At 43.1% G+C, this 142947-nt stretch overlaps 4 protein-coding genes and 1 non-coding gene across 8 annotated transcripts in view; 2 read left to right on the forward strand and 3 right to left on the reverse strand.

The window, feature by feature from the left end:
* The window catches only part of CD40LG (CD40 ligand), a 6396-nt gene extending 795 nt beyond the window's left edge, over positions 1-5601 (forward strand). Inside the window, exons 2-6 of the mRNA XM_021542149.2 lie at positions 1147-1284; positions 2390-2432; positions 2738-2794; positions 3076-3138; positions 5023-5601. Of these exons, the coding sequence (XP_021397824.1) occupies positions 1147-1284; positions 2390-2432; positions 2738-2794; positions 3076-3138; positions 5023-5414 (693 nt within the window). The 3' untranslated portion in view covers positions 5415-5601. The remainder of the gene's footprint in view (positions 1-1146; positions 1285-2389; positions 2433-2737; positions 2795-3075; positions 3139-5022) is intronic.
* Positions 5602-9457: 3856 nt separating this feature from the next.
* Positions 9458-48225, reverse strand: ARHGEF6 (Rac/Cdc42 guanine nucleotide exchange factor 6). 3 transcript variants are annotated; one of them, XM_021542154.3, is made up of 22 exons: positions 47961-48223; positions 46867-46950; positions 39118-39202; positions 34399-34526; positions 33786-33987; positions 31195-31265; positions 29932-30026; positions 29202-29297; positions 28257-28379; positions 26830-26968; positions 24895-24954; positions 22624-22770; positions 21677-21763; positions 20595-20673; positions 19588-19721; positions 19212-19337; positions 16487-16507; positions 15586-15679; positions 14381-14470; positions 13581-13680; positions 12711-12765; positions 9458-11793 (listed from the first exon to the last, which is right to left on the reverse strand). In XM_021542154.3, exons 1-22 carry the CDS (start codon positions 48123-48125, stop codon positions 11653-11655), a joined length of 2322 nt encoding a protein of 773 aa, XP_021397829.2. In that variant the 5' UTR covers positions 48126-48223; the 3' UTR covers positions 9458-11652. The 3 variants fall into 3 exon arrangements, with proteins under 3 accessions (XP_021397829.2, XP_021397830.2, XP_021397831.2); XM_021542155.3 differs by lacking the exon at positions 16487-16507 and having other exon boundaries at positions 47961-48225; XM_021542156.3 differs by lacking the exons at positions 46867-46950; positions 47961-48223 and adding an exon at positions 42103-42247.
* Positions 48226-55849: 7624 nt separating this feature from the next.
* Positions 55850-66456, reverse strand: RBMX (RNA binding motif protein X-linked). 2 transcript variants are annotated; one of them, XM_021542159.3, is made up of 9 exons: positions 66334-66456; positions 64915-65041; positions 64611-64717; positions 59019-59190; positions 57832-57948; positions 57374-57488; positions 57131-57256; positions 56953-57041; positions 55850-56449 (listed from the first exon to the last, which is right to left on the reverse strand). In XM_021542159.3, the coding sequence occupies exons 2-9, from the start codon at positions 65021-65023 to the stop codon at positions 56142-56144; spliced, it is 1143 nt and encodes a 380-aa protein (XP_021397834.1). In that variant the 5' UTR covers positions 65024-65041; positions 66334-66456; the 3' UTR covers positions 55850-56141. The 2 variants fall into 2 exon arrangements, with proteins under 2 accessions (XP_021397834.1, XP_021397832.1); XM_021542157.3 differs by having other exon boundaries at positions 56953-57056.
* On the reverse strand, positions 64791-64862 carry LOC116183665 (small nucleolar RNA SNORD61). Its single transcript, XR_004148332.1, has one exon. It is a non-coding gene; the product is annotated as a small nucleolar RNA SNORD61 (small nucleolar RNA).
* A 3092-nt stretch (positions 66457-69548) lies between the features above and the next one.
* On the forward strand, positions 69549-94479 carry LOC110476874 (transmembrane 9 superfamily member 2). The gene is made up of 17 exons (XM_021542161.2): positions 69549-69768; positions 70095-70162; positions 71443-71536; positions 73082-73209; positions 73434-73563; positions 74522-74649; positions 75832-75943; positions 78056-78135; positions 79029-79137; positions 82321-82453; positions 83523-83642; positions 83801-83858; positions 86715-86874; positions 87550-87701; positions 88674-88785; positions 89201-89372; positions 93840-94479. The coding sequence occupies exons 1-17, from the start codon at positions 69652-69654 to the stop codon at positions 93905-93907; spliced, it is 1941 nt and encodes a 646-aa protein (XP_021397836.1). The 5' UTR covers positions 69549-69651; the 3' UTR covers positions 93908-94479.
* The last annotated feature ends 48468 nt before the right edge of the window (positions 94480-142947 follow it).

A 142947-nucleotide genomic window follows, 5' to 3' on the forward strand; every position in this document is an offset into this window, starting at 1 on the left:
TACTTTCCTTCTAGCCAGAAATGACTGCCAGCTAAAGAAATATGTGCCTAAAACACAGAATTTTTCTTACCTGATACAGTGATATGGTGGAGGTTACTGATTTTTACATGTGTCATTTCAACTTAAATTAAAATTTAGATGTGTGGTTTCTGATCTACAAGGGTGGAGAGCAATGTTGAGCTAGAGGGGCTTTAATATCAGAGGGCTGGAAGGGGACTTCAGTGCATGGAGGTTGCAGGCTGTCATGAAGGAATGTGTAGAATGTCTGTGGAAGAGGGAAATGTGACTACAGGCTGAGGATCAGAGGCAGCTGAAATGCAGTCACAGTTGGCAAAAAGATTTCAGTTGCCTTCAGTGCTTGTGGCAGGGCTTCGAATCTGATCCTCCTTATCTTAGTGCTACCTGTGCTGAGCTCTCTGCCTTGCTGTGTGTCCTCATATCCAGCTGCACTTTCTCTTTACCATTTAACTGCTATGTTATGTTTTTACAAGGAACAAAAAGAACAACAAAAAAATCAAACGGGTGTAAATATAAAAATCAGTATTTGGATTCATTTAATTATCTTCTTATTGGCTTTCTGATTTTTTTTTTTTTTTTTTAATCTGAAGATCTTGGCACAGTTTAGCCCCAACCTACATGTTGTTTTGTTTTGCTGGCAATGCTTTTAGTCAATAAGTGAGCAGAAAACAATTAAAACCCCTCTGTGTGGACAGGGCAGTGAGGGGGTAGGTGAGCATCCCAGCTGCCTGCTGAGGCCACTGGGGAAAGACTTGCAAAGCCCGAGCCCCTGAGCCACCCACTGGGGTTTCTGTGTCTTTAGGAAAAGTCAGAGATGGACATTTAAATTAATTATCAAGGTGATAGAAAATAGATCCTGAGCAATCCTCCTGTCACCTAGCATTACCATTCAGGGTGAGCTCCATGGGTTCAATTCCCAGTGGATGAGGGCACAGACGTTGTGTTGAGTTTCTGGTGGGAGCTCTTCCTGCCCACATTTTGTCTGCCCACCTCATCCCTGTGCTGAATGTCTGATCCTGAGCTTCCCTGTATTTATTGCTAGTAGGAATGCATCATTGCTCTGCTACCAGTTGTTGCAGGTTTCCTACTAACATCCTGTTGGCCCTCCCTTCTCTCCTATGTTGGCAGATGGAAGAGGTGTTGAGCTTAAATGAAGATTACATCTTCCTGAAGAAAGTACAGAAATGCCAGACAGTAGAAGGTCAGAAGTCGACATTATTGGACTGTGAAAAGATTATAAAGGGCTTCCAGAACATCCAGTGCAAGGTATATGCTGTTGGGTGGATAAAGACCCCACTGAAGAAGGAGAGGGGCTCCCGGTCACACATAGAGCTTCACCCCAAGCATTTAAAAACCATGGGTGCCCTTTAGTTTTGGGCTGTGTAGCACATGCCCTTTTCTATACTGTATTCTTCTTACACTATATTGATATTATTGAAAAATCTCATTGATTTTTTCCTAAAATGCTCTTGATCAGGGCACATCCAGCTGCAACATGCCATGGTGTGTTTGGGGATTGTGGTGGGCAGGATGGAGCTACAGCCACCTTGGCACTACTCCCTGATTCCAGTCTGAAAAGAATTTATTTTCTGCTTTCTGGAACCTTGCTCCAGTCCTGTGCTGGGTGGCTGTGAGGATGCTTGTGGCCACCTACCACTGGGATCACATTTCTGCCCACTTTGCCCAGGTATCAATGACAGTCTAAGGTTTGGGCAAGGAAATAGCTTCTGGCAACGAGTGAGGAGGAGCATGATCACATTTGGATGCAGAAGAGTCAGTTTGCATTGCAATGAGGTGCTCTCATCCTGCTCAGCCCTGAATTCACTGCTTAGAAGTGGCTGTGCTGGCCAGAGTAGGCAGGAGAGGAACATTTCTTCCTCATTGTCACTGCCTGATGACAACAAATGCCTCAGCTAAAAGTGCCTCAGATAAATCTTCAGGTTTGCAACAGTACCCAACAGACCACCAAAAATTATGTCTGAGGTAGGCTGTGCTCAGCAGTCCTGAAAACCCCAACTGCAAGGCAGGGATGTACATTGGCAGCACTTGCATCATGGCTCTCTTACAGGAAAAGGAGATTTTTCTTGTTTGTTTATCTTATTGTTTTCAATAGACTTTACCCATCATTTTGATAACACCTAAGACCATAAAACCTATAAGCTCCCTGCTGCAGACAGCCCATGGTCATTTGTGAAGCTGAGGAAGGTACAAGAGGGGTTCTCTGGCTTCAGGTATCCTCTGTCACAAGCTGACAGGGCTTTTGGAGCCAAATATCACCAATTCCAGCAATGACCAGAGCATCTTTTATATAAAAATTTTCAAAATCACTGATTTTGAAAAAAAACCCCATATATCTTTTCTGTTGTAACAGGACAGACCCCCCAAGGAGCAGCCCAAGTTTGAAATGCAGAGAGGTGAGTTTCCTGGTGTAACCAGTGCACTCATGGCTTGCTGGAGCAGGAGGAGTTCCTTGGCCTGGGAAGGGGTTTCCTTCAACAGCCCAGCCCATGAATTTCTCAGGGCATGGTGTGGAGGCAGAGGACAGGTTGGGGTTTGAAGTATCCCCATGGATGTAGGACTGAGCTCAGTGTGGGCTGGTAAAGGGGGACACTGGACATGGCTGTCTTCCCAGGGCAGGCAGTTCTGGGTGCCAGAATAGATGGTCTGAAGTTGTTGAAAATGAGCCCGAAATTAAATTTGCGGCCTTTTTACATCACAGGTCCTGACCACCATGAGCATCCTGGTTTGATGCACAAGAATGAGACATCTGTGGCAGGTGAGGTTCAGGCACATCCAGGTCCTGTTCCAACGGCGGGCAAGGTGGCATCATCTCCTCCACAGGCTTCATCCATCAGAGGCTTCCCCTCAGAGGCACCTGCAGGTCTTTGCTGAGTGGAGTCCTGCCTCACTCTGGGCTGGGAGTGGAATCTGGAGATGTAGAGAATCTTGGCCTGTAGAGAGACATTAAGGGTGGCAGGTGCTGCAGTCCCCGGAGAGGAGCACTGAGGAAACAGTGAGTGCCAAGGCATCAGTAACACTGGCCTTTCTAAATTGCAGCAGAGAAGAGGGAGCCAATTGCAGTTCACCTGGCAGGTCAGCAGAGCAACAAGGAAGGCTCAGGTAAGACAGACTCACTGGGTCCCACCTCATCCAGGGAGCCAGAGGGACACAGCAGTGTGCATTCCCAGTCCTGCCGTGTGGCTCTCTAAGGGCAGGGAAAGGGACAGAACAACTCCAGCACAAAACTGTGTCCCCAAACGACAGCAATTCTCCCAGTGGTCCCATTGCCATGTGCACCTGTGCCATGTGGTGTTCACACATCCCAACTGTCCTCAGTAGGCCTATGTGTGCCCATCCTAGAAATGCACCACAAGGGCTTAATCTTTCCAGTGTTTTTTGTGAGTGGAAAATGTCTTAATTTTGTATTTAAGGAAAAAAACTTCCCATTTCTTTTGTTCTTAAAATGGATATTTTTGCTCTCCTGGCCATCTCTTGCTATGGTGGCTGCTGCAGGAGGGTTCTGCTTGCATGTGTGTCTGCTGATTTAATCCTCTTCTCACCCATAGTGGCCCTGGCAGTAAGATGGGCTGGCTGAGGGCTTTACAATCGCAGCATAGGGCTCCAAACTGGTTTAGTCAAGGTGCAATTATTCACAGCCATGGCCATATCAGGTTTCAGAGAAACACCTGAGTCCTTTTGCATTTGTGCATCCCACTGTATTGACTGTGGTTGCTCTTACCTTAACTGAGGGACTTCCCACAACAGCAAGGATTACCAAAGTGAGTATGAGCTTGCAAGGTCAGTCACTCCATCTGGCAAGGATTTCACAATCTAAGCACTTCTGATTTAATTCTGGAGTAACTGACAGTAATCGGCAACTGCTCTTTCCATCTCTGATGCAGCATTTCAACCAGTGCTCAGTCTACCTGTGGAAAGCTTAGTGTTAGATAAGATCAGAGAAGTAAGAAACTCACTGAATTTTAAAACACTGCTCAGACACTTGTTGAGCCTATAAAGCAGGGTCCAGAGAGCAGCAGTTGTGTGGAGTTCAACTCTGTGTGGGGAAATGCCCCTGTGGGATGCTTGGTCAGGGCCCATGGGCTGCATGGGTCCTCCAGGACTACCCATGGCACACTGTCTCTGGGCTGGGGCAGTCAAACTCATTATTCCACTTGGAGCCAAGTTGCTCCCCCTGGCTGCTCTTCCGGGTGTCTCTGTAGGCTGGAGAAGGCAGATGTCCAAATTCCAGAGGTTGTAGCTGAGCTCAGCCCCTACAGCCATGGCTTCCAGGTCTCTGTATAGGCTTATCTGCACAAACCACATGAGCTACTCTGATGACATCAAAAGTGTCCCAAAATCCATGGCATCACCTGATCTGTGTGGGCCATGGTCCTGGCAATGGGAAGGAGCACTAATTGTGCTAAGCCCTTGCAGCTCTGCACTTAGGTAGGGATAGTAACTGTGTAATGTTAATTTTTGTACTTCCTTGGTAAAGTCTCGCCATCGCCAGAGGCTGAGAGGAAGGACTCTGGAGAAAAGGCAGCCCCCAGCTGGAAAAACTGGGATGGGAGGCTCTGAAGAGCAGAGTTGCAGCATATTTTGGTAGTGCTCTGAGGGCTTGAAGGGTGTCCCACTGAAGTCCATGAAAGAAGAAAATGGAAGTGACACAGTGTTTGGTCTGCTGCAGTAAACACAGGCAATCCTCCTCCTTAAGCATTTCCACTTGGCTGGAAGAAGGAAGTTAAATGTACCTCCACTCACATATCCAGTCAAGGCTGGCAAAGCCAGTGATCAGCAACATGGGTTAAATCTGCTCCGGCCTTGGGGAAGGGTCCCTGCTCCCCTGGGCTGGGGGATGGTGTCCTGGGCTGGGTACCCCACTAACTGCACCCCATGGACAGACAGAGGCTTTGAGGCCAGATGTCTGTGGGTGTCCCCTCAAATCAGCCTGCCAAAGTGGAAATGTCCTTCTCTGAGCTCACCTGCCATGCTCTCTCCCTACAGTGCTGGAGTGGAGGGAGACCATGTATGGCCCCACAAACAGCTTGATATCCAACAAGGAGGGGAAACTGAAGGTGGAGGAAGCAGGGCTCTACTACATCTACTCCCAAGTCAGCTTCTGCACTCCAGAAGTGTCTTTGGCACCCTTCACCCTCTATATTTATTTACATATCCCCAAGGAAGAGGACCGGCTCTTGCTGAAAGGACAAAAGACACAGAGCTCTTTGAAGACACGTGAAGAAGGACACTTGAAGACCCTCTGTGAACTCCAGTCCATCCGTGTTGGAGGTGTCTTCAACCTCCGGGAAGATGACATGGTCTTTGTCAATGTGACAGACTCCACAAAAGTGAGGTACAGCCACGGCAACACCTACTTTGGCATCTTCAAGCTGTAGTGAGGAAAGTGCTGTCCTGAGCTGGGAATCCAGCCCAACTTTCTTGAGCAAAGTTCCTTTCCCTTTTTCCCTTATTTATGTTCCTCTGCCTCTCTGTTTTTCTCAGTTTTTAATTTGTATATTTTGTTATTTATTAATGAGGGCCAAAGGGCCCTGAGAACACAAATAGAAAAAAGTTTGAAACTGTTATTATTTGCTTCCAGTTTTTATTCTTTTGCAGCCAGTGATTTGGTACACGCTGGTGTTGTATGTCTGGGTCCACCACACCCCACGTTCCTGGCAGGGTCGATTTCCCTGTTATGTCATAAGAGCTTTGTTTACCAAAATCTGCCATCAATGTTTCTTTCCTAGAAATGTAGGATGGCTTGGGGCACTTCAGCCAAGCTGAGTTCATACATATCTCCAGCACCAATCTGCTTACAAACACCAATGGAAAAACATAAAAAGGCTTAGGAACATCTCTAAAGGAATGAGTAAGCCAGTACTGTCTTTACATGGTAGCTGCTGGTGAGGCAATGTTGCCACTCCAACTGTCTGCTGTATCTGGAGAACCGCTTTTTTTTCCATCCATGTCTGTCTGTGAAACTCAACCCACTTCCTCAGGGTGGCACTGCCTTGGCTGGGGTCATACTTGGTGACAATTGCTCCACACCAGAGGGATGATTAGTGGCTGAGGGAGGACTGCAGATTTCAAGGCAGAGAGAAAGTAGGGCACTAGTAGTGGTTTGCTCTTGGTGACCTGAATCTGTTCACCAAACTGTCCTCCCGCCTCTGCAAGCAGAGGAACCTTTGCCTGTGGACAGTTTCACTACCTTGTGGAGGGGCACTGGGCGCCACCAGCAAAACTGGAGCTGCACCTTCTCCTGACACCCCTCCTACCCAAGGAGGAGGACCAGGAAACCACAGGGCTGGCAGGACCACCTACTTCTTCCCTCCAAGGCACATATGCAGAGCATCTTCTGGCTGTCCTCAGTGAGGACATGTCCACAGGGGCATTTTTCCTGGAGCTCCAGGAGAGCAGGACTGTGCAGATGCCCTCTTGGGCAGGGTGTACCTGGGTGACACTGCACACTAGGGTCTTCCCAACCCTATTCTCCAGCTTGGCCTGCAGGGAAGGTGATCAGGGCACAAGGACATTGACTGCATTTTAAAAAACATTTGAAGATAGTACATGTGACAAGCCTGGGGGTTTTGGTTATACAGGTTACACTTAGAGAGTCAAAGTTTGGAAATAATCTTGGATACCACCATGTTTGCAAATGGAAGAGCTTCCAGATTTGGGCAATCTTTAGGATTTGTTGTGCTGGAGGCTGCAGATCTAGTCCTAACACAGTGACCAAATGCCACCACTGGTGGAATTGAAGGGACATTATTTTCACAGCTCATTGCCCAGCACAGTCCCCTTCAAAGTCAATAGAACTCAGGGACTGTTTGGTATCATTATAATTTAGTATTTTTTGGCTGTTCTCCAAAACTACCTAACTTATTTAGGGGATGGACTTATATGAAGACTATGTATTTAACTAAACCAATCTTATATTTGTAAACAGAGAGACTGAGTGCCAGAGGACTGTGCATTATGCTGTGTTTTGCAGCATAATTCAATGTTCATGGTTCCCCCTTCCACAGTGTGGGGTTTCTTCCACTGATCACCCCACAATAAATACAATTTATGGATTCAGACATAGGTGGCTTTGTATGTTTTGAACACTGCTCACCCTTCCCAGCCCCAGGCTGAGATTTCACAGGGTCCTGCTTGGGGTCTGGGGACCAAGAGGGCAGTGGGGTGGCACTGTGGGTCACAATGGGGACAACCAGTCCCAGAAGCCTCCAGGGGCAGCCATTCCACCATGCCGCTTGGAGCATGGTGAGGCGCCAGGGCCAGGCAGCACTAGGGACATTTTGGCAGCAGAAGGAAGAAGAGTGCCTTGTCCTGGGAGGGCAGTGAGACACCAAGGCTGAAGCCCCTAGTACAGCTATGAAACAGAGGGGTGGGGACTAGTTTTTAATGGGATTTAGGACACCGGACTGAAAGAGAATTATTTCTACCTGTACTAAGGTCATGGAGCATGCAGGGATGTCTCTACTTCAGAGCAGAGGGATGGATGCAGCACATACTGTGTGTGCAGCTGAGCAGCTTCTGCCTCCCAGGGTGCCCCGTGCTGGTGTGGGTCTGACCACATCCCTGCTGCTGAAATGCAGCCAGCCCTGTGGGCTGAGCTTCTGGAGGCAGTGCTGGGCTGCCTGAAGAACCACAAACCTCCACAGCGGGGGGAGTTGGAGGTGCTCTTTCATGGTGGGAGTGTGGGTGGAGGCTACAGGAGAAACCAAAGATGGTGCAAACTAGCATGGCCCGAGACAGGGGGAGAAGCTTGGAGCTTGGATGGGGAGGAGAGAGCTGTGAAGAGTGTGTGTGTGTGTCTGAAAACAAGGAGTGGAAAACCTGCTTGTCACAGGCAGAGAGTAACTGATCAGTGCACAATTTGAAGCCTCCTGCAGCCCCCAGTCCCAGTGGCCAGGACCACCTGCCAGAAACCTTGGGCTGGGCTGTGGTGCCCAGCCCAGATCACTGAGCAGGGATCCAGGAGCTGCAAATTGCATGGTTGAGAAAAACAATTAAAGAGGGGAGGAGAAAAACTGTAATTAAACTAATCCATAAATTCTGCAGCAAGGGCAGCAGATACCGTCACCTCCCCTGCCTGCGGGCTGCCTGACCAGCCCCAGACACTGCCCCCATGGCTGCCTTTCTCAGGGGTTTTGTTTCTTGCCTGTTTCTTGACATGCCAAAAACAGCCCTTGGGATTCAGATGTGAGGTAGTGTGTGATGAGAGGGGACAAGGTACAATTGCTGCCATTCACCTGTGTCCTTCCTCCCCAGCCCTGCCTGTTGCCATAGCTGATGCTGTTTCCTCTCCCCATGGAAAGTTTAAAGGTTGTCAATACAATGATTTTTGACATGAGGACTCTATGCCAGTCCTCAGGCTGTGGATTTTACTGTTTCCAAATTGATTTTTGTTCTGAGTTAAGAAGGGGTTGAGCGGGTAATGAGTTTGCAGGGCATATCAGCAGGACTGGCACAGGGGTGATGGATGAGCAGTGGCAGGAACAAGCAGCAGCATGGGCATCTGCTGGGAGAAGTGTTTGCATGGTTCAATACACACTGAGCTCACAAAAAAAATTATACACACACACACACACACACACACACACACACATATTTTATATATATATATACCAGGTTGCTCCAAGCCCCATCCAATCTGGCCTGGAACCTTTCCAGGAATGGGTCAGCCACAGCTTCTCTGGGCAACCTGTGCCAGGGCCTCACCACCCTCACAGGGAAGAATTTCTTTCTCATATCCCATCTAACCCTGCCCTCTGCAAGTTTCAGACTTCAGTGTTTTGATATGATGCACCCTAGACTAGTGTTTCTTTTTTCCCTTGCTCTTTTTCCTACTCTGAGTGCTGTGTTTGGGGAAGGAGAGGAGGATACAGCCCTCCTGCCTTCAATCCTTCACTTCTCCTGTGGACTGAAGACCGTAGCACATCTCTACCAAAGAGTTAAAAAACTCCCAACCTGCAGGAGACATCTTGTCCAAGTGGTGGTAGACCAAAGGAAATCCTGTCACCACACCTAATTGCCAGAAAAAAACACACTAACAAAAAACAAAACCAAAAAAAAAAAAACAAAACAAAAAAAAAAAAAAACCACAAAAAAAACCCCTCAAACAGGCAGGAAGTCACTTATCTATAGCAACTGCCTGGTGCAGCAGAGAAATCTGTTTTCCATAAAGCATCATGTGAACAGAGTGTACATAGGGCTTGAGGGATGGAAACATCCCTTGCCCTGGAACCAGGCACCCTTGGCCTGCTGCAGGTATGATGATGCAAGCAACAGTCCAAGTGCCAGCATCACCTTTCACACCAGTATTCCCACCAGTAAATCGGAGAGGTATGATGCTGCCATGGCATTTTGAGGAAATCAGTGATGCCCAGAGCAAGCACTGGCTTTGCTTTCACGGTAGAAACACAGGAAGCAGCTCCAAGGGCTAAGAAGCTACTTTTATCCTTTATTTGTTGAAAATGTCAATTAAAAAACTGTTCAAAATAAAAACATGTTAGAAAAGTTGAACTTGCATAAGTAATTTCCAGTAAATAAACCTACAAGACAAAGATACACTGGAAGGCAGCTGACACAACATCCATCTAAAGACAGACTCACTGGAACCTATTTACAAAGCACTGTAAACAAAGTAAATATGGAAACATTGCTGTCCATCTGGCATGGCTTCTTTTCCTTCTTATTTTATTTTCTTGTCTTTTTTTGGCTTCTAGCTCTTGACAAACACTTGATCTAAAAAGTCCCAGTGTGCCCTCCATCACATTACATCTCACAAACATGCATATGTACATAGCATGGGTTTCAACTGAGCCTGGGGGCAGTGAGGACACATTTAGACCCTCTCCCTGGAGTGTTAGTGGACCTTGGTTTGTTCTGCATGTCAGCAACCCAGTCCCCAGCCCAGCTTGCAGCAGGCAGCAGGGCCAGGCAGTACCAAGGGGTCTGGGCATGGCCTCCCCGAGCAGCAGGAAGTGCAGCAAAGGTCCTGCTCCTGGAAAACAATTCACAAGCACAGCAGGGCTTGACTGCTGACCAAATCACTCAACTCTGTGCCCAGGGAGGGATGTGGGGAACTGCCATCTGACTGGGATGTCTGGGGATGGCAAATGTAGCCAGACCTCTGTTTTTACTCTAGAAATAGCTTAAAGAGAGTTTCTTAATACACTCCTTGAGACGTTTTGGAGTCTGTATCTCCCAAAAGAGCATTTGCAATGTCCTGGCTAAATTTTAATGGCAAGGAGGGAGTTGCAATTATTGCCTCTGTTATGTCCTTCAAAACCAACATAATGGTGTAACTGTAATGAGCTGTGGTGCGTCTGCACACCCTCGGACCATGCTGCCCTGTGAGATAAATAAGACATAATTAATTTTAACAGAGGATTATTTTTATAATGCTGTTAAGGAAGGAAGGAATGAAAACACCAGTTCTAAACTAGGGCATAACACCAAATAAGATAAGGAGAGCTGATACATATGCATGTTGCCTGTGTGCTGTGTTCAAGGATCTGTGAGGGTGGTGTACATCCTTGCCTCAGGAGCATTCCAGCTCTTGTCAAAGCATAAATACCTTCCCTATCTCAAGAGAAAGTTCCTTTTCCCTAGCAGAAAGTCCCTGTGGAGTGATGTGGGGAGAAGTGGCCACTGGCAACATTCCCAACCTTTGGGAAGGAGCCATGGAAAGCATGAAGGGGGCAGAAGGGAGTAGGGGACCAGCACATTTGGGTTGCTTTTTGTTGTCAAGCAGTGTTTACATTTCATATGGAGAAAAGCATGTCCTGCAAGAGGAAGCAAAGCAAAATTATAATCTCCTAGGATACAGAGACACTCAATGTGAAAACAAAGCAGGGGGAAGGAATTCTATATCATGCATATGAAAAGGGATGGGGGTAGAACAGCAGTTACCTGTTGTGCTAATCACAAGCTGTAAGGAGGCAGCACTGTGCAAAATACCTTCCTATGCAGTCTGACAGGTGCTCCAGATCTGGCTTCCCCCAAGGAGTTCAAACATCTTTGTGTTAATTGCACATTTTAATCAATATCAAGGCCACACAGGAACCACAGTATTGCTGGGCTCTAGTTCGCTACAGTCAACTAATGGGGAAAAAGAAGATGGATGGGAAAAGCTTCCCCAGTTGTGATTATCTAAAAAGAGGAACATGGTGCTTTTTTGGTTTCTGCTCAATGCCACCTCAGTAATGTTTTCATTCAATAAGTAGGTACTGGTGCTTTTGGAAAGAATGAAAGCATTAAAAAGTGCTTAAGCTTCTTCTAGGAAACTGCTGCCCAAGCCTTTGTGAGCAACAATCACTAGCAGAGTTTGTATTTGCTCCCAGTAGCAGGTACAATGAGGTATTAGTTGCTGCAGATGAATTGTGAATCGTGGACTGCTTGCTTACTGGTTCAGTTGTGATTGATTGTTTTTGCTTTATTTCCTTACTGGATTGAAGAAAAACTATTTTTTTCTCTATTACTTTTTTGGGTTTGTTTCTCTTTTTTTTTGGTAACAAAATACCCCAAACCAACAAAATAAGGAGCAAGAAGAGGCAAAGGATCCAGTTCCACTTCCCAAAAATACACCTGAGCTCACACACCACTGCCAGCAGCCTCTCCATGAATTCAGGCGATCAGGGATGACTTGCGCCCGGTGTCCTCCCTGCCACACTCATCTGTCTGCTTCAGCAGCCTTCTCACCAGCTTCTCCAAGTCCTTCCTGGATTTAAGCTCTTCCTCCAAACACTGTTTCATCCTTTTGTTTTCCTGCAAGGTGAAAAACAAAGGAATAAAGATGCAGTTATGCCCATGCACTTTATGCAGTGAGGTACTTGCATGCATCTTCTGCCTGACGCCTCAGAGGTGATGGAATAACAGAGACATTTAACAGGAGTTTGTGAGGATGAAGAATGTAAGTGGATCAGACCACAAGTAACCCAAACAGACCCTTACTACCTCACAGATGTGCACAGAAGTTCCCTGACTTTCGGCAGACAGAAACATCCTCCTGGAAACCTAATTTTATCCTGGGTTGAAGAACCCTTTTCTCCTCTGATGGTTTCTCCCACCTCCAGACTTGGGACAGGAGGAAAGAGGACATATTTCCTCTGAGTCTACAATAACTGGTGTCCACCAGACCCCTATAAAATGAGTGACCAAGATGAAAGAGCTTTTGGAATAGGGGGAAAGGTTCACATTACCACAAAAACCAACTACTCCTTCCCTCTTGCTTTCTCTAGCACTCAAGCACAGAGGATGAGAGGAAGTGGTCTCCAGCTGTGACAGGGAAGGTTTATGTTGGATATTAGAAAAAGTTTATTCATGGAAACAGTTGTCAAACACTGGAACAGTCTGCCCAGGGAAGTGGTGGAGCCACCATTCCTGGCCGTGTTCACAGAATGTGTGGGTATGGCACTTCAGGACATGCTTTAGTGGTGAACATAGTGGTGGTATTGGGTTAATGGTTGGACTCCATGGTCCCAGAGGTCTTTTCCAACCTTAAAGATTCATGATTCTGTGATTCAGGAAGGTAAACCAGAAAAAAAGTAATGCTCATTCAGGAATTTTCAGGGTTGGACCAGGATTAGCAAGACTTTTCCTGGCACCAACCAGCTGAAGATGACCCAGCACAGATGGGTTGGCTGTCACTCAACTCCCAGCACAAACAATCCCACCCAAATTACCTGCTTCAGCTCTTTGACTTCATCTTTCAGTGCATAAACTGTGTCAACAAGACTTCTGAAGAAATAAATTAAAGAAAAAAGAAATTAGATTTGGTGTACAGGAAAACAGTGATAGCATGGGAGGGGCTGACAGGAAAGTTGCAGCCAGATTCTGCTTCCCAAGCATCAGGCTTCTGCCTGGGAGGGGACTCTGGAAACAGCCCAGGAGCATTTATAGGCCACTGGTCCAAAACTCAGAGCTCTTTTCTCAAACCTTGATACTTTGTTGTGCTTTGAGTTATCAGCAAAGGTCTGTGGCTTTGGCTTCCTTGCTTATGCTATTGCAATAAATAACAATGACTTTAAAGGTGGAAATGCCTGAGTGTCTTTTGTAAAGCAGCCTTGATTCCTTGAGGTTGTGCTGCAAAAAATCAAACATGAAAGGAACACACTGACTGGATTGGAAAGGGAGAGGCTCCACAGAGAGGCACAAGTTACAGATTAGGCACAAGTTACACAGGCAAGTGCCAGGCAGGCCCCTGAGGGGCAGCAACAGCCCAGTACATCAGTAGTTAAAAAAATAAGAGCCACTTCTTTGATTCTGTCCTCACTGACCCCATTATCCTACATCTGCACAAGTCATAAAATGGAGATCCAGACTCCCAGAGGGATACAGCCATGTCAGGACAGCTGGGAGGGTGGCCCTGTCCTTAAAAGGGACAAAATAGCAGTTGAAATTGTCTGGTGGTTCTTTGCTAGAACTAAGGCATTAGTAAATGACACCAGGCCTACTCCTCTGTAGGGGCAGAGAAGGAGAGGGCATTGGTTTTTAATGCCCTTCCAAAAAGTGACACAGGGATCTACCTGCAAGTGGGAAGCAGCCACACTTACTTTTCCTCTGTAACTGTCTGGCCATTGCTTCGTGTCTCCTCTATGATGATTTTCTCTTCCTCAGGAAGAAGGACTTGGGGGATGGAGTCTTTACGGGAGCCTGTGTACAAGAAATATTCATGAGGGAGAAAAAGGGGCAATCTTCCCTGGTGTCCATGCTATATCAGAGACAGAAGCTCCCATTCTTCCTGCTCCATCAGCCTGGGGCAGGCTGGAGATGTCAGCTACATCCCACTAGCCCAGAGCTACAGCAAGTGGAAAATTTTTAAGAGTACTCATTGCACCTAAAGTTACATCATGACTTATAAATGAAACCATTCGACTAGGGTCAAGAGCTCCCCAAAGAACCATGGCATCCATTTTTTCTATGTACCATTATTAAAGTTCAGAGATTTAACTGGCTGACATCTCACCAGCAATGATAAATAGTTATATTTCCAGAGGTGAAGATGTTAGATAGGTTCTTATGAAGCAGGTTGCTCTTAAACATGCAGCTGATTGAGAGATAATATTCATGCTTCCTTTCTAAAGCTATAAGCAACCTGAGATTATAATCAGGTAATCACTGGTGAAATAGCAGTGTCTCATCTGCCCTCCTACCTGCTTCATTCTCTGTGTTTAGAAGAAAAACAATGGCAACTAAACCACTAGGCAGATGAAGCTTCCTTATCTTGAAGATTGAATGCTACAGTTTCCTAGCATGAGTCTCATTGCTGTATGATGCAACATCTATTTTTTTCCAAAGGGGTTATCAGTGTTGTGGGCAGAGTAGGAGCTAAATAATGTATTTGTGTGCCCACCTGAGCTGAGAGCTTGCTGGAAGCCTGCCCCAGTACAGTATGCCTCAATCACCTTCAGGATCTGAGCATCCTCCTCCAGTGCAGCAGTACCTGTAAAACATTGTGAACAACAGCATGCACAAGAAACAAGGTACTCTGGCCTTGTCTCTCACAGTCTTTGCTCTCAATCCCCTTAAGAGATCATGCTGTTTTTTTGGCTGACTGCCTCTGGGACTTCAGCCAATCTGTTTTGTAGTCCTTTACATCTTCTGGGCTTTGTGGCATCAAGCACCATGACCAAATGGTGTGAAAACTTATTTCTAGTTGCTCATCTTGGCAAAACTCGGGGGGTGATGCCCTACTTTGGGTGCAGGCAGCACCGGGAGATGGGCAGGCAAAGCAGCCCTAGTGTGGGAGGTCTGGTACAGCTGCACCAGAGCAGGACTTGGAAACATGAAGTGCTAATTTCCAGCCTCTGGTCAGTGCCATCCTCTCAAGGGAGAGAGCTAGTAGTGGAGCTGTGCATGGCAGCATGACCATGGCTTGACCATGGTGACCATGGCTTTTTATGTAAAGCCCCCAAAATGTGCCTCAAGTGGGCTCTAGGGAGCTCTCAGGACACCCCTCTTTGCAGGTGAACACCCCTGTGGGGATGGGGACCTTTTTGTTTCCTAATTCCCCATAGACACTGTTCTAGGCCATGCTGGCATGGCCAGGTAAGGGTTTGTCCCAGCTGCCAGATATATTTGATGTGCAGTTTAATGCAGTTTTTAACTACTTGGAAGTAGTTCCTTGGCTTCATACACAGAATAAGACCACCCACAACCCATGACCTTGTGCTAGCAATCACAAGGAGGGTGGTAGCATGTCTGGCACTCATAACTGGGAGGGTAGGAGGAATGTGTTAGAGGCTGAGGACCAGTGCACTTCCAGAAGTCTCCCATGCTCAGGAGCACATAGGCTCAGAGCGAGAGCATCCTATCACATCCTGCACTGCAAGAAAGGGTGTTTTCAAAGTTCCATGGAGATCACTGAGAACACAGAAATCTCCAGAAATGAAAGAAAAATACCATCACAGAAAGGTTTGGGTTAAAGATCATCTAGTCCCAGTCCCTGCCATAGGCAGGGACACCTTCCACCAGACCAGGTTGCTCCAAGCCCCATCCAACCTCGCCTTGAACAGTTCCATGGATAGGGCAGCCAAAGAATCTCTGGCCAACACTCACTTTTCCGAATAACGAACTCTTCATCAGATGGTTTTCTCTCAGTTTTCCTTTTTGGAAGAAACTTCTTCATTGTTTTTGGACTTTTGCTGGAATCCTGCAGAGAAATAGACTCTTGTGTTTAACTAGAACCAAAGGCAGCTGGAACAGTGGAGCAGCACAGATGGGTGTGAGTACCCATGCTACACATAACACTTTAGAAAGCTACAAAGCAGACAGTGACAAAGTTGGGGAAAATTATAGTTTTTGCCCTTCACATGTACCAGTTGTGACTCACTGCTCCCTGGAACAGCAGTGGGATTTGCACTTGCAGGTTTGGGCCAGGACGGGCTCCTCTAGTAAATTCAACTTTTCTCTAAAATCCTTTAGCCAAAGAATTAAAATACATTCATAGCACTTTTAGTTGCTTACAAACTCTGTGGACTGTGCTAGAAAATCCTAAAATGTGGTTTATTCCATTGACTTAATTTCTAATATAAAAGAGTTGGCAAATAGCTCTGCTTCTAAATGCCCACAATTTGAGAGTATAAATCCCACACACAAATATACACAGAGAACAGATAAACACACAAAGTTAGTGTTTGCTATGACTCCATGAATAAGAAACACAAATTTTTATCTCCTTCACTCAGTTAAAAGTCTTGCCGATTTGGACAGAATTAGAGTATTAGTAGGTTACATGCGATAAGGATTTAAGGGAGAAGAGGCATGCCAGGAGGTTTAAGTACCATAACAATAAATTGTTTCTGACAGTTATCTTAAAATATATTTGCCAGTTGCTAGTGACTCTGACAATAACTTACTGATACAATGAGGCAAAATTAGGGTCACACAAGCACAAGAAGCATTAACAGGAACAAGCATTCTGTGCCACAACAAGCCAAAGAGATGTATCTACCCTTACCTTTAAGATATAAGACATCCTCTACAATGAATATGCAAAGAAAGAGAAGATGAGTGTGAGAGACTGATGATTTTTATCACCAAGTCCATTAAATCCACAATTCTAAACCACATTTCAGTGTTAGTCCTGAGATTAATGCAGCATACCCTCTGTACTGGTTTTAAAGCATTATCAACATGCAAAGGAGCATCGTGTCATGCAAACCTGAAAATTTACATGTGAGACGCAGGATGAGTGGGTATTAATACACTCTAAACACAGAGAACATGCTCCCTCGGTTAGTAGTGGGTGTCTGTAGATGTTCGTTGCCTAAACTGGTGCTTAGAACTGCGGGAGCCCCATGTGCCTGGCTCCATCCAAGTCCCAGGAAGCACTCAGGGCCTGCACTGAACACCAACCCCAAGGGCCTCAACCCAGCCTAGTCAGGATGCCCTGCCCACCCTGGTGACAATCTCCTGGGACTCCATCTTCTCAAAGGGAACCTTGCATCCTCGCTGAAGACCTGACCATGTCAGGCATAAGCACTGCAACACCTCCCTGCTTCACTGGCAGGGATGGGGAGCTCCCTGCACATCCTGTGGAGGATTCTATCCCTGGATCCCATCCCTGGGGTGCTTGATCCAGGGAGCCACAAGGCTCTCCTGCAGGTCTGCCCAGCAAAGTCCTGAAGCCTGATGTTATAAAGCCTTCCCCTAATGCAAAGCAGCCAGTTAAAAAAAAAAAAAATAGTAGAAGAAAAGATCTGTAAATCATTTTCCCTTTGCTAAACTGAATCCAGACACACTTTAGCCACAGAACTTACCTGTTCTGTCATTTCAAATGATTACTGGAAACAGAACAGGAAAAATACCCAATTTCAATGGAAATACCAAGACTGAGGTGCCATACACAAGCAGGGTCTGAGGTTTCCTGAGCTGGGTACAAGGAAGTGTACAAGACTACGCCATCCCATCATACGCTATGAGAAGACAAGTAAAGTAAAACTGGATGTCTAAAAATCTCAGCTCATTTAATCAAACTGTCCCACTCGCTTCCCTGCAAGTAACCTTGAAATTTGTATTCCTTCATTATATCTTCATTATAGGCATTGTTTATTTTGTGCTCTACTTTAAATTAAAAAAAAACTTGAAATACATTGAAATAGGGATTCTCTTTAGGGATTAAGCATCCCAGAGGGAGAGATGAGACAGATGTGGATCTGATTGGGCCAACAACCGCTTATTCCCCATCTGTCATCACACACTTTTGTCCATGAGTCTCGGCCCAGGCAGGACTGACTGAGTACCAGGCTGTGCCTGCCCAACTCTGCTGGACATGTTGGCCTTTGGGTTTCTACCGACATGGTCAGCACAACTTGTTCCCATAGAGCCACATTTTTGGTCCTATGACATTGTGCAGGATACCATCCAGCATTCTATCCCTTGGGACTTGCTGTGGGCTAGGCCTCTGTGGCAAAAACCTCTCCCCCATTTTCGACAGAGAGTTTAATTCCTGCTATGAGTGGCAGGGGACAAGAAACTGCAAAGGACCATGATATTAATGATATCACTCAGTCTGTCATTTTTCTCACCAAAAAATTTCTCTTTTACCTCAAGTCTCTAGCTATATTTTTAATTCACCACACAAGCAAGATATGGTTTAGCCTCCATTAGGAATTTGGAACATGCAAAGATTATAGGTCATTTTCAGTCTGCTCAGTTGGTATTTAAACAATTTAATTCCCAAACTGAAATGTCTTTACAAATTCCAAGAAATAGATGCAACAAGATGCAATGAGGCTACTTAAAACCTCTACCTGGAGCAGCAGACCCACAGTTCTGCCAGCTGCCAGACTCTCCATCCCTAAGTGCTGGGAGGGCTGAGGGGATCCAAGTTCCCTCCGTGTCCCCATCCTTACTGGGGCAGAAACACTCCCAGGGCTGCTCTACCAAGAAAGGCAGCTGACTCAGACCCAGAGTGCTCTCTCAGTAAGAGGAACATTATCTGAGATACTGGTGAGTGATTCCAAAAATTTAACATGAGGTAGGGAAGGAGAGTATTACAGTTGTGGTGCAGAGTGACAACAGAGTTAGGCTGTATTTTGGGTTTTCCCACACCAACTCCCAGCTCCCAGGCTGGGATTCCTGCAGGTGAAGCCATCCCTCAGCTGCTGCCTCCCAGCAGGACCTGGCTGTGTAACACTTGGGTGGGTGGCAAAGGAGGGTCAAGCTCTACATCCTTCTCCAGCCACAAGAAGACACAAGAAACATGGGCAGGCATTTTGCCTCTTCCTCGTGGTGCAGTGTCGCTTCTCAATCCTATACCACTAAGCTGCTGCCACAGCTGGAGCTGGAACACATTCCAGCAGGGAGCAGGTCCCTGTCCACAGCTCAGACCAAGGCAGGAAGGAGGAGAGGAGGCAGCTCCACCATGGCACTTCCAAAAGACAGGGCTCAATGGGACACCCAGATGTGGGACTGGTGAAATCCAGCAGTGGAGAGTGCTGGCTATGGCAGCCAGCTAACATCCAGCCTCCAAACACACATACTTGTGAGTCCCGTGTAGCACAAAGCCCAGGACAGTAACCTACATCTATCACAGAACTGGGGCCTAAGTGGCAGAGTAATTTCTCTCAACATCCCCAAGAACCTACATTTCTGTGCATTTGCTGTGGATACAAAACCTGGACACAAGGTCTAGGGATTGTGTGAAATCAGGGTCCTGGATAGGCAGGTGGGATTATTACCTCTTTGTAACTCAGTGCTGCTGAAGGTCTGAGTGGAGGAGCAGGACGGAGGCAGCTCAAGCTCCAGGGCTTAAGGATTTTGGGAGGTTCCAGAGGCCCACGGATCTGCCCAGCTGAACTAAATGTCTGAGAAAACAGATGAGATGCAAATCAAGACTGTTAACCACCAAACAAGGCAGCGAAGTGGAGGGGGATGGACAAGTACTGAGATACTGAGACATCTAAGTTGCAACAAAAAATAGGGCAGGATACATGTAAAATGGTACAAGCACAACATGGTTACAAAGTAAAGGGCAGGATGTGTCTTACAGCTGTCACGTCACCTCAGAGTCAGGGTGAGGAACCCAGGCAGCAGAGGCCAGGAGGTGACATTTACCGAATGAGGGCTCCAGGACTGCGTTTTGGAGACAGTGCTGCATGTCCCTTTGGTCAGCCTTTGCAAGTGGTCAAGCCATTCGTGCAAGTCCTGGCTGGTGCTGCAGGACACAGTGATCCGCTCCATCGTGTTCCCTGTGGCAGAGGGTTAAATAACTGTCTTTAAATGGTAGAGAGTCAGGAGAAAACACAAGGTGAGATCAGCTCAGCACAGCAGGAAATGGCTCCTCAGTTTGCACAGTCCAGTGGCTCCAGAAAGGCCAGGGCAAAGACAGAAGCATTAATCATTAAGAATCATTAAGGTTGGAAAAGATGTCTAAGATCATTGAGTCCAGCCATTAACCCAGCACTGCAAGGTGCACCACTAAACTGCATCCCTAAGCATCTCATCTACAATGATGATGTGACTGCCCATTCTGCTGCAGGCAACCACTGACAGTGTGGGAGCTGCAAGAAATGCTAAGGGAGCTGGTGAGATGAATGTGTGAGGATTATTTAATGCTGAAGGTCATCAAACACAATATTTCCATGATTAACAGGATCCTGACACCAAATACCACCAGCACAAGCAGATGCACTGCAGCCCCGGCACTGAGCATGAAATGACTGTGTATATCTACTAGTAATGAGATAAATTGAAGGGGAAAATGGGATGAAAGCTCCTTCATGACCAGAACCATGTATCTGTCAATAAATGAGGTACTCAGAATACAAGGGATGGCTACTGGATGCAGACAGGGCACACCAGTGCAGAGCAGTGCTACTGGGGCAAGAGATTAGTCCCATACAAAACACTACAGTCTTCAAAGGCAGCCAGAGGCAGAGCTCCAGGGCACTTGAAGAATATTGCCTCAAGCAGGACAGAGGTGCTCAGAAACTCAGACAACACATGGTAAAAGAGCAGGAGGAAGATCATGGCAGGGGGTTAGTGGAAGGAGGACCAGTATTTTCCAGTGGCAACCGTGGCTTGCACTGGGAGGACTACCTCAGGCAGAGGGCCCCACTGACCTGTGATTTCGAACATGTGCTCATTCCCTTCGGCATCGTCCAGCTTTGTCAGCACCATTCCTGTCAAAGGCAGCTTTCCCTGGGAGAATTGAAGAGCAGTCAGTGTCTGCAGGTATCGCTCTGTTTGTTTCTGCTGATTCCTTTGTCTTTGGAAATCGGCATTTAAAATTAATTTGTGAAGGCTTCAGACTGCATGAAGAGTTTCCTTTAATGTATGGAACTAGATTTCCCTGCACAACTAGGTCAAACCCTGGAGATGAGGCTCCCATGACAACTGAGTCATCCCCAGCTCATCTGCTGCCCTTTCCCTTCATTCAGTGCAAACCTTTTTTACAGTCAAGTCAGAAGGATCAATTTCCCCTGGCTTTTTCTGAAAGCCTTCCCCATCCCTCTGATTTGCATGCTGAACTGCCTGCTCACCTTACTCCCACCAGTGGGTCAAGTCAGAAAACCCAGCCAAATATTTCCCAAATCTTTCTTATCTCCCTTCTATGACAAATGGCACATCAAAACAAGAGCATCCTTTTCCTGGCAGTATTGATGGTTTCAGACAGCTGGAGAAAAGCCAAGCTCTCAACAGACATTGGATGGTATGGAAAATGGTAAAACACAAAAATGCAGAGTTATGTAGTACCTCATGGAAAGGAATTTTCATGCTCTTTGCAGCGGGCTTTATAAGTATTTTCCAGAGATGTCACAAAACTGAGAGCCAGCTGGCTGGTCAAAACCCTGGGTCAGGACACCTTACACACACACCCCACTCTCAGAAACAGCAGGTAGAAAAACCAGTTTTGAGGTTTTTTGTTGGGTTTTTTTTCGTTTGTTTGTTTGTTTGGGTTTTGTTTGTTTGTTTGTTTGTTTTAATTTCACAGCATTCACTTACCAAATGCTGCTTAACCAATTATCAGGACAAAGACACTGACTATCCTGGCACATGGTAAAGCCAAGTCCCCATTCCCAGTCTGTGTTTTTTGCATCACAACAGAGAGTTCGAAGGATGCAGAGGACTTGCATTTGATAAGAACTATCTGTTTTGTTTTTTTACAATGAATGCCTTGCAGCTTCAAACTCAGCAGGCCTACCTGATAGATGAATCCACTCATCCGTGGGCTTGCAGACAGCATCAGCAAAACATTGGAAAATAACAAGAAATACCGCTCCTCTTTCTCCTGGGGGGATATGAATTTAAGTTAGTCCAGTCTGCAATGCATCACAAGCATCTGCCTCTAGGAAACTGAACCTGTTGCAGCTGGAATCACAGCCTGTGAGATCACCCCCAAACCAATTATTCTGGCTTTTTTTTTCTTTACAGCATCTCATTTATGTACCAATTTTCCCTGCAGAGATTTTTGCCTGCATCCTGATAATCCTCTTCCAATCACTGCAGAGTGCCTCAGAAGGCCTTATATTCCCCAGCATCCCACATCCCAAATAAGAAAGACTTCTGGGACTAGATGCGGCATGGGTTTGTTTTACAGGTCTTCCCTTCCCAGGGAAAAATTGCAACAGCAAGCAATTCAGTGCTAACAGGTATTTTCCCACACTGAACATGCAGCACCATGGCTTTAGCACCACTGGGGAAGGTCTGTGTCAGGCACTGGTGCGATGTGTTAGGACCAGTAGGACAAGAATCACTCCAGTTAGTTCCGAAACACAATCAGCTCTGGGATGGGACATCAAAGCAGCCCCTGTGATGCACATAGAACATTTTCTAGTCACTCCCATTTCTCAGAATAAGTCACAGGGGAGAACGAGGGAAATTAATGTGCTATATGACACTGAGATACTTCTCTTTGAAAAGTGGGTCACCAAAGGCCTGAAGCTAAGCTTACGAGGTGCCTGATTCACTCCAAAGATGTGCACAGTCCCACTGCACAGCTCTTCCCAAGGTAAAAATATTTATCAGCATTATTTGTCATCAGTTTGTGGCCTGGAATGAGAGGAACTACTGTCTTACATCACTTACCCTGGGAGAAAGTGGGTATTCAGACATGAGGTCTACAGCCAGCAGAAGGAACACCACACTCACCTCACTTCCACCAGACTGGACCATGACCTGGGACATGTAGATGACGTTTCCCATCATTTTTATGTCCTCTCCTTCCCAGCGCTGGATGGATTCAGAAAGGATTTGCAGCTCAAGTTGTTTCCTCTTCCTCAGTTCCTGGCATTGTGACTGGGAATCACATCAGAGTTTTGTTAGCTGAAGGGCAGAAGCCAACCCAAACCATCCCAGTTTCACCAGCAACAACTCACACAGCCCTGTGGGCTATATATGATGGTCATGTCAGGGATCAGAAAAGCCTGCTTTGGCTCCATTATATAAAGTCTGTTAAAAAATCACATCCCAGTGATTTATGAAGTACTGATTACATTCAAATGTCAAGGAAATTGAAAACTGCACTGAGTAAACTTTTCTTTCCAAACCTGCCCTACCTCTGAGAGTTCAGGGTCACAATTTCCAAACCAAGACAGCTGCACAGTTAAATGTCTCTAATTTTGCTACTGCTTGGAGGGATATTGCCCATTTTGTCTAAACAGTAGAGTTGAACTTGCAGCATTGCAAAGTCCCCACAAGTCAGATGAGTGTATATTTTCTAACTAAAATTTGGGAATCCAAAAGCAGGATTGGGTGGTGCTGTGGATTAGCACAAAAAAGAATCTTCTGAAAGTGCTGTTATTGAAAAGACTGCACCACTGCTGGGCAGCTGGGGACTATAGAACTCTAGGGAGTAACCAAGTATCTCATCAGCTCTCAGTAGGAGAGGAAAGGCTGTCTGAACAAAGAATCCTGCAAATTCAAGCAATACTTTCTTTAACTGACCCCTCTGCCAATAGGGAAAATTGCTGCAAAGCTAAACCAGGGCTATTTTCACCAACTGCTTGGTTTATTCCAAACTCCTTTTTCTGACAGAGATTTTCCTCCTTTCCAATTCACTGATTATCCAGCTCTTCAAAGAGAGAGGCTGCATTGAGTCTAGTTTGAAACCACACACATTTGAACCAAACTGGGGTTTACTCTGGTTCTACAACTATTGTATGTTTTGATGGCTCCCTAAGTGTCCAAATCCAGTGTTCCCAGGATAAAAATGCAAATATAATCCACAGGAGTTCAGCAGTCTGTGCAGAGGCACCACTGTGAATCACAGTGGCTCCTTGGTCCCTCCCTACCTTTGCTTGGGAGCCTTCCTGGTCCTATAACAGGATCACATACCCATCACAAGGGGCATCTCTGCCTGTCTAACCTTAAATTCACACTGAACCTCTTTAGTTGTGTCATAACGACATTAAATTACTCATCACCCAAGTACACATTTCAAGTAAAATCATTCAGCACTTACGAGATTTCCTAAAGATTAATGACACGTTGTAATTTAAATGAGTTATTCCCCTGTTAGCTTCCAGAATAAATGGAAAGAGTTCTGACTTTCTAAGTAAATGTAACATGATTACCCTTTCCTGTTTTCTATGAACTTTCTCTTCCCCATCTTTTATCTGCACTGCTAAACACTTGCATCTGTCACAAATGGGTGACATCTGTTGTGCTAAAGGAAGGAAGCTGGACCATATCTGGAGTGGTTATAGTGAAAGGGTTCTCTGTGGCTACAGAGGAAGAGAGACTAGAGCTTTTTCCATAAACAGGTTTTCCAGGTAAAACCTTTGTGCATCTGGATGGCTTTTCTGCCTCTATTTCATCTCAATGCAGCAGGACTTTGAGGGGTGCAGATGACAGAGCTCACAGAAATGGGTTTGTTATCTCTGACTCACCCATTCTCTCTGTTCCCCACCAATGGCCATGGCACCTGGAGCCACAAATTACTGGAATGTGGTCCAAGCCTCCTGATGTCCGTGGAGCAAACCTCAGCAAAACCAAGAGTTACTCCATGAGCTCAGAGGGGAACTTCCCACTGGCACCAGCACTTGGGTCAGTCACAGCCGTGCTAACCTCTCTCAATGAGCAAATGGTTGGTCTAGTTTCAGGTGGAAAATGATTAGAGATTGGAGGCAACAGGACATGAAAGGGACTCTGCTGCCACCACAGTCCACACGTGGCTTTCAGTAATAGGGGAGAAACTTGGAGATCCACCATCTCTGCCCTGGAACCATAGACCAGCATGTACTTGCCACAGCCAGAGGAGCAGCTCTAGGTTTGAAATGTGAAATTAAGTGTCTTTGTAACCCATGTTTTCCATTCCAAAAGACCTTTTTTCCTAATGAGGAGAAAAATGTCAGGCTTGACTCATTCTTTGTGAAATGCAGACCTGAAATGGAGGGCTCTATTTTAAGAATTGCCACCTACCACAAGGGACTTGAAGGATGTGATGGTTTTCAGAACATCTTCATGATCTGTATGCGCCTCCTAGTGAAGGGAGAGCAAATTCTTCAGCCATCAGCAGCAGCAGCAGCACCCACCCTGAGCATTAACCCACCCTGAGCATCACCCACTGTTCCAGTACACTCAGGGCTGAGGATACAGGCAGCATGGGCTTCAAGAGGACGTCAAAGTCTCCCAGGTATCTTTCCCACCATCCACTTCAACATGGCATGGCAAAAGGCAGCTATGCAATTTACTGATACCAATTTAATGAGTGTGAAGTGGCCAGAGGAAGAGTAGGTATGACTGGACTTAGAACAAATCTGACTTGCAAAGAAATAGCAATGAAAACAGGCAGTGGTGCAGGGTGCACCTTCAGGAAGGAAACTTCCATTGCAGTGCCAGATATTCCAGCCACTGCCCCATCAAGGGTGGAAATCTACCACCATCAAGGTGGGGGCTTCACCTCTGGTTTTAAGGGAGGGAATGTCTGAGCAGAGAGCTCTTGGGCCAGGTAAAAGCAGAATGGTGCCCCTTATCTCTGACCCCAGCTGTATGCTAGTGCCCTCACAGAATGTTCTCCTGGATCTAAGGCCCTGCTCCTCACCACCAAGTCCTCATACCAAGCAAATCATAAGGTGTCTAGGTTGTGATGGAGCTGCGCCTGCAGCCTGGCATTGCTCATCTGGAATGTGGGACGAGTGGCTGCCCTGAACACACCTGCCTCCTCAGCAGCTCTGCAGCAGTGCAGGGAATGCTGTGGTGTCCATCCACACTGCACACATCATCCTCTTCCCACAGCATCGCAGCTTAAACCTCAGGCCTACTGATTCATGCAACAAAACTCCCACACTCAGCTTAGAAACCAAGACAAATAGGTGACGTGTCTGCTCCCAAACCCACTGCTGAACCACCTGCAAGGAGGAGGCAAAGAGCACAATACATGTCCTGCAAAGAGCACTTTGCCCCTGCATGGGCATGGTGGCTGCATCCAGGCTCAGCTCAGTCCCTGCAGCTCAACTCAGCCAGGTGAGTGGGAACAAGTAGGTCTGGAGTTTGTCTACCCTGCAGGATCTCATGCCCTTTGCTATGCAGGAATATCCCTGGCTCAAGCATAGAGGTTTTAATCCTTTGGCTTGATTGTAGGTCATGGATAAATGTGCTGAGTTAACTGGTAATTAAAAATGGATGAGGAGAAAAACGAAACTTGCTTAAAAACAGACTGTTACTTCTGTTTTCCTCAGCCCCTTGCACGACCCCTGAGTTTTGCCTTCCTGCAGCTGGAATGCACCAGCAGTGAGTAGCAGAGCTCCAGTAGCAGAGATCTCTACAGTCCCTGGGACAAAAAATGTCCTGAAGCACACTTGCTTCTTGCCAAGGAAGTCTCTGTGCCCCTAGCTGCTCTCCCTGCTCCCAGGGGCTTGCTCTCCATCCTTGTGTTTGTGCTGGCTGCCAGATCCATGTCTGTCTGTGCAGCTCTGCCTCCACCCAGGAGCACAACCCTGGGGCAAGGGGTAGGAATGTGCCCGTGAGCCACAGGAGTGAGTGGCCAGGCTTAGGAATCTCATCAAATGTTAACAAAAACACAGATTTATTCTCGGCTGTAAACAGCAGCTGTAGCCTGACCCTAGACTCTGCTTTTGCTTGTGCTGGAAATGGCCCATCTTTGAGGAAGGGCTGGGATGAAGAGCAGGCAATATGTTTCCACAGCATTTCTCAGACTCTTCCACCAGTTTCTCACTTTTAATCTGAAAGGTGGATAATGTCTGGGGGACGTGGAACATCTCCTTGGAGATGTGGTAAATACTTTTAGCCATGATGCTCAAATACCAAGAGGCAGAGGTGTCTCTTGAAGCTCAGGGAGCAGCTCTGGCAGCATCAAGGGGCAGAGCCTGCCCAGCAGCCCCACACCCCACCTACCTCCATGTGCCGCTCAAGCTCCTGCAGCATTGTCACGTATTTATCCAGCCTCAGGAAGGGCTTGCTGAGGCTTGTGGTCAGGATGAGAATGCCTGGGCTGGCTGCACCTTGGCTCTCCATGAACTTCTCCAGCTCATCACTTTAAAAAGAGACAACAAAAAAAAAAAAAAAAAAAAAAAATACAAAAACAAGGAGAGCTCTCAGAGTTGAGGGCTGTGTTTTGTCCATGCTCTGATGATGGCCAGGGCTCTGCTCTGAGCTGGGCCTCCTTAAAGGCAGCACAAACTCCCCTCTGAGCTCTCCCCACCCACACCATGGAACAAGCAGGGAGCTTCTACCCAAGCAAGACCTTTCTCCTCTGGAAAGCAGGAAAGGATGTCGTGTGGCCACAGGTGTTGGAATGCACAGCTCCTGGGGCACATTGGTGCCAGCAGCTGGTCTCCCAGCACAGGGCCAGGTATCAGGTGGATGGGGAGGAGGCAGGGGCTGCATAAACTCGTGTTGTGCTGCAGGAGGCTGCAGCAATGCACTGGGACCCTGCTGGAAGCTGTGATGCAGGTGTTTGCCTGTACATTGCTCCAGAGAACATGGCTTCTGTGTGTCAGCACATTTGCCAAAGCTGATTCTTTGGTTGATTTAGGAAAAGGGATCAGACTCTGGAATCACATGAATGAGTCATTTGCTGGAGCCAGACTTGTTGTTACACTGAATTAAAGCTGGATTTAACAGGTAAGTAAATACATTGTGAGTTCCCATTGAAGAATGGGAAGATTTAAACACTATGGATGTAGTCCTGGCTTTCCCATCCTTGCAGGGAAGACAGCTAACCTGCATTAGGGATGACACAGAGGTAGCATCTTGGCTTGGCACACACTTGAGCAGGACATCACACAAGTTCAAGTGTCTGCTCATGTGGGTCACATTGAAGAAAGATGTTATTAATGTGATCTACCAATGACCCTGAAAATCAACCATTTGATTGAATAGAAGCTCAGTGAATAAACTGGGTAACTGGGTGACTCGATGACCATTCTTCTGTAGTCATGTGCTCCCCACCGTGGTGCCACAGGGGAACTCCCTCCCATTTTTCAGTGTGTGAGCACTTGAGCAGTGGGTCTGAAACAGCATCTGGGCTGTTTAGCAAGTAACAATCACATAAGATGCTACTGACAGAGCTGAGGCTGCCTGTTTGACCCAAGGTGGGAGTCCTGTGCAAAAAGGACCCGTGAGATCAGCTCTGAAGACGAGCAGTGTGAACTGTTTCCATTGCTGAAGCTGAAAGGCCCTGCTGAAAACCTCAAAGTCCCAGCAGCAGGAAATACCCTTGACCTATTGTCAAAACATAGGTCAACAGCCGTGCCAGACCAACTCTTAATAACAAAAGTCAACTTTTTAAAGGAGTCTGAATCTCCTTCTCCATCACTCACCTGTGCTGTGTGAGGACATTCACTGCTGAAGGGTGGTTAGCACAGTATGTCAGGTACAGGGAGCGGAACTGGGGCATCAGGTTCATGAAACAGCCTCCCACATGCTGCTGGTTCTCAGGGAGCCTACAGACACCAATACACCAGCCATGGTAAGCCTCTGGATCTGCACTCTGCAGGTACAGCACTCTCAGGGACCTGCCCAGGAACTACCCACTGCTCAGGGACGTTCCCAGGTCACCTCATAACTGCAGCACTGAGCAAAATATCCACACCTGCCACCTGGGGAAGAGGAAGAGGGGATCCTCAGGCGGGTCTGGGTTCCTGTGGTGCAGACAGTGAGCATCACAATCCATTATCAGCCTCAGACAACCTGTGCCTCAACCTCTCACCAGCAGAGCTACAGCTGGGATGATGAGGATGAGGATGTGCTGAAACTAAGGGCAGTGTGAGGGTGAGGGGTACCACACTCTGGGCTGCCCACGAATATGAAAAGACAGAGAAAGAAGGAGAAAGCACAGCCTCAATATATTCTCAAAATTCAGTCTTTCCCCATCTCTTTTCAGCCCTTAGCTAAGGCTAATCATGTCTGACAGCTTCCCTGCAGGAAATTATCACGTCTAATAATTTGCTCTTTGCTCCCTGGCAATTCCCATCTTCATCCCTGCCAGATCTCCCACCCCACATGTGCCTGCACCTTGGGTTAGGCACACTTTTGTGTCAGGTCTGTTAAAAAATTCAGCAGATGCCTTAATACCAGCAATGTCAGAGTTCCTTCTGTCTTTTCTCCTGCCAAAGCACTGCCTGCAACCTTTTCTCAGTCCTATTATTTTCTTCTATATTTAACAAGTCTAAGACAGTAGTCAGGAGAAACATTAATGAACATGACTATTGTTTTTGGCTACAGTTAAAACGCTTAACAACCTCAGTGCTATGACACAAACTTACTTTGCAACTTCTTCCAAGGCCTGGTTCAGTGTTTGCTGAAAAGCAGAGATTTCTTCCATGTTTCCTAGCAGTGCTGCGATGTCCCCGGTGCTGAGCCTACAAGAGCCACATCACCAGTCATCATCAAAGAAAAGTTGCCCTCAGGAGCATCCCATTTTTATTCATCAGCAGTCCTTCCAAAAAGACACCAAAATTTCTGCTTCCCCAGATACAGCATCGGGCAGAACACAAAATTCATGATCTATGAGCTACAGACCACAGTCTCTTAGAGAAGAAGTCTGCTGCCAAGGATTACCTTAATTGGATTTTAACCACTTAATCCCACTAATCTTCTCAGATCTTTAGCTGTCTAATAGACATAGAAATGAGATTTCAGCCAGAGGTGGGGAGGGAGGTGTGTGCACAGACAGTTTTGTCTTCAGGGATTCATGCCATGTGTTTCCCTATGGGAGGAAGGTCCTCCTTGAGTGAGGTTGGTGTTTCCAAAGTTAATGTGCCTGTTTCTGTCATCCTAAGAGTCATAATGCCCTCATTTAGGTCTACAAGGCTGAGAGCCCAAAAAATTTTCTCATATGAAGATTTTGGGAAGGGAGAAGTGACTGAAATACAAAGGCCTTAAATACGACTCTCTCATCTCTCTTGACTGGACAATGTCTAAACACATGCCCTCTGTCCATGACACCCCAAGGCTCCCAGTGTTCTCTCCACCTCAGATGCCCTTATATCTTACTTATCGTATGACTGGAGGGGTCTTAAATAAGTTCCCAGAAGTGACTGTAGTTCCTTTGCATAATCTCGTTCTGTTTCCAGAATATTTTGCAACACCTAGGGTGAGAGACAGAGCACTAAGAAGATCTTTGTACTAGCAAATTAGTCAAAAGAACATGACATCAGCTTCCTAGTCTGGAAAAGCATGGAAGTGTATTTTAAGTCCACAAATTACATTTCTTAATGCAGAACCCAGAACACTCAGGGAAGTCCTGGTTGTCAACTATTGAGATTTTACTTTGCAAACTTGGGAAGGCCTGGAAAGCAGGTGTTAAAGGCTGCATCAAGGATGGCTTCTGTGGCAGATCAAGCAGGGCACACCTCATTTGCCACTTCAGAGATTAACGATCTGCTAATCCATCTCAGCAGCTGGTTTGTCTCTGGCTGCACAGTAGACAAACACAGTGCCTGCAGACTCCCAGTCAGCACTCCAGTTTCTCAGTGTGGATAAGCTCTGGAGATAGTGGAGGTGGCTTCCATCTCCCTGGACATACTGCTTCTGCTATGCTTGATATATATTTAGACATACTGATGGGCAGGATTCAGCTCCACCCCTGAGAGCCAGGGATATTCCCATGAGGCATCTTCACTCTCTTACACCACAGACTGGACACAGGGGGTTGTGGCAGCTGTCCCTGCTTTACCAGGCCTCCTTGCTTTGGTAGTAATATGTAAATGAGGGGATGTTTCCCCACCCCTTCTGCAGCAGCAATTCATGGCCTGGCAGACTGCTCCAAAGCCAGGCCCAAAGCAATTACAAAGCTCTGAGGGCCATGAGCTGGGGCAGCTGCCTGCTCTCTGAGAGCTGCAGCTGCTGGCAGAGGCATAAGACAGGCACCATGGGGTATAACATCTCCAACCAAAGCCAAGAAAGGGGCCAGAGCCCTGATTTTGCTTGCTTACACCAAGACATTATCTCCCCATCCTTATCATCAGGAAATACTGTGCCTTCTCTCCCTGCACTGATCTGAAAGCTGCCACCTCTCCTTAATTATCTCAGTTGTTTACTTGAAGTCTCCACTTTTGACATCTTGCAGCCACTTCCCTTCATGGTTTATTGTCTCAATGGCCTTGAATCAAGGGAATGGGAACAGTTGCATTTAAACACAGAGTCAAGTCCCCAGTTGTTACAAATTGCATCAATGATTTTTAAGGGAAGGAGCTACTTCAGAAGATTAATAACATGGTACTTATTAAAAAGTATGATCAGCACTTTAAAACTTACCACAGGGTAATAATTCTTTGTCAGCTGAGTGTTTTCTAGCCCTTTTAATGCTTTGGGAGAGAGTGGTTTATCTGTAAAAAAAAAATGAAGAAATTACAGTGCACAGCTCTCATTATTCCATCAGGAAAAGACACTGCCACATTATGTCCAGCAAACATAACTTCACCCCTCTGACCACAAAACTTCAATTGCAGGGTTTGTTTCCCCATTTAAAAAAAAGCTAGGATAAAACCAGTGGCATGCATGACACCAAAAGTGGCCAAGAGAGTCTACCAGAAGCTTCGTGCAGCCTCTGCCAACCGATGTCCAGGTTTACTCCAAAATCCCTGGCAGCAGCCCAGTATCTGTCAATGTTTGGAACTACAGTGTTGCTTCACCTGGCCCACTAAATTCGATTTTAAAACTGGGTGTCTGTCAGAAATGACAGATACTATATTTTTTCCAGGTGATTTACAAGGCACTTGAAGCCAACCCCAACCAATCCTATCCCCACAGTCACTTGTTATGCAAAATCCTTCTCTGAATGAAGGTAGATTTAAATGAAAAGCACAATAAACCCTGGAAATAAATTCTCATTCAGCATTTGATAAATCCCTGTGGATGCCTCCAGCTCTGTACATATGTGCACACACACACAGACAAATCCCTGCTCCAATTTTCCTTCACTGGGGAAGCCCCTTCCCTTCCAGCAGCATGGCTTTCCCAGCAACACCATCCTCCCTCTGGACAGGGACAGGCAGGCAGTGCAAGGCTGCCCCAGTTCTGGCCATACTGAAACACCTCTGTGCCATGCGGAGCAGCCAGGCTCTCCTGGCTCCCTGCAATCACTCACACAAGGCAATTACTTTCACACTGATAGCAGGGGAGAAACTTGAAATTGATAAATTTAATCTCTTATGTACCGTCTAAATATTGCCCTTGTAGTGCTTCCTGTCACTTCCAGCTAAAGGCTCAGAGTTCAGCTCCACATTTATTTCACAGAATCACAGAATATTTCCACTCAAAGGGTCCACCTAGGACACAGCAGAGGTATGGACACTGCTGAAAAACAAGTAACTCCATTCAGAGTGTGCCTGAAGTCACACTGTGGAGGTGGAAAAAGCAGCTCCTTGCTGGCTGCAGCCCCAGCAGCGCTTCTGGGGCAGGGAGGGTTCACTGATGGTCCCTCCCTCCTCACTCGCAATACAGACACATCTCCTGAGCATGCAGACACCAGGGCAATGAACCCTCCTGCCACATGAAATGGTGCTGAGAGAGGATCTAGAGGGAAAAGCTCTGCAGACAGAAAAATCTCATGGGCTCTTCCATCAGGATCTATGGGAGACTGGCCCTTCACTTCAGTGAGGTACTGTCATGTCATGCAGCTCTCATCTGATTTTCCCTTTAGGACTCAAGTTTGCTCTCCTTTGTTTAAAACATCTCTCTTCTCCCCTCACTGAGTTAATTAGTGATTCCCGAGTTGTGCCAGACAAGCCTTCAATCCCTGCTACAACTTCTTGCTCCAGCTCAGACATCATTTCCCAGAGGGAAACAGTGGGAGATTAGATATCCTAACAATGATTTTTTTCATTTAGAACCAAATAAAAATTGACCTAATTCTGAGCACTATATCATGAAATTTTTTCCCCCTCCTTTGCTTTATTTTTGCTAGAGTAGAAGAAAGGATGTCTAACAGGGGCTGCAGATATTGCAGCTACTTCGCAGACCCCTGCTGGCATCTCAGTGTTTGAGGCCAGAGCAGATCTTGAGCCATAGAACCTGCACCAAGCACACAACCGGTCTCTGCCTATGGTAAGTGCTCAAGGCACACTAAGGAGTTAAGCTGCATTTTGCAAAAAAACACTTTAATCTCACACAAAGGCCTGGACAGGGGTGAGCTGCTTGAATGGATGTGTAATGCCACAGGGCAGTTGGCCAGGGGCTTCACATTATCACCACCCTACATCTGGGTACAACCACATCACAGAAAATGTTAAGGACACTCAAGACAAAGCTCAGTAAAGACAGATGTCATCAGAGAGATCATCCCCTCTCTCTCTTCCTTTCTCAATATTGCCTCAGAAGCATCTGGGGAAAAATGTACTCTGTGAAATCAACCATCACTATTGCGCCAAAACATTGACAATGCCCTGTGGCTATGCAGTTTTTGTCACATTCCACACCATGATGGTGAGCATCCATTCCATGGATGCCTGAAAAGCCAGGCTCAAACACAAATACACTGCCTGACCAAGGTCTCTAACAAAAAGCTAGTTCTGAGCTCAGATACTGGAATGACCTGACAGCCCTCCAGAACAAAGGGGACCCAAATCCATCCTGTCCTCATCCTCTGACAATATCCCTGTTTCCATGTTGCTGGGGCTTGGGGGGAGCAAGAGAAAGGCACAATGTGCTGGGAAGAAGGTGAAGCAGCTCTCAAGCAATTAATCCGAAACACTGCGCTTTACCCTTCCGTTCATCCCTCCATTAGCACAGCTGCCTGAAGTACACAAACAGTCCTTAATAAATAGCAGCAATTTCCCAAAGGCATGAGGGTCCTCACTGCATTATGCCACTGTCATTTAATCAGCCCTTGAAAGCAATTTGCTTACCGGTAGATTTGATTTCTCTGACGTAGTTACTTGGGAACCAGCCTGTTTTTCCATTCAAGGTGCCTTCCCACCAGCCCCCTTCTTCAACTCGAGTGACATAAATAATGTCTCCTTTGTTAACAGAGAGTTCATCCTCATTGGTCTGCTTAAAATTGAACCTGGCCTTTACCACCAGCTGGTAACTACCATTCTCGGTCATCTCCTAACGAAAGGAACATGGAAAAACACCAGTAAATAGTCAAAAAAAGCAGAAACAACTAAGACAAGCCATTGTTCTTCTCTGTTGTGACAGCTGTTTTCTCAGTATTGCTCTGTATAATGACCAATAATATGTTGCTGTTGTGTAAACACTCTCTTTAGAGAAACACAAGGTCCCTCCCAAGCATTATTTTAGCTTTCCAGTGCAATGGGTGGCAGATAAAAATTGCTCTTTTCCTGTCACACAGAGAAACCCTGCAGTCTGGAGAAGCTGCAGGACTCTCTCTAGCTGAGACAGCAAACCCACGATGGAGGTGAGGGGAGAACAACCTCTAGTGTTGACCCAGAGGTACCAATCATACTCCTCTACACCCAAGGTCACCAAACCCACGATTACACATTAAATAAAGAGTACCACAGGCTTGGACTGCCTCCGTAACACCCTTGCTGACTGGGAAGCTGTGCTGTTGGAGTCACTCTGGGGGTCTCCAGCCGTGGAGTTAAGAGAGGACAGATGCGAACATGGCTCTTTTGACAGCTGATCTGGGGAAACAAAACAACATCTGAGTTTTACTCAGCTGTCCACCATCCCTCCACATCACAGTAAAGCAAAGAGTAAAGCCTGTAAAGAGAACAGGAACAGGTCCCAACAGTTCAAAGAGCATCTATGAGAGCAAGACAGCAAGTGCATGGCATCTGCAGCATTGGTGCTCCCAGCCAGCAGTGAGAGTGGTTTTCTGGGCTGGGATAACCCTTCCATCATGGAAGAAGTCGAATTGCATCCCAAGGCACTCCTAGGCTGTGCAAGCTCTGCAGCCACACATCCAATTGCAGTATTTCTTTGAAATCCCCCTTAAAACTCTAGAAAAGTAGAATAGTACTCAGTACTGTGATTTCCCACAGGGGGTGTTCCTGGGATCAAATGTTGAAGGTGTGTCAAAGTTTAGCTCTCCAGTGAGTGCTTTTAGGTCACCTCTGCAGCTGCAGTGTGGGCTGTCCCGCTGAGCGGGGAGGAAGGCTGAACAGTTGGTCAACACAATTGCTCTTCTATTTAGAGGAGTCCTTCTGGGTTCATTATCCAGCTGAAAGAGGCTAGGCACTATTTTGATTGCTGTTCATGGACCATTGCCATTAGTCATGTGAGAGAGGGATTCAAGCCATGCCGAAAGAGGATGGGAGTGTCATCTCCAGGAGATGAACTGCCGATGGAAAGGCTCAGATCATCCCAGCAGCTCCCTGGAGCTGCCTCCTTCACACACTCAGAGCTCCTGGCTTTGCAAACCAGTATCTAGGCTTGTTTTTCTCCCCAACTGATGCTGGAGGCAATGCTGCTGCTCTGACACATCTGTTTTTGTAATTAGTGATTTGTTTCTATATTAATACCAAAAAAAATTGCCAGAGGGTAAAAGGTTTCCTGGTCCTAACTGTGCAGAGACTGAGTCAGTAGCCTTGTTGCTAAGAGCAGTTCCAGCTCCAGCAGAATCTGGCAGCCCTGAACCCCAGAATCCTGTTGGATGCTGCAGAGGTGTAAAAACATGGGATACAAGCCACCCACTAATTCCCAGTACTTCACTGCTACTGTAGACCACACCACACTGTGGGACAGCACTCAGATCACCTCCTTTCTGTGCCTCATGGTGCTCAAAAGACACAAAAACTGATATTTTAATTTCAGTAAACTGTGAAGGACTTTTAAGATTGGTCTTGTAGCTTCTCTTCAGATTTTAGGATATTTCTGCATTCTAGTGCTGCAGTTTTCCACCTGCAGTGGGGACCACACGTGTCCATGGACCTCGAAAGCAGAATGAGTAGTCTGCAGGAATCTCTGTGCTGCCTTTGCAAGTCCCTGGATCACAGCTGGAGCTCTGCCTTGAAAACACTGCAGAAGGAGAAGGTGATACAGCCATAAAACATGTGCAGAAATCAGAAAAGACAAACTGCAAGGCTGCTTTTCCTCAGTTCTCCTCTAGTCTCAATATCAGCATGGAAAACTCATTCTGAAGGGGAAGTTTTGGTAGGAGTTACAGGAACTCAGCTGGGCTTTTATTCTCCTCAGAGGATTTTTATTTCAATAGGAAAATACCTCATCCTTAGATTGGACCTGGAGCAACACAAACTGTGAGCTCTTAGGGAAGGGACTTGCTTTGTCTCTCTCCTAACCCTTGCACAGTGGGGACCAGGTCCATGACTACGACTGCCAGGTGCTGCTGCCTTACAAAGCCCAGCCTTGCCATACTCACACACCAGTCTAGCCAGTCCATGCTCCAGAGATGGACAACATCCATGGTAAACCTTGTGTGTTGTCAGCGAGTCAGTTTTATCTCTTGTCCTGCTCATTACACTGCATGGTGTAATGACTGACAACTGCACGGTGAATTCCCAGCTTTCTGGGCTGTGGCAACTGCAAAATCCCTCCCCATGCAAAACACACTTGGCCAACAAAGTGGGTTTTTCTCTCTGAAGCATCCTGCTATTTGAGCAGGAGTGATTTTGGCTGGTCTTTGTGACTCACAGGCCAGGGGCGTGGCTGGCTGCCAGTGAGAGATATTCTTCCCTTGATTCCTTCTGAAAGGGAGAGCATAAATCCTGAGTCCAGACTTCACTTATTCAAGTCATCAGCCACAGTCCCATGGAAATGACTCTATTACTGTAGATTTTATGACTCTCCCTGCCCCTCCCAATCTTCCAAAGCTTTTATAAATATCTGCAGCAACCTAGAAACAAATGTAAAACTGCCTTTGACAGTTTGGCAGGGAAGTGTATCATTTATATTGCATCATGACAGTGTCCTATTTTATGCCTGGTCCAGCATGGAACACTGCTGCCATATGTTGCTTAAACTATGGTTAAAATAGCTGGGTTTTCTGCTTGCATTCCTATGCTATTTTTAGCAGATGAGCCTTGTCTGATCCAGCACAGCTGGTTTTCCTCCCCTGCCCTCTCTTGCAGACAAAAAGCATCAAGCATCTGTATTGCTGTGTTTTGATGGACAGCTGCTGAACTACAAGTATATCCACTACAAATGATGCCTCCAGTTATTTACATAGAAAGATCCATGAAGACACATGGATTTGGACTTCAGAAATACATTCCCATAACCTTTCCTTAGCTGACACCTACTTCCCTCTGCCTCCAACCAGGGTGTTGGGATGCAGCAGTGCTGCAGCTGTTGTGATGTGCAGGCATGTCAGAGTCTTGGCGACAGCAGCAACTGCAGTAGCTGGTACCAGGCTTACCCTGATGCTCTGTTCTGCCTGTGGCCTCTGGCAAAACAAAATGGACCATCTGCAGTGGCAGTTTGTAGGACACAGGCTCCTGCTCCTCAGGAATTTGGCTAAGCCACCAAAAAGTAAATGTTTGAGACACATATTTATTTTACCCTGTACTTTTCCCAAGGGTGCTCTCTGCCTGAGCAGCTAATTATATCGCAGGCATTGCGCTTTTTAACATTTAAACACTGAAAGCATATGTTCAAACAGATGTTTGCTATGAAACCAAGAGGATCCCAGCTTCTCTATAGCCCCATCACTAACATATGACAGGAACTATTCCCCAGCAAAGCCTTGTCCCAAGCTGAGCACATGGGTGGTTGGAAGTATGGAGCTGGGGCTGTAAATAAGGGGATGGATGTGAAAATGGCATTGGAGCCTTGCCACCCTGTCAGCACACACCCCATCACACCCCTCCAGCTCAGCAACAGGCAAGGACAGAAGAGAGTTTCTCTCTCCTTTTGCTTTCAGATTAATGAAGCAAATATCAATCATAACAGCAGCCTTTGCAGAGGTTGCTCCCAGTCAAGTTAACCTACATTTTATATCCCCCATCACACTGAACTGCAAGAGCTTCTACACAGGGTCAGCAGGTGCTGTTGGTAATTGAGGAGGTACTGAGGCCAAATTCCCATTCCCAAACTTCTACAGAGTGAGCTGTCAGCAGAGCTGACTCCTGGCTGCAGAAGAGCATCCTCATAACCTGAATTTCTTCAGAACAGCATTATACACAGACACAAACACACATACATATGTACAAATCATAGGGGGTGGGAAGGGGTTTACAAATATATACTATTATTATTATACATTATATATTATTATTAGATATATGTTGATGTACAATATATGCATGGTAATTAATACACCAGTTTATATAATGTATAGACATAATGCAGTAAGCCAAAAGAAAAGCCTTCCCATCAATGGAAAGTAATGTATTTTCATTTTGAAATTTCCTCCTTTAAACCATCTCACATGTAACCTCCAAGCAGGAAATGGAACTCTTCTCCGGGTGCTGGACTTTGGTGAGCGTGCAGGAGTCTATTCTAACACACCTGTATGACAAGAGGCTGGGATCTCTTCCCAGCACCAGGCAGACCTGCTCCTCATAATCTCAGAAAAGAGACTCTGATACCCTCACCCCTCCCCAGAGCACCACTGTGCCATCAACCCCCTACCCTCCACTGCTGAACTTCTTTCACAGACTATGCTTCTGAATATCATTTTAAAGTAATCTGTAGGGAACAGCTACATATCTGTGATGGAATCAGGATAAGGTGATTTGTTTTGCTTCAGCAGCCTACTCCTGCTCCCAGGGAGACAGGACAAGCCATCAGCTTGCTTCCCAGATCCAGGAGCCTACTCCACAGAGCCAGGGAGAGGGGAGAGAGAAAAACATCAATACAATTGACTGAGCAGCTAGCAACAACATTTATTTTGACATTCAGGAAAGGTATTATGCACATAAGGTTGTTTTTCTCTTCAGCTTTAAAACACACTCTTTTAAATCTGATATTTGCATTTTGGGAGGTGCATGTTCATTTACATTGAGGATCCCTTATGCTGACCTACTTTGTGGCCCCTTAATACTTAATGCTCAAAACTGAGCAGAGGTCCCTCAGTGTAAAGTGATAATTGAGCTCTGCAGAGTTCACACAACAATTCTGAAACATCACATTTTAACCCAAAGTTGGCAGAAGCCTGAAATGTCAATCCCACCATCCACCATCAGCCATCAGTGCTAGCAGCACAATATGACAAACCTCCAAAAACTACCATAAAGAATTAACCAAAATTAAAAACCATCCCTGTATACACACAAGAAATAGTTTGAAAGGGCAACAGAACTCCTTTTTTCTTACCTTCAGTAGCCTTATTTACAGCTGTTAATGTGCTCAGGACCTTGGAGAACTGATCTCCAGTGTACAAATCATGTGGATCAAACACCTGTGAAAGATGAATTCAGTCAGTCGAGCCCAAAACATCTCACACTGGCTGCTGGAGTCACCCATGGTGCTGGAGGGTGACAGTGAGGGTTAGGCAGCCCCTGTGTCTCTACAGGGAAAGGGTGATCATTCAGGGCTGACAAGTTCCATTTCCTTTAGAGCCAGAGAATTCCTGGGGCACTGCTGGCAGGCAGCGTGGGAAGGGCAGGGGAGCCCAGAAGCATTTGAAGTGTAAGGCTGGGAACAGGGAAGGAATCAGTGCTGGCTGCAGAGCAGAGACTCCTCTGAAAACCACTGAGGTTATTGCTGGCCTTGAGGGAAAGAAAGATTTTGTTGATATTTTTGTTATTGAAAGCTGAAGAGATTGAGGCTGTATGTACAGATCTATGTATAAACACACACATATTTTCCACAGCATAATTAAGACACATGGAATTTTCTGCTACTGCAATATATAGTATATTTACACTTTTTTACAAGAAGGTTATCTTACCCAGTTATCTTATATACAAAAATTTCACCCTAAAGAATTTGGTGTTTCTAGTCCTCAACACTGAAACAAAAATACATAGTTAGCAAGGGCTTATTTTATGACTAATAACCTGAACCTTGTACACTTCAGAAATCACCACCAGTACAGGAGGTGAGGGGCAGTTTGAGTTTCCAAAACACTTCAACCCTCTCTAACACCTGAAGAATGCTCTGTATTTCATACAGACTGTACAAATCCTACCATTAATGAAGCAAAGAGTTACAGAAAGTCCTTCTCATTGGTAACACCATGACACCATATGCTAATCCCCAAATACATGCTGTCTTGCAGATCAAGACCACAAATACACAACTCCAATGAACAAGAAAGATTATTTTAAAGCTCTCCTGGCAGACACCATATAATTACAAACACTTCCAACACACTAAAGAGTGTATCCTACTAAATAAGGACACAAGTCTTAATTACCTTGAGGCTAGTACTGCCCTTTAAAACAGCCCTTTCTTGCTTTTCACACAGAGCTCCTTAAGTACACTTGGCATATGTCAAATAGGAAGGGGACCGTCCTCTCTCACAGTCCTGGATGCTTGTGGCATCTCCTCCTCTTAACAGTTACACCAGAGCAGCATCAAAGTCCAACACGGACAGTAAGAAAGCTGCTCTTTGTTGAGATTATGTTTTCAGATTGACTCAGCCACTCAATACTATGAGACCTGTTTTACCCTAAAGAAATTTAATCCATGCTTAGCATGGGGACAGTTTGCTGTCATTACAAATATTTAAACCTGTAGCTCCACAGCTCCAATTGCATCTACTACTCTGCACATTCCAGGGACATACCCACCTACCTTGGGCTGTTTCTGAGCTGATCTATCACCTGTACTCACTTGGGTTTGCTCCTTTGGACCATGCAAGTCCCATCCTCTCTGCCAGCTGGTGCAGTTTTCCTGCCTTGCAGTTACAGGCAGTGCCATGCAAGCATAGCCTTCAGCCCTAAGCAGTGACATTCCCATCTCTGCAGAAAGGGAATTGGTAACAGAGAGGCCGGGTGTGCGCTGACCCCAGTGGCAGCTGCTGGAGCATGGGATGTTACAGTTGCACAAGAGGAAAGCAAACAGCCAGGCTGGGTTGTTTGCATACATCTTTCTGGTGTGTCATTTTCTCATCCACATCCTTTTTCTTCTACTTCAGTAATTTCAGAAAAATAAAGTTCTGCCTTGAATTAACACCTTTTTGCCTAAGGAGCAAAGTAGTAAAATACATCCCAAATCCTTCAATGCAGAGAATAATGCTGTAGCTCAGAATCATCAGGCTGACAAAGTCCAGATGAAAATGGCAGGAAGAAAGATATGCAAAAAATTCTAGCACAAAAGTAATAACATTTAGAATTTCTTAATGGGGAAATTTTCTGGAACAGCTACTGTGGAACAGTGGCTATGTGGGGTCAGCTACTGTAATGTAAATATACTCTGCAGCTAGTTTCCATAATAAATACCTCATACAGAAAAGTCCTAATTTATGAGCTGAAATCTACTTTTTCCAGCACAGTCCATTGATAGCTAAAAGACAAGCTGCAGCTAGAAGATAGAGGCAGAAAAAGCTCCTTCACTTCGAACACATGGAAGATCAGGTGGACGTAACTAAAACCGCATTTAAATCTACACCTGTCATCTGAGGATCTCCTTTAAAACGCTATTCTGACTATTCACAGACTGCAGCTCCCCTCGGTAACACACTCTGGCTGTTTCCGTCAAGCATCGCACCGGGCAAGAGAAGCTCTGCACTGCCGCACCGCCAGCCTCTGCCACAGGCAGCAAAGGGATGAGCAGGAGCCGGTGCTTCGCGACCAGAAGAGCACCCGGCTCTTCGGGAAGGACGAGAACAGGGGACCCAGGTGCGGTGCGGCTACGGCTAGCAAGTTATCAGCACCCAAAATTGCAGTCCCGCGACGGGAAGAACCGAAAAGTTAGGGAAAGCCGGGTTGTGTTCCGAGTCCGAGCTGTTCACAAGTTGGACAGCCCCCAGCTGGGTGCCAAGCCCGAAGCCCAGCGCGGCCGCGACCCCCCCAAACCCGAACACGGGGGTAGAGCCGCCCGTTCCCCAGCGATGCGGCGCTTCGGGCGCTCGCCGACCCGGCTGCTCCCACTGGACCTGACTCTGCCTCCGGCGGGAGCGGCGGCGCGGCCGGAGCTCCGCCAGCACCGACGAGACAGAGCCGGGCGGGCGGCGGGAGCGCCGCTGCCCCCGCGGGGCGCCCGCAGCGCAGCCACCGCTCCGTCTCCGGGTGCTCTGCTCGGGTGCCGCGGTGCCGTTCCCCCCTTCAGCGGGGACACCCGCGGAAGCTGCCCGGAGACACCATGCCGAGGGCCGGGACAGCCGCGGGGACCCGCGGAGCGGGCGGTACTCACGGGGGCGGACGGGCGGGCGCGCAGCCCCGGGGCATGGCGGCAGCGCGGGCGGTGCTGCGGAGCGGCCGCTGCGGCTCTGACCCGGAGCCGGATCGCAGCGCGGAGAAGGGAAGAGAAGGGAAGGGGAAGTGACAGGCGGTGCCGCCGCCCCGCTCCGCCCCGCCGCTCGCTGCGGGACGCGGCGCGGCCGTGCGGCCGCAGCTCCCTCCGCCGGCCGCGGGCTGGAGGCACCGGGAGACCTCCGGAAGAGAAGGAAGCGGATAGCAAAGAGCAAAGAGATGGGAAAGGGAAGAGGAGAAAGGCTGGAGGTGGGGAGGAGGAAAGAAAGGAAAAGGGGAAAAGTAAATCGGGGAGGGAAAGGGAAAAGGTGGGAGGGAAAGGGAAAAAGTGAATTAGGAGAAAGGGGAGGGAGGGGGAGGGAAGGGAATAAAACAAAGGGGGAAAAGGAGGAAAAGAAAAATTTAAAAGGACAGGAAAAGATAGAACAGGAAAGGAAAACCCGCACTATTGGAACAGTAATTGCAGCAGGTTTGCACCCCCCTGAAGAGAAACACTGCAGAAGGGCCCATAGATGAGTCCCAGTTCAGTTGTGGCAGTGAGACCTAATCTCTACTGCCTGTGCCCTTCTGTTTGGGGAACATTCTCTTACAGGGAACAGGAAAATCCCTAGATACTTCAGCACACCAGCAGGCTGCAGTGTGGACAAGGAATGGAGCGCTGCACTGATATCCAGGGTGAAGCCCAGCTGTCCCAAGACCATGGAGGAACAGCCCACACACCTGGAGCCAGGGGTCTCTGGTACACTGGGTCACTCTAACTGCAGACAGACCCATTCTCCAGTGCTTGTGCTGGTTGGTGCTGGGCAGGAGCTCTTGCTTCTGATGTTACCTGGCTAGGAGAGGTAATGTCACTTTGGAGTGAAGCCAAAGCAGAGCAGGATTTGGGCCTGCATGGATGAGGAGCTAAAAGGGTGATGATTTCTCACCTGCTCTCCCACTACTTCAATCCAGGTAATTTGTTGGAGGTTGCAGGCATCTCCAACAGCAGAATAACCTCTGTGCTGCCTGTGATGGTAATTACCATCTGCATACTCTATGATTGTTCTGGACAGCCAGGTTTAATTCAGCTGTTGATTTATCTTGTGTATACTGTTCTTAGTTCACAAAATTCAGACCTTGCCAGAAGTTTTGTAATTGTATTAACAATGTAATGCGGCTGATGAATGAAGGTCTTGTGCTTCTTCACTAGCAAATGATGTTTAGCTATTGATCAGCTATTGTTTTATGCACACTGGTGTCAAGAGCAAAAGCAAAGTTCCCATTTTTGTCCTCAAGCACAAGCTAGGCCAGGAGCCTTCTATGATTTTTCTCTTTCATCATGATCTCTTCCCTGTCTCTTCTACACTAGACTCCAGCTGGCCATCAGGACAGAACCCTTTGTTGTCCACTTCCCACCTCAACCCACCTGCATCCAACTGGCATTGCCTTAGCAGTGCTCACTCACTGGACCAGCTCTTGGGTCAGACACACGGCTCAGATGTTGAAGCCACAGTGTAAATGAAGCACATTCAGGATTTCTGTACTGCTCCTCAGTCCAAATCATGAAAGGATCCTCTAAGGACACTTAAGCTCCAATGAAGGGCCCATGTCTTTTGCTTAGTCCTTTGCCTCAGCAGATCTGGGTTGACTGATATTCTTATAACCTAGATCAAATTCTAGCACTGAAAAGCTGTTGGAAAGTTTTGGACACAGTCTCATTTCACCTCATTACAACACCTGCCTGGTTAGAAGGATGGGGTGATTGCTTGCCATCTCTTTTAGGACTAACACACATGAAACAGCAAAATATTTCAGGCTTCAGTGCTGGGCTGAAGCTAAAGAACAGTTTTGTTATTTATGCTCTGCCATGAGGTGGATTCTTCCAGCTCACACCTCCAGCCTGTAGAATGGCTTCATCTTAATGGAGCCAGCTCATAGCAGGAAGGTCAGAGTGTCCTTCTATCCCTATGTCCAAATGTTTCACTGCTTCTGTAAAACAACAGAAATTGCTGTTTGCCTGTGTCTTTCTTCCGCTTCCTTAGTTACCAGGACAACAAAGGGTAGGAGGGAAGTACATATGTGTAGCTCTGAAAGGGTAACCTCTATGCATTCCCTCCTACTGGGAAAGACTGGCAAGCAATGTCTGTTCAGTGGGAGGTGGGACCAAAAGCTGCTGGAAACCCTACCTTCCACACTGACCACATTTCCTGCATGCTGGCAATGTCCAGTGAAGTGGTGTATTCCATGGCAGCTGCACAAACACCCATGACAAAAGCAAATGGAAGGCAGAGTACAATAAAGGCAAGGGATGCCAGGATGGCATGCTAATGTCATGTTTGAGAATCCCCAGGATGAAGCCCTTTTTTACAAGTCAGCATCCAGAAAATAAGTTGTGAACTCTCATTTTCCTCAGAATACCCTCTTTTGTTCACATGTGCAACAGGAACAGAATATTTGACCTTAACATACCCTTATCAGTCTCAAGACAGAAGTGGCTCAGGTCCAGCCCTAGGGTACTTCTTCCTATCTAAGGATCAAGAGTTCACTTTGGCATTTGGAGAAGGGTAGAATTTGAGAGAACCACTGGGGTTTGATTTTCATATCCATAGTTGGGGTAAGCAGCATGATGGCTGTCACAGAATTCAAACATAGTAAGCCCAGACCTTTTGTGATGTTACCCTTTCCTCAGGCTATGTTGCTGAGGCAGAACAGAACCCTATTCTGTGCTCATCTTCCTTTTACCTAATACCTGATCACTGCAACTTAAATGCTGATAGATCTTGGAAGCAGAAAATTCTCTGCCTATTCTGATGCTCCAGACATGCTTCCAGAGTAAATGTGATGCAGTAAATAACCTCCTAAAGGGCAATGGCCCTTTCCAAGGCAAACTAGGGATCAGGCTTGAGGGAGGATCACCCATAGGAATGATGCTTAGAGTCTCCTTGTCAAGATGTTCCAAACAGAACAGCTTTTAGAAGGAACAGATGGCAGAGGCTTTGCCTGAGAGGACTCAGAAAAGCTGGCAACATGGGACAAGAGTCGGAAGGAAACATAAGCACTCTGCCTGTGCCATGTCTTGCCCACCATTTCAGCTGTCCTACCTTAAGCCTTCTGCATGAGGCTACAGAGAGGAGCTAGGAAAAAGCAAAATTCATGTATTCACTTGGTCTCTAATACGACAATATTTTGGAAAAGAAAAAAAAAACCAAGAAGAAATTGTTGTCATTGCACTGCAAAATTTAAACTTGAACTAGATAGGTTCAAGTTTTTATTCAGCTTTTGAAGTCTCCTCTCACAGCAAACAGGAAAGGCACACATGAGCATAAGGGAAGCTACTGAAGGCTCAGAATATTTCATTGATGAAATGGGTTATAAATAAGAAAAAAGAAGCCAGAAACCTTGAAATTATTAAAGCCAAAGAAGAAAAGGCACATGAAAGATCAGAGATGGAGATGGACATGCCACGTTGCCTGTTCTGAGTATCTAAAAATTGTGGAGTGTGATTGCAATATTACAGAATGAGCTTCAAAGTTATGAGATGGCACTGCACAACAGGTGAGGACTGTCCCCCTGTCCTACCTTTTAGCTGTTTAAGATTCCCATTTTTTAAAATACCTTCCAGCACAACCATTTTATTATTAGTTTGCAAACAGAAAACTAAACTCAGAAAAACGGAGGAAATCACATGGTCAGTATCAGAAGACTGGCAACAACTGACTCCTGATGCAATAGGCCTTCAGGGATTATAAATCTCTCTTACTATATATATGCTCTTAAGACTGTGCTGCTGCAACAGGCTCCAAGAAATGCATCACTGGGCAACAAAAGACCAGGGAGACAGTTCTGGAATGAGCACATTTTTATGCTGCTTAGCTAAAAAGCTCTAAAGAGAAGAAAGGCCCTTTTCTTGTTTAGACCTTCAAAGGAAAAAAATGCAGCAACAGAGCTATTATGGGTTGGACTTTTCTCACTGTGGTGCATGAATATTCTGTATAATGTCCAAGGATTCTGTCCCTGCTTCTGGCAGACTTGTCTTCAGAAATTTTTTTTTTTCCCCACAATATTGAGCATATTTCAAACAAGACAGTTACAGCAGGATGTTTTTGTTTTGTTTTTACTGCAGGAATTTAAGTCTGACACAAAAGTCTTTAGCTAGTAAAAAAATTGATGGCAAAATTAATTGAATTCTGAAGTGATTCACTTATAATCTGATATTGCAAATATGAGCTATGGTTAAGCATAAGAATTGACACAGATAGGATCAGGAGCAGCCACAAGAAAGGTATCTTTTCACTTCATTAGGACTATTTTTTTGTGTAAGGAACAATTTAATATATGTTTGGCAGAATCTTACACAACAGCTGCAGGGGATGAAAAATATAGTGCAGAATTAAGAATACTTCACCTTCCCATGAAAGCATGGCTAGTATCTGCAATTCCTTCTAATAATGAAAAAAATATTATTAACAGGTCCAGGTTGAAGTCTGTTTAGACAGACCTCCTGTTATTGCTGCATGTTTTGTCTCAAAATATGAGAATCTGTTAAGCTCACAGTTAGTACAGTTTCCAAAATACCCAGACTGAATATTAAATCATCCATGCTCTGATTTATATTAATAAAAAGGATGATGAATTGATACCAACTTTTTCCCTCTGGTATCTGGTTTCCTTTGAGGCTGATCAAACTGGCATGTTACAATAAAATAAAGGATCTAAGTTGACTTACCTCCACTTTCAGAAGTGTGCAGCCTTTCAAGAACTCTTGAATATTACTGATGCAATCAGCTTCATTTTTAGGCTCCAGGCAATACTAAAGAAAGAAAATCCACTGATCTCATTGCATTGCCAGTACTGAGAAGGCCTGCATGAATATTGACATGTGCCTTTTATACTGAATTAGGGAAGCTTCTTCAGAGGGCGGGTGGGGGTGGCAGGCAAGCTGTTGAAGCAGGAAGAAAGCCACTGGAGGAAGTGATGCACACATAGAAGCTGTCGGCATCTTGTTTTGAATGCCAACATACCACAGTGCTGTAAGTGACAGTGGGAGATTGATGACCTTTAGCAACACGCTGCCCTGAACCACCCCAAGTAAGAAAAAGATAAGGAGCTAGCAAAACTGAATTCTGCATAATGAAAGACTCCTTTTTTATAGGGTGGAGAAACTTGAGTAGTTGCTTTTTTAAAAGCTTCTCTTCTGTGTTGCCAGTTCCTATCTCTCATTGGACTCCTTCCCTTTTTTTTTCCTTCAGATTCTTATCACACTTCTGGACTGTGAATACACACCTTGTCAAACTATAACAGGCGGCATTCACATGGTTTCAGTACCAAGAGATTTGCTGGTCTTGGGACAGACCAAATAGCACAGATGCAAGCCTTATTTGCTTATTCCTGTTCCAATCTGCTTCTCCAGTGCATTTCCTAAATAACAAAGCATTTTGCCGTAAGAGTTCTGAAAGAGTGAATGTATTTACAGTTGTAATTAATTATACTGATGTATAAACACTGACACACTGCATATCCTTCTATTCGAAATCAAGATATTCTGATCTCTGGTAAACCAAGTATTTCCTGCCACTGACTGAACATGGGTAAGGGAGTCAGCTGCAACCTTGCAGGGTTTTTTTTTTCTGGATGTAGAAACAAAATCCAGGAACCAAAGCTACAATCATACTTGGCTTTCAATTAGGAACTTAAATGTGACATTTCTCTCTGAAGCTCCTTGCCCTCTCACTAGAGTTACTGGGCCTCAGAATGCCCAGGGCAGGGTTTCATTGAGCAGGGCTCTGTCTCAACGTAGTGAAATACATCAGGAAACATTACCTTTTCTGCAGATCCCGGAAGAAGCCGATTAACGAGTTTGCAAAGCACAGTTCCATCTTTCAGAGAAGTTTTCAGGAACCCCTCTGGATCATCCACTATTTTCTTAGGGGAATTTAAGACTCCTAGTGAAATAAGCCACGTTACAATCTGTTCTTCTGGATTCATGGTGGAGAGCTCTGCTGTTTGAGAGCTGTTCCCCTATACAACAGCGTACTGGAACCCACATCCGTGATTACATCTTCCTGCTGCAGCTCAAGTTGAAACTACTTTTTTTTTTTTTTTTTTGGCTTGCTACAGAAACCAAATCTTAGGAACTAAAAGAAGTTATCTAAGGTACAAAACTGTTGTCAAAATAAAATAGTTTCTAGCACTCAGTAGGAGACAGGGAAAGCAGATTGTTAACTACATCTTTGCAAAATTATTATAGATGCAAGTATTTTATATGGATAGTTATTACACCAAAAGTATCTCGCATAGGGACTTCCTCCTTGTGGCAGCTGGCACCCTATCACCTAGTAAATTTGGTCTGAACTTAAGGTTATTGCCCAAAGAAATAAATTTCTTAACACTGTAAATAATGATGTATTTCCAGTGTTAAAACAGAATTCAAAATGGTGATGTTTTGGAGGAATGTAGGACTAAATACAGATCTTCAACTTTGTGTGGCTATTAAAATTGCCTTTTACAGTAATTTTCTATTTTCCATTGTCTGATTTTTGAAAATAAATTCTGATCATATATTTAACACATAAATAATGCCTCTCTTCAACTGCTGTGCAGAAGTCCACATATAATCCAAAATGGTTATTTGGAAGATGATCATCTCTCAAAACAATTATCTGGATAACTTCAAAAAGGTCAGAAATTTAAGTAATCCAAAGCTGAGAATAAAATTCCCAACTATTTCACTTGTCTTATTAAGATGTCCCTTTCTACCACCACTTCAGGATCCTCTGTGAAGGTAGTTTTCCACCCTGCCCAAGGCAGCATTAACCACCACTACATATCACAGCAAGTCAGAAAAGTCCAGTCATCTTTATAACCGTCCTTTCACCAGAACAGATGGAAAATGAAGCAATTCTGTTGATGAAGCTGGAACATCATGGCTTGAAGAATCCAACAGGAACAAAGTATCCTAGAGACCAGAATTTCTTGGTTACAAATGTACTCAGCCAATTCCTACCCTGTTACTTAAAGCAGCTTTCTAGAACCCAGTGTTACCAAACTACTTATGATTTAAAGGGTCGGGAAAAACAGAGCAGCAGTGATAAACTGTACACAGTAAATGTGCATGGTTTTGCCTCCACTTTACAAGTCTTATGACTGGTACTGGGACCTACCTAAGGACAACTTTTAAGAGCTACCAGTAAATAAGAACTGTCCTTTCAGGCTTAGACACAGTTCTGACCTTTTTCAGGACTTTGGGATGAGTTCCAGGTCTCTGTAGTGTGGAAATACTCTTAACACATGTCTGCAGGCACTGTGGAAAAAGTGGGTTACAGCTCAATCACAGCTCACTGCTCTTTGGTGAGACACAAATTTATGTGTGCAAAATATTTCAAAATTATGACCCGTTGGCAATTCAGTTGCTTTGGGCTTTCTTTACCACTTGTCATGAACGCTACTGCTTTACAGAAGGAAATACATACATTATCCATAATTTCATAAATCTTTCTTCAAATCTGTAGGTAGCCAAGACAACTACTAATGCTTATTTATCAGTGGGGACACGCATTCAGATATAGAAGACACCTCATCAGAACACAGCAGTTTCTGATGTAAAGAGAAATACTTCCAACACTGAGAGAATTGCATACTTGTTTCATGGAAGTCAGTGTGTCACAAACCTGAACACTGAAGTACTGCACCTACTTCCTCCTCTAAAGGAAACCTTTGGTATAGATGGGCGGGTTTAGTTTTACGATTATTTCACATGCAGTTGCTACAGCCAAGCAGATGTCTGCGACTACAATTAAATGAAAATACTTCCCACATCTTGAACACTTATCAGCTGCTTGAAAGACCTGCAGATACGAATATTCATTAAGTCCAAAAATTTATGGAGTTTTTGATTAGTCACTTCATACCCAACCTCACATCCTTTAGAATCCTTTCTAAACACATTCCAGCTTGTTTACCCACTTCCACACCAAAATTAATTCTGTGGCAAACCCAAGGTATTAAGGTAGAGCCCCTAAGGAACAGTGTCTGGTCTGGTCTTTGGAAAGGCTTCACCTCTGTGTACTTGCTGACAGCAACAAATCAAGCAAATCATCAATCATCTCTTGCAGAGTCAACTTAGTTAAAAAACCTTATTTACAGCCTGATTTATATCAGTGATGAGTAAATAATACAGTGTTTTAAAAGCGGGTGACTTTACCCAACTACCTGTGACTCTGGCAGCATACACATCACGACAGCACAGTGACAGGAGCAAGGTAAGAGATGAGCAGTCACATATTCAGAAACCATTTTTGAGTGGTTCTTCTTGAAGTCACACATACTTAAGTAATTCATTATTTTTTTCCAGCAGAGGGAAAACATTCAACCACAAAGAACGGCACTGGAGTATTTGTCTGCTGCAGAATCTATTGATACGTTTCAACTGGTAGCTTTCAACAACAAAGTCTGACTCTGTCCATGAGCTAATACTGTAGATCAGAGTACATTCTCATTAATTAGGATTTTAGGCAGGCACGAATCATACAGTAGCTGCCATTTGGCATTACACTTTAGGTAGGATGATCCAGTTCAGCCTGAACAGCAGTGCTCAACACTGTAAGCTAATAGAGTACTGTAAAAGGAGTCAGTACAGAATGTCCCTCCTCCTTGCAGAAGAGATACTGAGAACACTTTGAAACAATAACCTTCCAAGATGTAACACTAGTAATCTTGACTACCATCCAAGTGCCTCTGAGAAGAATATGTTTTTCTTTTAAATTAGAAAATAAAACCCCAAACCCATAATACTTGTTAACAGTAAATTTATTTGCCCTGGGAAATACTGCAGTTCTACCAATCTGTTATACAGATTTACACCTAGAATCTGTAGCCCATAATTGAGGCTCAAAGCAATATCCTCACCCCAAACATAAAGTTTAAATCTCTAGACAAGGTATACATGCTTTTTCTTCTTTAGCTACTCATTATGAACTGAGGGTTGTTTAAATGAGATCGGTTTATGAAGTCAGTATAAATTTTATTATTCATGATTGTTCATGGCTTTTCTACATGAAATACCAGTGCCTGAGGATTCCAGTCACATACACTGGCATATCAATATGTATGTAAGAGAAAAATACATCAAAATCAATACAAAGTTTTGAAGGAAGCACCTACTCCCAAGAGATGTACTGCTGTCCAGTGTACATAGAGGAACACTTCATTATTCTGGCCATTCATCACTAACGCTGTCTGAGTACACCAACACTCCCCTCTTCTCAATCCAGAAGGTTGGGGCAAAACTGTTAATGTAATAAAGCAGAACTTTCTGTGTTTTCTTGGTGAAGTCCTCTGTATTCAAGAGGACTAAGACTCACTTCTGTGTAACCTGCTCTTTTTATCAGCATAAATGGCAAGCACAGACATAAAAGCCAACCGAAGTATTTTGCTGCTAGGATGTGTGTGTAACGAGCAACAAACCAGCTCACTCTGCACTGCTGGAAGGTGCGAACTATGGCAGACAGCGGTTCGCTTCCACCAGAAATTTTATGTATATCCAAGAGATCGGTAGTGCTACTTTCAAAGGCAACTCCTGAATGCTTACACAATCCTCTAGAAAATGGTGGGCAACACTACACTCAAAAGCCAGGCTGCATCAGTTGTGATTTGTTATCCTTTGATTTTCCAATGCACATCCACTGCTGCACTGCCACCTTTTAGTCGCTGCAACTGGAAAAAGGAAATGCAAGTTAGTACCCTCTCAGAAGCCAAGAGATAAAAATGCTAGATTATCTTTGAATTCATTTTATATATACAGTTAATGCATTTGGATTGTATTTGATCTGTTCCAACATTATGAGAGCACATCAATAGCTAACTATAATAATCAAAATGCCCTGAGAACAGCTTGTATTAATGCACACTGCTTGTGTAACACTGTCTCCAGGGCAGGTACTAAGTACCACAATTCCTGGGTGTATTCCCCCTTCAAATTCTACTCACCACAAAATCCCACCAGCTCTTGGTAATCTCAACATGCTACTCAGGAGTTCTGTTATACACTGGTATACATACTGGTATTAATCTGTAAGCAATAATGTGCTATAAATAAAACAGAACTTGCAATCAAGGGAAGGTATACAGCTGGCAATTTCATTTGCACCCTGATTTTCCACAAGGCTATTATTACCCTCCTTGCCATAAATTAAGGTCTATTTACTGCTCCCTTAACATTGGTACCATGCCTGTTAAGGATCTGGAAACATTTAGAAACTGAAGAAAAGGCTGACAAAGTGCACTTTTGTCTCCAATATCCATATTTTATTACAACATGGTTACAACAGATTTACTAAACTGAAAAAAAGCACCTATTTTTTTTTTAAAGGAAGCTTTTTCACTTGTCAAGAATAATTAAGCTTCAGCTTCCCAACAGAGAGAACTGAGGTGCACACACATTTAGTTTAAAATGTTCTGACACAACCTATATGATGATTTGTCAATATCTTTTGAGGTCTCCTAGAATGCTGCATTAAAGACAGCATTTCATCCTCTTCATTAGAGGATTTAAGACCTACATCTGGGTCAAACTATAAATTTCAAAACTGACTCCTGGTGGTTTTTTGCAGGTGAGTGGGGAAATGAAGGGGAAATGCTATTTTTAGACCTATTTCCATAATCCCCTTTAGTGGCACACTAGTGACATCAGTGATTTTTAAAGGAAAAAGGTTAAGTTTTCTTAACATTTAGCAACACTTATTGTGAAGTATCCTTTCAGTAAGACTAATTTAAATATTTCAACAGTCACATTTTAAAATGTAAACAAAGACAAGGATAGCATTTGCTGGTTGAAATTTTATCAAGTGTCAGAGAAATAAAAAGCTGGTAGGGCAGTAGCTTCTGTTTTGCTTAACTTCATGCATCCCCTGAACAGAAAAAAACTTGTGATGATTCTGTATATTATCTGAAACAAAACATATTTTTCCTTTATTATCAAGGTAACGGCAGCAAATTATCAGGAGTGTTTATAAAACATTACTAGCATATTCTGTCAAGGGCATTGCACTGTTATTAAGCTGCTGTTACTGACACTCTATAGGGAGAATGAATTGTAACCAACTGAGGCGACAGACATCACACAATATACAACAGAACTTATCCTTCCCACAGGATAGGATGTCCCTGGTAACAATGACCAGCTGTCAGATAAACCAACTACACAAACTACAGCTTTTTCTTTTTTACCATTTTAAAGTTGGCTCTTGAAAGTAGAATTTGAAACTAACAGCAAAATAGGTTCTTGCATTTACAGACTCAATGAAGTACATAATAAGAGTACACATGCTTCTTTACATAAATGCTTCTGCTGGAAAATGTAGTTGTCCTTATCCTTTAATCTCAACTAGATTTTATCAAATTCTGCACACACTAAGTTACTTCCATTTTTTTACTAGCAATTATTTAGTAGAGAAATTTTATTTTCCAGAAAGCTAGGTTAGCATGACAGCCACTTCCACTTTTTTCCTTCTGAGTTTTCAGAGAAACAGGAGCAAGACACACTTTCACATAAAATCCAAAGACAGCTGTTCTTGAATCTTCTTGAAAAATTATTTTAATAGGGTAGGCTTTAGAGCAACAAAACACAGCTGCTCTACAGTCTTAAACCATCCTGGAGGCACCTGAAGTCTGCAGCTTAATCCCAGGACTTCTGCAGAGATCAATTCCTAATGCAAGATTATACTCAGTCTAATTGCTAATCCAGCACAACATTTAACAAGACTGAATAAATGTCTATACAACATTTATTATTGCAACTCTAATTTTTATGGTCAGCTGTTATAAAAATTCATACTCAGCACTTTCTGCCCCATGACTTGAAGTGAAGTTGTAAACATGTTTTTCTTTAGCTATAATCAAACTGGCCCTGTTTTTGCAGACAAGTAGTGTCTTGCTGCTGTTCCTAAGCTGGTTGGTTTACAAAACCTTCTTAAGCCTCCTCCTACAAAATTTAAACAGAAGTCAAAAACAACACTTAACTATGAAGAACATCTGTTCAAACCTACAAATACAATGAGCAGTGAACTTCCTTGCAGCTATTACACTGCTGTAATATTTACCTTACATATTGGTACAGGCACCACTCATGTCTGCCATCAACAGATGAACCAGCACTATTTCAGTGGTATCTTCTAGAAGTTATCCCCCTGCAATAAGAGAAGATATAACAAATTCAGAAAACCATGTTATACAGCACAAGCTAACCTACAGTAATTGCCCCCATTTCAAAACAATGGCACAAGTTTGGTTTGCAGATTGTTCAGTTGCAAGGTTTTACTACTTCTTTAAATGGTGGAGGATTCACTGGCTTGGAATGGACTGGAATGGCTTAGAGAAAGGTTGCATGGCTTATGTATTCTCATTCCTTTTCAATGGTGCACTGCCATGTTAAATCCTTAAGTTGAATGACAAAATTTACTGAGGACTAAACAGTAGTACAAAGGTTTTGGGTTTGTGTTTTTTTTGCTTTTCTTCATGTTTACTATATTCAAGAGTATCTTTTGAACTTCATGGCTTCACCCAAGTTCTAACAACTTGCCACAAGCTATGCCACATGTATCCCTGGGTATCCCTGCAATGCAGTGTCAAACTAAACAGTTAGGCATCCAACTAAACATCAAGTCTGCATTTCTTGCTTCCAACTCCCAATAGTTGAGCTGATTTTTATCAATCTAAACAAATTCCTGATTTCACAAGGCTTTAATTTTGCTAATGTGCTGTATATGCACCCTCTTTAAGCATCTTCACTGAGAGATACTGGTCACAAAACACCCCCTCCCCACTCCACATGGCAATACTGTGTCTCTACAGTGAGCTGCATCACAGCTTTAGTTTCAAAACTGGTGCCATAAATGTTTTTATCCAAGGATTGTTGAATTTGGAGAATTTCTAATGTATTGGGGAATTTATTTTCCTTTTTTTATTTAATCTAGACAGCACTTCCATTGCCAGGACATGCAGCTTGTCTTACTGTACTAGAAGAAGGTAACTTGTTTCAATTTTGACTTAGACTGAAAAACTAGTTTGCTTGCTTACCATCTTTGCTGTTTCACAGTCATTTGATGCTCTTAATCAGCTGTGGAATGCTGAAAGATTCACTTATTTTAGGAAGCCATAAGCCTTTCAGAAGTTGGAGAGAAAGACTTCTTTGCTTATCTTATTTTCTCCTTTGGAATCAAAGATGTTCCTTTAAAAGTGAAACACTACAGAGTTGCAAAAATTTGAAACAGTGTGAGTAAGCATTGATTTGCAGCTTCTTTGATGAAATTGGTCAATGGTTTGTGGGTTGTTGTTTTTTTAACAGTATTCTGTAGCTGACTTACATGAACATGAGTTTTTTGCAGGGGAGATCTTTAAACTCCCCATGAAACAGTAGGAAGGCAGAATAGAGCACTATCCACTTGCTTTTTCGGCTTAAGTGAATGAAATCCTCTATTTTTCTTTACACAGGAATCTGAAGGCATTTTGTACTGGGAACACTGCGACTTCAAATTCTAGGCACAACTGAGCTTTTATGTGGAATCATCCCCACCACCCTCCAAATCGCAACCAATACTTTCAGAATGAGATGCTGAACAGGTAGAGCTATCCATCTCCATGTTAGATGGTTGGATGCTGTGCGGAAGATCTTAAGAACAGCTTGTTCCACTCATGATGAAAATCAGATGGAAGTGTGGCATTTCAGGGAAACTTTACTTTGAAAATTACAACACTAGTACACAGCTCAAGCTTATACATTTAACATCTGCTTTCTGAAAGAAATGTTAACAATTTTGAAATGATATTAAACATTGTTTCAACTTTCTCTCACAAAAGCATAAGTCATGGAGGGGGGAAAACTTAACAGGCAACAATAAAAAAAGGTTAAAAACAACTTTTCCTTTTAGTAGTCCTCTGGTAGTAAAGATAGAACAGCTTCCACATTTGAGAAATAATCTGTCTTGGTCCAAAAATTTAAGAGTGTTTTTAGTATCTGCTTCTGCCTCCACCTCTATCGGATCTGCTTCCACCACGGCCACCACCTCTGGGTGCCCCGCGGCTTGAACTACTGTAAGAATCTCGAGGAGGTGGATAGCCCCTTTCCATGGATGGGGGAAGACCCCTGTCTTGTCTTCCAACACGATCACGGCCACTTGAGTAGACATCGCTTCTGCTGCTTGAGTAACTTTCTCGGCTTCCATATCCATCTCGTGTGCTGCCGTAATCATCATAGCGACTGCTTCCACCATATGATGGCGGGGGCCCTCGAGCAGGTGGAGCACTACGTGAGTTACCTGCAGGGTCAATGGTCAGGTAATATGGCAACACCATAAGTTATATAGAACAATTTCAAATCTGAATTTACAGAATTGCTGGATTAAAATGTTTACTGCTACTCTTTTTATATGTATTGAGATGGTCTTAATAAAATCTGCCACACTAATGGTATTTTAAGTGGGGATTGCATATCAGGCAGTGACTGGATTTAAAATTCTGAAGGAATGAAGATGGTGTTTGTTTATTCAGGCAGGCTCTTTAACTGGGTATTCCAGTACAGCTTGTTATTTTGGAGAAGAAACTCAGCCATATTTTCCAGAGACAGCTGTCATTCTGAACTGTAGACTTTCCTTCTTTAGCTTATAGCTTATTAACAAGATGACCAAATGATAACCAACAACTGCACTGTCACTGTAGGGGAAAGAAAGTGCGCCACTTCCCTCTAGAACACAAGCAGCCTACTCAAAATCAGATGTTATGACATCTGTACATTTATATAATCCTCAAAATGGATTCTTACCATAACTCTCATATGAATCTCTGTAGGAGCCTCCACTTGGATGATCCGAGTAGTCTCTGTCACGTCCACCACCGTATCCATCACGATCACTATAGGAGGAAAGACTACTAAGACTTAGTACCAATCAGACAGCACAGCAAGAGTACAGTGACAGGGAGAAAACTCCAACAGCAGGTACCTATATCCCCTGGAGGGGTATTCATCACGTGAACTGGAATGACCATAATCACGATATGCGTAGTCTCGGGGAGGTGGTGCGTAGTCCCGGGTATCCCTGGAACTGGGATAATCTCTGCTTGAGTAACTACGAAGAAAAAAAACTGAGATGTTAGCCATATGTCCTAACAAAGAAGGTCTAGAATCAAGACCCTTCTCCAAACAAAAAAACACTTCACTAAAATAAAACAGAGGAAGAATTTACCCATCTTTAGTGCTATAGCCATCATCTCTTGGAGACATGTAGACATCTCTCCGTGATGGCATTGGCTCTCTGCGTGGAGGACCACCGTAACCATCTCTTCCACGTGACACAGGAGCTTCAGAGAAACAGTCCATTTAATCAGCATTTAGCCATGCAGAACATTCAAGCAAGTGCTAGTAAATAGCTTAAAGCAATTTAATAGGACCTCTGGAGCCTACATTTAGAACATTTTGCATTTCTGCTTGTACAGTTTTATAACAGCACTAAAAGAAACATGTTCAAATTGCACCAAATTGTTCCCAACAACTAGAAAATTATACTAGTGTGAAAGGAACTAAAGGTTAGAAAAACAACACACTATTCCACAGCAGACTGAATCAATGATTTGCACTAGTTCCTAAGGGAAGACTAAGGTGCTAGAGCTGACTAAGCAATTAATTTAGTCAGGAAGTCCTTACCTCTTCCTCCCATGCTACTGCTACGCACTGGTCCTGAAGGTGCAGATCTTTTAGGTGGAGGGCCCCCACTTCGTGGAGGCGGACCCCTCTTCATGGGAAGTGGCCCTCGAGAAGACCCTAGAAGGAGAAGCCATGAAGCAATTATTATTTCCGTGATACTCACCTTCATTTTCTTAAAGCCTGAACTATGACAACCTAAAGGTGCTATTATAACCACTACACAATCAACAGTAACCCCCTAAAACTAGGCCTTCAAAGCCTTCTCTTATCTTCTAGCCACTATTAAATGCTACTGGCAGAATTGAGAGCCAAACTTTCCACAGCCTAAATTCCTGTCAAGAACTGTCTTTTAGAACTTATCCAAAAGCTACAGGGTGTGACACAAGGGAAAAAGACAGCTGATACCTGTAATCAGTCACAGCTTAAATGCTTAACAAGCTACTGTTCTCAGAAGACAAGAGCCACCTGGGAGGATGTACTAGAGAAGAGCCTACAGAGGGGAAACAGAGGTAATTCTACCAAGTCTGCAGAACCTACTATACAGACTCTTTAAGACAGAAGTTGCACTATTTCCAGCGGGTTTTTTTTCGGCATTACATCTTTTACTGTTACACCTCAAGTACTGCTTGCTAGTTAAATGAGTTTTGTTTTGATACTGAAAAGTCTGAATAAATAGTTGTATCTTAATCAATATCCAGTATCACGTCATATACTATCCTTACACTTAGAAGGCTTCAACTCAACAAAAAAAATGTTTAGCTGCCCTAACTCTCACTCTGATCTGGAAGGATCAGCCCTAAAAAATTTCTCAGTTTAGACCTCTTGCTATTAAGAATGAAAGGCAGTTTCCTTTCCCTGGTGGTAGCGAATCACTTTTTCAACTTGAATACCAGAAAGCTTCCTTTCTCACGTGCAAGGCAGGAGTTCTGCTTTTCTTTCATAGGCAAAAGTCAAGTGGAGTGTTAGTTGTAGAAAGGAATCTTCACATCTGAAAGCCTTTTCTTAAGGTGTACTTGCCTAATCAAAAATTTGACTAAACTGCCGAGATCATATTTCATCATTTTAATAAAGAACAAGGAGTGCACTATTCAGGTGTTTGACTTTTTTTTTTCCAGTAGGATTATGTCATCTTCCAATGGGATTGTCTTGTGTTGTCGAAGTGTATAATGAGAGAGGTCAATACATACCCAAGTGACTCCCTCTTGAAGGTGGTCCTCTCGCGCCACTTCCGCCTCTTGCGCCTCTAAGGCCCCTGGGAGGACCTCTGCTTCGGGGAGGGGGTGGCGGCCCACGCCTACCACCACTTTCAAAGGATGGCTTGGTTGCTTGTTCCACTTTAATTGCCTTCCCATCTAATGACTAAAGAAGAAGCTGCTTTACTTACTGCTCAGTCATGTTTGTATTTCTTAAATCAAGCCCCTCTTGCTTCACTATTTATAGGGCTTCCATTTTATAAGTTAGAGCAACTCTAGAACCGATTTCAGTCTTCAGTATTAGTCCCCAAGTACTCAGCAGCATGTTGGGCCTAATTTCAATTTCTACAGTACTTCATTCTTGTGGTATTGATGGCAAAAAAACACAGAGCAGCATCAGAAAGGACTTTCAGTGAAAATACAAGTGTCCAATGATTACGGCAGCCCCACGTCATTTATTCTGTAAATGAAACATCATATATGATCTACAATTTACTTTCAACTGCCACGTACTTTTGTACTAAACTAGGAGTGCACCTGTAGTTACAAGATTAAGCTGAAGGTAACTTAGCTTCTGTCGGGATTTCTGGCAATAGGGAGGCCGTTTAGCACATTTTCTTGACGTCCTGATAAAACGGTGATCGCTGAAGTATTTAGAAGTTATTTCAGCATCTATACAGCAGACCGAGTATGACAATTCACCCCTTTATTCTAGTGTTTCAAGCAGGGTTTTCAATCAAGGTGACTGTCATAATTTACTCTACTACTTGCTTTTCCACAGGGAAGGTGCTTTGTGGTTGGGGTATTTTTGTTTGTGGGTTCTGTTCTGTCGTTGTATTTTTTTTTTTTTGGTGGTATAAAAAAAGTAGAAGCTTTTGCTGCAATACCAGGAACTCTGCAGACAACTAATATACCTCAAACATGAGCAGGTACTAACATGTTGAGTAACTCAACCTAGTTAATCAAATTTCTGTATTATCATTAAACACCAAATGTTTGGATATTATAGCAAAATCAAGACCACAAGCTCTGCTAAAATTAGTTATTGCATGCCCATCCTGGCAAACATGGTTTATTTGCCTTTTTTGTCAGTTAAATATTTAATTCTGCCATGACAGCTAATTAATTTTCAGGCAGAAAGTGTTATTTATTGCACTTCTTTGCTGCAATAAATGAACACAAACATGACTGCTAGTAATATCTTTATCTACACTGCTAATAGGATTTTATTGAAGTACTGAATATTTTTTGTTTTCTGTCAAAATCTAGTCTCTCTGAAAATTCACTGTAATAGTGCATGTATTTTGTGACCTCAGAGTTGTAGTGATAATTTGAAAACCTGTGTACATACAAAGGTTCAACTTGATCCATTGTGAGGGGAAAAGAGTAAGAAATACCAGCAAAATCATATTGGTCTTGACTTTGACTAAGTGCAATATTTTACTTATGGAAGGTTTCTCAAAGAGCCTTTTGGCATGACAAACTGAAACATCCATTCTAATGACTGGAACTTCTCAGTTTGCATCAAATTGATTAGCCATCATAATTAATCTCTCAGTTTAATCCTTCTCAAGCAGGAACAGAGGGCTTGAAGCCTTAAGCTTTGCTATGGCCACTGCTGTCCTCAAATTCATGGCAGATTCTTGACAGCTTGTTTTAAATTTAGAAAGCAAATACTGTAAACACTGTCCCCTTCTGCTAGTATGGGTTCTGAAAACTTGAATGCTAGGTGTAAGTTCTTTCATTTCTGTCAGGTAGGAGGTACAGTTTTCCTGTAATTTCTCCTCCTATTTTCTTCTGCCTTGCACTTAAGCATCTTACCTTGGCAAAAGATTGTTTCTTTGCAAACTGCTTTACAAAAGTAGTCTTAAATAGCTATTCCATAGGTCCAGAAAGACCTTCCACTAGGTACAAGAATGTATTTTTTGCTAACCAGAAAATATTTGTCAAAGTTAGTCCTATTTCAAAGCAGAGGGGACATTTTACGGTTTCTTAGCTCAAAGATAAGTCTTAGCTCACCAAACATAAAAGTCACACAACCCATCTCAGAATAAGGAAGTTTTTTCAATGAGCTCAAAGCACAAGCTGTCAACATGAACACTCATTAGTTTCTTTTTATAACCTTGGTTCAGAGTGTTATAGAAGCATATTTAATATGATATGAGCACCAGAAAGTCAAGTCACCCTGGTGCTAAAAAGCATGGAAATAATTTAAGCTACTAGTAATTTAGAACAGTAATAGTTTGGCAAAGTCTCCTATGTGTGGAATGAATAATCTGCACAGATTTGTAAAGTGAGACAGGGAACTTTAACCAAACACAATTAGAGAACTATCCTGCAAACTGTTCCACATTTCAACAGAAAAGATGAATGAAATTTGCATAATTTTGGGAGCGGGGCAAGAAGTCAAGTATTTCAAAGAAACTGTTACAATAACTTGCATGAAGCTGGTCCTAGCACCGCACCGGGTTTTCCTCTTCAATGGATCACTTCACTGTTGATGCTGCAATGACTCCATTTCTCCATGTTCCTTGATGGCACATTGAGTTTCCTTTTGCCATATATATCCAAGAAATGAAGATCCATTTCTCAAGAGGCCAAGCTTCTGTACATTGTATCACTTCTTTCCCAAAAAACAGGAAGCACTTTCTGTCAATCAGACAACCTTCTGTAGTGCTGAGTACAGTATACACTGTAGGGATTGTAGCATCTGCTTCCATCCTCTTAACACAGACCAGCTGGCTTGGCAGGTCTACACTGGAATTAAATCTTTGGTTTGTCCTGATCCCTTTGCCTAAGGTCATATCCTCTCTTTAATTATCCACTTCATCTTTAAAGATGTATAATCAGAAGGTCATGAGACCAGCCCACTGCACCAAACAACCATTACAGACTCAGGAGCATCCACACTGACGTCCAGGTAAGCATGTGCACTGTGTGTGGCATCAGGATGTAGACTTGACAGCCAGGAATTAAGATTCTTCTTAAGGAAGACTGGTAAGCTGCTATAAAGTACTTCTACATTTCTTTTGCACTGATCAGACATGATAGCATTGATTAAATCTAGAAGACAAAGTAATTGAAGTGAGAAATCTCCATCCAACTCCAAAAATAATTATCTTGTGATCTCTTTCTGCAGGACAAGCTCATCTTCAACAAGCAAGCTTTGACTCATCTACGCTTGTCCCAATATAGAGAGAAATATAGTTGTTCACATATTACCCCTCACCCAAATTGGTGCAAAACTGTGGATATATTTTCATAAACATTTGCAAAATAAAAAATCAAATGCCAATTCGTTCTCGCAGAATCTATTGCAGTCAGCCTCTTCTACTGGCTACAACCTCAAATTCCTTTGGGATAACAGAATGAGCAACAGACAGGCAATGCAGAACTCTTCTCCCTGGCCAGACAGGTCACCTAACTCCTTATAGACTGCTTGAACTGCAGTCTGCACAGTGCTTCTACTGCTGCTTCTCAAGTGCATTAAAATCTCAAGAACATGCCAATCCATCTTTTCCAAATGGACAAAAAGACCTTCAAGTTGTGATTTATGACAATTGCCTCTTCTCACACCAGGCCTCAAACACTGCTCTTCCTCAGAATTTGAATGCAGAGTCCTTTTGGAATACAAGCAGTACATGTTGTCCAGAAGGCTTTCTGAAGATGAGAATGAGAGACCACCTCATGAGTATCTTTCATATCCATGGTCAAAGCAAGTTGGACCAGAGGACATTCTAGGCCAAATCCCATCTGAAGAGGTTATTTTCATACACTACTTGCTGTTCTAATTTCAAAGCAGATGAAGGTACTTCTAGATTTATAGTGAAGATAAACCCATGAGAATGATGATCCACAAGGTCGTCATTTCTAGCATTTCTTGCCAGTAATGCAGATTGTGTATTCCAGAACAAGTAGACATAACCTCAGCCACAAACATTGTCTCATTTAGCTACCTTACCAAGCAGGACTCTCCCAAATGTTTCCAATGTGACCAAACACAGGCCTCAACATTCAAGATACAGAACAGTTGGTGATTTTCAGAGGGATTTTTATTTGCAAGCTGCACTCCACAAACATGCAGATCAGTGACCGAGTTTCTTTCAGTCTGACAATTACCTATTGGTCCTTGAAATTACCTTATATGAGAGTTCAGTGACCACTTCAGAGAAAATGAATTATTTAAGCATGGTAGTAAAAGTCTTTAGAACTGTAGCAAACTAGACAGTGGAGAAATAAAATTCAATAAATGGAGCACCTTGACAGATATTTAGGCTGATATAGAACATCATCCAAATTTGCCACTCTCTGCCTTGACAAAATTACTAGATTGCTTAAAAGGGAAGGAAGTCTTCTAAGAGAGGAACTCTATTGTGATAAGGTTGTCATGAAGCACTCAGAAACATCAGTACATGAAGTAGAAAACCCACTATCCTTCTGTAACACATAGCCTGCTGTAACACAAATACAAGAGGTTCTACTATTTGTGTTCACGAACACTACACAAAGCTGATTTTCTTATTCCTAAAGTTGTTTTACTTACTGTCTGCAATAACTGACATTTTTCTTTCACTTCAGCTTCTTAAACTAGCAAGACAAATATATCAAAATCCCAAGTATCAATCACAATTACTCAATGTTTATTCACTTTACTTGAATGGCATCTCAAGAGACACTGCTTACAAGGCCAGTGCAGTGTGACCTAAACACAACCATTCACATAATGCACAGAAAACCAGAGTCTGCAATTCAAGTGACCTAAGATAGCTTTCACTGCCTGAAGAGACAGCACCTCTATGAAGATAAGCAGTTGCTCACCAGAAAATTGCCAACTTACATCTACCATTTCGAGCACATGCCACAACAGATAAAGATTACAGCAGCCCACAATTCTTTGACAAACTATCCTGGTATTATCTTGGAACTTGTGCTGCAAATTTCTGTATTTTTATTTTTAAAAACATTACACTTCTTACTCTTAAAGCTAGACTATTGCTTTTTAGGGTGTAAATGAACAAATTCAGCTGCTGGCTAACTGCAAAGCCATCGCACATTAACTGTAAAGATGCCCCTCACACAGACCAAGCAGATCAATGATGCAAGTCACAAATGTAAAAGATTATCCACCAAATACCAGATAGCTCATCAGTGCTCCAACACTCAAGGGAAGTCACAGTCAACCCATATTAAGGGAACAGTTAGTAATTTTCAGGTAAGTCACTTCCCTAAAGTGTAATTTACATAGTACTGCATTCAAATACGATCAAAAAGGAAAATCCAACCCAAAAATCATTATTGAAACATGCAAGAATGTGAAAAACTCCCCAGCACTGATTAAGGAACAATAAGAAAAGAGCATAGCTGATTGCCAGCCAGACTAATTTTTCTATTAGCAAATCCATGAACAGGAGAAACAGATTTCAGCTTCACGGAGACAGAGACATTTTGTCAAATTTCAAGTTACAACTTGTCTCCATGATCTCCTAACCCATTCTCTTTCCAACTTTTATTACCAGTTGATTTACCCCAAAGATTAACTGTCCTGGTCAGTAGCAAATGCAACATATAAATGGTCTTAATTCCTACCTTTCCATTCATATCTCTGGCAGCATCTTTTGCATCTGCTGGACTCTCAAACGTGACAAACGCAAATCCTCTGGACTTGTTTGTTTCCCGATCTTTCATCAAAAGGACTGCAGAAACAAAGTCACATCAGCCTTCCCTGTAATTCCCTGTAAGGAACACTTAACCTTTATTTAACCTTTTAAGCTCAGAACTTCTTAGAGGACATCTAAGCGCTATCATTTCAGATGATCAACGCCAAAAAGTCATCACAGCTATGTTGCTGTTTGTTTTATACTATTACCATCTTAAGAAAAGCTCTTTTTACCTTCCACAATGCGTCCATATTTGCCGAATACAGCCTCAAGGGCTTTCTCATTAGTCTCTGTGTTCAGGCCCCCAATGAACAGCTTCCCAGGACGATCTGCTTCAACCATTTTGATTCTGTAAATGACCTACAAAAAAGAATGAGGCCATTATTAACAAAACATCAGACTGCAATACAGACTTCATGGTATATAAATGACTTCTGTCCTCAAATGTACAAGCAAATATTCTTCAGAAATCTATTGGGTAAGAAGTATGAGGCATATAAAAAAAAAAAATAAAGTAATTAGAATTTTTTGTACTGGAAGCAACTGGCAGTAGTATTAACAGTTACTTCTTCGTATTATATAGTGTGTTTAAAAGATATTAAATAGAACTTTGAATAGTCGAACAAAGCACTGTTAAAATGAATCAATATTGGTGAATGCAAAAACTCTTCAAAAACTGATGTTCCTTTTGTCCTTTGGACAGCAATCCTAGCACACGTTTCCTTTAAAGCCTGGACGTTTTAAGTAATTTACTTAATATGTCAAAGCAATACAAAATTGTTAACTCTTCAAAGCATCTAAGGTCAGTACTTTAAAATTAAATTCCTTCTTTGTGTCATTAAAAGTACATGGAGACTGTGCTCAAATCCTGGCCCATACAACATGTGAGACTGAACACCAGACCACCACTGCAATTCTACACATCAATGTAACAGCTACAGCCGCGGGGGCGGGAGGGCTTAAAGAAAGCCCATGAGCCGAAGACAAAGCCGGCGCCTGCGGACGAGCGGCCCGCGTGTCTGCAGCGCGATGGCGGGAAGGGCCGCGCCGGCTTCGGCACGCGCGGGGCGCGGACAAAGCGGCCCGAGGGAGCGGCGGCGGGGCCGGGCCGGGCCGCGGCAGCCCCGGCACACGGGGAGCGCGGACAAAGCCGAGAGAGCGGCAAGGCCAGGCCGGGCGCGCGGGGCCGGACTCGGCTGCGCTCCGGGCACGGGAGCGGGGGGGCCCGGACCCTCCGCGGGCTCAGGCACCGCCACAAAATGGCGGCCAGCCCTGGCAGCGGCCCCGCGCCGGGCGGCCTCCTCGGCGCTCCCTCTCCGCGCGACTCGGCCCCGTCCGAACACACAGGCGCGACACTCTCGCCGCTCCCCCTTCGCCCTCCCCCGGGACGCTGAAGAATCCCTGCACATAAAATGGCAGACACCGCGCCTGACACGGCCAGGACCCTCCTCGCCCCACCGCAACGGCGCGGGTCCTGCCGTCCTAACTGGAGCCGCGCAGGGAGGGATCGCGGGGCGGACCCAGCCCCGCCGTGACTCCGCTCCGCCGTGCGCGGCGCGCCACGCGGCCTGCACCCCGCGGAGCTTTCGCCGCGGGTGCCCGCAGCGCCCCGCGGTGCCGACCGCAGAGCCCGAGCCCGCAGCAGCGCTCACCTCCGCCCGCGCCGATCCGCAACTGCGCAATGGGGGTGAACAAAGGCGCTGCGGGCCTTTATAGCGCTGCGTCACACGGAGCCCCGGATGCGGCGGCGGCGCCGAGCCTGGCAGGGGGCGCCGAGCCCGGCAGGGGGCGCCGGTGGGCCCCGGGGCCGGTGCGGCGCTCCCGCCGCGGCAGGGGGACAGCGGGGCCGGAGGGGACGGGGCCACAGGGCCCGAGAGTCCCGTCCTGCCGGTAGCGGGCTTTGTTTGCCGGCTGCGCCTCATCCCGAAGGATTGAGGGCCCATGGGTAGTGCTGTGTCCAGTTTTGGACTCCTCATCACGAGAAAGGAGCTACTGGAATTAGTAATAATCACAAAGATGATTCGAGGTCTGGAGGATCTCTCTTTCGAGGAGAGATATGGAAGCTGGGGCTGTTCGGTCCAGAGAAGAGAAGAATGAGAGGGGATCTCACTAATGTATATAAATATCCTAAAGCCAGTTGCAAAGGGGATGGTGCCAGAGTCTTTTCAGCGGTGCCCAGTAACAGGATGAGGAGCAGTGGTCATAAACTAAAATACTAGAAGTTCCACCTCAACATGAGAAAGAATTTTGCATTGAGGGTAGAACAACCCTAGAACAGCTGCCCAGTCTAACCATCATACAGTCTTTTAAGATCTCCCTTGCAGCTCTTGCTTGCAGTTCTCCAGACCTTCATTTCTGGGAGATGCCACAGAGTCTATGGACTATAAAGGCACTGCCCATGCTGTTACAGTTGTACAGCTGCATAATTGCTACATTCTGATAAGAGAACAGCAGACTCTCCTTATCTCCAGTTCTTCAGTCCGTCAGATACTGATATTCACCAGCTGTTTGTGCTATGGGAAGCAGAAGGCAACATTGCCTCAGAGTAGCTCATAGATGTGTTAAGAACACAAAGGAGGGAAGCTCTCAAACACTACTCTAAACTCCACTATGTACTTGAAGATGTCACCTTACCAGTGTGGATGCTCAGAGTTTCTGGAAGCTGTTGCTATGAAGGGGAAAAGGGAAAGATGACCTTTATAAGGAGGTGGGGTGGCACTGCCTGTGATACCAATGCAGTTGCCAAAGAATGGCATTACCAGATACTCATCCAATTATCATATGAAGAAAAGCTTCAAATGCTAGTTTCAATACAAAAGAATTTAAACTTCAGAGCCTCTCTGGGATGGATAGTGAAAACTAAAGCAAATTGTTAGTCCTGTAAGAAATATGATAAAAATGGCCTCCATCAAGGTGGGGGCCTCTGTGCTTCTCTGACCCATGCCACATAACTGGAAAAATAAGCAAATGCAAACAAAAGGCTCATTTTCTGTCTCCTCTGATTTAAAGATTAAAAGATTTAACTGATAACTCCAGGCTTCATTTTAGTAACATTTTCTTAACAGTACTGAACATGTAGTTAAGCAGGATTAGCATGAACATAACGACATTTGAAACAGCATTTGAACATAAATGCTGCAATTGTATCAGGGCGGCCCATTGTTCTAAAAATCCTTCTGCCTGTTGTTCTAAAAGGTATCTACATGAAGCTTCTCATCAAAACTTAGTTGCATTTTCATTGCAAACTGGAACAGTATTTTACAGTCTCTCACTACACAGTGTATGTATGGTCTTCCTCCAAATTCAGTCAGATCTTTTCCTAGAGGATTAAAGGATATATAATTCTTTAATTCTTCTAATTATCTTCTCTCCTATTTTTTTTCCTGTAATTTTGAATTTTTGAGGAAAAACTACATAAATCATCAGCACACAAACTGCAGTCTGAATTGAAATTAATTCCTCTTCAGTAAGAAGTTCAAGGCTGAAGAGCTATGACATTTTCTTTTGCACATGACATTTCAACTTTTGACTTTTCTGATAAAAATTAGGTATTAATAAGGGGTCCTATACTGGGCCCTATGGAATATGAGACAGACTTGGATGGGACAGCTGGGGAAACAGAGACCAGGTAAACTTCACCAACCTTTACACAGAAGACAATTACTCCCTAACTAGCACAGATAACTTGCCCTTGCAAATTTTTGAGAAAGCAATTAAGTATGTTACTTACAAAAGCACATACATATAAGCTGATCTCTTTCTGCCTTTTCATTGATAACCCTAAAATTGAGACTAGTAGATGGGAGAGGTAGACAACATTCCATGAGGGTAATATTTTATTTTTGTGATAGCTTTCAACTAAAATGTCACTCTCTTAAATAAATCCCCAGATGTTATACAATGTTGCTGAATTTACACTGCAAACTTCTTCATGCAAAGTGTTTTGGATCTCCCCTGTACCATGCTACATATTTTCATCAAACATATTGGCCTTTTACCATGTTCATTATGCTTTGGTTTTAAACTAGAAAAAAAGTTTAGGAGAGATGAGGGATGGGGACTAATGAATACATAAATAATCTGATCACAAAATATTCATTCAGAGTTAATAAAAAATGGAATGTAATTCACTGTAGATATGCAATCAAAAACTAATAACTGAAAAATCAGCTTAACAGTTTTATAACAAGGAGCAATTTTCTAGGCACTGACAGTTAATAGGTGTTTATAGAAATTCAGGAGTTTTTCTCTGTAAAACTCAGACTAGAGTAGATGAGAACAGCACAAAATAACTGTTTCTGCCCAGGGAGGTTGTTGGAATCACTGTCCCTGGGGGTGTTTAAGGAAAGACGTGACATGGTGGTGTTCGGTCCCGTGTTAAACTCGATGAGGTGTTTCCCAGCCTAATTGATTCTGTGCTTGTTGCTGGAGGATGAAACCTGAAAAGAGATTCTGGTACCACTGAATCCTTCAATGGTTTGGGTTGGAAGTGACGTTCAAAAAACCACCTGATTTCGCTACCGCCACCCCGCTCGCCATGGGGCAGGGACTCCTTCCTCCCGACCAGGATGCTGTAGGCCCCGTTCAATCGGGCCTTGAACACTTGCAGTGATTGGGCACCCACAGCTTATCTCTGCAACCTGCGCCAGGGCCACACGCCCACCTCCCGGGGAGGAAAGTCTCCCCGGCGTCTCTCTGGCAGCGGGAAGCCTCTCCCCGTTGTCCCAGCGCTCGCCCTTGCCCAGCCGCCCGCCCTCGTCCCGCCCCGCCCCGCCCGTCCCTCACAGTGCCCTCCTCCGAGATGGCGCCCGCCGCTGCCCGCCCTTCACCGCGCAGGCGCCATGCCCCGACCCGGCCGTGACGCGGCCGCCCCGCCTCCGACTGTGCCGGGGCCGCCTCCGCGAGGCGCTGCCCGGGGCGGTGGGGTTGCAGCTGTGCCTCATGGTGCCTTTGCCCGTCCAGGCTGCGAGATGAGGCTGCTAGTTGCCGCACTCTTTCTGGTGGCGCCTCTCGGCGCCGCCTTCTACCTGCCCGGCTTGGCGCCTGTCAGCTTCTGTGAGGAGAGCGAGGAGAGCGAGAGCTGCAAGGTGAGCGCCCGTGCGGGCCGTCCCCTCTGTTCCGCGCGGGGTGCTCCCAGTCCCGCTGCCCGGAGGTGGCCTCCCGCGGGCGGCAGCCTTTGCTCGGGGAAGACAGGCACCCCTAGCTGATATTCCCTTTTCCCGCTAAACTTTACAGCCAGCGCTGGGAGGACCCTTAACTCTCGTTCCTGGCGTGGCCGAGGCCTGGCAGCAGCCAAGGGTTACTCCACCATGGGGTAGCAGCATTTGCTGTTACTTAGCCACGCGTTTTGTACCAGCCATACGTTTCTGAAAGTCCCTATTTTCATGCTTTTTCTGCTCCTTTCCTGTTTCAGTCACTAATTGAACTCTTCGTGAACCGGCTGGACTCTGTTGAATCAGTTCTGCCATACGAATATGATGCGTAAGTACATCCCAACAGTTTTCCAGAAGTGTTTGGAAAGGCCCTTTTCTGTTACTGTAAGGGTGTCAGTATTTTGGCTGTAGGGGTGGAAGAGTGAATCCGGTGCTCAGTGGCAGAAATGAAGTACAAGAGGGTGGGAAGGATGAAGGCCACACCTGTGCCACCTGACTGTCCTTGGTTATTGTTAAAGAAAAGGCTGCAAGGTTTCTTATGGATGCATTTTTTTGAGCTGAGTGCAAGTTTTAGTATTGACTTTTGACATATTTGAAAGTTTGTTCTGTTAGGCAAATCTAGGGCATAAGATGTTTTGCGTTCCCTTTTTTTCCTGATAATTGAAAGAACCTTGGAGACTAGTCTCTGTTAACTTTTCTTTTTTTTTTGCCAAAGCTCTGTAGCTAATTCTTGGTTTGTTGGTTTTGGTTTTGTATCCTTTGATTCTTTTATATGAAAACTTCAATCTGCTTTTGCAGATATTTATAGGCCTACAAAGTGATGATAAACAATATGATTTGCAGTCTTGTTGGGCACAGAAGAGAAAACTTGCAGGTGTTTTAGTTCTTTCCCTGGGCAGTGCAGCAATAGAAATAAGACCAAAGAAATCTCCCGTCTCTATTTCTGTTAAACTTTATGGAAGCCAGTGAATTTAGGACGATTAAGTGAGGAAAAGTACTTCTGTGCCAATGACAAAGATGGGTTTGTTGTTATGCTGGGGATTTTTACCACAACCTGCTGCTACCTGTGTTTAATGAAAAGCCAGGGTGGTTACATTCTCCCATATGCAGCAGTTTCAGGCTGTACGTAGCTGAAAAGAATTGGTGAATGGTGTTTGACAGTGTGGCACTGTAAAACTAAAAGCACTTTCTTTCTTTGAAACGTGTTTAATGTTAAATGCTATTTGTAAATACTCCTTTAAGAAAGGAATGTAGTTTTTCCAGAAAAGTTTTTGCAGGAGAAATGAAAAGTCTGTAGCACAGTGCCTTTTTTCCCCCACAAAGTGAAACATTCTATTGTTTGTTTAAATTGCCATTTGAAAAGGGTGGGTGAACTATCCATTGTGCCTTTTGTTAAAGATATGCTGGAATATGTATTGGTTGAAATTGATATTGAAATAGATGCCAACTTTCTTTGCAAAGGCTCTCAGATTTTTAACTACTGGTGTCTCAACTGTTAACAAAATAATGAAAACTACTAAGGACATAATTTAAGAATTTGTTTTAGGCTGGTATTTACAGTTATATGTCAGTTAAAAGTAAAAGGGAACCTTTGCTACTTTTTTTCAGTTTTGACTTCTGTCAAGATAAGGAAGAGAAAAGACCATCAGAAAATCTTGGACAAGTGCTGTTTGGGGAGAGAATAGCATCATCTCCATATAAGGTTATTTTATCCATTGAAGTTGATCCTGCTTAAATTTGATAGCCTTTGTTCTCATAGCCGTAGACATAGCTGAAGATTAGATGACTGGGTGATTTTTTAAATATTTTTTAATATAACGAGTATGGAGTTTGTGTAATAAAACCCAATAAAACTCCTCCCAACTCAAAGTCATCTTAGGTTAGATGGCATCTTAGGCTAGGAAACTGAGCCAGTGATCACCCTTCTTGCCTGTTGCTCTGTGGTAGAGAAGTCCAGAAACTATGTCTTAGGTAGTTATTTAATAGCTGGATGTAAGGTGTGTTAGATTATGTGAAATAATCGGTTTATTAAATGTAACATTGTAGACTATAAAGTGATAGTTTTGTATACTTGGTTGTAGTATTGGGCAACTTCCAAAGCTGAAAGGGGAAATTAGGTTATGGCTCACTTGCAGCTTTTCTCTGCTTATACATGCTTATCATCTGTTGTCTGAAAACAGATTTTTCAGTGTTGATGCATATCACTTGGAGCCTTCTGTAAAATAAGTGTATGGAAATACTTTGCGGATTGGGTATGTGGTATTTTTCTGTACCATGCTGTGCATTAGCAATGATCAAATGCAGCATATCTAAAAAGCTGTGCCATCAGCTTGGGACAGTTACTAGCAGTGGAGGAGCTGTGGTCAAACTGTGGCTCTTCATGTTTGAGAACTGTATGGTGTTCAAATGTAGTTTCCTGACTTGGATTTGCCAGTGGAGCTGAAGACTGTGCTATGTGTGTGTGTCGGTTGCTAGATAATCCAAATCCCTGTGAGAAAAAGAGGCAGCAGTTTCTGACTCTGCTGCTGCTCAGTCTTAAGGGACCCATTCACATCTTTTCATTAGTCTGTTAAGTAGGTGATGCCCCCTCTTTTATATGAACTGCTCTTAGAATCTCCTTGATTCTCTGAACTAATGTAATTTTAAGTCTTATGACTGGTGGTCACAAGAAGCTTTTAAATATCTAGCATGATGGGTCATTTGGACTGGATACGTATTGAATAGATTAATTGTTATGACAACTGTTTGAAATGGCTGTACACAATGGTAAATAGAAAGTGCTGTTCCTGGTTAGCATTTGGACCTTGATAGTATTAGAATTTTCAGTCATGCTTTAAGCTCACTAACAGGTTAATATTAATTGGGTTAGAAGCTGGAGATGCAAATTTGAGTGTGCTTGTGTTAGGTGATGTCTGTACTTGAAGCTTGGATGTTGTGCAACTTGTGCTTTTGGCAGCCATAACTATGGGGAAAACCAGCTAAAGTTAATGTGAAACATTCAAGAATGTAGTAAAAGTCTGTGTTAGCCCATGATGAAATTATGATAATAAAACAAACTGGTAAAATAAAAAGCAATACCTTTTCTACTAATTTTCAGTCCTAAGGGTTTATCCTTCAGAAACTTACAGTAATGAGCTAAAGTAGCTAAAAAAAACCCTCCCTACTTTACCTGAAAAAAACCCAAAACACTAAAAGATCTTTGAAGCAAAATTGAAGTGACTTTTTTTTTGTATGCTTTTTTTAACAGTTCACTTTTCAAAAGCAAGAAACTTGCAAGAAGGTTTGTACAAGATCATATGACCCAGGAAACAGTGCTGATAAAAGCAAACTGGCTTTTTTGAAGAAAGGAATGCAATTGAATTATCAGCATCACTGGTAAGCCAAGACATGCTTGAGGTTGGTTTTATATTTTTTGCTTTTGGACATTTGTTATCTATGTTTTAAGTGGTTGCTTTCTTCCTTTTGTGTGATAGTTGTCTCTCTACTGTACATCTTGTAGGCACTACTGAAAAGTGTGTGCATTACATGAATGTGAAATGTCACTGTGAAGTGAGGTTCACCCTTTTCTGAGGACGTGTTCTTTGATGATTTCTGTCTAGGATTATCGATAACATGCCTGTAACGTGGTGTTATGATGTGGAAGATGGACAAAAATACTGTAATCCAGGATTTCCAATAGGATGTTTTGTTACTCCAGATGGTAGAGTTAAAGATGCTTGTGTTATAAATGTAAGTGGTGGAACTTTTTTTGTTAGCATAGGGTGATTTCATTTGTGGTCTTACTTTCAAGCTTTCTTTTTCTGAGAAAGAACATGTTTGTAAATATATATTTGTAAACATGCTTAAAGTTTAGACTGTGGCCACTGACAGAGCTGAGTGCTGCTAGTGTGTGCAGTGACTCACTGATACAGTTTTCCAGATAAAATGTTCTTACAGGTCTTTGACTAATATATGGTTTATAAAGCTATAAAATAATGGTGTGGGTGTTTAAAATCCTTTAAAATTGAGGTTTTATTCTGAAATTTCATGTGTATCCACCCTAGTACCTATTAATTTTTTGTCTGTGTCATGTTCATGTGTAAGATGTTCTTTTATCAGTATCAGATAGAAGCTTTCTAGTGAAGTCCTAGAAATGATCTCTGTGTTCTAGTTGCAAAAGTTATGTCTAGCACAGTTAACAAGTTAAATGTGTCAGGGTTTTCCCAGGTGGCTGAAGGATAACAAACATAGCTGTGACAGGGAAAATTATGCTGACAGTTGGAAATGTGTCAGTCATCCTGGGAGTTCCATTGTGAACTAGTACAATTACAGATAATAGTGATAGTTTTATCCCTCCTGGGTGAGGGACAGCACTCCTCTTGGTGAGGAGAGAGCTTTCCATGACTCTGCTCTACCGCTTAACCTGCTGCTTGCGTGCAGTGCAGTCAGTTATTTGTATGCAGTGGGTCTGATGCTTCTTTGAGGTGTTGCATTTATCATGCACATTCAGTTTACTCTGTCTACAGTGACCTTCCAACTCAGTTATTCCTCAGTCTCTTGAAAGTGATCTTTTACACAGGTATATTAATGTTGAAGTGTTTCCCTTTGTTGCTTCTTCATACAACGCCAACCTCACGATAAAGTTCTTCACTTGTTGGAGCTCTCTCCTGTTGGAGAAGTTGCTCAGTCTCCTGATCATGTTTTGTAGTCAGAGTTTAACAAGAAGAACACTTTCTACCTCTTCAACCATGTTGACATAACAATCATGTACCACAGCGGGAAGGATGAAAACTGGCCTGGTGCAAGACTGGTGATGGCAAGACTGAGACCACAAAGGTAACTGTGCATTAAAGCATCAGATTCTGGTACTCTGGAGTCCTAACAGCAGTTCCAGAGAGAACAGTTCCTTAAAGATGTTACTTGAATTCATAAATTCTGAGGAACTTGTTCTGACTTCTGGTAAAGCTTTCAGTGTGCTGTTTTATGTCTGGAGCTGTTTACAAGGACAGTTCCACAACTGTAAATATAATTTAACTTTGCTTTTAAAGTGTTTCCCGAAGTCCCTTGTGATGGAAAAGCTGCTTATGAGACTTTTAGAACCTGACCCAAACAGCAGAGCTTTTTTCATGTTTTGGTTGATTTGTATCTGGGTGTGCATGTTTTCAGATATACTGAGAAACATCCTTTCACCGAGTAACAGTTTCCCATGTCAGATCTGTTACCTGTCTCCTAAACGTACTTTGGATGAATGTACAGGTGTGCTTTTTATTGTGTAAGGTTGTTTACAGAGGTGTAGTTGAAATACTGTGTTAACACTGCTATTCAGAACTGCAGATGGCAGCAACTCATTTCCTAAGGAGACTGATTTTCCTCAAACAGTAGCTGCTTAGTTTTTGTGTTGACTGGAGGTGCAATAACTCAGCAGTCAGAAGAACACTGGAGCAATAACTTTGGCCTCTAGTCAACCTGTTCAGACACAGTTTGTATTTATCTATATTTGAAAACTGCAGCCCAATTATAAAATTTCCAAGTAGGTGTTTTTTTTTAATAGCTAAAATTTTCTCTCTTTTCTATAGAAGTTAAGTAAGTTAATAAATTACACTACTACAGTTTTTGAAGTCATACAGACATGCTTGGTACAACATAACTTGATTGTTCTTGGTTTTTCTCTTGCAAAGCTACAGTGTTTTTTTAGTGAATTATACTAGCTATGCAAGTTTATTCCTTCTATGAGTGCTAGGAAGATTCTACCGATCTTATTCCTTTTTTCATGAATGTTTTATCAGTAGCATCCTGAATGGCTGAAAAATGAGAATTTTCCTTTTCCCTGGCAGTGCAGACCACGAGGGGGCAGTTAGGTTGCACATAACCTTAATTTTGTCATTCTCTGACCAGGTGCTTTGCTTCAACCTTGAAGCTCTCCTGATGGGGAGTATTTGTGGTTGGAGCACAATGCTAAATTATTTTAAAGAAAATTTAAGTTTTTAAAAATTTTATTTAACTTCTTTTCCCCATTAGCTACAAGCATACAGATGAGAACAACTTAAGCTGCGAAGGCCCCCCTATGGAGATTCCTGGAGAATTCACCAGTAAACTGAATTTGGTTTACACGTACTCTGTGACATTTGAAGTAAGTATTAAATCTGCTACATGAATATGTAATTCCACAAAAGAATGAAATCAGAGCAATTGGATAACTTGCTTATAGCCCTAACTGAATTACAGCAGCATAAATGCTGTAAGGATGGTCTTGTGAAGTATTTTTCTGAAAATCTTAACAGGTTTTTTGTTCCTTCATTCCTTAAGTGACACAATGAAAATATAAATGAAGGCTTTTTGTCCCCGCTGTGTTTTATTACTAATAGAAAATTAGCAGATTGAATAACTGGAAGAATTGTCTTCCTTGAGGTAAACTCTGCTTTCAGATTTCAGTCAGGCTGCTGAGAGTCTTTAACAAAGTTAAATAACAGTTTATATTTGGGAACATTTTCTTTGTTAAATGTTGACTGTACAGTTCTGTCTCATGAAGTTGCAGGGTTTGTCTCATTTTGTGTGGTTTTTATTTTGTTCACTGGCTTTTTCTTGAGTAGATGATCATTTATTTTGTTACAATTAATACTCTGATGTTTACAAATACACTAATGCTTTATTCAGCCTGTAATGAGTTAGGAGGAAGTTGCTTTTTGGCAAATGAGTCTTTAACCCAGCTTGGAAAGTGAGCCTCCTGTGGGTGTGACTAATTTGATTCAAGGTACTTCAAATCTTGGTACCTCTGTTCCAGTCTGTCCTGAAAGTGTGGTTGTTTTTCTGATGTAAGACACCAATCTTAGAGGGTTTGGCTTGAGACCAGAAGCTTGTTTGGTACAGACAGTGAAGCAGCTGTGCTATGGCAACAGCTTTCATCCTGCCAAATTGAATTTGATTTGAACCAGTGACCTTGAGGTGCAAGGCCTGTTACTTTTCCCTTGAGACGCCCAATCCTCTTTCAGCTCTGTTTTTCCTACTGAATGAGCCTTCTTTCATTAACATTTGTGTTTAAATCTTGAGGTAAATTGTGATTCAGAATTTCAGTATGAACTTTGTCTGGTTACTCATGCAATGGGTGAGGTGTTTGGGTACCCACACTTTTTCTCCCTGTTTTGGAGCAGGTAAGGTTCACATCCAGTGGGTTTGGATACTTCCAGCAGGTGGCACTTCAAAGCTGCTTATTCTCTTTGTCATCCATAAGCCTTGGTTTGAAATAATACCTTGTGTGTTTTGCTTTTTATTAGGAGTTCCGAAATAACTTGAAAGTGGAGTGTTTATCAGTGAGAAGTGTTTATAAGTAGGAAAACATCAGTTTAAGTGAGCCTGACTACATAAAGCAGTAAAATGTATAACTGTTTTATGGTCCTTTCTAATATGGCAGCTGACTTCTGATGAGAAAGTTAAGGTGTCTGCTTTAATTAACTGACATGGACAAGGTATTTAGCACTGTGTGAAAAGTATACATCATCATGTCTCTAATGTACACAAGTGTACAAAAATAGAAGTATGAGAGCAGTTTGGTACTTAGCTGTACAAACTTTGCACCTTGTGATCAGCAGAACTTCATGCCAGTCAGGGGATAGAATTTGGTAGCAGGATACATGTACATCCAGAGAGAACAACTGGGGAGAACAAGGCTTGTGGGTCAGAAAGAGTCCTTAGTTGTAGAGATGAAGGTCCATCACAGGAATATCTGGAAATGAAGGTTGTCTGCCAGGAATCAGAGTGGAAAATAGTCCATATCAGCCAACAGTATGGCAGACAGCGAAGAAGCCTGTGCTAAATCCATTAAAAGTGATGAGAGAAACATATTTCTAGTTTTCCCTGGAATTTTTCTCTGGAGTATGTTTGACAAAGTTGAAATTTCAAGATCAGCGTATTATGCTGGGAAAATCTTTTAGTGATGGCATAAATGTTTTTCAGCAGTTGGGATCTGCAGGCAGCTACATCCCAAATCATGGGAAGGTGAGGCTTAGTGAAGCCTAATTTAAAGGTAGAAGATGTGCATAGGAGATTTAAATGAAAACATACTCTTTTAGAGTCTTTAGAGATGAATTAATGCAAGAGAGCGATCTTACATCAAGGGTGGATACCAGGCTTAGAAATGAATGCTGACTGGAGGGTTTGGGGAAGAGATGTGGTATGCTTATCTCCTCTTGGAGACTGCAATAAACTTATACTTGCTTCTATTAATTACTATTTCATTTCCTTACAGGAAAAGAATAATATTAAGTGGGCTTCCAGGTGGGACTACATTTTGGAGTCCATGCCACATACAAATATCCAGTGGTTTAGGTAAGATTTGCATTTATTTGGTGAGTAACTCCCCTGCTCCTTGCAGGGGAGCACAATTCTTAGTTGTAATTCTAGGGAGATAGAACAATGTCTGTAGGTTTTCAGTAAGAAAACATTTTGCTTTCATATATGAATTTAATTTTAATCTCTTGGGAGCATTTTGTGAAAGGAATGCATCATCAGTATCCAAAAGGAAAGCAGCTTGCATTTTTTTACTTTATCATCTCCATTCTGGAGAAGTTTTGACTCATTGCAGCTCTATAGTGTTCATACTGTTACTGTCTGGCTTTGACTGCCAAGTGAGAGGTACATATATATAATGCATATTTTGTACTCAGCAGCTGCTTACAGTAAAAAAGTCTTTTCTATGAGTAAAAGATGTATGTGAAAAGATCTTGCTTATTTTATTTCCCTCCATAGTATGGGAATTATACTAAATAAGTATATAATTTGTGTTGAACTGTTAATATTTTGCAATGTAAATCTTGAAAAGGCTAATCCAAATAAATTGTTCTCTACATAATATTAAATGGCACAAAATTGATTTCATTGGTTGATAGATATAAAACCTACTTGACAGTCTGTTTTAAGAACTGTTGCTGTTTCACCAGGGAAATTACTTCTTAGCTATATAAGGAGGAAAATAAAGAAAAGCAATATGCAACTATGTTCAGAATTAGCAAGGTATAATGAAATACTGTTTTCCTCACATCTGTCTCCTAAGAAGTCACAGACTTTTAAGTTGTGTACCTTTATCTTCTCTGAATGGAAAAATACTGAAAGGTCTGAATATCTCCGGCTTTTACTCAGATCTGAGCTGTACATGTAGTATGAACTGGTACGTCTGAAGCTGGATAACTGGATTCAAAGTTTGACTTTTTCTTTATCTACAGTATAATGAATTCCCTTGTAATTGTTCTATTCTTATCTGGCATGGTGGCTATGATCATTCTGAGGACTCTTCACAAAGATATTGCAAGATACAACCAGATCGACTCTTCTGTGCGTAAAATTTACAACTTTTACATGAGCACTTTTTTCTGTCCATAGTTATGTCTGTCTCTTAGTTTTGAGTACAGTCTAGAGAGATTTATATCTATGATGAGTTTGATACATGCTAATATCTCTGGGGGTTAAAAATTATTAGAGATATTCTGATTAACATAGTCTGATACAAATTGATGTTACCTGTGGCCAGAAACTGTGGTGGAATCACTTTGTTTCATAATAGTGCAGTTAATGTGCAACACAACTTTTGACCTCTAGCTGTGTTAAAGCTACTTGGTATATGTATAAATTATATTTTATTTTGTTTGTAAATACAATTTCCGTGGTAATTGCTATGTTAAACTGAGTCTAGTTTGTTTAAATTACCATCTGACTGGACCTGTTGTGAGTTCTTTTGAGATATGTACCCCTTAAAATGGGAAAGCTGCAGGTTTCTATAGTAGAAGAAAATATAACTGTTTGTGAATGAGAAAGACTTGACCAGTAGACCAAGGGTGGTTTTTACTTAGCCTTTTACTCATTGGTAAAAATGGTATCTGCAACTCAAAGATGAGATTTAATGTCAGATGCAATGAAGATTTGAATTTTCACTTTTGTTTGTCTCCATCTGGTTAAAGAAATGCTTCAAAATGCACAAAAATGTTTAATATTGAAACTAAATCTAGTAATTCTGTGAATTATATGTGAAAAGACTCTGTTCTTCTTTGTGAATTTAATATTGAATATCTTTTGTTAATGTAAATCCAGACAGTGATTTAAATCAGAATGATTTTTCTCACATCCTTTAACTGATAGCTTTTGTGGGGCTTCTGTTTGATCTCTCAATTAAATTGTGTTCAGTATTTTATATTGTGTTGTCTTTATTAGTTGATCATTCTTAATGTGATGAAGAGCAAGACTGGTAGAAGCTTGATTAGTTTTCATGAGTAACAGCAGGGATAGGTGTGACTTTCAGAAAGCCACAGTTTTTCATTTTCTTGCCAGGTGTGAGAGACTTAAAGCTCTGTTGCAACTCAAGGAGCTTATTTAAAAAGGTGTGAAATAATTGTGCAACAGAGGACGTGGCCTGAAGAAGATGCAGGGAAGCAAAGTAGTATTTCACATTTAGGGGATGCTGGTCATTGTACTTCAAAAGAGATTGGTGCACCAGCCAGTGACTGTGGTCTTAGAATGTGCATTTAATGTTTCAACTGATGCTAGCTGGCTTTTAGTGTGATGTGGATTTAGTGAGACATTCATCAGTGAAGTGTTTGGAAATCATCAGATTACGTTTAGGATCTTATGATTCCTGAACTGAAGAGAACTCATGTCAGTATGTTTTCACCAGGGAGAGGTGAAGCGCTCTTTTTTTTATTTTATTTTATTTTTTTTTTTTTTTCCCTAAAATCTCTTTGATAATGACTGCTTGGATGTAGGGAACTTAAATCTTTGTTAGAATGTTTTGAGAACTAAGCTAAATTAATTGGTAAAATGAGGATTACTACACCTTTGAAAAGTTTAGAGTAATTTTGCTCTAATACTTTTTGAAACGAGTATATAGCTTACTACTTGGTTTAGTTGAACAGTTCTTATCATTATGTTGTAAGGTTAGCAATATGAAATACTGCTGTATTTTTTAAACAGAAGTCTGAAAGATACTCTGACTCACAGCTAATTAGCCAGTAATGAAAGAACTTAATTAAAAACAAAGCTTTGAAACAAACTGTGGTGCATAGGCTTATACAGGATAAATCAAGGGTCTCAATCTGCCAGACTTGGTTTCCCTTTATTTCTTAAATGAAGATAATTGCCATGTAGCTATTTGTTTTAAAGTTCACCTTAGAAGCAGAAGGTGTCTTTTGAGTGCATTTCCCAGATGAGTTGTTGACAAGAATTCTGTATGAGTCAATTCAAATCTGTAAACATTTACTGTGTTCTCTCAGGAAGTGAAGTACTGAGCATTTGTTCCTGCTTAGTGTTCACCATTTTGGAAACAGAGATTTGCTTTAGGTGGTAACCTTTGCAACTCTTTCATTCCTTACTTACAACTACCTGAGAAAAGACTTTCTTCTGTCTTACCTCAACGATTTTCTGGTCATTATCACAATTAGTTCAAGTTCAGACTTGAACGAACAGGAAATTTTGTATTTATGTTTCTTTGACCAAATAAATCTTTCTTTGCTGGAAGAACATTGATATGTTGGAATTATACCTGGATATCTGGTATGGTTTTCTATCAGGTGTGAGGTGTGGTTTTGTATTTTAGTCAGTGTTATCTTGTGTTTAGTAGTTTTCAATTTTCTGTATTCATGTATCAGCCTTTTGAGAGTCATTTCAAGCAAGCAGAAGTATCTGTATGGGGGAAACAAAGACAGTCTTCGAGAAAAAGAAAAGTTACATAATCTGTTGCAATTTAAGGTGCTCTATGTCATTCACAGGTGTGGTCTGCTTTCTTTCTTACCCTGTTCTTTGTCAAGCTTTAATCCTAATGATAAGCAGTCCTTTGAACTGAACTTGGTATTTCTACACTGAACGGAACCTGTAGCTTTTAACTTTATGAGGAGTAGAAGATCTTCTTGTGAGATTGATTATCTGTGGTTGTGTGCGTTAATTTTGTTGTTTGGTTGTTATTGTGGGGGGAGGTGTCTGTTTAGGTGTCTTTATTGTCACTCAAAACTCAAGTTTTGTTCTTCAGCAGTGATTCCTTAGAGCCACTGGACCATCCTTTCATCCATTCACCTTCGGCAGGACCCAGAGTGTTTATACTTGTCTGTCATGATTTCAGGGTGCAAACTTCTTTTGGAGTACAGGGACAGTTTCATTCTTCTCCAGTATTGTCATTGAGACCAATGGACTTTGAAATCAAAACAGAAAAAAAAAGTGCATGAACTAGATTGAAGTTAAAACTAAACTGAATGCTTTGCTTTAGTTTAAATTTAGAATGATGTTCTATGGTTTAACTAATTACATTTGCTTTTTCTTGCTTTAGGAGATAGAATTTTCTTGATAAATCTTGTCTTTTTCATTGAACCATTAGGGGGTTATAAAATCAATGAGTGATGAATCAGATGCAATTAGTCTAGCTTTGGGTCTTAACTGGAAGCTAATCAAACTTTAAATATGTGTTTTGCATCTTGCTTGTGTTAATTCACTACTGCATTATGTATTGCTGCTAAAGACATTGTTGATTTTATACAGGAAGATGCCCAAGAGGAATTTGGCTGGAAGCTGGTTCATGGAGATGTGTTTAGACCTCCAAGGAAGGGAATGTTACTGTCTGTCTTTTTGGGCCAAGGAACCCAAATTTTCATTATGACATTTATTACATTATGTAAGTGACTTCATTAAGGTGATTTGTATGTATTGTAATAGTAGTAAGAAAGATGCAATATTATTAAACAAATTATAAAAGCCTTCTTTTGGAAATAAAGTTCTTCCTTTAGTAACATAAAGTATTAAGGCAATTTCATAACAGTAATTAGATAGCTTTAGTAATGCTGTTTTAAGTGTTGTCATTGAAAACTTTGTAATATCTGGGCTAATGCTGATTGTTCATTAATTCAGAAATCAAACTTCCTTCTTACAAGTTTCTTGTTAAAAAACACAATTTTGCGTGGCGTAAATTATCCAAGGGTCCATTAATGCAAGTTAAAGCTTTAATATTCCGGGAACCCTTTCTGTCCAAAATGTCTGATGTGGGACTGCAGCCGTACAGAAGTGCGAGCAAGAGTGCACACCAGTGAAATAGTACTGACACAATGTTGAGATAATGTCAGCCTACCATAAATAGCTCTATATGCATGTGATTATGTAACCTGTTACAAGATGGTATTTTATTATTGTTATCTGTACAGTTTATGAGCATTTCTTCTTTTACTGTACAGTAGAATTGGAAAGTACACTGATACTTAGTACAAAAGAAGAATCTTTCAAATTTTGTTCTCCAGGTTTAATTCAGATTTTGGTCTTTCATAGGGGAGCTGCTTTTTTTTATTTATTGCATGGTACTGTAAGATTACTAGAATTTTCTTGATAGGCTTGTCTATCAGTGTTGATCATAACTCTGTATTTTGCTTAGTGATGATAGTTTTCTGCGCAGTCAGTGTAGTGGTATAGAAGGAAATTGGTGGCAAGAGAAAAAGCTTTTGATGGATGATGGCATTTTATTTTTCAGTGTTTTGGCTATGAGAAGTTTTCTACTTAAGAGATGAGTTGGAAATAATGCTTTTGAATGAAACAGTGCCTTAGGGGTATGTTCATGTGATGAGGTTGTACAAGAGCTTATGCACCCAGCCTTCATTTAAATGTGGTAGTGAAAGGGATAAACCTTCACAGTGATCTGTGTTACAGGGATATTTTGACATGTATCCACAAATAACTAAGTCTTTTTGTTTCTTTAGTCCTAGCTTGCCTTGGTTTCCTTTCTCCTGCTAACCGTGGTGCTCTGATGACCTGTGCAGTTGTATTGTGGGTCTTACTGGGAACTCCAGCTGGTTATGTGTCTGCTAGAATGTACAAGAGTAAGTAAATTAATTTATTTAATGTGACATAACATGTTAAAATCAGAATTGCTGGGCTGAATATATGGCTGAAATTGGAGCTGGTGTCTCAGCGTATCTGCTTCTTGCTGCCATTCTGCAAAACAGTTGGAAAAATTGTTTCTACTTTTTCTCCTCAGCATTCAGAGGTGAGAAGTGGAAGACCAATGTCTTGCTTACAGCTCTGCTCTGCCCTGGGTTAGTATTGTTTCCTCTCATTTTTTCTTTTATTCTTAAGTATAAACTAATTGGAAGTGGGAAGGAGTTGGCAAAAGCTAATTGTTTATGATGCTTGTCTCTGTGCATTGCCTATCTGTGAATATAAAGAAAAGTGAATTGTGAGGAGTGGGAGCCTGGTAGTCTAGAACACAGCTCTTTGGCTTCTTGTTTTGTTGTCAGGTGTGGGGGTAGAAGGAATGGGGCAACTCTCTTGGAAGGTTGTGTCACAGCCTTTGGGAATCACTGCGCTGAAACACTGGGCACAGTGCTGGGGTAATTCCAGTTTGGTATTGCAATACCAGGTAATTCTGGTTATGATCGTCTTACATGTGAAAAACACAGTTTACTCTCCTGTAAAAATTTAGAAAGTTTAATAGAGGACAATAGGAGACAAAGATAATAAATAAAGATGTTATGGCTGGGTGCATCTTGGCACTCAGCCAAGAGCACACCTGCTGTTTTGGAAAACACCCTTTATATACCATTTCTATTGCATCAGCCTGTTACATATTCATAAACAATTATACATAGTAAACTTTTCCCCAAACTAGTTTACATGTTCCAGGAACTGTTTTACATGGCCCCTCCTTGGGCCTGCCTTTTTAGAGCATGCGTGTTTCTTGGCTGGGGTTTTGAGTCCTTCTCTTCATCACTTCCAGTTTGGGTCTTGGTGCATGCTGTCTTCAGAGGGTGGGTGCTGATAGTTGGCAGATCTGTAGCAGGCGTCCTCATCATATGTTCATTGGATGTTATCCTATCCAAGCAGGAATTTTAACACAAGCATATTTATATCAGCTATTTCATTACTATGTCTAAGCTTAATTGACAACAGAAATAAAAATGGTATCTTTATAGCAAAGTTACTTTAACACCTCACATACAGAATATATTTTAATATTTGCAAAAAGCCAGTATTATAATATGTATCTATAAAATTACATGAATGTAGGTAGTGTCCAGTTTGGGATGCGGCTGTAGTGTGTATCATAGTATATAGTGTGGGCAATGCTGTGCATGGGAAGGGCAATAGCACTTCAGCCTTTTGTTTTCTCATAGCTCTTATAACCTTTTGTGAGAATTAGTGGGGAGAGGGAGAAGAATCTAATTTCTTCTGCAAGTCTTCCATGTTTCTTGGTTGCAACTTTGAGTACATGAAGTCATCCTTTGGCAAATATTTTTGGCAAAAGTGGAAGAAAAGATTATAAGTTTCTTAAGGTATTTCTTCTCCCCAAAAACCTCAGAATAAATAAAACATGACTTGGCTTCAAGTAAAGCAGAATTTCATCAAATGAAAGGTAATGTACTCAATAACAACCAAGTCTAGTATTTCCGTGAGAAATCTTACTTCTTAACAGAATGTGCTTCAGTCTCCCTGCTGTCATTTAGATGATGGCAGCAGAGAGAAGAAAATATATATTGATGGAAAGAATACTGTGCTAGTCAGTTAAACTTACAAATAAATTGAGTTTCACAGAGGAAGTAAAATGACTGGGTCTGACAGAATATTAACAGATGCCCTGATTACACTGTGGTAGTTCAGTGAATTTGCATAATATCATAAACAGCTCAAGGCCTTTTTCATCTCAGTAGACTGATGAGAGTTTGTATTTGCAGTATTTTTTATACTTGTGGAGGGGGTAAGTGAGGTCTGTGTTATGAGCCTGGATAGATGATAAAGATTAGAAGGACTTATAAAATGGATTTGATTTTTATTTTTTGTTCAACAAGATGCTTACACCAGGGGTCGCTTGGGTGTACGTACTGAACAAGTCTGTTCCCCCAAGCAGTTTCGGAAAGTGTCAGACTGCTCCGAGGAAAAAAAGGAGCCTGTCTATTGCTCTAATCCTTCCTTCTTCCTTTTAAAATTAAATACAGGGTGTGTGTTCTCTTCAGGGCAGCTTAAATTCTGTCTCAGGAACACTTTTTTTAACAAGACCCAGGCTGTGGTGCACATTACAGGACCTTTTCTGAGGCTGAATTTTCTGTGGTCTATATTTGAATCCAGGAATAATGGCAATTAGCACAAGCATTCTTTTATATGGGGTTCCTTTCCAGAATGAACATTCTGCTTTGTTTTCAGAATGGGATGCTCTAAATCTTCATCTCACTTTGTTTCAGCAATACCTTGATTCTCATCTCTGAGTTGCTTCTAGTTTTTGTCCAGGATGTTTAGAAAATGAGGCAGATGTGTTTAATGGAGGAAGGAAAAGCAGGTCTGCAGACAAATCATGACTGATGCAGTCTATTTAAATTCTCCAGAAGCATGGGCTACTTAGTATGTATAACTCCATGCTTATACAAATATTTCTGTTGTAGAGCAGAGCCCTCTTTAATCCCTCCTTCCCCTTGTGGCACAAACTGCAGCAGCGCATTAGACTCCATGTTGTGAGAGTCCATGGGGCTTCATAAGTAGGAGATTTTGCTATCACTGTATTTATTCAGAAAGAATTTACTATTTATAAAGGACATAAATAAAGAAAATATTTATGGTTTTAATAGGAAACAAGGTACAGTTAAGGAGTTTTAACATTTATTCTATATTTTTCCATCCTTTGTATAGATTTTTACAATGGCATGTTTCTGTTATGTTTTGGTGTTATGTACAGAGTCTTTATTTGAATAATGGTTTTACCATTGGTATCTACATTACAAGCACTGGGTGGTGCAGGCATTTTTACTTTACCTGCACCAGTGGTGAAAAAAACTAGGACTGTTGGGAAATTGAAAAATTGAAAGAAGCTACATTTATTAATTAAATAATAGACATTTTGTAATACTAAGTGATATTTATTATTTTTTTAATATTTTAATATATTTTCTGATCTTATTTTTCAGGATTGTCTTTGCTGATTTCTTCATTATGAATCTCATTCTGTGGGTGAAAGGCTCCTCAGCTGCCATCCCTTTTGGCACTTTGGTTGCTATTCTTGCTATGTGGTTTGGAATTTCAGTCCCACTAACCTTTGTCGGTGCCTATTTTGGCTTCAAAGAGAAGGTAGGGCCCTTTGAATACAGATTTGAAATACACCTGTCCTCTGTAATTGAGCCATTGAATCTCTAAGCAAGAGTTCTAGACAGGATCTGGTTGTATTGAAAAATCTGTGATCCCATGATTGTAAAATGATATTTTGCTGTCCTGATATTGAAGCAGAGCGTGTATTTGTACTGTCATACCATACCAAACCATTTTTTTTTCAGTCCATTCACTAGAATCAGGTTTTAGTAATGTTCTTGGAGCTCTTACTTGCTTTTTTGTGCTTCAGCAATAGTAGTAGTATTGCTGGTAATATTGTTGAGTTTTGAAGTAGTGCTACTGAGAGGCTTCAGTTTTGTACTTCGCTAGTTTGAAGTAGTGCCAGACAGCTAAGAAAAACCCAATGTTATTGGATTTTTTTTAAGTTTTATTTTGTTTTTAGTTAAGGACTGAACAGATTTATTTCCTTTGTGTTCTGCTTTGATTACTGGCCCATAGTTGGAATGTCTAAAGCAGATGTGCTTTTTCCTAGTGATGGACATCAAGTTTGTAGGCTTTTTTGTTTGATAACTTGTGATGGCTTATGAATGAAAATATATTTATGTTTATCAAATCTTTATATGCTAATGCTAGGGTAAAGTAATCTTATTTATGCTGTAATAATTAATATTTTATTTCTGTTATTTTTTTCTGCAGCCTATTGAACATCCAGTGCGTACAAACCAGATTCCTCGTCAAATTCCAGAGCAGTCATTTTTCACAAAGCCGTTGCCTGGTATCATCATGGGTGGTATCTTACCTTTTGGCTGTATTTTTATTCAACTTTTTTTCATCCTGAATAGCATTTGGTGAGTATCACTTTTTTTTCCCCTTCTCTTTATACAGGTTTGATAATACACATGGTGAGTTTGAACATCCCAAAGCAAATAATAAAAGGAATAAAACAGTTTTGAAAGTTTTTGAAAATTTTGCAGATTTTATGGAATTTCCGGAGTCTTTATATTTATTTCTGTGCTTAGAATTTACAAAACTAATTCTTCTTAGGGAGAACTTCAAAGTATTATATGAGAGTCCTATTTCCTTGTTTTATCTTCCTGGCTCTGTACAGCACAAATGTGGTTTCATACTGTTGTGGTTAGGTGGAGCCTAATCCATTGTGTAACTGTATTATGATTTATGAAACTAATGTGATCTAGCAGTTTCAACTGTGTAGATCAGAATCAGATCACGGTCTTGGGGTTCCATGTTCTGCAAAACAAAGACTCCACTCCCCATGAACAATCCTCTCCACTCCGAAATCTTGCAAAACCTAATCAAGCCATGAGTGAAAAATTAAACCAGTGCAATCTTTCATTACTTTCACAATGTAAACTTTAAATGTCTAATACATTGCTGCTCAATGGGAAATATTATCCTGAAGGTGCCAGGTTTTTATAGTGTCATCTATATACGTTGAGAGATCTTACAGAACAGTTTTCTAAATCAGTTCTTGAATGCAAATTCATTAGATTAACTTTTTGTATTAGTCCTCAAAAAATGTGTAATATAACTGTGCTGAAAAACATAATCAGCTGACAAACAGTTATATTATGGACTTCCGTAGTTGAAGTTAGCAAATTCTTAAATTTTCTCATTCTTTGTCCTATGAAAGGGAAGCATGGAGGGAGTATGCAACTAATACTCCCTCTGTCAAATCCTGAACTGCAGTAATTGTCACCTTCATTCAATAAAGTTAACTCAATCTGGTAATGTGACGCTGTGATTTAACTCAGAACTTCAACCAAAATGAGATTCATGTTTTTGTTTGTTTTTAATTTTAGGTCTCATCAGATGTATTACATGTTTGGATTCCTGTTCCTAGTTTTTATAATTCTTCTAATTACATGTTCAGAGGCTACAGTTTTGCTGTGCTACTTCCACCTGTGTGCAGAGGTAAAGTTGCAGTTCTGATGTAGATATGACTTGTAGCTGGAAGATGTTAGAAATACAGGTGAGGAATTCACATACCCTGTGAAATGCTGGACACTATGAACTGATTGCAAGTTCGGCCTTGGCATGCCTGTCTTAGTCACTCTTCTGAAATGTGCCTTTTGCTTCAAAATCAACTGCTGGCAACAGATAAGCAAAACCAAACAGCTTTGATCTTAGAGTAGTTTCATCTTCCTAGTGGAAGCAATACAGCTGACTTTGAAGAAAGAAAATATCTACATGCCATGTTGCAATTTTTCTGAGCTAAATTTTGCAGAATTAAATGTGTTTCATAAGACAATGTTAATTTTTCACCATCTTATCTATATTCCATTTCCTACATGATGATTCTTAGTGAGCAGTTTATTGTTTCTTTCAGGACTATCACTGGTGGTGGAGGTCATTCTTGACCAGCAGCTTTACAGCAGTTTATCTCTTTATCTATGCAGTCCATTACTTCTTCTCCAAACTCCAGATCACAGGAACTGCTAGCACCATTTTATACTTTGGTTACACAATGATCATGGTGTTGATTTTTTTCCTTTTCACAGGTAAGTACAATGTTCAAACTAAAATTAATATGGAGGGCTCTGGTTTTGAAATGAGAAACATTAGATGAAATTTAGATTACATGAGGTACTAAGTACAATTTATGACTCTTTAGGTGGTGTTACTTACATGATTTGTGACACCTCACAGCCCAGGAAGATTTTTTTTTACACTTTCTTCCAAACTTGAAATTACATTTATTTATGGTAGAATTAATTTTCCTTTATTGAATATCAAGCCATTATATTCTCAAAGGCCCGTTTTTGTTAACTTTGATATCAAGTATTAGCTTGATTCTGGATTTCATAGTTGGTTCTAGAAGTTCTGTAGTTAATTTCACTCTACATATGGAGGATAAAAGATATTTTCAACTTTCACTATGAGCAAGTGAAGGAGGCTGGTGCTGGGGAAGAAGTGAATGTTGACAAGATAGTACTGTTAGAGTTGTCTTACCTGCTTGTTAAATCACTTCATAATGATGGAAATGCACCTTAACTGGAGGAACCCATTTGAAATACAGCTCTCCAGTGTTAGTTGTCCAACTTTTCTGATGTAAATCATGCAGACAAAGCATCTTCCACAGGATTATTTTAAGGTTCATAGACACTTGACTGAAACAATAATTTTGAGGCTGATTTGATGAGAAATCTTTGCCATGTGTTAGGGAAATAAGAAGCTCTTTGAAGGGCCTTGAAAAATAGCCATGAGTGTTTTATCTTGGTGTTCATCATACTGCTGCTGTTGTATATGTAGATTTAACACATGAAGTCAGATCTTTTAGATGTCACTGCTTGGCTTCATAAAATACTGCAATGACAGAACTAGAGAAAATGCTTGTTCACATATGATGGTCTGTTGATAAAAACAGCCGTGACAGTCACTCCAAAGATTTGTAATAGAGGATTTCTGTGTGGATGGCATGGTACTTTATATTGCTACTTTTTAACTTCTTCTGCCTGTTTGTTGAAAGCTGCTGTGATTGCTTTGTGTTCACTTTGTGAAATGCATCTCTTAGTTAAATGCAGTTGAAAAAGAGTGGCTGAAATAGGTAATGAAGATAAGTCTTAGTGTCAGACTCCAAGTTCGTCAGTGTAACAGGGAGAAGGACCTCTTTCATCCTTATGTATTTAATTTTCCTAGTACTGGTTGACACAAGGCAAAAAACCACTTTTCATAAAATCCTGAAGAAAATTCCTGTATGTGTTTGAACAAAGCAGTTATGCTGTAGAATTTATATTGAATAACAGTAACTGTCACTTATTTATGGTTCTTGTTCTTTAGAAATGTGTCTTTTCTAAGAAGGACAAGAAAAGTTCTAAAATGAAGCAGGGGAAAAAACCAAGAAGGATTTAGTTTTTCTGTTTTTTAATTATTAGAAGGCAAACTTGGGAGTTTACATATTGCCAGTTAAACCTCTGCCCTAATCGTGATGAAACAGACAAGCTCCACATGTCTTTTATGATATATATATATATATATATAGTTCTATATTTTAAAAACCCCCAAAATGATAGTCTAAAATGGTTTAATTACTTTTCTGCTAAAGCAATATGTTAATATGTGTCTGGGTTTTAGCATAGGTTAGTTGCTATCCTGCCCATTTCAATATCACTTATAATATGCAAATTGGTAGAATTAAAACTGTCCCTTTCATATATAGAATGATAATTGAAATTGTCATGGCAGCTGCTGAAATGGTAATCCAAGCTTCAGATATGCTTATCCCGGAGCTCTTGATATGAAGGCCACTGAAGTACAATAATAAACTGTACTGCTGTTATTTTTTGCAGCATCACCTTTTTCTTTTGGAAAAAACCCACAATGATGCTCCCTATGCTGTTTTTGTAGCTCATGAGGAAAGCTACTACGTGGCTTTTTTTTTTTTTTTTTTTAATTTTTTTTTTACATTTAATAGAACAGCTAGTCACTAGAAGGCTAATGGGTACAACTGATACATGGAGTGCGTAATAAATCCTTACTAATGTAAAATGCTGTGATAACTTTTCCATATTTAGTTAGGTGATGGATTTTGGGCCTGAAGTGTAAGCTATTCTAGACAAATGGCACAAACACTAGACACCTAACTTCACTTTGTTTTGTAAAATATTCTTAGCAGGCATTGTTTTAGAAAATAAGGATTCAGTCCTTCACAGTTTCTGGAGGTGAAAGAGTTTGCTAATGTAATGTTACACATGGTTTGCATTAATAGCCTTCCAAAAATGGGATCCTGATCTGTTCCACTTAAGTTAGAGCTAGATATTTTGGTTTTCTTTATTTTTGCCTACTAGGTCTCAGCAACACTGACAGAAATATAAATACCTCCTCCATGGCAGCGCATTGCATTACCCAGGGCGTTTAAAAAGGGATCATAATGAATAAGTAAATTGGAACTGAATGCTTGTATACCAACACCAACAGTAATATAATCTGACCTGTGAAATCTGATGGTGTGCACACCCAAACCAGACAATTGGATTTTAATGTACAAAGTGCAGCTAATCTTTGAAGAAATAACAAGTGTGGTTGGATGGGGGTAGCTACATTATTACATGTATTTTATTCGTGGAGGCAAAAAAATCCTGAACATAGTCAAAGTATGTTTCTTTACAGTGACCTCTATTTTTGAACACCATTTTCACTTGTGAGTTAATGCCATTTTCAAAATTGAGTTTTGATCTTCTGGGTAGATTGTGTTTAGAATCTGAGATTCTGAAGCACCTACCACTGTGCGGTGATTGAAACCAGTATGATACAGAGAGCTTTTAAGGTACATGAGAAGTATCAGCCAAGCGCAGAGTGCTTTTCTGTTTGCTTTGTTACAATCTGCTCGTGCTTTGAATTCTTCTTTCTTCATTAAACAATAAAGCTAGAAGAGATGAGTAGAGGAGAAGAGTCTACTTAATGTATTTTGACATTATTCTTTGCAATAATCCTTGTTTTTAATTTTGAATTTAACCTGGTTTACTAATAACTGTCCCTTACTCAGATGCTGGCTTTGTGTATAGCATCTTTTTTCTGTGTATCAGAAGGTGGTAGTATATATATATTGCAGACTAGACTATTCAGCAGAATGTAAAGCAGAGGACAAGATCATCAAAAAGCAATGGCGGTGTCGGTGTCTCCCCATTAGCTATAATGGGACGTTTTGGACATATCTTGCTTCTTGGCTGAAGAAGTGTCTTGAGTCCTCTTCATACCTAGGTTTGTGAGTTTTAAATGGCTCCTGCAAAAGAATTTTTACCTGTACCTCCATAGAATGGTCAATGACACGCAGTGAGCTGCTGCACACTGAGATGGCATCACTTTCCTAGGCTAGTAGGGATTATTTAAAAAGGTAGAATCTTAAAATATGCAGGTCACCTGCTTAGGGGGAAAATAAGGATCTATCCCACAGCAGTGAATTCTTCAATGCAGATCACTCAAGTGCTTTTACATGAAGTTTAAGTTGGTGGATGGTTAAGATTGGATAAACACTAGCCAAGAAACTAATTTGTTATATTGGATTAAACCAAACAAACAGATTATAAAGAGATTATTCCTCATTGGAGGAATTGGTGTTAGGTTTGGTGCTGGGTCATTTGATAGAGATGTACATATGAAAGATGTAAAAGCCTTAAAATGTAAAGGAATTTAGACTAATCAGAAAATGTAAATGTAATGGTCTCAACTCTTGCACCTAGTGGGGTATTTTACTTATTTGTTTGTGGTTTTAGTTTGTTTGTTATGTGAACAGTGTGAGAAAATTCAGTAGAAATATGTAAACATCAGAAGGTGCAGAAAACTTTTAGAAGAACTTTAAAACTCTTGAAAGAACAAGGTGACAGCCAGTGTCTTTGCAGTTGCCCAATAATAGTGACTGTCAGTGAAAAACACAAATTTGTTCATCAATTTAAAAATAGAAAATTGTTATGTAATAATCTCATTCAGTGTTTTGGTTTGTCACTGCTGCTTTCACTTGCTGCTTGCTTCCAGCTGCTGTAGCACTCGGAGCATTCCTTTGCCAAAAGGAAGCAACAGGATACACAGAAGAAGAAATTTCTATTCTCAAGTATAAGTAGAGCATGATGAGTATAAAACTGGGACAGGTGAATTTTTTCAAGGCCTACTTATGTGTCATAACTCACAGGCAGCAATGAAGTATTGTAGACTTAAAAAAAAATCAGGTAGGGGCTGGCTTTGCGTGTTTATAAAAGTCAGTTTCTGAATTGGTGCTTGTGTCCCTGGTCATAGCGGTGGCAACATGATCATCGGTGGCTTAAATGTACGTGAAACAGCCTGGTCCTAAAAGTCATCTTTGATCTAAATCAATAACCTAGCCTGAGAATGAATATGTGGTGTTAAAGTGTTGTTTTTCTGGGTAGTTAGCTGGATTTCAGTGTTCTATTCTGTCCAGCTGGGAAGTACATGTTAGATTTCTCTCTCAGGGCAAGCTGGAAGATAAACTAACCATTTTTACTTTCTTGTTTCAGGGACTATTGGATTTTTTGCCTGCTTCTGGTTTGTAAGTAAGATTTACAGTGTTGTGAAAGTGGACTGAAAAGCTTCAAAGTGTCTTTTGAACATATCCTCCTTGCTGTTTGATAATTTTTACCATGTATTGAGAAACATCCTCTGTAATTATTCTAATTTGTAAAAGTGGAAGACCAGACCACAACATAAAATGCAGATTTTTATTGAAGAAAATGGTACCATTGCCATTTTGATATAAACAAAAATGTTTACATCAGTATACTCATTGAACATGGTCGTTATAGTAGTTCAAAAATTATATGCAAAATTTGATTTAGGACGAATAAGAATTCTGTGAAACAATTTATTTGAAAAATTGAGTGCATTATGTAGTCCTCCAGCTGAATTTCCTTGTGACTAGGGTTTGGGTTTTTTTGTTACCTCTTTTGGTTACCATTTATATACCATGAAAGCCTAGGACTGTCAAGTAAATCTATGTAAAATGTGAATTTTTTTAATGAAACTATGATTGTACATATTATCCTGCACCTTCTTTGCAACTAGGTTATCTTCTTACAAGTATACATGCATTTAGTGTAATGTAGACTTTATTAAAAATATCAACACTGGTTTTTGTTCAAATAAAACTGCACAATTCCAGCTGATGTGTTTCCTTTCTTTTAATTAGGTCTTCACTACTTGGACACAGATCATATTAGTTGGACCAGTTGATTGGCTTTGAGTTTTATATTGTTCATAAGCAGTTTGACTGTGGCTTTGGTGCAGATTGTGCAAGGACTCGTGGGTCCCTTGAATCTGGCTGTAGGATGGGCATGGGCTTCTGCACCTGTGTGTCATCTCTGTGCGTTCTCCAACTTACCCCAAAATACTTTCTGCTGGGCAAACCATTACTTTCTATCAAAGATTTACCCCCTATTTTTTCTTGTAGCCGTCTGAAACATGTGTGTCCTTATTCTTCATCCTGTGAAGATTAATTGAGCTTGTTGGGCAGTTTAGACATGAATCTAGTGGGCTTGGAAATTAGTGTTTCATAAAGGTGAAGCCTTCTTTTTCCTCTGCAGAGCTTATGCTTCAATGCTGGATTGCATGGGATGGAGCATCTTAATAGCCTCTTCCCCTATAAGATGGCAAGGGCTCTTCTCTCAGGAATGTCAGAGTTTTAAAGAGGCTCCCCAAGGTCTTGAATGGCCCTGGAATCTGAGCAGGGTCACTGCAAAGATGTAATTCCAATGGCTGTGTTACAGATGCTGTTGGTGATGAGTAGGGGGATATTCACTCAGATTAATGGGTGAAATACTCAAAGCTTATTAAATGGCATATGGAAACATTCATCACTGGAAGCTACTTTCCAGCACCTAAACCCACAATTTAACAAGACCCAAAATGACTCTGTATCTGCTAGGGACAGGAAGGGTCAGGTGTTAATGTTAGGGGCAGAAAGGGTCAAGTAATAGGGACAGTAAGGGTTACTGTGTGCTGCTAGGGACAGAAAGAAGTCAGCCAGCTGTGCAGAAGAAAGAGAAAAGGAGTCCATACTGCAAGGAGCTGCCTTTGAGAACTCGCAGAGAGAAGGTATGAAAGTCTTACAGTAAGATAATAAACTAACAATAACAGTCAGTTTCCATCCACCATTCATTGGTGCCAAGCACCAACACCAACAATTGGTGGCCTGTATGGGGATGAGTTCCAACACAGGGTCACCATCTATTTTGGTATCCAAAGTAGCTACAGTTCAGAGTTCCCAGTTGGGTGCTTCATCTTCCTAATCTTGGTGCCTCCAAGTTACAAGCTGCACACACTAATTAGCTTTGCTCACACAAAGAGTGAGCCTGCAGACTTTCTGTGAAGTTATTAGTGCCAGGATTTTATAGATAACATTAGTGTCTGGTCTGCACAGTGTACCCAATGTAATTTATGTTCTATTTGCAACTTGGGGAAAGCTCTTAGATGTTTTACATCACAAAACAGTAAAATAGGGAGATTTATTACAGGGACAGAGAGACAAGGGAGTACTCGAGCTGCTTTGTTTATCACAGAAACTTGGGTTAATCAGACATGCACATGTGTCTCCCACATTTTCTGGATTTGTTTCCCTGCAGCTCCTTGACAAGCTCAGCAGTAGAAGAAAAGTCCTGGGTGCCTTGGCAAAAGGTTTTGGAGTCTATGGGAGAAGAATTATATTTATATGCCCAGTGGATATTTATCTCCCTCTGTTAATAGAGAAGAGACAATATAAAACTGAGCTCTTTATCAGGCTGCAACTTCTGGAGAAAGGCAATACAGGAAACTCTAGTGCATGGCTCAAGAGTTGACGCTCCCAGACTGTGCTGGAGCTTTCAGTGGGATGCCAGAACCTCAGAAATGCTCATCCCAAAGGATGATGATTGCAGATAAAAAGAGATAAACTAAAGAAACTGTTTAGAAGGCAGCTGGGAATGACTATACAGGGAAAGCTGGAGCTAGGTGGCTCACATGAGACCCCAGCAGGTGGGAGAGATAGGCCAGAGCCTGGCCAGTGGAATGGACCTGGGGAGGACATCCCAGAGCTGGGTGTCCTGGCTGTTTTGGTTGGCTCAATATGACATTCCCTCTGCTTGGAGACCTCTTCCCACCCACTGTCCTGAGATCCCTGTGGCTGCCATAGCCCTGCCTCTTGGGAGTTTCTACAATACCAGTGTAATATCTGATCATTTTTGGAGGGGTTGTAGGGAAATACTGTGACTTTGGAGGTGGGGTGACCAGCAGAAAGGGGTTTTCCCAAACTGCAGAATGTGTGGCTGCACTTAGCTCAGCTCATCTGGCAGATGCTGCTTGTGCTGTTGATTTGTACAGCCTGGACGTGCACTTGGGGTTAGACTTTGTCCCAGTTAAGAGACAATACATCAGAATGGAAAGAACCAAAGTATGCTTTTCCCTGAGCTTAGCATGATTTTTTTACAGCACATTTCCTGCTGTTGCTGGCACTGGGTGTCTCAGGACCATCTCCATCCTGCCTGTTACAGCTACTCTTTCTAGACCAGTCATCCATATGCCATGGACATGTGGGATGCAGCAAATAGAGTTTTCCTGATTCTTCCATGCCAGCAGCAGGAGAATCCCTCCAGGTTTCTTAGTGGCAGTGGTCTGTGAGCAGAAATAGAAGCGCTGTTATCTTTGCAAGGCTCCTGTGATGTTCAAGCAGGGTGAAATGTCTGCATCTGTCTGGGCATGCCCCTGGCACAGGTGTGGATGGGATGGCAGTGGGAGGCTCTCTGCCAGACTCAGGGAAGTGAGGTCACACAGCTCATTACTTGGTCTCCACACAGCCTCAGCTGGCTTCCAGCTTCCTCCTGCCTCTCTTCTCCAAACACCTCCTTTGGAGGCTGCATCAGCAGGAAAGCTTTGGTTAAGAAGGAAGAAAATAAAAAGGCAGATGCCTTATCCAAAACAGCTGCCCATCACCTCTGTGCCCTGTAGGGTGAGCTTATGCTCAGGGAAGAAGTCCTGTGGGGATTGGGGAAGCTGAAGAAGAGGTAGAAGAAAAGCAGATCTAGCACATGTCTCAGGGGGATGCAGGGGCAGCTTCCTGCAGGACAGGCTTGGAGATCTACTAGCCTCAGCATCAGTGAGAAAGGAGGGAACTGAGTGAACTGGTGTTGCCTGTTCAGCTGAGGATAGTTAAGCAGCAAAACCGGCGACTTTCTGGGATTTCAGGTGTGGTGATGAGGGAGCTGGGGGAAGGAGTGTGTTCTGGATTGTTATCTTGAGTGTCTGCTGCTCCTTGATTCCAAACAAGGAAAAGATGTGAGTTTAAAAAATCCACCATTTTTGAACTTCCCCTCTCTGAGGGCAGAGGGGGAAAACGGAGGTGTTTGTGGCAGTAATTGTTGTGCCATTGACTTGGGGTAGAGGTTTTCTGGGCAGAAGTGGACTGGCTTCTGAGGCTCCCTTGGGGCAGGGAGTGTCTTGGGGCTGTGCCCTTGGCTGTAATGCTGCTTCACAGCAAGCTTGTCCTCCACAGACCATGTACCTCCCCAAGAGCTGGCAAATAAATGCTGTCTGGAAAACAGCAGGACTCTGGTGCTGCAGGTCAGGGAATGACTGGTCCTGTGCTTGAGACCAAAGTGTTTTATGGTGAACTAGGACATTTAAAGCAGGGAATTAGACCCTGTCATCTTTCCATCATCTGGGGTTTTTCTGTGCCTTGGGTATGAAACCAGGAAGGTGGCCCCTGTCCCTGGTGCTATGTTTATCCTTCAGAGATGGATGGATGGACAAGCCTGTCCCTGCCATGGGGGGTCAACCTATAATTGCCCAAGAAAGGCTCTCAGGGCATGTATTCTGTTCAGCTTCCCTGCTGTCACACTGGGGCCTGTGCTGTGGCAAACATGTCTGTATTGTGTTTGGAGTTTGTGAAAGGGCTAATTGGGGTGGCTGTGGGCACAAAGAACTCCTACAGACCTTGTAGGACAGCCCTGTGTTGCATAGTTGAGAGAGAAGGATGCCTTTTGCCCCCCTAGATTTCTGACTCAACCCTAGGGAAGATTCCTTAGAGGTTCTGAATAGGTCCATGGCATGTGGATCAGATTTAGTGGGTAGCTTTTATCTTCAGGTCCCTCTTTGAGTGACTGGTACTTCAGTGTGTAGTTTGCAAGCCCAGCCATGCTTTCCTGGCCCTGTGCAGGTATCCTTTAGGAAACACAGGGTGCCTTCCCACATTGTTAATAACTTTAAACCACTGTTCCTGTGTACTACGTGCAATGCTCCTTACACACTGACCAGAGGTAACCAGGCTTCAGACACATGCTCCCTGGGTGGAAAACCACACACCAGTGTGATCCAGTTACCCAGCTCCTCAGATCTTGGCTCAGGAGATGTGAAACCAGGTGTCTCTGCTTCTTTACTTCCCTCTTAGTCCAGCCCTGAATGACTCCCAAGTTTCCTCTTGTTCTTTCTCTTACTGAGTTGTGCTGCACTGGGACCGATGTCTTGGCTGAAGGAGTCTAGTTGCTGGAATAAGGACCAAGTACCCATCAGAGTGTTTGCTGCTAATTAATTATTGTCTGTCACTGCTGAGAGGTGGATGGGCTCAATTGCAGTGTAATGGGCTTACTGGTGCTGAATGATCTTGTTATTTACCTGCAGGTTGGTGGTTGCTCTCTGCTTGTAGGGCTGCTCTTCTGGGGACATGGGGAGGCATAAGCCCCTATCTGTATCAAATTTTCCTTTTCTTCAGTTGGTTGGGGTGGTTTTTTTTTTTTTTTTTGGTTGGTTGTTTTTTTTTTTTTCCAAGATCTTGGGGTTTCTTGCTCATCCTCAATGTTTTTAGTTGGTTTAAAATGGATGGTGTCTCCCTTACCAGTCTAACCTTGCTCTCTAGGATACCTCAGAGAACTAATTAACCTGCCAGACTGCTCAACAATGTTACAAAAACATTTATTCTAACTAAATACGGGACATGTCTGCTACCTAGTTTGCTTGTTTTAAATTTAGAAAAGGTGCAAAGCTGGTGGGGAGAAGAGGAGAATTCTGTGCATCCAACCGGAGAACTTGATTGGCAACCAAGCGGTGGTGATTTCTGGCTGGGCAATTTTCCAGCTGCCATAATTTGTGTCGGCCCAAACGAGAGCTGATGGCAGTCTGAGTTGATAGCTGATGCAGTGAGACCTGGCACATGGTAGCTTTGATCTCCTCAGCCACAGGAGCAGGCGCTTCTGGAATCACCTAGGCTTCACTGCCAGAATGGAGAGTAGCAGGTGGGCTCCAGCTGCGTGGAGGGATGGGTGTGTGGGAGGAACGAGGGAAAGTGTGAATGCGTCCAGACAAGACCCAGGCTCATGTGTGGGGCCCTCAGACTGGGTGTTTCACTCCCTATAAGGTGCTATTTTTTCACTGAATTATTTTCTGTTTTAACAATGGTAAAAAGAGACTTTTATTCAGATGTTGTTTGTTTTCAATATTAAGAGGTATAATAAGACAGTTGCTGGCGAAGTGCATTGCTTATAGCAGAAATAGTCTTTGTTTTGAGGCTTTCCTGTGTCAAGGTTCTTTAGTAGCTCTCATTAGGAAATGCAGCACAAGCCAGCCTTTGACAAGCAGCAGTGGGAGGAGTGTAGCCTTGCAAGAAAAGCCTAAAATATTTAAATATAAATTATTTACCTCAAAAGTTTACTCTCTGAATGTCTCTTGCCACAGGATCTGAACCAGTTATCATGGTACCAAAGGAGTGTGCAAACCTATAAGCTGTGGGTTTAGAGTGAATTGACAGATAAGCCTTCCTGATGGGAATAGCTGCAACTTCACTATTATCAGTCGGGTTCACTTTTGAATTTTGAATTACTTTTTTTTTTTTTCTTTTTTAACTAATAGTTGATTTTATGTAAATTGCTCAGTGATTAGGAGGTAATTTCAAAGATCATCCTCCATAAAGTCTCTTGATCATATTTTATGGTTGCTGTGACTCATGGATGTAATCTTGTATCCCTAGGATATTCATGGCATGCTTGTCTAATTCCCCATGGTAGCTAATCTCACTTCTCTACCTTAAAAAAAAAAATTAAAATATCTTTAAAGTATGACTGGTAAGAAGGCAACTTTTACAGCCAAACTCCATCTCCAATTGCTCTTGCTGGGGAAGTAATAATGATGAATTTGTGACATAATTTCTACGGCAACATGCTGGGATTTCATAAATGGGGATAGTGATTATAGAGCAGGATCAGGTGAAGCTGGATTGTGATAGAAAAAGCCCGATTCAAATGCAAATTGTTCAATAATGGCATAGGAGATACCAGAAATTACTGGCAATTTATTTTATTTGGGTTAAGCTCCTCATTCAATCTTCTTCAGTTGGAAGTCACTTTTCCAAGGATGTGAGCAAAAGAATGGCTGGAAAATATATTTTTCTCCTCTCAAGAGAACAAAATTGTTCTAATTTAATAATAATTAATCAGTTAGTGTAATTAATAAGGATGTTCTCTATTTTGATAATTTCTCCCATTCAATACTCTCCAAGTGCTTCATAAACCCTAATTGATTCCACCTTAGTGCTCCCTGTGGCAGGACCACATAATTTACCTCATTTTCTGGAGACAGAGAGGTGTGTGAGCCAGGCAAATTGATTTAACCAGGTTAAATGATTTGCCCAAGGCCAGACAAGGAGCTGAAGTCAGGAAAGAGCTGTGTTTCAGAGATCAGCCTCTACCCAGCTTGGGTTTTGGCTGTGGGAGAGTGGGTGCAGCTATTGCACAGCCGTAGAAGTGGGGGCCATGCCATTGCAGCCTCCAGATAAATCTGGTGGGTTTGTGTTTTCCAGCATATGAAACTGGAAATGGGAACAAGCCCCATGAGCACTCATTGGTGGTGAAAACAGGTGAATTGGCTGTTCATTAGTTATTCTCACTGAAAGTGGAAATAACTTGGTTTGTTTTTTGGATTTTCTTTTCCTTTTTTTTTTCTCTTCCTCAAACCACTTGGAATTTAAACTGTTTATCTGAGGATTAAACTAATTGCTTCTGCAAAATGCCATTCCCACAGCATCTAGTGAACATCTGTTAACTGGGGAGGGATAACTGAACCAGTTGCCAGATGGTCTCTTGGATTTGGGTGGCGAGGAGCCAAGGAGCTGCCAGTTGGTGGTTTGTGGGGTTCTAGCAAAGAAGTCACGCTACATGCGCATTCCCCTCAGTTACTCTTCTCTGCCTTAATGAAGATATTGCCTAATGCAATAAAGCAGCCATTAGCCCCCTCTCTGCAGTCCCTCCTCCCAGAAAGGGGTGAGTTTATAAGCCTGATTTGTCTGAGGCAGGCTTTTCCTGGAGCTCGGGTTCTCCGCACGCTATGTGTGCAAAGGCACTTCCTCAAGTATTCAATCCTTCCTCTGCCTCTTTCTGTGCCATAGTGGAAATATGCTGTTGTGACAAAGCTGCTCTTTGAAAGGTGTTTTTATAGCTAGAAACTCAAAAAATCATTGCTTAGTCTTGATTATCAAATGACACATATACATCTAAATATACATACTGGCCCACATCACACTGACTATTTTAAAAACTTCAGCCTGAGGGCTGGATGATGTACTTTGTATTTAAAAAGCATGTAATATTTGCCAGTCCTTGGAGTAGAACACAACCCCTGCTGTGCTGGAAAGAAGTGTTACATCAGAGTCTGAAGAGACTGTTCATAGCAGGGTAATACAGGTGTCTTTACCAGCACTCAGAATAATCTTTTCCAGGATTGGACCAGAACTTGGGATCCTCAGGGGTGACAGATGGTGTGCTTTGCATGGGACTGCTGCATGGGGGACACCGGGACACCCAGAACCCAGCCTGTTTCTGACTGTGCCCTTGGCATGGGTTGTGGCGCCCATTAGTTGTCACAATGGATTGTGGAGTGAAAACCACCTATCTTGAAATGAGTTAGTGACAAAGTGGCTTTCTTCTAGTTGAGGAGGTCTGGGGTGGTGCAAAGTGGTGCAAGTTTTTTTACCCCTGCTTCCACCAGCAAAATCTTCCCTGTGATAAGAAACTCACAGGAGGGAGGAATTTATGGCTTCAGCAATAAAAAAATAAAATAAAAAAAACCCAACCAACCAAAAAAAAAAAAAAAAACCCAACAGTTTGGCAGCTGAGATTTTGGTTTGCTGTCAGAAAGGTGGTGGACATCAGCAAGATTTAACCAAAACCATTTGTTGGAGGGAAGTCAAATCAATAGTTTCTTCTCATTCTGTGTAGGAACAGCATCTCCAAATTCACCAGTGCTGGGGCCAGACTGTGGGGTTGCACTCCTAGCCACACCATTTGGCTATATTAAAGATGGTGTTAGATGCACTGCTAAGCAATTCCTTGTACTTTGAGAGGTGAATTTTTTTTTTTTTTTCCTTTAAAGAGGGCGTTTGGCAAGGGGCAGAAGTGGTGTGTGGTCCCACAGCTGGTCTTGCACCACTTGCAAAGCTCCCCAGGGTGGGTTCTGCTGGTGAACAAATCTCCTGACTTTGCAGAACAGTGACTGTTTCCAGATATGGCCAGTGCTGATGTGCAGAGCTGAGACTTCATCTGTGGGGAGCTGCCTTGTGCATGTGCAGGTCAAAAAAGCCTTTTGCTTTGTCTTGGAGAAATGCTCGGGCAAGTTGTGCACAATCTTTGTTGGGACAAAGTCCTCGTGGCATCACTTAGTGAACAGCTGTTGGTGGAAGCAGGGCTGGAGTCTGTGAGACAGCTTGTGTGGGCATGGGAAACAGTCCTGGCCCTGTGGAGCTTTCTCCCAGTTCACTGTGGTGCCCTGGGCACACTCCTGGTGATTCCCCGCTGTGCCTCATGCAGCACAGGGGCTGTGTGTGCTGAGAACAGCACCTGGCTATACAGGGTCTGTGCTGCTGCTCCAACCCACATCCCTCTGTTGCTCCTCTGGAGGAGCAGCACGTTCCCTGCCAAGCCCTATTCTCTGGGGGAATAACACCCTATCTTAAGGCTGCTTGGAGCAAGCAGCTGCCTAGCCAGAGACTCGGGAGATGTGAGGTACCTAAGCCTTTTCCTTTTGCTCCAGCTTTAGTGTGAAAATTCCTCTAGAAAAATACACCTGAACACTTCCCTGAGAAGGAGCAGGGAAGGGAGGGGAACATTTCTGAAGGAGCTCCCTTTGTGTTTCAGTTTAAGTTTCATCTGGCCCAGCCTTGGGAGTGCCACAAGACTGGCTTGTGTATGCAACCACCACTGTTGTCTGTGCGTCACCATTGTCCCTTGACTGCTGCAGCTCTCCTGGGACCACATCAAACCTGCTCCCAGTCCTCCTGCTGAGGCCTCTGTTGCCCATTTGGCTTTGTGCCTGCTTGCCTTCTCATGTACATGCAACACTGATGGAGGACAAAATTTGCTTGTGGCACTGGAGAAAGCAGATGAATGGAGATTTCAGCTTAGAAGGGAGTTTTGTCTTTTGTCTACATGCAAGGATGTGGTTAAGACCTTGTCTGGAATTGCCAAGGCATATAAAGTAGAAAATAGCACACTTTCTTGGGAGCGGAGAAGGCAAAAAAAAATGTCCTGCACACGATCCATCAGGAGCACAGTGCTGCTGCTTGGATGCTCAAATAGAAGGGACCCAGAAGCTGCCCTTGGATATATCACCAAGAGTAGATATGGCAATGTACAAGCTCCATCAGAGGAGTCACACACTGCCCATCTTTGAAAAGGGAGCTGGTGCTTTCTGAGGCGCTTCTGAGAAACAGAACATGAAATGTGACACAAGACTTTATATATATATTTTTTTTTAAGGATGAATCAAAGAGATAAAGGCAAACTGAGATGCTGAGAAGGTGCACATATGGAAGAAGCTCCTTTATTGAAATTACAGGCACACAAATCCAGAAAAGCCTTGTGGGTTAGGTCTAGGTGCTGATTTTGGTAAGCTTCTTAATGGGCATGATCCCTCCTTGCCCGGGTTATGGGCGAACTGACCTTCAGAAACCTGGTTCAGGGATGAGCATTGGCAATCCCTGAGGCTGGGTGGTGGTATGCGAGGGGCCCTGCTCCACAGGGCAGAAGACTGAAGGAAATGGTCAAGGGCACAGGACACATCCCTACTTGGACTCCCAATTTCCCAAGACAACACTGAGCTGGAATGCTTAAAGAGGATCCTTTGAAAATGACTGGTGGTGAAACACTAGCTTTGGTTTCTGTACCCATCCATTGCACTTCTAGGAGGGTAGGTGTTTAACGGGGTCCAGAAGCTCAGGTTTATTGCAGCCCTTGTGCAGAGAGGATCCTTGGAGGCCACAAAAGCTGTGGGCAGCTTGGAAATGCCAGGCTGGCTGTAGGATGGCATGTGGCTGTGCAGGAGCCATCCTGCTGCGGGGGGCTGCATCGCATCTTCACACATCCCAGTGGTTAACGTGCAGAGAAATTGGGGGCATCATCATTCAAAACCCTGTGTCTCTGACACAACGGGATTGATTTGTCCAAGCTCATTTGGAAAGTGTTTGGGGGTCAGAGGAGAAATGGAGCAGGATCAGAGCCAGCCTGAGGGAAGCTTCCATTTATGTGCATTTCTCTTTTTTCCAAATGAGGTCTCCAGCATATGTATGTTCAGCAGAGAGAGGTCTGGGCAAGGAGCACGCCCTCAAAGCAATTCCAGTTCTTCCTTTGGGATATGCCTTACATTTCACACAAACTGAACTGGGTCCAATATGCTCTGCATGATAGAATATGGCTTTGTGAGCACGTTCATATGTGAGACTAGCGTTAGTAGGCATTTGCGCTTCAATTTGTGCTAAAAGCCAACAGATGGGGAAAGTAAATGCCAGGAAACCAAGCCCTGATCAGGTGACTTGAGCTGTGCTCATACTGTATTTAGACAATAGGCTGTGTTGTGTATTTGGAGTCTGATCTTGTGAAAATGAAACCCTGCTGCTGCTAACCCACAGAGGCTTTGCACACTGGGAAAATGGCCAAATTCCTCTGGAAAATGGTGAACCTCCAGCTGGGAGAATTAATGAAAGTTCACTTTTGCCAAAAATGCAGAATTTTGTCTCTTTACATGAAAAAAATTGGCTGTCATTGATGAAGATTCCCCCTCTCCTGCCACCCCATCTCACACACATACAAGAGGAACACAGCACTCAAATACCAAAACCTGCTTCAGGGATCACAAGTAATTTGTTCCCTGTATCTGCAAGGGGTAAGGTGAGATGTCAGGGTTTGGGCTGCAGCAGGAATGGGTAGGCTTCATGCTGAGAAACCCTTCCTAAATGTGAAGGACGGGATTGCCCAGGACGTCTGTGGCACTGTGGGGTGAGAGCAGTGTGGTGAGCACATTTGCAGCCATTCAGATTTATATAGTCTGTGTTGAAGTGAGGGAACAGACTAGGGCATCTTTTCTAGCTCAATTTCCTATGATTTCTGGCACCTTCCAAGCTGTCTATTGGGCAACTTGGACCCAAGTGCTGGAGGAAGGTGCACAGCTCTCCTGCTCCCAGTACTGGCCTCCTGGAGTTCCACTGGTTTTTGGGAAGCTTCATAATGTTCATCAGCTGAATCTGGCTTTGTTTGGATGTTCCTTTAGTCTCTCCATCCAAAGTAGGACCAAGCTGTTTCTCTTTGTACCAGCTGTGTAAGTGAGCTTCCAAAAATGCTCTGCCCTCCCCACTGCCCAGATTGACTTCAGGGAGGCCAAATTCACAAGGGTTGTGTGTATGGGGCAAGGTCTCTTGAGAACAGCAACTCCTCAGTCCTCTGTGGTTCAAGTCAAAATTCTCTTGAATTCAAGAGAATTTTGACCTAAATAACTTTCCCAGGCCACTTTTTTCAAGTTTTCTTCTCTAGCTTCCAGCACATAGTTTCTGAGATGAGCCTGCAGTTTGCCTCCACAAGGCCAGCTCTTCTCGTCCCCTGGCACAGGATGAAGGATCTCTGCTGGTAGCACAGGCAAGGCAACCACCTCAGATGAGCAATCCAGGCATTAGTTTAAAGTGCAGCAAAGAGCATTTCAAGGATTTTGCTCTTCTGGCAGTGATGTCTGCCTGTTTCTGAACAGAAACCTGATCCAACTGCTCTTGTAAAACTTCTGTTTTCTTCAATAGTCCAGTGGTTAAGTTCCTTGACAGTACCTCTCAGCCAAACTGGCTGATAATCACAACCTGACCAAGCAAGCACAGTTTATCTTAAAATGCAACAACTATATGCAGAAGGAAAAAAACCCGAGCATGGTGCTTGGTTGCTGCCCTGCTTAAGGAGGATGGGCAGCAGGATGACCTGAAGGCTTGTCTGAAATCTAGCCTTTGACCTTAGCCCACTGGATTTTTGCTTATTACAGGGAAAAGGGGACAATTCAGGATATTTACAAATTTCTAATGTGGAAGGGAAACATTATCTGGGATCATTGATCACATATTGTTTGAATCACCTTCAATGGGTTGCATTTAGGGAAATTTGACTAAAAGAAAACCAGTATTTGGGTCTAAATTTTTAGCCTCCTTTAACAATATTGCTGCAGTTCTTAAGAATAACCTGCAGAATATTTTTTTCTCCTTTGGGGAAAGGCAGGTCACAGTGCTGTTGGAGCTGGGGGTAAGGGAATTCATTGCTTCTAGCGCAGATGTGGAGCCATCACCCACTCCTTGCTTGGCTCCAGCAGGTTGAGTTTGCCCAGGTACATATTTTTTACTCCCTGTTAACATAGGCTTGTCTGCTCATCTTAAAAGCTAAAGGTTGCAGTCTTCTGACAATTGATGGAAAGGAGTTTTTGGAGCCTGATGCTGTTGGCATGCAGAGCAACGGAGGATGTGTGCAACGCTCTTGCAGGGTCAGGATGGGCAGGTGGGAACTTCCCAAATTTTCTCCCTCCAGATGCAAGAGCTTCCCTGCTGCTGGATGGGTGGCCTGAGGGGAGGTGCAGCTCCTTTGCAGGTCCTTGGCAACCGAGGGCTCTGGGGTCACAGTGTGAGTCCAGCTGAGTCCTGGCTCTGGCTGTCCACTCCCCAGGGCCTGGCATCCCACTTTCAGCTGAAGCACTGGCCTTGGGAGCTGCCTTGCTGGATTTAACATATATGGGCTGTAGGGAGAAATTAGAACATCTTTAATTACTGCAGAGAGATTTGGGATGGGTTTATGACTTGAATGTTTACTCGATGAAGAGTGAATTTCTTCAGTCCCCTTGCAGCTCTTGAGAACCACTTGTGAAAGGAATAGCAATTGTTCTCTGCTGAATTATTCTTATCTAACTGAATGCCTTGTGGTGGACATCCCCAGAATGGTGCATAATTGATGCATTTAACTGATGGTTACACCAGAAGGATCTCACTTTGCGTGGCAAAGTATGAGGAAAAGATAGAATGCTAAAGGAGCTGCTCTGGGAGAGCGAGTGTGCAATGGCTGTGTGGGAAGCGACTGTGCCCAGTGCGGTGACCTTGAAACATCCTGAGCTTATTGGGAGTGCATGTTGACTCTGGGATTGCAGTGTGACAGCGTGGCAAAGCAGGCAGGCCAAGGAATATGTGATAATATTTTTTATAAATGTGATAATTAGATAAAAGAAGAGGGAATTGGAGTTTAGACTTGAAGACTAATTAAATTCACATTGACAAATAAGCATACTGGTCTCATATGGATTAAAGCAGCTCTGAAATGCTTCTTTTGTTTAGATTACACTAATTAAATTCACACATTTTGCCAATCCATAACAGTTACCTTGAAACACAGAAGGCTGAACCTAAAGCTTTGAAGTGCACGTCAATGAACATGCCAAAGTCAGAGCATTTTTGCAGAGCAAATAACTGAGGATTTTAAGAAATTTTGGGACTAATCTTTGTGAAGTTTTTATACCCTCACAACTGAACACCGTCAGAATGATGCATGCTCTTACTTAAATACTGAGTGCTTAACTGCAGTTTTAAATTATGCTCAGTGATGAGGTAATAAAGTATTTCAGCAAATATGTCTCAGAGGAGAACTTGAGAAAGAAAAAAACATGCATCTATTCCCAGCAGCCAGTCTTTTCAGGTCAGTATTTAAAAACCGTAGGTCACACATCAGAGAATTATGAGCTGCTGCTGGCAATATTTTTGGAAGTTAGGACTTCATAAATATATCAACTACTCGATGCCCCACAGCAGCCATCACTGAGCCAAGGCCAGGGGATGGGAGTTCTGAAATTTAAACTAATATTTGTGTTCCTTCTGCTGGGTTAAATCTGAAAAAACTGAGCTCATTGATGTGCACATTGCCCAGAAATGGGGAGGTGTTGTCAGACTGGAGCACCCTGTGCTGGTGGAGGCCCATCCCTGCAGGGCAGGGAGGTACCTTGGGAAGATGTTTTTTGGGGTTGCAAGGTGCTGTTCCAGCTTCCCCTGGCTGGAGAAGAACACAGTGGCATCACAGGGCTGTCTTTTGTGCTGTACAGTCCAGGCAAAGCCTCTCTGTCATCTTTAAGGACAAAAAAATCTCAGTGTGAGCATTACTGCCTCATTGCCAAAGCCTTAGGTGTGAAGGCCCCACAGTAATCCTGAGTCATCACCATCTCATCATTAGTGAATACTCTGTTTTCTGTCAGTAAACACAGTTTTACCACTTTACAGTGAAGCTTCTTAAAATTCATAACCAATGAGGGAACAATTAGGACAGGATTTTAATGAATTCACACAAACTGGGGGGTTACAGCTGGGGGAAAGAAGAGGTTCAGGCTCTGTCTAGAAAAGAGCTCAAGGCAATGGCAGTAAAATGCACTTAACAAGGAACTCTTTACTTTGGGGCTAATTATGCTTGTCTTTGCTGTGTTATCTGCTTCAAATCTGGCTGTTGAATGGAAAACTGGATCTGAAAATCTCTGAACTGGGGATGTTTCTACTGAAACTGGTGCTATATTATTGCAATAATTTGTTCTATTTCCTTGATTAGGTGAAACTCATTATGCTCATTCCAGAAGATTTAATAGTTACAGGATTTGATCCAATCAGGGAAAGTTTTGGGACTTTTTTTTTAAAGGCTGGACTTTAAATACATTTCCAGCTGCAGGTGGAAGGTGGAGCAGTGGGAAAAATAAAGGCAAAGGCTCTGGGAGAAGCTGGGGACTGTGAGGGCTGACAGCAGTTCTCCTCAGAGGTTTTTCATCTCTGCTGTGGTGGGGTTTATTTTTTTTTTTTTAATCAAAGCACTGAAATACCGGTGGATAGAGTGCTGTATAAATGCAAATTTCATTTGCCTCTGTCTGCCGTCAGCTGGGGTGCAGGTGAATCACAGTTCCCAAGCAGGGAAGGATGAGGGAATGTAGGGATGAATGAGCATCCTGGAGAAATTCAGCACTTCTGGAGCTCTGCTCTTCCTGCTCTGGCTTAAACAGCTGTGGGGACAGCTGGGCAAGGGCACATCCCCGTGGTGGCACTGTGCCCCTGGAGCTCTCCTGGTGCTGGTGTGGGTCATATCTGCAGGACTGCCTGTGGGAGAAAAAGGGGATGGCAGAGTGGCTTTGACCTTGAGGAGGGTCCACTGGAGTCCAACACAGAGCAGCTACAAGTCCTTGTCATCTTCAAACCTCTTTACAGATGTTGATTAATTAATCCTCCCTAATTTGATCTGTTTGTGAGTGATTTACCCTCTGTTTTCACCAGCCAGGTTGAGGAGTGGCTGGCTGCTGCCACCATTTAAAGTGAGAACTGGTTGCTGAGAGTCTTCTGCTAGCAGTCCTCATTTTGGGACAAAATATCGGTCTGTTGCAATATATGTTTTCTGTCATCAGGGTTTGCCCAAGGTGGGGTTTCTGCGCTGCTCCTGCCCTGCACAGTGATGGCTGGGCTGGCGCTCAGGGCAGAGGCTCCGGCTAACAGGGTGCCCGGTGCGGAGGTGGCACTGTGTCTCTGATTTGGATGAAGGCGAGGACGGTCCCTGTGCACAGCTGTCACTTCTCTGGGATGGGTGAAAGCTCCCGCTCAAGCGCTGAAAGCTCTCAAAGGCTCCGCTTTGTCCCCGTGCACTGCGGGAGCCGCGCCTGCAGCTGCGCTGCAGTTCTTGCACAGCTCTGCTGGTGACAGTGTCGACTGAGCTAAAACCACTGCGGCCCTTGGGGGTGGCAAAATGCCGACTGCTGCTGTCCCAGCCCTGATGGGATGTCGGGATCCAGCTCTGGACGTGCCTGGCTGGGGATCAATGGGTGGCAAGGGGATTGGAGACTGGGACTGAGCTGTGGGGTTTGGAGAGGAGGTGGAGTTTGGGATGGGAGGAAGTAGGTGAGGAGGAGTGATAAAGTGTAGGAGGCTCAGCTGAGTTTTACCTACCTATTCACATGTGACATTTGTGCCAAAACTCAAGTTAGATGCCACTGGGATTAGTTTGAAAATACCCATTGTCCTGGAGGATGCTCAGGTCCTCAGCATTAGAGGTCCCCTGGGAGATGGGCTGGTTCAAACCTCTGAATACAGGGGTTTTTGTGAGGCTGCACCAAAACCACGACCCTGAGATGATCATAAGGAAATTGGAAGTGGTAACTGTAGCTGCAGGTCTGGAGCTGTCCAATTTTGGGGTAGCATGAATTTTTGGTTTTTCTGTTGGATCACAGTGGACACAAATCCCTGTGCAGAACAAGGTACTCAGATGAGTCTGCACCTTTCCCAGGATTTGCCATCCCTGTGTACCTCGGCTGTGTTGTTACACCTTGCAGAGGCTCTGTCAGTGCCAGAGTGTGGCAGGCAGCCTGCCACTGCAGAGACAAGCTGGGCTCTTTCTCGGCTGGTGACCAGTGTCCCTGGAAGAAAAAATGCTGAGCTGTGCATTGGAAAATTGCACAATAAGTGAAATCAAGAAGAAACTTGGATGGGAAAGGATTAGTTAATGAAATAAATGGCTGCACACTTCCTTCATGTGAGGGTAATGAGTATGTAATTCAGGTAATAAGCAGAAGCCAAGGGCCCACCCTGCCTGTGGGTGGGCAGCAAGAGCAGAGAACTCCTTGGGACTTGTCTGACCCTGGTGTAATTCAAATTGTTGATGTTCCATAGTGCTTCCAGTCCTCTGGAAAATCAGCTACTCTTAGTTGTTGCCTATCCCATCCTATGGCAAATACCCCTTCTTGCTGAATACCCCTCTGCTTTAAAAATAAAAAGCACCCCCTGTCAAATGTGAGGATGATGAGCCTTGTTACACCTCCAACCTCTGCTGCTCTTGGTGAGAATTTGTACCTTGTGGGCACCCTGGGGCTGGCAGCTGTGGTGTCAGACTGTGTGAGTGCCAGGGATGCCACTTACCACACAAATACCTGCTGGTGGAGAATGGCTGGGCATGCTTACATGCATAACTCATGTTTCCTCAGGAATTTTAGCTGCAATATGTCTCTAAAGATAAGTTTTCCCGCCCTAAAGGAGTCTGGCAGATATCAGTGATGTCTTTTGGGTAACATACCACCTCTCTTTTTTGGCTGTTTGCATGCTTCCAAGGCCAAAGCTGTCCTCTTTTTCAGGACAAGCTATGCTATTAAAAAAAAAGAAAAAAAACCACACCAAAAAAACCAACCAAAAAACAACAACAACAAAACAAAAGCCACAAACAAACAAAACAAAAAACCAAAAAAACCACATCCTCCCCCAAAAAAAGACCAAAAAATCCCCATCACCAGACCAACAGAATAATTTGCTTAAGACTCAAATTCACAGCAGCAAGTAAGATATAATTGCACCCTTTGATCTTCAAAGATCTCATCCAGTGTGTGCCAAAGTCAGTGAAAGCCACTCTGTTTGACTTCAATGAACATTTATAATATACAACTCAGAAATAGCCTTCCATTTTATCTGTACATGTCTGAAGCCTCTCTGGTGGAAATAAACTTCAGTATGTAAGTGTGGGTGTTTTAACATAATTTTATATGGCATGAAAGTGTTTCATATTTGAACATGAAAGGAATAAAATTTGTTTGCCCTGAAAAACACTACTGCTATTAAAGAAGCATGTGGCATCAAGCCCAGCTCACCTAGCAGGAGTTAATACATGACTTGTAGCTGCATCAGTATTGCTGAAACAAGTGCTCAGTTGCTAATGAGCTGCCTGCCAGGCAGCAATGCTGCCATCTGAAAACCTTTCTGGTCCTTGGCATCTGCCTCTCAGAGAGATATGAGCTATATAAACTCAGAAAATTATCTTCGTTATGTCAGATTAATTTTTTGTTTTAGCCTACTTTAAAACTAGAACTATCTCTATGTAAATGCACTAAATAATTATCTGAAATTTGCCTTGGTGTGGAGGTTTGGCATTTTCCTTCTCCACTCCTATGTACATCCTCAGCACCAAATGTTACTGACTAGTCTGGAGGGGGAGGTTTAGCAGCATGAGAAATTTGTAATAGCAATCAAATATTAGTACAAGCAAGATGGTATCTTGCCCAAATGAGACTTGATTACATAATTAATCTTGATAGTTATACATGATTTTGTGTGCATATGATTTGAATACTGGATTTAAAAGCCAGGAGATTAGCCACTGAGATGGTTTGCTTTCTAGGGAAATCCAGGCAGAAAGGTAAGTGAAATTCCATTGGCTCTGGGATAAATTTGAAGGAGTTCATCCTGCTCAGATTATGATGGAGGCCTTTCCCTGCTGAAATCCTGGACCAGAGCTACCTGCCATCCAGGCCACGCACAGCAAAGCATTTCAGCACTGGAACTGAGCTCTCTGGTGCAGTTCAGCACATGCTCGTGGTTTTGATTAACAGGGATGTTTTTAAGGACACACTAATGACAAACAGCATTATGGTCTCAGAACATGTTCTTCAAACATGCCATCACCTGATGGGATATTCCCTTTTGTGCACAGCCATTGCTATGGTGCCTTATCTCCCTTCCAGTCTGACTTCCACCTCGTTCTTGTTCCATTATTGTTTGTACAGATTTGTACACCCCTTTCCATCCAACAGCATTTTCAGTCAGGACAGCACCAGGCTGTGGTCTTGCCCCTGGGATGGTTCATCCCTTGAGTGGGTGTTGTGGGAAACTGCTTTCATCAGCCTCTTCGAGCTCAGTGAGGGCTCTGTGGCACAGGAACCCGGACCATCCCCAGCCATGGACTGGGATGCACATATGTACATATTAAGGATCTGTCAGACTAGATCCCAAACATTTGAAGACAAAATATTTCACATTTGGGGTATATGACTTGTGATTTTCTAAACGGGCTTTTTTGTTCCCTAATTTTTGTATGAACTAGTGATGATTAGAGGAGGAGGATGAAGCCTCAGTGTTTGATCCCTATATTTACTTTTCTTTCTCCTACCTGTTTTTTGAGCACTGCTCACAGAGTATGAAGTTCAGCAAAGTAGAATATTGCAAAAATGATAACTTCTGCAAAAATCACTGAAATCTCAATTTACATGCTTATTTATTTCAATTACAGCAGGATAGTTGTTGTTCCTTTCTGCATCTTAGAGTCCTTTAAGAATCTGGTGTGATGGAGAAGAAGCCCTTAGAGAGTCTTTGGAAAAGTAAAGGCATGCATGTGTTTGGTCCATAGGAGTGATGACAGAGAATAATCTACTGGTAGAATAAGAATTACTAGCATTTCTAAAAGGCCTGAGGTTTTGGACCATGAAGAGGAAATAGTTAGTCATGATTGTAACAATTGTCTTTGAATTTTGCTTTTTAACCATGTGCTAACTGTTTATTTTGTGGTGAAAAAGGCATGAACACAACCATTCCCCCATATAGGATGTGATACAGCAGCCCTTCTGAGATCTGAGCCTGTGGCTTTCCCAGAGTCCTATTCAGTAAGGTATTGGCAAGCAATTATTTTAAATTTGATTGCCATCCATGAGAGTTATTCTGCTCTTTCCCCACTCCTTAAAACCCAAGCCCACCTTGCTGAAGCCCACAGAGCTGCTGTCCCTCTGACAGCTTCTTCTTTGGTGATGGGCATTGCAAGTGTGTTTTCCCCAGCAGAAAGATGCAGGCAGGAGAGAGGATGTAGAGAGTTCAGGAGAGAAACCACGAACACAGGTGATACTCCAGGGAGCAATGGGGTATGTACAGCTGCGTGGTTTGGACTTAGTGCTTATGGATGGTTTTGTGATTGGTGTTTTGGTCTTGCTGGTTTCAGGGGAATTATTCTGGGTGAGATATTTTTATCATATCAACTGGGTTCAGGGCAAAGTGAGAGGAGAAGAGGATGGAGCAGCAAGCATTGAAAGGAAAGTGCTCTCCATGGTGTGGGAGATGAAGGTGGCAAGGAGAGGGGCCTGTGTGGATGGGGTACCTTGCAAAGTTTAGGTGCCAGCACTGGGTGGTTCTGTAAGTCTTAGCACTGCTGCCACGTGCAGGACATTATGCTATTTTAGGAGAAACCTTGGGAACCAGATACAGCCAAGATGAGAGATGGATACTGTGCCCATTGGTGTATCTGGTGCTGCATGTCAGCATCAGTCTATGACACAGGCACCTAATCCAGCATCACAACTGGAGGAAGTAGATGCCACCATGTTCCCAGGAATATTTTGGAGCTCCTGCCATTAGAGATTGCCTTAAGTACAGATGGGATCAACCGGCCATAGCTCAATTTTAATGGTGCAACAGTGACAACCAGTGGCCAGCTGGGCTAATCCGGGATGCGTGCCATCCCTCCAAGCCAGAGCCGGGGTCTTTGGGACTGGCTCCTGGAGGGGCCTGGGGTCACACTGGCACAGCTCTCTCTAGGCACTGCGAGATATCCCACCAGAGAGGCTTCTGAGCGTGGCAGGCTTTGATGTTTCCATCTGCTGGGTCATGATCCCACATTGCTAATGGGTGAAATGTTAGTGTACCATTTTGGGGCTGAATTTCTGCTACCGAGCACTTGGCTGCTGGAACACAATGTGAGGACATTTGGGGTAAATGGTTGGAGGGGGCACAGCACAGGTAGGAGAAGGTTTAAGCCTCTAAGGATACAAGTTTATATTTGGAGTTGCGCCTCACCTCCAACAACTTTATTTCCTTATTTGCACCCTTTTGTGCTTAAATGGACATGACCTCAGACAAGCACAGAACAGTACATGGTTGAATGTCTCATGTAATACTTTGTTTTTCCCCCTCCTCAAACTCAAATCATTTAGACCCCAAAGTGCTTGTCCTGCTCTTTGTGTGCAGAGAACCCCACAGGTGATCAAACACTTTTATTGCAGGAAAAGCAGAAATTCCCCTGCCTGCCTCCACATGGGCACTGCTGTATCCCACTGCTGTATCCCACTGCTGTATCCCACAGCATCCCAAGGACTCAGTGCTGTACCTAGCACATCATCCTAGTGCAGTCTTTCCCCTCCCAAGAGAAGTTTGGGGCTGTGTGGGAGCTGGCAGGGCTTGAGGTCCTCCTACTCCACGTCTGCCATCTGTTTTGGGCAGGCCTTGGTCCCTTTCCCAGGGAGGTGACAGCATCCCTTCCCAGGGCCACTGCAGGGAGGGCACAGGGGGGAGCGCAGCATTTGCTTTTTGCCTGTACGTTTGGCAGTTCAAAGGCTGCTGCTCCTTCTTGCTGCTCTCAAATCTGTAGATGACACAGATGTGGATATCTGGTGGCAGCACAGAGAAAACTGTGGCTCCGTAAGCAAGGGTCTGAACAGCTCGAGGACTGCCAGTAAGGTGCCATTTGCAAGATCTGAACATTTGAGAATTTAGAACAAAGGTAAGACCCTTGTGAGCTGGCACAGGCAGCCCAAGGTTATTGACCTGGATTGTGCAGTGGCTGGTGTTGGCTCAAGCTGCCTCACAGGCCCCTGTGGTGCCCCTATAACTCCTTGGGTCTCAACAGGCAAATTTTGCTGAAATCCAAAAAGCTTTGGGGAAAACGTTTTGGTCTTTCTTGTCCCAGTGCAAATGTGTTTGGTGAGTTGCAGCTACCAGTGATATGATGCTGATGTCCAACTGCAATGTCAGTCACCTTAACTGAGACTAATTTAATTGAAGTTTGTAGTTTATAAGATCTTAAATTGTTTCCTCCTTAGCCACTTTGACCTCTGGGTCCCTTTGGAACAATTCTGGTTTGTCTTGGATTTTTAAATGTAATAATTAATTTAGAAACTCAAGAGTTTGGGTATAGGAACATCTGGGCACGACTGGAGCTGTCCAGTGGGGAGGGTTGGAGCAGATGCTGGGATGTGCCCCTGGGGCTGGAGAGCCAGGACGGAGCACGGTCCCCTCTCCCAGTGAGCCCTGGGCAGGACCTGCTCTCCTCCTGTGCCTTGTTTCCCTGACCAGACTGGGCTACAAGTAAAAAGTAAAACAGGAGGTGAAACTCTTTTACTTCTGTTTGTTAATCTTTCTTCTTCTATCTTTCTTTCTTTCTCCTTTCTTTTTTCTCCCCCTTTCTTTCTTTCCTTTTTTTTTTCTTTTTTTTTTTTTTCTTTTTTCTTTTTTTTTTTTTTTTATTAGCAGGGCTCCTTTTTTCTCTCTCTTTTGCCTCAATAGAAAGAAAAAAAGTTTTGTCAGCACTCCTGTTTCTTTTGTTGTTTTCTTTTTCTCAGAAGTCTTTTCTGCTTTTATCCTAATCCCAGGCATGCATGAGGGAACAGTTGTGCTCTGTTGTTTGTCTGTTCTGGTAGTTTTGAACCAGTAGGGCTCCTGCTTTGTTCTCTTTATTTTCTGAACACAGAAAGGTAAAAGAGTAGGAATAGCGATTGAAACTCTTAAGAAGAGAAACCTTCGATATTTATTTAGATTTAATTCATTTTTTGCCATGTTGGTAATAATTAAGGGATGATGACAAATAAAATAAAAAAAAAAGAGGGAGGAAAAAAAGAAAAGGAAAGAAACCTCTTTTCACTCCCCTGAGATCAGAGTTTTGCTACCCAGAGCATTTTTAACTTGTACCCCTTGAGATGCACGTTTTTAACTCTGTTGTCCAATTTATTCACTCTCTGGAACCAGACAACAATTTAACATATGCCAGGGTTGTTTTTTTCCCCTAAACACAGAGTTACTCTTTTGTAGAGCTGCCTTTATGATTTGAAAAGCAGTGTTAGCCTGGTTTACCTGATACGATGTCAGCCTGACTTTCAAGTCACATCTCGGTTTTAAGCCTTATATTTTTGGTTTTAAATCCACTCTGGTGCTTCTTTTTGTGGGGCATGTTGCAGAACTGTCACTAAAGCTTTATGATTTTTCAGGTATTTCTTTACTAGTTGGGCATGCTAGCTGATAAATTGCCTGAAATGTTTTAAAAAATTAAACTAAAACTAACATGGATCCATCTGTCTCTGTTTCATTCCTGCAAAACAAACCTTTTATGATTTTGGTATCCAATATGTGCTTGTTCTCTGTTGCCATGGAGATGTTGTAGGCCTGATTTTTTTTTCACAGGCTCTTACGATGAAGTTTTTTTGAAAACTGTTTTGATTAATTTTTCCTCCACTTCAACTTCTCTCTCACTTAAACTGTTTTTCCCTTTTGTTTCCCACTTGATTTATGGCAGGTCGCTGTCATTTAAATAGATGCATGTTTTGAAATTCCTTCTTTCTGTTCAAATGCAAAGAAAAAAAAAGAGAAAAAAAATAACCCATGCAAGTCATGCTCAAAGACTTGGTTATTGTTGCTTGTTGGATTTCTGCTCTCTGTGGTTGTCGGGCCTAATTCAAAGTAATTCAGGCTACTCAGTGGGGGCAGTGCATAGCTCCACAGGAAATTATGATAGCAAAAGTCTTCCTGTAGAGCTCTACACTTGGCACTACAAAGTGCCTCGGGCTGCAGTTACCTGAATAGGGTTGAATTAGACCAGACAACCGCATCATCCCCACTTCTTAATCTATTAGAGCGATATACAAGTGGCAATTGTTGATTGCAGAAATGGGATTAAGAGGCTCTTCAAGTGAATTGATTTTCTTGTGAGAACAAAAAGAGGAAAGAGAAGGCTCGTTTGAATCACACAGCCAGCAAGTTTCGTGAATGGGTTCCACTCTAAATGTTAGAATTAAAGCAACCAATATTTCCCCATGGAGCATGCAGGTGAGAGGAATAAACTGCTGAAAAATAGAAAATTATGTCTAAAAGTTTGCAGTGCTCTCAATAAATCGTGGCTTTTCCCCCATGATCCCTCCCTCCTTCCCTGCTTCAGGCAGCAGCAACAACAAATCCTTGTTTCAGCCAAAAACTTCATCGCTCTTCATCAGCCTCTGCTTATTATTCTTTAATCTTTATTTTTTTGCCCACACATTCCACTTATTTATTTTGCTTTATCTCAGGCAAGAAATGGGGTGAGAGGACAGCTGCTTTGACTCCTTCTGGTTTTCTCTGAACCTTTCCACTTATTTTTTCCCCCCACCAAGACCAAAGCAGTGCTACATCTCTCCCAAGGGACCTCCAAAATCTGTTGCCTGCATCACTCCAGAGCAACTCCCCACAGGGATTTCATCCTGTCCTCCTGGCACCTGCTTTTCCTCTCATGGTTACTGTTTCGCCTGAACTACAAGTTTTGTGTGTCATATATTTCCCATTAACCTGAGCGTATCATCCCCTGGGAAGAGCAGAGCCTGGCATCTACCTTCACTGGGATGGGTCCTGCTATTTATTTTTGGACGGTTCTCAGTGCTGCTGGAAATCCTCTCGCCCCAGCTGAAAGACAAGCTGCTTCTGGGTTGTGTAGGAAAGGTAGTGGTGAAGGCAATCCTTCCCTGGGTGTACTGGAGAGCAGCTCAGGCAGGGCTCACTGTCAGCAGTGTGGAGAATAGAAATGACACCCAGCAGGAAAAAGGAGCTGCTGGAGCAGATGGAGGGAGCTTGGTGCTGTTGTTTGCCTTGGGAAGGGACAGTGGGGAGGGTCGCCTCTCAGACACAGGGATGAGAAGATAAGAATCCTCCCCTCCCACCATAAAAGCATGAGAACTCACTCTGAGTGCTGGTGCCAGCACAGGGCTGCAGGGGATCAGCCATTTACAAGTGGGCAGGGAACAGCTGGCTGAGCTAGACCTTGCTCCAGGGGCTGGAGGATGCATATTCCTCCTCACCTCGTTGTCACCAGCGCACTGTTCAGGCTTGCCATGTGGCTGCTTTGCCCTTTCTTCACATTTGCTATAGCAGGCTCCTTCCCTCAGCTGGACCCTGCCTGGGATGTAGCTTGAGAAATGTCTCAGGGCAGAAAGGAGTGATGAAGACACTGCTGTGGACTGGGGGGGCACAGCCACTAGAGAGGCTCTCACGTGATGTTTTGGGAAGGGACAGAAATAAATTTGGAGCAAAAGCACCATCTCAATGCTTCACTTAATGATTTTTTTTTTTTTTTTTTTATTTCAGGGGATAGTTATGTTGTTGCAAAACTTTTCTTTATGGGTAGGTGATTGTAGTACAGGGATGAACTTCCATGGCATCAAAGACCCCTCTTGCACCCCAAGAACCTCCTGTGCATGTTTAGAAGTGCTGCAAATCCAAATGAAACAAGATTAAATGTGCCTCCCTTAGGAGGTTGCAGTCATACTTCTCTGAATCCTTCACCATGAGCAGCCACTTTTTTCTTTTCCCAGCACATTCCAGCTGTTTCCATCTCTCAGCTCTTGCAGTTTTAAGGGGTGCTGTTTCCAAACACAAACTTGCATGGATTTCCCTGTTTCACCTCTTCTGCCCCATGGAAAGATTTTTCCCAAAATCACGGTCACAGGAGCACCCACCAAGTGTTAGCATCCATGAGGAGCAAACAGGCACAATTTTTTTCCTTTGCAACAGCATCACCATCTCAAACTGTGACCCAGTAATTGCTCTGTATTTAATTACCCGAGATTGCACCAGGTCTGCATGCTGTATTTGCGTGCGTGCTATCAATTATGTCATAATAAATGAATTTCCTTTTCAGGATTCCCTGCAGCTGATGGCTGGGCTTCTGTTCCTCCTTGACTGTTCTGACTTTGAACAGGTTTATTCAGCTGTTGTCTACTAAGCCCTACAGAAAAGAACAATAGCTTCTGATCTGCCTTTTATGGGTTATTGGAAACTGGTGGTCCGCACTACAGCTTTGGTCAGTGATTAACCAGAGTGAAAACAAACTACACAAGGCTAAGTTGATGTTGGAGGAGGAATGAACCCACTTCATTAAGGCTTTAAGAGGAAACCTTTTCTTCTTCAATGCTTGTTCACAACTTTTCAGGTCTCTATTTAATCACGTAATTCTCCCTAAGTAGGAAGAGAAGCTTGCCTCACAGCAAGAGGTCTTTTGCCACATGACAACTTAGAAAGATAAATTATATATAAATATCTTCATGGTTTTGTGAAAGGAAAGCAAATTCAGTTTCACTGCATGCAGCTAATTTACCAAATTCTTAGGTGCTATAGGCATCCTAGCGTCCATTGCAGGTAGAGAAATTTTTGCTGCAATTGCCTTAACTTTTGGCAAGTGTGTGTAGGGTGAGCGAATCATATCTGATCAGTTGCAGACACGGGCAGCTGACAGGGGCTGCGGGCAGAGGCTGCAATAATAGCAACCCTCCTTTACAACCACTGAGACAAAATGGAAGTGCTCCCCAGGGTGGGGGTTTGTTACGTCTTCTGGAGATATTGAACCCTCCTGCATACTCGGATCCCGTTGCTGTTGTTAGCAACCCAGGGAGCAGAAGTGAAAGACAGGAGATTTAGGGTGGATGAATTTGGTGCTGGTGAACATGAGTGACTCCAGCCTGTGAGGTCCAACCCTCGTGCTGTGCTGGGTAATCACACAAGGTGCATCACGTTGAGGCAGCCCCATGGCTTTTGTTTAGTGTAATTTATTATTTAATTTTTTTTAGCATGGCAGTTAATTATGGTTTGGAGCGTATATGACTTTAACCCAAAGCACAGCCATAATAAATCAACCCACTAGCTCCTCTGTGGATATCCAGCAGCAGCAAAGTCTGTTCCTTTCCACAGCCCCTGCTTTTCCAGTGCTGCAGGCAGCAGCTCCTCCTGGCTATCAATGCACACCCAGGAAGGGATAGTGTGGATACCCTGGGGCATGCCAGGGAGCTGCTTGCTGATCACCTTTAGCAACTCCTGGTGGACAGCAGAGATCTTCATCAGGTAGAGGCCTCAAATGCTAAGGGGCATATGTTAAACCGGTGCTTGTGGCACGGGTGTGGCTGATCCAGGCTCTTGTTCATCTGCTGGGACAAACAGGGATTTGTCTGGGGGCCAGGATGAAGTAGGCTGCTGCTGAATGTATGCAGGCCATGTGGTCTTCTATTTTTTTCCCTCTAAGAGCTCCAGTGATGAAATGTAGGAGAGTCCACTGAGCAGAGGTGACTGTACCCCTGGGCACCTGTTGCAGGCAGGGCTGACCCACCTGGGTACAGCAGTTTGCCTTCCCTGCAGTTCACTCAGCACCCTGAAACTCCCCATTCAACGCTCCAAATTCAGCAGGAATCCTGGATTTGAGTGCTCAAGATCCCTAGCTGTGGTTGTAGCTGTGCTGCCAAGATCTGGCAGGGTGAGTCCCTGCATGCACCCGACACCTGCAGTTTTTCCAGGGCTGCTCCCTTCTCCTGGCAGCCTGAGTTACAGTCCTGCTCCTGAGCACTCTTCCCACCCAACAGGGCGGGTGTAGCATTCCCCTTCTCCTTGCCTCAGATGATGCACATTGCTCCTTTGCACCCGCCTGTTAAACCCTGCAAGCACAGCACAGACCTCGATGAAAGGAGTTTGAGGAGGAGGAATCTCCAGTCCCAGTGAGACAGCGCTGAGCAAGAGAGTGGGACTTTGCCTGGGGCTCTCCTCCACACATGGAGAAGCCATGGAAAAGGTTTTGCTCTGCTCTTGGTGCAGCATGGCACCGAGGAAGAATTGACCCGTCTGGGCTAGGAATAGAAAAATCATCACTCCATTCTTGGAGGAATGATGACTGCAACTAAACAGGTTGGGAAATATAGAAACAAAGAGGGTAAAATGTATGTAGAGATCTCCCACTTTTCATGAAGTCAAGAAAAGTAATGGGTTATTGTTTCCTGCTTAAATTAAACAGTAGGGGCACAATTTTTCCTCCAGGGATTCATTGTGAAGCATGATTGTCCATAAAACTATCATTTTGTTTTCTCCAGGTGTTTTCTAAATTGATTAATTTTGGGTACAGAAATGTTTAAATATTTCATTAGCTGAATTCTTTGAACTCCAATTAGAGAAGCTTGTTGAAGTAATTCAGTGAAGTGTTTTGGTAGGAGTGGAGGATGGAGGGGGAGGAAATCTGGGGTGCTGGAATGGGAGCAGCCTGGATTTGCAGCAGGTGAGGATCTGTCCCAGTGCAGGGTTTGGCTGTTAAATTACAGTGCTAAGCTTTCTCAATTAATAATTAAAATTTATATTTAAATAATTTATCAAAGGAAAATGCCTAAATTACAAACTTGAGATTTTTGGGGTCAACTCATGTTCAGACTCAGGCTTCACATGTGGGAGGAATTCAGATACCTAATGTACTAACATGAAACAGGGATTTCAAAAGCTTTTGCTTTTGTGTTAAAATGATGAAAAGTGATGTAGGAAAAGAGACTGCTGAGCTCCTTGGAGTGTTTGTGAACAAAATAGCACCTTTTTGGGGAAACAAAAGCAACCATTCAGAATCTATCAAACAGTTTATGCCTCAAATACCACAAAAATTGGGCAGCAAAAAGTGTGAGAGATCCTTTAGATGATTCTACCCAGGGGAAGGCTGGGTTTCAGATCGAACAGAGAACACAAGAAGCAGATGTGCCTTGGACAAAAGGATTATCAGATTAAGGGCCATTTAGGAGTCTGCAGCTGAATGAGGAGGAGAAACTGCAGCAGAGTGAGACTTCCAACAGTGTTTCATTTCTGGCACAGAGGTGTCCTTGGAGGCAGTGCAGGGTGTCATGGCACCAAACCAAGACCTGCAAGTGTACCTGGAGGTGCAAGACGTAGGCATCATTCCTGTAGTGAGGTCCAGTGCCTTCCTGTGCTCGTGGCAGCTAGCACCAGTCAGTTCATGGCCGTAATCAACCATTCTTGGCTGTTCTCAGAACTTGTGTGGCCTGAGTGATTTTTGCTCTCAGACATCTCTGCTGAGCCAGGCCAGTGCCAGAGCTGCCTTGAGCAGGCACTGCCTTTGCTTCGGCTGGAGAAGCAGAGAGGTTGGGCTTTCCCAGCATCATGTCCCTGCTCTGCTCTGGGGATGGCACCAGCAGCCTTCACCCATCCTGCATGAGCCTAGCCGGGCTCCTTCCCCTTTGGGTGCTTGCAGAAAGGCAAACTTCTGCTGTCAGCTCCCAAATCCTCCTCTTCCCATGTGTGCCCAGGGATGGGGTTGGGTGGCAGTGGCATGCTCAGGCTGGCTGTCAACCATTGTTTCGCCGCGCCTGTAGGGCTTGGCCACACTGATGTCTGGTTTGACTCCAAACACAAACCTCTCTGGGGCTGAATAGAGGGGATTCCTCAGTGCAAAAGGCTGGCTTTTAGGGGTTTGCTCCAATATACTTTGATGTCCTGCAAGGAAGCTGCTGCAGCATCAATGACATGGAGCACAGTGACACATGTAGGGCCTGTGGGCCCCGGAGCAGGTTTCAATGAGACCATTGACTTGTCCACCCGTGCAGTGACTGGCGATGGCAGGAGCCCAGCATCAATTGAGCTGTCAACATGTGCCCATGGACCACATTTTGGTCTTTCTGTTCTGTGCAAAAATGACTGGTCTTGGTGCACTGGGCCTGATCCAAGCCTTGGAAAAATATTTGGCTGCTCAGGAAGAGACTGGGGGGTACAGGACCTGTCCACTGTGTGTGTAATTACTGCAGCATGGCTTTCTCAAATCTGTTGAAATGAAATCATTTGAACTGTAAATTGTTTTCCTCCATAGCTGAGTGCCGCACAAAGGAAAAAGTCTCCATTCAGGGTTATTATTACACCCCGGGGCTTTGGAGATGTTGTTCCTAATGGAGAGAGTGTTTAACCAACAGAGGAAATAGTGTTTAACCATAAGCATGTCTCTCTAATTTCTGCTTACAGTCCTAATGATGAGTAGGTCTGAGCATCAAAGGCAACTTTGCTGAGGCTGAGACCACAGGGATTTCATCCCTTTTACCAGGGGACAAGAAAAGGCACTGCTTTCCAAGGACAGATTTCCCCCCAGATTGCTGTTGGTAATCCAGGCTTCTCCAGGTGGAGATGGCCTTGGAAGCTGTGGTACAGCCTGCAGTGTGAGGGCTGTGACCAGGCAACTTTCCCTCCAGCCTGCACGCACTGCTGAGCTTTCCAGCAGCTCTCAGTGTGCCACCACAGCCTTTACTTACAGCAAGCACCTGAGCAGGCCTGGCTGGTCCAAAGGTACCTCGTCCAGGAGGGAATGTGAGTTTGTTTATCACACAGCAATGGTGCTGATGTTTCTTCTCCTGGGTGCAGGTGTTTGCTCACCTGTGAGGTGCCTGTCAGCATTCCTTGGAGCACACAGATGGGATCTTCAGAAAATGGGACCCATTCACTCAGCCTCTGAAGTGATTCCCAAGAAGGCAGGCTGTACATGGCATGTGGTTATGACTGAAATTTTAAGGACATCTAGGTGTCCTTAAACCTCACTTTTCACCTGGAAACAATTGGACAGAGGCTCCCAAAGGAGAGGGATGTTTCACAGCAAGCAGTTCTTTGCACCTCTGGGTGCATGTACTGGGAGAGTGGTGAAGCTGCTGGTCCTGGGACATTGTGACTCTGCAACAGTGAAGAAAGAAAAGATACAGCAGCTTTGAATCATGCTGGCTTAACAAAGTAATGTGCAATTTCTGTTTCTTTGTGAGTAGGTGACAAATTTTATTCAAAATTTGTCTTTGCAGAACCCCTTTAGCAGATGTACATGGTAGAGTGTGTTCAGGGAGGGGTTTGGAAGAAGACGGGTGATGTAGGACTTTGCCTTGCAGGGAGTCTTGGATCTTGCTGGGATGCTGCTGAGGTGAGGCCTGGAGAGCGATGTCAGGGTCTGTGGGACTCCCAGGGCACAGCAGAGCAGGGCCCTGGGAGAGCCTTGGGAGAAATTAGCAGGGCAGCAGGGGCAGCACAACCCCTCCACATGCAACCAGTTGCAATCTCTGTGGTGAAGTCCATGCTCCCACACCAGCTCCCTGCCCAAAAGGAGATGGCCTTGGGCTGATCCTGGCTCTCTGCACAGCCAAGGACGGCTGGTCAGGGTTGTTAGAACCCCAGGGATGGCCCTGCCTTGGCAATCAAACTTCGTCAAAACCTGCCTCTGTGCAGAAATTCACAACTCTGATAGCATGGATTCCATGGAGAGACCTTGCCCAGAGCTGGATTAACTTCAGAGCCAAAGTGGGGGGTGTGGGATCACTTCTCTAGCCATGCAAGGCAAGTTTCTGGCTCTGCTGACTCAGGATCAGTGCTCCAGAAAGGGAGGGTAGGAGCATTATAGTGAAACGTAGGAGTGCCTCTCCATAGGAGGCACTGATGGTGCGGGAGGGAAGAACAGGGACAGAGGCATCTGTGGCCCAGTCAAGTTTACAGAAGGAGCCAGATCGCCCCTGGCAGTGCCCAGGCACAGGTGCCAAACCTGAACAGGATGGGTGGAAAGCATGGTGTGTGTACCTGTACCCAGGGGAGGCCCAGCCCTGGTCTTACAGCACAGATCAAAGGATTGCAAAGAGAGGTGGGAAGGGAAAATGTGCTTGCCTGCACATCGGTGTGTGGGGATAATGTTTGCTGGGAACTGTAGTTAGGAAATGCATGGCCAGGTGTGAAAAGAGGAATGAGCTTAATGCTGGGAAGGAGCTGGCTCTGTTAGCTCTGCACCCTTGTGATGGGCACACCCACCGTGGCACAGGCTGGCCCTGTGTCCTGTGTGAGCCCACCTGCACTCTCCAATGGGCTGGGCAAGAGGACCGGGGAAGAGTTTGTTGTGGGAGAGTGTTTTTTCCCCTTGTTCTCAGAACTTAATTTCATCATGAGAGTGCATCTCTTAAAATGCAGACGGGGAACTTCTATTGCTGGGTTGAACACTGCTGTCCTCTGCCACTGCAGGTTGAGTTTCCATAGCCTCTGGCATCAGCAGCCAAATACAGGCATTCTCTATGGAGATGCTCAGTGGGGGAGCTGGTGCCTAAATAAAATCTCCAACTTTCTGGAGGATGCTAAAGAGGTGAGGGCTCTGGTGGGATGGGGATATAAAGGGTGCACAGCTTTGTAGCTGGGATGGGAGGAAAAAGACAGTGAGTGGTGGTGATGCCTCCTCGGGTGCTTCTCTGCATCCACTGCTTCCTTCCAGGACTCTGGGGACACTGGAGAGCAGTGCTGGGGCTCTGGGGAATTAAGTACTTGCATTTAAGTTACTTCATCTTCCATTGGAAAAAGGCATGCACAAGTATATATGTAGTTTTCTCTATAATTATTTTTTATATGTGTGCATATATATCTATATCTATATCTATATCTATATCTATATCTATATCTATATCTATATCTATATCTATATCTATATCTATATAGATAGATAGATAGATATAGTCTGAATACTTCTTGTGAACAGGGATCTTGGAGGGTAAATACAGGACTGAAACCAAGGAATCTTAATTTTGGCTCAAATTTTGGCTATACTGTTTCTATAGAGACCAAAAGGAAGCTTTGGCTCCCCCACTCAGCTATTAAAGTTTAGTGCATTGAAAACTGTCTTCATGCTGTGATACCCTTTCACGGAGTAGAATAGGGTCTGAGCTAATCCATGAAAGTTGTCATGCTATGAACTAGTAGTCAAGCTTTTTCCTTTCAATTGAGTCTAAAACTATACTGTACTTCACACTTGATTGGCCCTTCAGATGGCAGGACTCAATATCCCTGCTGGAAATAAGTTCGTCTTCACACAGTGATGTTGAACGTGGAAAGCTCTTGTTTCTGTGGCATAATTATTAGCACCACAATATGAAAGTCGTCAGGACGAGACTTCTTTTTTTTTTTTTTGGTCTAATTAATATATATCAAACTTTGCTTTCTTCTCCTCAAAGATCGGTGAGATTTGGGTGCTAGCAGCATGCCAAGAGCCTGGACCCGAGCTCCGGCTCCCGCTTGCTGGGGAGCTTTCCTCTCCTCAGTGTTGCACATACAAATGTAGCAAGGCAAAGTTATCATCTGCACACCCGCCTCAGCCTTCCCCCATTGAGTGTACTGTAGCAAAGGTAATGAATGGGTCTTTTTTCATCCTTTTTCTTTTCTTTCTTTTTTCTTTTCTTTTCTTTTCTTTTCTTTTCTTTTCTTTTCTTTTCTTTTCTTTTCTTTTCTTTTCTTTTCTTTTCTTTTCTTTTCTTTTCTTTTCTTTTCTTTTCTTTTCTTTTCTTTTCTTTTCTTTTCTTTTCTTTTCTTTTCTTTTCTTTTCTTTTCTTTTCTTTTCTTTTCTTTTCTTTTCTTTTCTTTTTCTTTTTTCCTTTCCCTTTCCCTTTCCCTTTCCCTTTCCCTTTCCCTTTCCCTTTCCCTCTCCCTCTCCCTCTCCCTCTCCCTCTCCCTCTCCCTCTCCCTCTCCCTCTCCCTTTTCTTCCTTTTCCTTTTCCTTTTCCTTTTCCTTTTCCTTTTCCTTTTCCTTTTCCTTTTCCTTTTCCTTTTCCTTTTCCTTTTCCTTTTCCTTTTCCTTTTCCTTTTCCTTTTCCTTTTCCTTTTCCTTTTCCTTTTCCTTTTCTTTCCCTTTCCCTTTCCCTTTCCCTTTCCCTTTCCCTTTCCCTTTCCCTTTCCCTTTCCCTTTCCCTTTCCCTTTCCCTTTCCTTTTATTTTCCTTTTCTTTTTTCTCTCTTATTCTAAATAATTTTTTTATTATTTTATTTTTTTTCCTACTGTCTATAAATATAACTGTATAAAGCAGAGTTTTGCACTGGGGCAATTTTTCTAATGGAAATCAGCGCGTTCCTTTGACCTTAGCTGCTACTCGTGCGGGCTAAATTGACTGCAGGGACATTGGACTGCCATTAAGATGGGGCAGCCATGAGACTCTCGATTAAGACTTCACCAGTGAAAAGTTACTGTATTTTTATGATTAAATTTTTAAACGGGGAAAAAATGCCTTGAACTGTATAGACCAAAAGGGGGCACCAAGGTATTAAAAAGAAAAAAAAAAAGGGCATTGGTTTGGGTAGCTTACCTTTGTAAACTGTGGCGGTTTCTACCATAGCTTTCTTGCTTAGTGTAGTTCCTAAACAACCACCACAACAAAATTTCTTCTCAAAGTTTATGGGAATTTCCAGTATTTTCACTTTTCTGATGTGACACTGATTCAGCTGGGGAGGCTGCTTTGGGGATTTCTTCTGGTCTTTTTTTTCCCCCTAATCCTCATCAGTTAATTTTTTAAAGATTTGTAGAGGTTTTTAAATGTAGAGTTGGGTTGAACGGATTTTCTTAATTCAGGAGGGATGTTTTAGAGAATAAGCACCAGATTAATTTAATTACATAAATTCTTAAAGTGCCGTCTGCTTTTCCTGGATTATTTGTTGTTGCCTCTGTCACTATTTTAAACAGAAGTTTGCTGTTTCCTTTTGTATGAATTTCTCCCTTTAGTGGATGTAGGAGGGTCTCTCCTTAGCTGGCATTAGCAGGATGAAATGGGGGGACAGGTAGGGACAGTGGCAGCCCCTGCACTGCAGAAACCAGCTTTAGTTACAAACAGCCTCACTGACTGCTCAGCTCAGCGCTGGGAGCGGGACAAGGCGCTGGAAGGAATTCTGCCCTGTGCCAAACAAGACCCCAAGGGTCGCGTCTCGCGCTGCTGCGAGAGAGGAATCAAAGTGCAGAACAAACCTATATTTCTTCCTTTTTCCATTCCTGTCCTGTAGCCAGATTTGGTTAAAAGCCTTCTCTCAGTGAAAGGCTGCAGCACAGGGAAGGTGCAGAGCAATTGTATTCTTGGGTCTGGGGTTTTTTCTTCTCTCGACTGTGTGGAGGTTTATGGGGCTCAGTTTATAATCTCCATTTTTTACAAGCATCTAGCACGTAAAATGCCAGTCAGATTATTATGGTTTTTTTGTTATCACTATGTTCTATTTGTGCTTTGTAGCTCTGTTTAGACAAAGTCCTTTCATAAAATTTTCAGATTCAATTATTTTAACACCGAATTGGAATAAGTTTGTTTTCTTTATTTTTTTTTTGAAACCACCTTTATTAGTTTTTAAATAATTTAGAAATGAAAAATGGGGTGTTTTCAAGGACTGAGTACAATGTTTTATGGTTTAATTTGTTCTGAGACCTAAGTATTTTTTTTTTGTTTCGTTATGTTACCTAATTTATTGGATCATATATTGCATAATGCAAGTCAACAGAATAGCTGAGATTACATTAATAATTTTGATACATGTGGCTAATTAGTTTGTATTTTCTATGGATCCAAATTAAAAAAAAAAGCAGCAGAATCTACATATCTAGTTTAGATTTCTGCAATAATGTTAAACACAGTAGATACCTAAATACAACTATTCATACAAAATTGTGAAATTTACTTTTAAAATATAAATAATGTGGTATTATTTTTTATAGGACTATCCCTTTGCTATCTCACAATTTGTTCACAATAGAGTACACTTGTCTTATCCATCCATCATTTAATAACAACACCTACAAAACTGCAGGACATGAACCTGGTTTGTTCTCTGGTTTAAGAAATGGCATTTTGATCCCGTCAACCACCTCCCAAGAAATGCAGAGTTGTTGATGTTTTGGTAGCAAATGCTTTGTAAGAAAGTGTGGAAAGAAGAGAGACTTTAATACCGTAAACGATCCCCAAGAATTTAGTTGGAAAAGTCATTTTTTTGTCTAATTTTCCTCTTGCAGTTTTGCTGCAGTTTTAAATTACTCCATGATCTGGGCATATTAGTACAATATTTTAATTTAGTTTTTCCAACTAATTGGTTCAAAATAGTTTCTGGATTTAAAAGTTTTCCTTCTGCTTTTGCAGTTTACTTTGAAAAATAACCACTGAATAATATTAAACTTCAGCTATTTATTTAATGATTATGATAATAATAATTTTTTAAAATTTAGAGTCTTTCTATTAAAAGCACTAAAATATTGTGCCTTTACCTTCTGCTGCTCTGTTTTGCTGTACCCTGTACAGCTCAGATCATGTTTTAAAGGTCTGCCATCATTTATTAAACCAGTTAACAAAAATGTGCAGGTAAAGAAAACTCATTCAAACATTAACATGAACCACTTCAATCAAGAGCTGCAGAAAGCTGATTTATCAGGTTAAATTCCCTTTCCACAATGATTATTATTTTGCTCTAGAATAGACTTGCAATGTAAAATTTCTTAATTTTTTTTGGGAAATGGAGAGAGAAAATAAGATTTAAAATAATAAACAACAAATTTTCTTAGTTTAGCCTACATATCTTGCTGTAATTATAAAATAAGGTTTTATCTCGTCATTTTAGAGGCATAGAGGCAAACATTGCTTCTTTGCTCTCATGTTACTTGGGTAAATCAAAAGTTCAGATGCAAGAAAAGTGCAGGCAGAATTTGAAATCTGATTTCCCCTCTGATTTACAATTATAACCTATCAAAAGAAAAGATTTGAAAATTGAATATGCCTTCAGTTTTATTTTTCCTTATCCCTTGTGTGTGTGCTTTTTAAGCAGTGGGAGGACCTGTGCTCCTGCTTTGGGTGCTGCACTGTGGAGTAAATTATCACCTGAATTTTGTATTGTTTGTAGCACAGAGGAAGGGAAAAATCTGTCTTCCTGCTACTCCACTGGCATTGGTACCCCACTGAACCCAGCTTCTTGCAGACAAGTATATCAGCAGAAGAATTTACTGCTGATTTCCATTGTGCTCTGCATGAACGGGAGCAGTGTTTTATTTTGTTAAAAAGCTAATCAAGAAGCAAAAAAGGCAAGAAAACAATTTCCAATTCCTTGCTTGGTTAAACGCAAGGGATACAAGTCCTCTGTGCCCATGGCTGTGTTGGGAGTCCATGAGCCCTGTAAAAGCCGGCATCATTAGAGCCGTAATCCAGCTGTATTTTAATTTTCAGGGTAGAGCAGAGCACTTATTTGCCGTGTCTCTCTGTCTCCCTGCCTAATGTTAGTGCAGAAAGGAAACTTAATCTCTCCAGTGACCCTGCTTCTATTCTTCAGCTCATAAAAGCCAAAAAAAGTCAAGCCACAGGCTCCTATATGTGGCAGATCCTGTAAATTACCCCATAGCACTGACAGGATAACACCTTCTGGGGAACAGATTTCTTGCCTGGACTCTGAGTTTTATTCCCTTTTGTGAGTTTAAGAGATACCCACGATAGCAAATCCATGTATCTGTATGCACAGTGTTTGATCTATAACAAATTGTTTTATTATGGACACTGACTGGAGATAATTATGATGGAATACAAATTTTTAAATGAATTCCAGGGCGTTGGATGCCTCATTACCTACACAGAGAGGAAAGCTGCTGTATTTCTGGCTGCAAAAGCAGAGACACAATTTAATCAATGCATTTAGAAATAAAGTCCTAATGTCTTGTTCCAAAATTGGCAAATTACATGCACGGCAGAGCAAAAATTTTAACATTTTCATGTATAATTAGTGAGTCAAATGTAGGCAGCTATTGCTGGATTTTTTTGCTTACTGCTGATTAACTTAATATTGTCACAGAATGAGAGAAAAAATGGGTTCTGGTGAGGTGGTTGGGACAGGAGCCTCAAGTATGGGCTGGATTTGATGGTTTTATAAAAATGTGAAAAAAAAAAAAAAATTGCCATTCCTTTCTGCTCCTTGCTTTGACACTGCCTAAATTAAATGCAGAGTTGCATTGGCTTTGCACGTTGTTTTTTGCTCGTTTGACATTTAATACTGTTGTATCAGGACCACTCATCTCAGCTGAGATTCTGAGAGGAAAATATGCAATTTAGACCAAATGTGTGAGGGACTGGCTGAAGCCAAGTGCTGTGCTGGGAGCAGGGAGGGAGTTTGGGGCTGTAAAAGGCAGATTGCCCCCAGGATGCGGCTGGGGGGTGCTGGCAGGAGCCCCTGGCACCTGGGCAGGTCTGGGCTCCACTCCCCGCAGCCTCTGCTCTCTGTAACATCCTTATGCAGACGGATGAAACGTGCTTTCTCCAGAAAGCTCTCATTAATCCTGTGTATAAAGTATACTTTTTAAGTTTATTGTAAGCAACAGCGTTCTCCAGGCTTTTTAGTATCACAAGCACTGCAACACTACCACATTCAATAAATGTCATGTTATTGTATGTCTGAAGTTCAAAAAAAGTGAAAAGGGAAGGGGGGTTTAGTTGCAATCTGTAATTAAATCCAGCGGTAAGTATTTCCTGAGTAGCAGAGACCTTTCACACTCTGTTACCTAATTCTTTACAGGTGATTTTCCCCCCAAACCCCCTCCTCTTTTTTGGCACTAGGAAGTGGTAGTCATAGCAAAACTGGCTGGATTGCAGAGCAAGAAAATGTTCTGTTGTCTCATAGCGAAATTGGTAAATGCGATGGCTGGTCCTTAGACTGTGAAAAAGTAACTTCATATTTAGTTTTTCCTCCATAAGAAGTAAAATGTGACGGAAAGGATTTGAAAAGAAATATTTTTATTCCAAAGTAACCCTCTTTGGGTTGAAAATTAGCATGGTGCAGCATTGCATTTTCCCCTTTTGTGTCAGAAATGACGGAAGGCACACGGGGACGGGGCAGCTGCCCTGCCTAGCTCGCACCCCGGGTACCGCGGGCAGGGAGGGCTGGGCAGGGCTCGGCAGCCCCGGCACCTCGGCACGGGGGCAGCAGCAGCCCCGGAGCCTTTTCTCCTGGGGAAGGGTCCGCCTTTCCCCTCCGGCCTCCTTTGCTGCAGGGCGAGCTCTCCCAGGCGAAACAACTTACACTGGGAGGAGCTTTTGTGGCCAGGCTCATCTGAAAAAGTGGCCCTTTCCCCCCGCTCCCTGAAGAATAAAGTGATGCAAAGAAATACAAATGGCACAGCAACGACTTGGGATGTTACATGCAGGTCTGATTTGATATATGAGGTCAGTTCCTATAGGATAATTCTGCTCTGGTTTCCTTCCAAGCTTTGTGCTGAGCTTCTCATCCAGTGTTTTGATAATCTCTTCTGAAAACTGAACAATTCAAGAGTCAGTTAAAACCATATTTCTTCCAGGCAAATAAATGTATAAATGCTCCCCAAACACACTTGCAAGCAGAAATGTCAGCTAGTGTTCTCCAGATATTTTGATGTCAACAGAATATAATTTTGCATTGACAAATATGGAAATTTAAGGTAGTGATGTGATGCAACAGCCTTCAAAAGAGTAGATAGAAATTCAGCAAAATTCTTTAGTGTTGATAGAAAATATTGTTTTAATTAAAAAAAAAAAAAATAGAGCAATTACACCAGTTTAGTGATGTTCCTGACCTCTTGGTATCGTCCTTTGTGCAAAGGTTTCCCTGCCAGTGGTTACCACAAATGCCACTCCTCTTATCTTGTGTTGGCCACCAAAACCCATCACATGGGTGTTACTGCATTTCTGTGGCTTGGGAGCAAATCTGTCTCTTTGAAGTCAACAGCTTTCAGAGAAACTGTCACACGTATTTTTCATAATAAATGGTGCAGAAATTCCTGCTTGCCTCAGCACCAGCATTACTGCTCTCTCCATGGCTGTAGCTGTGGATAGTGCTGCTAAAACAGGACTAGGGGTTGGAGAAGGGGGATGTGTGGTGTTCATCACTTCCCACCTGGGAACAAGGAAAGCTGCCAGTTTGGTATTGCCACAGCTGGGCTGATTTGCCTCTTGGGGTGCTGGAGAGTCCCAGAGCTTTGCAAGGCTGCAGGAGGAATACAGTGTCACTGCTGGGCAATGGACTGCTTTACACTGGCTGCTGTGAGAGCAGGAGTAGCTGGCTCACCCCAACCATGGTGTGTGTGTGCAGGAGGTCCTGGGAAGCTGCCACATGCTGGGGCAGGACACCACCTCCCTGCTCTTGCAGCTCTGGATGGTTACAGCAGCGTGCAGGAGTAAAGCTCACCTGCAGGAGCTATCCTGTGTGTGTGTCACCATCTCTGCTACTGGCTGTGTGCTTTCTAAAGGGTCTGGACATGGCAAAACTCTCATGTGCTGTTTTGCCCCATGAGTGGCCTGTGTTCTACAGGAGGCTGCCTGCAAATCAGGCTGAAGATCAGCTGGTGACAAATACACCATTGGTGCTGTGTGGGTGCAAACAAATGACAGTCACAGAGCTCTGAAGAAGATGACTTCTCTTGACTTGGCCATGGTTTGGGTAAACAGTACCTATTTCTTCTCCTCCAAAATGCAGCTGCTTTCCATTTCCTCTGTGGCTATAAACTGTAGTGCTCAATTTCTGGGAAGCAGCCGATCTCTTTGTTGTATCAACAGAGCCCAAATAGCCCAACCAATGTATGTAGGATTGGAAAATACAATCAAGGGGTCGAGTGCTTTGTTATATCTGTTCTCAGCACAAAGTGAAAGTATCTCCTCTGCACCAAACCTCACTCATTTGCACTTTGCTTATCTGCAAATTCCATAATTTTTCTACTTTCATTGGCAGTGATTTTTCAACTTTTATTATTTTATATTATTATTTATTATATTTTATTAGCAGTGATTAATAGCAGAGCACTGCACAAACCATCCTCTTACTCCAACTTCATTACTTTTACAAAATAGACTACAGCCCACTTAATCGAAGATGCTTTGTTCAGAAGAATTATTGATTATTAAAACCAAGCTACACTTGTCAAAATAAATCACTTGAGTACCTTTTGAGAGGCAGCAGCCCTTCCTCCTCAGAGTGGTTGCCTGCCATGGTGATTTGCACCACACAGGGACTTGCAGTGGGACAGCAGTGCTGGTGGAGGCCCTGTGATGCTGTGTGGCAGCTCTGTGCAGGAGGGTGTGTGGGACTGATTTAAGTCTCATGTTTCCTTGTACTTTATCAATATTACATCAGTTGTGCGTCTAAGTCAAACTGCACTGATAGAGGAGCTTGGTTTGCTCATTGGATGCAGAGCTCGGGTGCCCCAGGACTGCCTCCAGCCCATGTAGTGCCTCTGGGTTAGGTTTTGCACATGGATGCAGGAGTCAGCTGGGAGCTGGATGGAGATGTGGGGAGCTCCTTGTTGGCTGGGAGAGGAGGTGGCATGAGGTGGCACAGGAGAGCTTTTACTTTCATTAATAGTGTGAAAGGAATTATGGAATTTGCTTCAGATCTTCCACTTTCTTAGAGTAATACATAAGTGATTGAACTTGATGACATCAGAAATCTTTTCAAACCTTAATGATTCTGTGATTCTTTGTAGAAGCAGAAAGCAGCTGGAGACAGGTAGTGAGCACGTGATGCCTGGACAGCTGTGTCTGGGGACATCTGTCAGTTCCTGCTGTGGGAGTAATCAGTTCAGCCACTTTCCTTGGCATGGGATAGTTCCCCCATACCCGAACACATAGAATTGTTTATGTTGGAAAAGCCCTCAAAGCCCTCTAAGAGTTCAGCACTAACCCAGCACTTCCAAACCCAGCACAAAACCATGTCTCCAAGTGCCACATCTGCACATCTTTTAAACGCCTCCACCACTGCCCTGAGCAGCCTGTTCCAATGCATGACAATCACCTTGGTGAAGAAATACTTCCCAATATCCAATCCAAACCTCCCCACATGCCATGTTTCATCTACACTGTGGGTCATCAGAGGTGTTTTTTTGGGAGCACTGAATTTTATTGCCAGATGCAGTGTTGTTATGCAGAGATGGGTGTGTAAAGGACTTGCTTCTGAACTACCAGCAGTGTCTTCCCAGCAGTATATGGGGAAAAACTTATAGGCAAAGCAGAACTTGCAGATGAAATTGCCTTTTTAGACTAAAGCAAGGGAAGATATATTAACACCCACAGGTATTAATTATGCTTTCAGTGTTTCTTCTTCGGCATAGGCTTAAAGCACAGAAGGACCCTCTGACAGGCAATCACAGGGACTTATGTCTTGAGGAGAAGACTCTTGTCCCCTTGCAGAGGGGTATCTTAAGCAGGGTGTCCTGGGTGTATGGGATTCAGAAGCCTCTGTCTTGCTGCAAAGCAATTCAAACCCTGAGAATTTCAAATTTCCCATTTTGGCAGAGGGCGCCTAAAGCAATGGGAGCACCAACTCTAACTAGAAAGAGCAACAGATTGCTTTAGAGAAATGGTATTTTTTAAGTCCTTTAAAAAATAAACAAAACCAACCAAACAAAAAACAACATAAAAAAGGGGTAGTAAATCAAACATCCTGGGGAATGGAGTAGAGGTAATGTAATAGCTTAATTGAAAAATTATCTTGAATTGGTGGAGATATGCCTGCTGCTGTCTGACTGAAAACTGGCTGGAGGAATGTAAACAAAAGGCAACGAGAAACAGGATTTGGTTGAGGGGTGGGTCTGTGTTGCTGCAGGCACACCAAGGGCTTGTCCCCTCGAGCAGCACCCCCTGATCGTTGTACAGGATGCAAACTGGGGGTGCGGGGTACCAATGACACAGAAAAAAAACATTCTGGGGAAAACCCTGGCAAAGAATTGAAGAAAACCAACCCCTCATGTGTGAACTCAGTAGGAGAAAGGTGACAGAGGAGATGGAAGCCTCTGGGAGTGGTAGGCAGGACTTGGAAGCATAAGGTGAGGTAGCGTGTGGCTGTGAGGGATGGCCAAAGCCCTTCCAAAATACCTGCCCTGGTGAGTCAACCAGTCACACCAGGACCCTTCTGCTGGTAAGGTGGGATTTCACTGAAATGCTAGTAATTCCCATGAACCACCACATCAAATAGACCTTTATTTTTCCTCCCTCCCAAACGCTAGTTATCTATTGGAACCAGATGTATTTTTTTTTCTGTAGGAATTTCCAAGCAGGGAATGCCAGGCTTCCTTGTTGTAGTCAGAGAGGTGACGATCTCCTAATGAATTTTTGCTTTTTCAGGCACATATAAATGCAGCCTTTTTCCTTGTGATGAGAAACATTTGTGAGGAGTTCAGAAGACACTTGTTGTTGAGCAGTTTGAGGGGCTGCAGCACAATGCCCTGCAAACTTCACCCATTGCATTCACTGAGACACTGCAGATGCACATGGATTATTTCCATGTTCTCCTTTGTGTACCTTGGTCACATTCTTTTATTTTAATGACATACGAGTTTGTTTTACCCTTTTTTCCTTTAATAACATTTATTTCATTTAGAGCTGTTTTGGAGCAATAGACACCTTTCTAGGTAGCAGCTTCTTACATCACATAAGCCCATTTATCAAAGGCAGGATTTGCTGCTGTTGTTTTTCTATTAGGGAGGAATTACACTAAGCCTGTAGCAGACATTTTGTGTTACCATGGCAGCCCATATTTCCTACAGGGTTGTGACCTCTAATGACTACAGTGGAAAGCTAGGAAAAAATGGGACTCTTTGAAGATTAGTAAATAAATGCATACTTATGCAAACTATCCAAGAGATGGCTAAACTATTAGAGGGGGAATGGCACAATTCAGAGCACTGAGTAAGTGGATCTTTGTAAATACCTGTGTTTTTTAAAAATCACCTTTCATTTCTCCATGCTCTTAAAAGGCTGTTTTGTTTCCATCAAAGTGGCACACCAAACACATTTTCTGCATAGGGCTCATATTATTTTTCATGTAATGAAACAGAAATACAGAGTTCAGAATTTCAGCAAAATATGTTTCTTACCACCTAAATAATTCTTTTTTTTATAGCCTTTTCAAATATTATTGCCATCATGATTGAATTTTCAGTGTTCTTTTAGTTCATCATTGCTAGATAAAATAAGGCAGCAGAATGTACTGAACTTTTAAACAGACATCTCAGTGGGAGCTGTCTTTATTCTTTTAAAATAGCGTATTAAAAAAAGTCTCTGTTTTTAAAAAGAACAGATTGATTTTTACGTATGGGATTTAGTAAAAAGGAAAAATTGCATCAATCGAGTAGTACACAGTACTTGTTTTGGACCATTAAAATACCTACAAAAGGTGTTTTATAGTATTTGTTTGTGAATTTTAAATGATCTTGCATTGTACTCTGCAGTGATCTCCTAAATTGCATAAAGCCTCTGTAGACGTGCTGGTACTCTGTGCATCTTCAGTTAATGACCCTTTTCATGTAAGCACAGCTGTTGCAATGTAAAAAAATAAATTAGCAAAATGTGCCTCTTCTCCCTGCAGCTTCCCTTTACTTTTCTGTGGATTTCAGCATTTTCCCCCTTCAGTTAGTAACCTTCCAGACTCCTGCAGCCCAGTTGTGTGGTTCCAAACTCTCTCCCATCCAGGCTGTCAGCAGAAAAGGAGCAGATCAAGGTCTTACAAAGCAAAACCAACATCAGCCAGATCCTCAGTCTGCTGTCAGGAATACCGAGGTCAAGACAACACTATTGCTCCTTACTATGGAGGTTGTTGTAACCCTCTTCCCTCTCTTCAGAAAATAAAACAAGGCCTTTGCAGATAACCCCACAACACTTGGCTTTCACAGAGAGCACTGGAGCCACATCTGCTGATGGTTGCAATGCAGCCAGATGTGGGTCCCCCACCACAGATTGGGGTGCACTGGGAATACATCACCCTAGTGCTAAATCTACCCACCATGTGAATTCCTCTTTCATTCAGAAATCATGGAGGCTTGGGGACACCAGGAAGGACTGGAGAGTAGTTTTGTTGTACCCTAGAAGACAGGAAACTGGTATCCACAGGGATATACCCTGTTCCCAATAGGCTTGACTCTCTGACATGTTGGATGCCCACACAGGATGGGAAAGCCTGGGTGAGTTTGTGATCCACACTTATATCAGCATCTAATATTGCAGTGAATTTTAACAAAGTTTTGGGATGGCTGCAAGGGATGTGGTGTGGGGAATTGCTGTGCTCTCTGCTGCACAGGAAAATGCTGGAGACTTGAGGCAGATGGCAAAAAGCATTAGTTTTGGTGTTGGCTTTGATTTCTTTGCATATGATTTTGCTTCTTGATAACTGCACTGGCTGTACAAACTTAGCAGCCCCTAGCAGGGATGGGGGACACCGGGTGTCCTCTGGGTTAGTTTGCATTGCTGAAAGCTGGTGGTGTTAATTTCCTTGGAATTGGGAAATTTAGTACAAAATGAGACACTCCCAATGTCATTATCCTCCTTGTGTTGCACAACACAACATGCTTATGAGCCAGGGTAATTTATGCTCTTCTTTCTTCTCCTCTTGGTAGCTCTGAGCTCTCTGTTAATTGTCAGAAATTCAAAAAGGGCCACCTGGGGAGGTGCCTTCTCCTCAGGCACTCCTCCCCTGCTGTCAGAAATGAACCCTCTGGGGGAGCACAGTCCCAGTCCCTGGACTCCTGCTCTCCTCACCCAGGGACAGAACTGCTCCTCTCCTTCTGCACGGCTTCTAAAGCTTTTTCTGGCAACTGGAACTTTTCCAACACAAAGGTTTGCCTGCTAACCAGCCTGACCTGAGGTGTGGGGTGTGTGCAGATCTGCCCTTTACCTGATCCCAGGCTCTCTGGAAATCCTGCTGTTAGTTTCCTGGGCTCCCATAGGATGTGTCCTACTTTTTAAAGCTAAGAAAAGTTCTGAGAGAGAGAGAGGCTGAGTGCATGGCCTCCATCTGTGTGCTGCAGATCACTTGCCTCAAACATGAAGCAATTCTATCCCCCTGCCCATCACTGAACACATAGTTTCCAGCCCAAACCATTTGACAAATCTGACCCAGACTAGCTAATAGTTTCAGGGTGATCAAGACCTTGGTATCTGATGAATTTATGATTCAACTGAAAACTCTTTAGTCAAGTTCAAATGTAGACAGGAAACTGGTGGTTAAGACAGCAGGGAGGAAGAGAGGAAAAAGAAATATGGTGAGGAATGCTAGGAAGGCTGAAATGGGATCCTGAAGTGAGCTACAGGGCTGGCAGAGCACTTTGGAGAGCGGGTCTCCCTGGTGGAGGACCCCTGGGTTCTGGTTAAGGGGACATCCCTCTACCCCTTCCAGTGGTTTTGTGAAATTGCTCTGTCCTTCCTCTGGTTAATATCTTTCTTTCTGTTTTATTTTGAAATATATTTTTCTACTAGTCCTTGAAAGCAAATTTTTTGTCCCTGCTGACATGAGATCAGAGGGATACTTGTGTTAAATGAAAAGGGCAGTGTGGACTTCTGAGAACAAAGTGGAATGATTTTATATCTGGTGGGGTGGAGCGGCACTAAATCACTACTTTGGAAAGTAGTGATTTGGTCCTGTAGTGTGGCAGCTGAGCATTGTGTGATTTCCCACTTGCAGGCTGCTGCCCTCCCCAGCACCCCCGTGGGCTCCCTGCAGCCCCCACCCTGTGCAGAGCCCACTCAGGCATCTGGGGACCCTCAGGAGGGTGGCTGCAATGCATGGCCTGCTCCTGCCTTCTGCCAGCTGAGAGCCTGCAGCTAAAACACATTAAGAGACATTTAGCAGCCCCAAATGCAGTAATTCTGAGAAAAATGTCTTCAGCATTTTGATCCAACCATCCTCGGGGCTGTGATCAGCCCACACACCCCTTTTCCACCCAGGCTCACCCCTGCACCCTGTGGGGGCTGCTGCTGCTGCTGCTGCTGGGGGTGACTCGTCTGTCTGAGGCTTATTGCTTTGTCAGTTCAGTCCAGCTGAAAATCAAATATGTATGTCCAGTGTGCTTTTTATCTAGTTAACTAAACACAAATAATGTGTTCTGCCTCTTCACTTTGAAAGCTTTCAAACCTTTCTCTTTTATCTCTGCCTGTATTGTTCTTTAACAACCTGACAGTTGATTATTACATGGTTTCTCTTTCTCCTTTATCCTCTGCCTATAGTACTCAGTGATTTCTCACTGGGCATCACTGCCAAAGTGCCTCTGTATATTCAGAGCTAGGCAAGGTTGGACATTGATATGATTCTTTGATTCTGAAATATCACATGTACCTGAGAAGGTGTTTCTTCTCTGGGACACTTAATTTTTCCTGGTGACTTGAAACTTGTCTCTAGCCCTGCTAAAGAGAAATTTTGGGGAAAATAAGCTGAAATGACACATGCTTACTGCCAGCCATTTTTTGGGCATGTTGTAATTTCTGCTCCTCTGTCACCAAAACCCCCTTGCACATCTGTACAGCCTGATCATAACTAAATTGCTTTTTTGTGCCTGCCATTGCCTGTGACAGGACTGTCCCCATCAATGAAGTCACATTGTGTTCAGCAATGCTCTGATCCACTCTCCCATACACCCAGCACACTGTGGAGGGCATTTCTGAAGCTCCACTCTCCAACATGTGAGTTTTAGCCAAAAATGCTGATATTCCCCCTAGATATTTTTGCCTGATGGCACTGCAGGCTGGTGCATATCTCCTTGCTTATTTGACCAAATTAGGATAAAGCCAACCTTTCTGACTGAAATACTTGTGAATATTGCAAAAAAACCTCTATTTCTGTGTTTTAGGAATTTTAGTGATCTTTTATTTGTGCATCTGTGTTCCTGGCCTCCATGACTTTTTCTGCTGTGTTGGGCTCATGCATTTGCAGAGTCATTTCTTGCCACTCATTCTTAGTGAATAGTTGTGTTATGGTTATTGATTTGCTGATAAAACTGTAATTTTGATGACTAATAGTATTTTCCATCTTAGACCTAGAATTTGGGCTGAATTAGAAGAAATAGTCAAAAGAAACAGCTTTGTAAAGATCAGGTTCTTTTCCAGCCATTTCCAGCACAGGAGTTGCTAACACAACCACTGCACAGCTGCATGTAAAATGTGGACAGAAATATTTGTAGCAATGATGTGAGCTGGAATGAAGTTATGGAATTCCTGCTATGCTGAGACACTAAAATATGGTTTAAATTAAAACTGAGGCTAAGTGTATTATTCACTTGATGAGTTTTGTTCTGCTCCTCCTCTTGGGATACCTGAAAGCAGGCTGCTATTTCTTCTTCTTTTTTTTTTTTTTTTTTTTTTTTTTTTTTTTTTTTTTTAATTCCTCTAAGGTGACTGATGTCCTCTGAATCAAAATGACAAGATTTGAAATTCACCTTCACTTAGTTGCACATTTGGTCATGTCAATAACACAGTGGTGTTGCTTCTGTTACTTGAATGGCCATGGGTTGTTTCTTTCAATTGGGAATGGGCAAGAAGAACCCACAGGGAAGTTCAGCCTCTCAAGGAGATGTGATACCAAAACCGGGTCTTTTGCAACCATTGCTATCTTCCCCCCTTGCTGAGGCAGTGCAGGATTCCTAGAGGCATCCTAGAGGCCAGAAAGGACTGGCAGCTGGAAAATTCCTAATCTGAAGGTGGGATCTGGATTTAATTTTCTCTCCTTACAAATGTATGCAGTAATTGGGCACTTGTAAGTGCCTTGGGTAATAAACAGTATCATTGCATCTCTGACTGGCTTCTTTAAGAGGCTTTTTTTTTTTTTTCAGGCTGGGACTAGACCTTCTGACTTCCCAGTCTGACTTCCCAGTCAGGCACAGCAGAACCAAAGGCTTCATCCAGGAGACTTCATCACCTCCAACTCCACTGTCATAAAAGGGAAGTGCTCCTTAGGGAAAGAGCCAACACTACAAATAATCTTGCACAGTCCCTCCAGAAGCTGATTCACTGCTCAGCTGCCCTCCCTTGCAGATGAGCAGCTTTTTTCCAGTTTACAAGTGCTGTGATCTTTGGGGCTGAGCTGTCTGTGCAGGACTGCCCAGGCAGAGAGGGGTGGGTGTGAAGGTTGGACTAGGGGTGCAGGGAGTCAAGGCAGTTTTGTGCTTTTTGTGCATTATGTTCAGCAAATGAATATTCCTCACTGTCAGATCCA

This window comes from Lonchura striata, chromosome 14 (assembly GCF_046129695.1).
Source record: "Lonchura striata isolate bLonStr1 chromosome 14, bLonStr1.mat, whole genome shotgun sequence".
Taxonomy (NCBI): domain Eukaryota; kingdom Metazoa; phylum Chordata; class Aves; order Passeriformes; family Estrildidae; genus Lonchura; species Lonchura striata.

Coding starts and splice junctions, on each gene's coding strand:
- ARHGEF6 (XM_021542154.3), bottom strand. CDS start 48,125: ATGAATCCAGAAGAACAGATTGTAACGTGGCTTATTTCACTAGGAGTC. Junction 28,380..29,201: donor GCCTTGGAAGAAGTTGCAAA/GTAAGTTTGTGT, acceptor TGGTGTCTGTAG/GCTCCCTGAGAACCAGCAGC. Junction 24,955..26,829: donor AGCTTGAGCGGCACATGGAG/GTAGGTGGGGTG, acceptor TCCCTTCACTAG/GAGGCGCATACAGATCATGA.
- RBMX (XM_021542157.3), bottom strand. CDS start 65,023: ATGGTTGAAGCAGATCGTCCTGGGAAGCTGTTCATTGGGGGCCTGAAC. Junction 64,718..64,914: donor ATATGGACGCATTGTGGAAG/GTAAAAAGAGCT, acceptor TTGTTTCTGCAG/TCCTTTTGATGAAAGATCGG. Junction 57,257..57,373: donor GGCTATAGCACTAAAGATGG/GTAAATTCTTCC, acceptor TTTTCTTCGTAG/TTACTCAAGCAGAGATTATC.
- LOC110476874 (XM_021542161.2), top strand. CDS start 69,652: ATGAGGCTGCTAGTTGCCGCACTCTTTCTGGTGGCGCCTCTCGGCGCC. Junction 79,138..82,320: donor ACAACCAGATCGACTCTTCT/GTGCGTAAAATT, acceptor GATTTTATACAG/GAAGATGCCCAAGAGGAATT. Junction 86,875..87,549: donor ATTTTGGCTTCAAAGAGAAG/GTAGGGCCCTTT, acceptor TTTTTTCTGCAG/CCTATTGAACATCCAGTGCG.